The 144,179-nt window shown below is 39.7% G+C and overlaps 1 protein-coding gene across 2 annotated transcripts; it reads left to right on the top strand.

Annotated features, from left to right (window-relative positions):
* The first annotated feature begins 22,743 nt into the window (after positions 1 to 22,743).
* On the top strand, positions 22,744 to 136,668 carry RERG (RAS like estrogen regulated growth inhibitor). 2 transcript variants are annotated; one of them, XM_045781486.2, is made up of 5 exons: positions 22,744 to 22,880; positions 26,302 to 26,465; positions 123,692 to 123,748; positions 133,274 to 133,347; positions 134,927 to 136,668. In XM_045781486.2, exons 2-5 carry the CDS (start codon positions 26,405 to 26,407, stop codon positions 135,332 to 135,334), a joined length of 600 nt encoding a protein of 199 aa, XP_045637442.1. In that variant the 5' UTR covers positions 22,744 to 22,880; positions 26,302 to 26,404; the 3' UTR covers positions 135,335 to 136,668. The 2 variants fall into 2 exon arrangements, with proteins under 2 accessions (XP_045637442.1, XP_087711783.1); XM_087855657.1 differs by lacking the exon at positions 123,692 to 123,748.
* Positions 136,669 to 144,179: the final 7,511 nt, after the last annotated feature.

Here is a 144,179-nt window from a genome sequence, read left to right as displayed (position 1 = left end):
TATTCGACAGAGAGAGAGACAGCCAGTGAGAGAGGGGACACAAGCAGGGGGAGTGGGAGAGGAAGAAGCAGGCTCATAGCGGAGGAGCCTGATGTGGGGCTCGATCCCAGAACACCGGGATCACGCCCAGAGCCAAAGGCAGACGCTTAACCGCTGTGCCACCCAGGCGCCCCTCTAATGCTTCGTCTTATGCTTTGTTTGCATGTATATAAACCCCCGTGCTCTCCTATGTGTACTCTTCACTATTTTCTGATTCATAAGTTATAAAAACCGAACCAAATTGGCTTCAGTCGGAAATACATTCATTTACCTAAACTAACACAGGAGCCCTATTCTAAGAAGAAGAGTTAGAACCAATTTCAGAGACTCTAGGAACCTGGCAATGTGGTTATTGACTAGCCCCGTTTTCTTTTCCTCATCCTTCCTAAACAAGCCCCTGACCCTTTCGAGGTTCCCAGCTTCTGAGATGGGAGGAACTTAGACCCCACATCTCCCTGTGGAGGTGACAGAGGTTTTGGAGAACGGTTGGAATTGTAGGCTTGTCAGGGCTTTCATGTGGAACAAGAGGTGTGAGTGCCATAAAAAATGCATGTGGGGCTCCTGAGGTGGGACAATGGGCAGAAGACATGGCAGAACATTACGACGGACTGTCAATGTCCAGGGACTCCTGTCCACTGCAGGTCACAGACAATGAGCTAGAACAGTAGTTACCAAGCTAACAACAAGGTGGCTGTGGCTTTGAAAGGTCCTCACAGCGAGAGTACTCTGTCACCCTGGTCACTTCTTAGCCCAGATCCAGAGAGGTGAGGAGTTGAGAAAAGCGGAGCCCCTCCACGTGGATCCACTGAACAACAAGGGCAGTGCAGGCTGCTGGGATGGGGTGAACAGCGGAACTGGGCAGGGGTTAAAGCGTTCAGGTAAACAGGTCCGAGCCTTAGACACTGAATGAGACCAACTGATGACAAGTGAGTGGAAAGTTAGGGAATCACGGTGAGATGTTGTCCAGGAAGATGCTACCTAGAGGGAACCAGTAGGTCAGCAAGAATTGGAAAAACAAAAAGCCTGCTTTATGCTTATACCATAGGAGTTGAGACACTTTCATAAAATGGCTGCATAATTGAACACTGTGGCTGCTATGTTGATAGATTGAGAGAGGACAGCCATAGATTTGGGGAGACCAGATAGAGAGTTATCTTTGTGTGGTCCTGTGAAGGATGATTATGCTGTAGACAAGAATTAGAACAATAGTTATGGGTCAGTGAGGATGGATTTGTTATGCATTTGCTGATAGAATCAACAGGACTTGCAAAAATTTAGGTGACCTAGCAGAGGGAAGGAGGGATCCCTCCTGGTTTTCTGGGCTTGGGTGAGTGGATGGGTGATAAAGCCTTGTAAGGAGATGGAAAATGCTGGAGGGAGAATCAGATTCTGCTTGAGAGGGACTTCAATCAAGTTTTGGACCTGCTAAATTACAGATGCCTGGAAAGCATCTAAATACCGACGTCATGTGTTCAGCTAGGTATTTAATCCTAGAGCTCAGAGGCTTTCACCTCTGGATGAAATCTAAAACTGTAACCATCATCTGGAAGAATCTGAACCCAGTAAGTTGAAAGCGAAAAACAGCTCTGTTTACTTTCCCTAACCTGTCTTTTTAAACTCCTTTCTGCTGACTTGTTCTTCCCCCCCGCCCCCCTTGAATGAGAAAAGCTCATGTTTCTTCAGCTCGGTATCAGAAAACATGAAAGTCTAGTATAATTTCCAAACTATTAAAGTTCCAGATACTCATCTAATTTAAAATCTCTGCTCTTCCCCAGCTGTACTATATTTGCTCTCTGAGCCCCATGGGGGGGTGTGCCCTCAACTCTTTTAGTGCCTTATGATTGTTCTGGGACTCTGCAGGACTTGGAGGACAGGACAGAATAACTGGTATGAATAAAGTCTGGCATGGTCTCAAGTGGGGGAAATTTTGACTCCGGGGACAACCGCCAATGGATGGAGACACTTTTGGAAGGCGCAATTAAAGGGGGGGAAGGGAAACGATGCAACTATCATGGCATGGGTAGAGGCCTGGGCTGCGTAAAACATTCTACAATGTACACATCAGTCTCCTTCCTCCCTCCTTCCTTTCTTCCTTCCTTTCTCCTTTCCTCCCCTCCTCCTCTTCCCTCCCTTCCTTCTTTTCTTCCTTCCTTCCTTCCTTCCTTCCTTCCTTCCTTCCTTCCTTCCTTCCTGTCTATATGAGATGATGGATGTTAACTAAACTTATTAGGGAAAATAGATGAGAGGGGGTGTTTCCCCTTCTTTTACATCTGGGTGGAGAACATGGGGGAAATGCAGAGTATGTTGATAATTTCCTCTAAGGAAACCCGTGCTATGGACTCCTGCAACCTCCCAGTGGATCTGCTGCTTTCCCTTTACATTCTGAAGGCAGGCGGCAGGCTGATGCTGCTTGTGCTGATTTCCCAGTCCCTCAGCTTGGCCTCCCAATGTGAGGTCAGCCTCTTCTCTGGGACGTGGAGGTCCTTGCGTCGTATTGTGTCACTCTCAGCCTTTGGGCCTCTGCCCCAGACACAAGAAACTTCACAGTTATTTTTTTTTTTTAAGATTTTATTTATTTATTTGACAGAGAGAGAGACAGCCAGCGAGAGAGGGAACACAAGCAGGGGGAGTGGGAGAGGAAGAAGCAGGCTCATAGCAGAGGAGCCTGATATGGGGCTCGATCCCATAACGCCGGGATCACGCCCTGAGCCGAAGGCAGACGCTTAACTGCTGTGCCACCCAGGCGCCCCAGAGACTTCACAGTTATTAGAGAGTTCTGTGAATGTAGGCACCATCTGCCCGGAGATAGCATTTCAACTGTAGGACTGCCTGAGGAAATTTAGGAAGGAAGAGAAAAAAGAAAGAGGGGCCCACCTAATGGCTCCAAGGAGCTCCCCTCTTCAGAGGTAAGATAGAGAAGGAACTTGCAAAGGAGTCTAGGAGGGATGAAGACAGAGATGAAGGGGAAAATAGATACTGGTATGACGGCATTTTGAAGAGTCAAAGGCAAAGTGTTACCACATGGATCCTTCTCTCCCAGAGACGAAATTTGCTTTTGCTGTTGTTCTTTGACAGACATAAATCCATTAGCTAATGTTGGGATGTACTGTAATTTATAATAAGATTAAAAGCATTGGTGAACCAAAATATCATGAAATGACCTTTTAAGTAGAAGTAAATTGCTTTCAGTTTGTTTGATCAGTAACAAAGTCTAGTAAATGGAAAGCACCAGGGAGCACATTTCAATTTCAAAGGTTTGTGGGGCAAGGAAGAGAATGCTTTTAAATAAAAAAGCAAAAAAAAAAAAAAAAATGAAAACAAAAACAAAAAAAGCAATCAACCAACTAACCAACCAAAAAACTATGAGGAAAGCAGCTAGTGTTCATTTTCACACTCATATTTAAATGCTAGACTATAATTACTGGCTCTTTTATTTGGTTTAAAAAGTTGACATTTGAGCTGAGATATCCATTTTTAGACTGAAGAATAAACATTGTATACTGAATTTTTTTTTGTACTGTCCAAATACATTTAAAATCAATAGTCTTAAAAAATTTTGTCTGGCATCAGTGAATATATAACTGAATTAAAGAATGTATGTAATATGTACCATACTCCATGCAATATGAAAAATTTAAGAATGTATGGAAAGTCAAATTAATATGTTCTCCATTTGCATTCCAAGCAAGGCAGCATGTCCTAGTTGAGGAATGTGGTATAACTTATGCTAATATAGCCTGTGCTCTAAAAACTTTTTAGTTACAAGTTTTGTTTTGACTTTGTAGTTCAAATTATTTTAACTTCCAGTGGAGATAACACTTGTTTATATAATTTTAAAGGGAGATTTAGCTGTTAGGATTAAGGATGAATGTCTAATTTGTTTTGTTGCATTCTCTCCCTAAAAAGAGAGAAAGAGAGAGAGAGAGAGACCAAAAAGTAAGACAAACTATTTAACGTATCACTGGAGCAATTGTTGTCTGTGAAGCCATCTTGGACTGAAAGATAATTTTTAGCATTTTCTAAACTTTAGTAAACAACTTTAAACATTGGAATCTAGAAAATTCAACTCATGCATCAACTCTTTGTGTGAGCAGTGGTAATTAGGACTTTGCCAAGTAGGAAAGGGGCTTTCTGGCACAAAGATATGCTTTCTTGATCATATAAAGCAGTAATCATTGCCATTCAAGGTTATTTTTAAGTTGTTTGCACCTGCTTTCATGTTTGTGAAAATCAGTTCTGGCCCTGGGAAAGCTTGACCTAACTAGACAAGCTGGCATAAAAATCACTAATAATTTGCTCCAATAAACATGAATTGGAAAAAAAAAGTTATTCCTATTTCCTTTAAAATCCTTAATCGCACAAATTCACATTTGAAATTTCATTATCCTTTGTTCTCAAATCACTCATTTGCCAACCACACATCATGGCTTCCTTGTGCTGATTTCCTTCATGTGTGCTGCACTGGGACCAGTCATCCAGAAAGGCTGGCTAGACTTTCAGTCTCGGGAGAGTAGATCCAGGCACAAGTGGTAAATTTGAGGGGGGGTTGGGTGGTGCTTAGTCAACCTGGATGGCTCAGCAGGAAATGGGGAAGCAGAACCATGTCAAAGAGTTGTTTATTGGCAATGGGACCAGGGGCAGTGTTCCCTGAGGTTGCCAGGAGTCACTACAGTTTCAAGTCAAAGGGAGTCAGGAATGACACACTTGCAGGCTACTAATGGCTGCCAAGAATGTGGGCGGAAGGTCAGCACTGAGTTTTCTCCCATCTGGCCAAAGAGCAGCAATTCTCAAAAGGCCATGTTATCTTCTGATATTTTTTGCAATTTTACTTAAATTTATAATTTTTATAGGTAATTATTTGGGCATAAGGTATAAATGGGTACATAAGGAGAGATAAATAGCTCTCTAAGCCTTCAGTTCCCTTCCCTAGAGGAAACCACTGTACCTGTATCCTCCTTCTAGAGAGAGACAATGTATGTATGAGAAGTCATGCATGTGTATAAAGACAATTTTTTAAAATGCAAATTGTATCATATTCATTTATTGTTTCTTTTTCATGAAGCAACATGTCTTGGAGTTCACTGCTTGTGGGTACATAAAAAGGTTATTCCTTTTAACGGCTTTCTGTTGTCTTTTAATTCCGGTAGTTGGGCAGCCTGCTTAACTTTACTTCATCTAACTCATTTCACTTAAAGAATCTTTGCCTTCAATTTAACTGGAAAACATATGCAGTAAGCATCTACAGGAATATCTGGCATGGGGCCGGCTCTTCCACTTCTATTTGTGTGGCATTGAGGAAATGACTCAACTTTCTCTGCTACGTGAGGGCCCCCCATCTACCTAGCTGATATGGCAGGGGTGGCTGGCTGTCTATCTAACGTGCGCAGGGCTATTACTGGGAAGAGTCTGTGTAGGCAGGGCCCACATTTCCCAGCTCCCTTTACATCTGATGTTACCATGTAACTAAGTTTTTTGCTAATGGAAAATGAGAAGTAGTAATATGTGTCAATTAAAGGCCAAGGCAATTAAAACCATAACTATACACTAAATCATATAGTCAGGGTAAAGATTAAATTTGGTAAGGTAACATAAAGAAAGCATTAAGGCATAGTCGCATCTAAGTGGCATCTATTATCATTAATACTGTCACCCATACATGGCTTTCCATAGGAATAACCCATAGTTTTTTTCTGTATCAACTCTAGTAAAGACTCAGGACTTGGTCATGTGCTCCAAAGTCACATGCACTTCAGAGAAGCATGAGGAACAATGAAAATTTTAATTGGGGGAAATAAAAGAGTGAGTTTACTTACATACCTCAGAGCAAACAACTTAATAATTGCCATTATATTTTTTTCCTCCAAGAATGATTCTTTAGCTGCCAACCGATAGGTGTCTCTCTTTTTTGATGTTTTCTCCATACATTTCTAAATTATTTTCTATTGTCCCAACAGATCAGATTTTACCCAAAACTTAAATGACCTCATTTAAAGAACTACTCAGAGTAAATAGACCCATCCTCCTTTTTTTAAATTGAAATATAATTGACATATAACATCATATTAGTTTCAGGTGTACAACGTGATGATTTGATCTTTGTATATATTGCAAAATGATCACCAAGATGAGTTAACATTCATCACCATCACATTTCTTGTGATGAGAACTTTTAAGATCTACTCTCTTAGCAATTTCAAATATACAATGAATGTATTATTAAATATAGCCTCCATGCCATGTGTTACATCCCCAGGACTTATTTTATAACTGGAATTTTACATCTTTTGACCACACTCACCCATCTTGCTCGTAAGTCCCCCATTCGCCATAAAAGGCAACTTATCAACAATCTATTATTACCCAATTCATCTTTTGAGAGTCTTGGGTTTTCTCCAATCATCTTAGTAAAATATTTACTCAGCAAAAGTGAATATTTACCTAGGAGAGGATTTTTCCACTAGGAGAAACAAGATTTGCCTTACCCCCTCCCAATTTTATTGGAATTATAAAAGAATTTTTCATTTGATGCCTAGTTGCATTGAGGAGATGGACACTATTAAGAAATACTCTTCTCTCTTGGACTAGCGTAGGTAGTCCCAGAGAATTTTCTTAAGGAAGACTTGAGGTACCCCGGTGAAGGCAGTATCTGCCAGCCAGCTCAACTTCTGTTAGCTTCTAGAATCCTTCTGAGATTCACTAGGGCCTTTTTTCTGACTCTGTCCTGGCCACCCCTCACCCTCTTCTATTGACTATAACTTGCAGACCTGTACCTGCGTTGGCTAAATTTGGTCCTAATAATGTACTCCTCCTCCCTTTCCTGACCTGGGTAATTCCACTCTAGTATTCTTGCTCATGTTCACCTCTCTAGGCCTTGCATAGGAATTCAGCCTCAGAACCTACCCATTTCACTGCACCTTTGGAACACTTGATTTCAATCCCTGTCCCCCTGAACACCACCAGCCCTCTTTATGTGTAATTGATGAGTCTTGTTTTTTTCAGAGAAGTTAGCACCCAATCAATGCCCAACGTTTCTGGGTCTACCAGTATGTTGTAGCACACAACAGGTGAGTGGACAGATGTATACCGTGTCTGTGAATAATGAGGGTGCAAGTGTGAATAAAACTCCTCAAAAGTATTTCACAAAAATCAAAACCTATTTAATAACCTCAGAATCCAGCATCGTACTTTGGGGATATTAGGAACTCAGTAATGTTTGTTAATGTAAATAAATGATACAGATAACCCAGAAGTAAGAGATTAAATGGTTTTATATATATATATATATATATATATATATATATATATATATATATATGGCACTAAGTAGTGTCTAATAATTGCTAGCTAACTGTAAATTTAGACAAGATACTCTTTGGGTCTCACCTTGCTTATCTCTACAATGAAGCTAATGGTAGTATGAAAGAAATGAAAACGTCATGGAAGTGCTATCTGAATGTTAGAGATTATTGTTTTTACTCATATGGGCAATATCAAGTTGATAATCTAGTTGTTACAGGCTGAGGATATTAATCACCTGAAGCCTATTGCATTGTAATAAAAGTAATGTGTCTCAGTGACTTTCTAGGAGCTCATGTCCTGACTTGCTGCCCTGACTTGCTGGGCACGAGAGACAAACCACTTATTTTTTTCCTTTATCTTTAAAATGAGAATAATGCATATTTGCTTCCTGGTTAGGTTGCATGTATTAATTTAAAGGCTTCTAATTTACTGTGTATCAGTTCATCTGTCCTAAGATTTTTCTTGCTCATGGAGCAAGTGAGTATCCACGGTTTAAAGAAACAGGCAGTTATTTTAATATGATTGTTAGCAGTATTTCAGATTTTAAGCCTGTTGTTTAATATCAAAATGTAGAAGCAAACAACTCTTAAAAATTTTATGGTGTTTACCTAATGCAGGGATGAAAATTCAAATTTAAATAGTTACATATTCTGTTCTTGCTGTTAACAAATCCTTGCAATTAACTCACAAACTATTCTCTGGACAACAAGTAACAAAAATACATCGTCATAATACATTAAAAGCAAAATCTTGTAAAGCATCAAATGATGGTTTTTATCTATATAGGATGGACTTGAGGATTCTTCCATAAATTAATAAGTAGCTCTAAAGGGAAGGTCACTTCACTATCAAGTGAAGTCTCAGGATCAGTGATGGACAATATCTTCCAGGACACCCCCAAATCTGACTCTTATCTCCCCAAGGTTGCTAGAGAATTTCACATCAGTGAAAGGCTCCCTTCACCATAACAATGGAAGGGACGGTGGAAGACCTCCCCTCACCATAAGGGATGTACGCTTTGTGGAAAAGGAACACCCCAGTCTCCTAAGACTAAAAGTTATTCCATATGGAATGCTTCTAGGTAATAGAGAATGACGAAAGCCAAAATCTCAAAAGTGTTTCTTGAAAGCTGAAGATTCAGAAACAGTTATGTGATAGCTGGAGGCATCGAGCTGGGCTCTGGATAGTGACCAGGGCCACCAGAATCCCTGACTTTAACAGAGGGGAAAAAGAGGAGCATTCTAAATTCTGAGCTTATTTGTACGGTATACAACTCTATGCCATCTATAGATTCAATGATTATTTAACATGTGCAGGGATTTTCTTAAATAAGTCATTAATCCTATGTTAATAGTGTTTCCCCATAATAAAGTTACACTTAATGAAATATGCCATAGCAAAGGGACAATTCCGAAGTTCGTATCCACCTTTTATGTCATGGAGTGATCACAAAAAGGCTCTTATGTATGCAAAGCACCACCAAGATGTCTGGAGGAACATTTAGGAAGAAGGGAAATAGTTTTGCCCTCTGGGAGTTAAACTAGTGAAATCTGTACTCGTAAATTAATGGCTATGAGGAGAAACCAACAGATTTTCTATAACTGGATGATGGATGCATTTTGAAAAGTATTTTGACAGAGACAGATAGCCAGTGAGAGAGAACACAAGCAGGGGGAGTGGGAGGGGAAGAAGCAGGCTTCCAGCAGAGGAGCCTGATGTGGGGCTCGATCCCGGAACGCCGGGATCACGCCCTGAGCCGAAGGCAGGCGCTTAACGACTGCGCTACCCAGGCGCCCCTTGAAAAGTATTTTAACTCCAAACTGGGTGTGGAATTTGATTATAATTTAGTACCAAACTGCCTCATCAAATTAATTTCATCCTCTCCCGAAAAAGAGAACAAAAGAGTCAAGGAGAGGAAAAGAGAAGATAGGTCCTTTTTTCTGGGTGTATGGCGGATTTTAGATATGCGGAGAAATTCCTGCCATTTGCATATGCACCACTGGTGCTTATTTCACAATTTAATAATAAAATAATATTAAAAATAACTAAAAGTTAAAAAGAATGAATACAATTTGCAGGGGTCTACTCCAGATGACATATTCTTCTGTGCCAATTTTATATTATTTAGAGCCCCAGTGAATATTATCGTGCTTTCCAGATATGCAAGAAAGAGGGTGACCAAGAAAGCAGAAATACAGACTTTCCGGTCACAAGAAATTGATGTACATTGTTAAAATTTGATTAGCCACCTGATGTATACACTTTAATCTCTTATTAAATTTGAGGAACTCAAATCAGATGGGCTCAGTCAATTCTGAGGACTGATATTTGAAAGCTGGACCATGGTTTATTAATAAATCAAAAAGCCTCTTCCTAAGCAGATAACTAGAGTTCTTTTAATAACACCTCAACTTCATTGCCCCCCTTTTACCTTTATAAACACACGAGTGTTGATCAGTTTCTATTACTTGCACCAAATACCTGACACAAATTTCAAAGTCATATATAAATCACCAAAGTGAACTGACTCCCCCACTCCATTCTTTCCTAGAGAAACCTGGTTTGGGAAACAGTCCCAATTTCCCTAGGGCCCATTAAGACCTAAATGACAAGAAATGGCTTCCAGTTTATATTCAAAATATACGTGAATCTTAGATAAGGTAAGGCCACCTCTATCAAACCCTGCCTAATTTCTCCATCTCGCCAGCCTATTAACAGCTTTCCCTGGGTGGGAACCCTGATCTCGTCATTGAGATTTTACTTCTCACCCAGTTTCCAGTCTGTTAGAATTTCGCATGCGCTGTACCCTGACGCAGCTGCCCCATCTCATAAGTGAGACGTTGGTTTTGAATTCAGGGAGTTAGTCCAGACTTTCTCATTCTATATGATGTTTTTCCTCCGGAGCCTGGTATTTACTTTGGAAGCTGGTTGCCTCTTTGAGGTCACCCCAATCCATCGGTCAGCCTCAGTGACTTAAAAAGAATGAGGTCTCGTTCATTATGCCATTCTTCTCTCAAGGCCCCACTTGCTTCTATTTTAAATTCATGGAGGCAAAGAGACCTGTAGGGGGATGATTCTTTATGTTCCTTGAGGACAGTAGCTATGCCTCAGGCTCTTGATTCACAAAAACAAACTCACAACAGACAAAGAAACGAACTCCTCTCCTTATATTCTTTCCCTACAACAATGCCTTGCTTTCTGTCTACATAATCCAAAAGGATGTAATGCAGTTCATCCTAGAACAGAAGGAGTCTGCCCCACTGATGTCTCCACCTCTAGAAACAGAAAATTATTCACAACCTTAAATGTTAGCTCTGGTTTCTACTCTTCCAAAAAGTAACGGAATACTGTCACCATCTAGAACCTCATGTCGTAACTGGTCTAATGCAATTCTCACAAGGACCGTATAAAACAAGCATTCTGATCCTCACGTTCCAGGCATAACCACCTTCTGCCCAGGCACGCAGCTATTAGTAGGTGGCAAAGCCTACATTCCAGCCTCTTCCGCTCCTGATCTTTTCCATGCTTTTCCACGCTATTCCATGCTATTGCCCCCGATGAACACCTGGCAGGAATTAATTTCTCAAACTGCTTCTGTCGCCTAGACAGAACCTAAGAGAACGAGACACCAGGCAGGTGCACTTGGTAAGGGTATATATAGTGAGGGAAAGAGGACAGATGGAGCTGAGCGGCGTCCATTTTGCACTCGGAGAGCGCAGAGCGCAGGCTCAAGGCATCATGGCTGCTGAGAGAGCATGGAGGGCATGGGGGGCTGGGGCATCTGGGAGGTGGTGCGAAACAGGATGGAATTCCTAATTAAACAATTGTCAAGACAGATGTATTTTTTTAGTTAGTTCCTACCAGTTTTTGGTTCTGCTTTGTCTCCTGATCCCAGATTCTTGCTTCTATGTTTTGACTTGAATGAAACCTGCCCCTCTGTGTCTCTTTAACCTGACAACTCCCTAGGCTTTAACATCTGCCTATTTCCACCTTGGCTTGTCCTGCCAGGTCTTCGGAACTCCAACCCTTACCAAGGTCCTCTGGCTGGGGTGGCGCATCAGTTGATGTTAGGCAAATGTTTCTGAAGCTTTTTGCAGAATGTTGCAAGAATAGACTCATGCTCTAACAGAAGAAGGTCTTTTCAGATGTTCAGTCTCTCCTCTTGTACCAGCCAAGATCAGCACACTTGAAAGCCTCTAAATGTCTAATTTGTGCTCTCTTGCTGTGCAGTCATCAGACTATATGACTCGAAATACAACTATTTTTAAATAAAATAAATGAAATAGTTTGGATAAGTGGTCTGCTTACTCGATTTGCAGAATCTTTTTTTTAGGTTTGTTTGATTGATTTATTTATTTATTTATTTATTTATTTATTTATTTATTTATTTGACAGAGGGAGAGAGAGCACAGGCAGGAGGAGTGGGAAAGGGAGAAGCAGACTCCCCACGGAGCAGGGAGCCCAATGTGGGGCTCGATCCCAGGACCCTGGGATCATGAACTGAGTTGAAGGCAGACGCTTAACTGAGTGAGCCACCCAGGAGCCCCTCGATTTGCAGAATCTTAATAAAATGGCTAGGTAGGGTCTACCCAATCTAGAACTTACGAGGAGGTTAACTTTAAGACTTTAGGACAAAGACAAGAATATAAAATCTGAGAATGATTGTTTTATGTTGTGAACTCAGGAATAATTACATACATTTGTACATACTACACAATACTCGTCGGGCATTACAATTCGTGCCTGTTAGAGAACCAGTAAAAGCCTTGGTGGCAGCTGGGAGGACCAGATCCCTGCTCGGTGGTTCCAGACTTGTTTCATTACATAACCCAGATTCTACTGATGCTTTTCTGCCAATCTTAGGTTATTCTTGTTCCATTCAAAACTGTGACAATCGCTTCTTTGTATCAGAATAAAAGAATTCTCAGTTCTTGTATTAGTTAGAAGCCCGGTTTAATTACAGATCTTTAAGTTACTAAAATGTAAAGGAAATTGCTTTCTTCTAACGTTTTTGGTAAACACCTAGAAATAGATTTTGATTTGCGTGTTTGACATTCTGAGCTTGGGGTCTGTCAAAAAGTCAATTGTGAAATTTGGTGTTTGCTTTTCAATAAGCTCCAGCATCACTATCTCCCGATGGCACCATCTAGTTAAAGGGGGAAAAAAACAGTAAAGGCTAACTATGTGTGAAATTTAGAAGAAGATGCTGTCAGCGAGGCTGTCACATAAAGGTGACTTCATTAGAAGCAGGGCTTGGTAAAAGTGAGCCCTTTGTGCATGATGCCAGCCCCATGGTGGCACTGATATGCCCCAGCCCAGCTGGACAGACAGCAGCATGGCCTGTGTTGCCCTGTCTCAGCATTTGACACGACTGGTGGCACCTTCCGATTGATTTTAATGCTTTCCTGTTGTCACCCTTCATGAGCAAGCTGGCTAAAATAGTCACAACCCCTGGAGAAAGGGGTCTGAGGAATCTTGGCAGCATTCATGTAAGAGATATAACTCTACAGAATAAACCTATTTACTCATGTCTGTATTGATGATTTCACAGCAGATGAACCAATTTTCCTTGACAGGCTTTTCCAACCACGTCCAGAATTCATGGATGAACTTCTAGTTCATATTTTCTTTATTTTTTAAGGGAAAATAGATTTTTTTTTATTTTCTAGCAAATACAACACCTATATCTTCATTATAAGGTAAACTAAATAATGAATTGTTGAACACTACATCAAAAATTAACGATGTGCTATATGTTGGCTAATTGAATTTAAATTAAAAAAAAAAGATAAGCTAAATAAACTAAAACCTTACAGACAAGCCTAACACCACCTTTACCTACCTACATCCACCCTAGATGCCTGCTGGAAGTTAACCACTCTTGAAGCAGGGGAGTTAGGTTCTTGTCTCAGGGAGTTGAAGAATGAATCTCCTGGACAAAGGAGAGAGAGTAAATAGAATTTTATTAAGTGAGGATACAGAGAAAACTCTCAGGAGTAAGAGGGGTCCCAACAGGGACAGGGTTGCCACTGAGGGCCTTTAGGGTTGGTCTTTTATTGAAGGCTACCCAGGGAACTTGAATTCTTTTAACATCTCTACTGATATCACCATTGAGTAGGGACTAGTGAGACCACCTTCAATGGCTTACTTTCTTTTTAGGGTCCACTAATTCATTTTAGGGTCCACAAGTAGCTGTTATAACAAGACCCCACCTCTGACACCTAGGACAGGATGGTCTGGTTTGCTCCCTTATCTTTGGTTTCCTTACACCTCCACATTTGTGGGATTTTTGTGAGACTGATCCCGCGGTCCCCTACCTCTCTCTCCCTACCTAACCCCGCCTGTCCCTTACTCACTTTCATCTGTTTGCTTTATATCCTTCGTACATTTACTATAAAGTCATGTGTATATGTGTGTGTATCCACATAGAAATTACATTGGTTGGCTTTTCTAGGTAAATGATGTCACATTTTTATATTGCACCTTGTTTTTTTGTTGGAAATATCTCGACATCAGTATATATATAGATGTATTGCATTTTTAAAAGACAAAAGATAGTATTTCTTATTTTATTTTTTTAAAGACTTTATTTATTTATTCAACAGAGACAGAGACAGCCAGCGAGAGAGGGAACACAAGCAGGGGGAGTGGGAGAGGAAGAAGCAGGCTCATAGCGGAGGAGCCTGATGTGGGGCTCGATCCCATAATGCCGGGATCACGCCCTGAGCAGAAGGCAGACGCTTAACTGCTGTGCCACCCAGGCACCCCAATATTTCTTATTTTAAAATGTATTCTTTTGGGGGTTAAATACATAAATTATATTCCATACAATAGTACCTTACTACCATGACACAGTTGAAATCAATGAGGCACACACATGGGTGGTGACATGAAAAGATCTCTAAAATAGAGTGAGAAAAAGAAGAATTTATAGATTACAATCCAATATGTAAATTTCTTTTAAAAATGTATATTTTGGGGAATCCGTGTTTATGTCTGATACATTATAAAAGATGGAAGAATATATCTTAAACTGTTAAAGCGGTTAGTTTTATTTAAGTATTGCTTTAGGTTTTGGTGTTGGTGTTCATCCTTATTAATTTTTATGTGACATATTTTAATTAGACTTTTAGAGCTACTTAGCCAGGGACAAGCACCCAGATGAACTATTAAACCAGAAATTACTATGTATTTATTTTATGCTTAATTATTTGCAGATTATACGTCTACTTTCTTTTATTCCATTTATTTTGTTCCACAATAATAAGAATGAATTGAATTCCATCTTAGTGCTGGGAACTGTACGAAAAGCCATGGAGAAATGGTGGGAAAAAATTGTACTATTTCACCCTCCACAGTTTTCTCTGAGTTAGCTGCTTATCTGAATCAGTTGGTGACTGTTCTTAAACTTCAGAATTTTTAGTAGCTGGTGAAATATTCTTGGGCCTTCAACCCCTATCCACCCACTTTCCTATTTCTCTATTTTCTCATTCCAATCCACAACCATCTTATCAACTGGATTCATAAAATTACCATTTCATTTAAGAATAGTGTCTTGTATAGGAGGCAGAACAGCTAGGAAAATGCCCCTGGTGCATATGGGTTTTTTTTTTTAACATTATTTTTAATCACACATCCTATGTCTGATTATTCCATCCTAGTTGGTGAAGTTTTAAAAAATGTTCCAGTTCAGAATTGTTTTCATGTATCATCAAGGCAAAGTCAGAGAGGGAAAAACCACGTGGACTTTCCTCTGTAAATAAATTTAACTTTTCATATTAACTCTGTGGTAGGCTGATTTTTAATATTAATATGTCAGTTCAGGTCCCACAAATTGTCAGAACTTCATGAATATGTTTCTAATTTCCTGCCAGTTTATAAAGTAAAGATCATCTGATATCATCTGAGCAGTATTAACTTCCAGTAAAATCTTTTACTATTCCACCTGAATGTATCAAATTCTTTGAGTCCAGCTTATATAACTGTAGTGGTGATTACATTGCATTTGTTATGAAAAAATAGTCTCCCCTCTACCTATTCCCCCCTCACACACCTTTCTCTCTCTCTTTCTCTCACATTATTGTGCAGTCAGATATCAGTAAAGGCAAAAGCAATAAGAATTCAATAAGAATTCCAATTCTGCTAGACAATTTAATCTCCAGTGATCTGGAAAAATAGTTAACAGAGATGGACTCCTGAAAGCTAAATTTAGTTCAGGGGTTATGGTTCAAATATCTGCTGAATTAGAAACTTGCTTTTGTAGCCTCATATGGGCATTCACTGTCTGCTCTCTTTCCTAATACAACAGGATGTAGTTACAACACTCTGGTCCACCAGGACATGGAGGGGGATTCAGGGTGAGAATCCTATGCAAAAGAGATACAGAACATTAGCCATAGCTTATATTTCTCTAAACATGTTCATTCCAAATATTGTCGTCATGCTCAGATTAGCACCAACTGGAGAACCAAGAGTGGGAAAGAAGAATGGAGGGAATCCATCTTGGCCAAGGCAGGGAAATCTTACTCAGAGAGATGAGCCCAGCAGTATTAAAAAGTGGTAAAGCATAAAGCTTAAGAACATGAGCTTTGGGTTGACATTCATGTAAGTAATGGTATAAAATGAAGCTTAATTGCAAAGTTGCCCTTTCCCTCTGATTATTGTTCCCATGGCACACCTTTTCTTTTTTTTCTTTTTCTTTAAACTCTCAGTCCACCTATATCTTTAAAGTATGTGTGTGTGTGTTTTGTAAAAAACATATAATCGCATCATTTTAATTCAATCTAACAAATTTTGTCATTTAATTAGAGTATATAATACATTTACATTTAATATAATTACTGAGATCACTGGATTTAAGTCTACAACTAATTATTTGCTGTCAATTTGTACCATCTATGTTTTCCTTTATTCCTTATTTCCTGTCTTCTTTACTATCAGTAAAGTATTTTAATTTCATTTTATCCTCTCTATTACTATACTTTTGGAACCTTTTAGTGTTTTCCTAGGAATTGCAAAATGCATTCTTAAATTAGTAGTCTATCTTAAATTAGTAATTTTGCCATATCTCAAACTATAGAAGAACTTTATAGCACCCTAACTTCATTTATACTCTCCCATCTGTTTGTTATTGTCATATACTTTCCTTCTAGATATTATTTTATCCTTACAAGACATCTTAATGCTTGTAGCTTTTATTAGCCAATATCCATTTGTTTTTACCTACATATTTACCCTATCTGAAGTTGCTGATTACTACTTGATTTTTATACTTCCATCTGGAATCTTTATTTTCCCATTGTCTTGCTGGCAATGAACTCTTTCAAATTTTGTTTGTCTGAGAATGACTTATTTCAGTAAATATAGGATCCTAGTTTGGCACCTAAGGATGTCATTCCATCGTCTCATGTCTTTGTTAGTTTATGTCGAGGTTACTGCTCATTCTTGTTTTTTTCCTTTATTATTTTTTAAATATTTATTTGAGAGCTAGAAAGAAAAAGAGAGAAAAAGAGAGAGGGAAAGAAGGGAGAGGGGCAGATGGTGACGCAGACTCCTTGCTGAGCAGGGAGCCCAACGCAGGGCTGGATCCCAGGACCCTGAGATCATGACCTGAGCGCAAGGCAGAAGCTTAACTGACTGAGCCACCCAGGTGCTTCTGTTTTTTTCCTTTAAAATTGTGTCTTCTTTGTCTTCCTGGCTGTTCTTAATATTTTCTCTGTTACCTGGTTTTCAATAAGTTGCGGTGGTGTGGTTAGTTCTAGTTTTGTTTTTATTTTGATTAAGGTTCATGGAGCTCTTGAATTGGAGGATCAGATTTTTCATCAGATTTGCAAAATTTTCAGGCCTTATTTCTTCAGTGATTGCTTGTATCTCATTCTTTCCTCTCTTTCTAGAGCTCTAATTACATGTGTATTAGACCTTTTTACCATGTTCTACATTTCTCATGTTCTGCCATGGTCTTTCCACTTATTTTTCTCTGTGTGGTTAATTTTGAATGTTTTCTAATATCATATATTTGAATTCATTAATCCTGTCTTCTGATCTTTCCATCTACTGTTAAACCCATTGAATGAGTTCTTAATTTCAGGTATTATATTGTATAGTTCTAAAGATTTGGGGTTTTTTAAATCATTTTGATAGTTTCTATTTTTTTTTTTTTGTTGAAATACACAAATGGATGAAAATACTCTATGTTTTCATCTACTTTTGTCTATGATTCCCTCTATAAGCCTTAGCGCAGTAATCTTAGAAATTTTTAAGTTCCTGTCTACTTACTCTATGTTATCTAGTGTTGTTTTGCTATTGACTTTATCTTTTTATTATTGGTAATCTTGTCTTGCCTACCTAGTAATTGTTATTCTAGGTGTTATGGGCTGAATGTTTCTGTCCCTCCAAAATTGATGGGTTAAAATCCTAACCCTCAATGTGAATGTATTTGGAGATAGGGCCTTTACAGAAGTAATTAAGGTTAAATGAGGTCATAAGGGTGGGGCCCGAATCTGATAGGATTAGTGTCTTTATTAGAAGAGATACCAGAGAGCTCTCCTTATCTTTCTGCAGGGGCAAAGAAGAGGTCACTAGTGAGCACACGGTAAAATGACAGCTGCCTACAAGCCAAGAGGTAAAACCTCAGAATGAAATTGATTTTGCCAGAACCTTGATCTTGGATTTCCCAGCTTCCCGAACTGTGAGAAATAAATTTCTGTTGTTTAAGTTACTCGGTCTGTGGTAGTTTGTTATGGCAGTCCCAGCCGACTAATACAGAGTGCCTGACATTATAGATGATAGTTCTAGAGGCTCTGGATTATGTTCTTTCTTAACAGTGTTGCGTTTTGTTTTGGCAGGTGGCACATTTACTGGTGGGTTAGCTTGTCCCTGTCAAGGCTTCATTTTCATCTCTATTCAGGGGAGGGTCAGATTTTCCATTACTCTTAGATTATTGCCCTTATTCCTAAAGTGTGGTCCTATAATTTTTCTGAGTGCTCAGCTGAGAGTCCAAGATGTTCAGAAAGTACTCTAAACTCTGGCTAGCCTCAACTTCCATGTCTTCAGAGGATTCGGAGGTCTCTGAAATCCCCAGCTAGCTTTCAGACCCTAGGCAGCTGTTCTTTTACAAGGTCTCGGAGAGACTCCCCAGACAATGCGCAGCCCAGAAAATGGCCGAGGTCCCAGGGGCATTTCTGCGCAAATATCTGAAGTTCTTTCTCCGTGGCTATCCTCTGTGGCACTTTCACCTTCTGAATCCAGCTACATTAGTAACCCTGAACTCTGATCCCACTGTTGTCTGGACTCTAATTTCATGGACCAGGGTCCTTCAAATGCCCCCAAGGAGAAAATGTGGATGACTGTGGGGCTAAACCCAAGTGCATTCCCCCTGTCAGGGATTGGCACTCAGTCTTGATTGTTTTTCAATGCTCCTAACAGCTATTTTGTACATTTTGGTTAGCTTTTAGAATTCTTAGTCAGATGAAAGTCTAGTTGTGGCCACAATCAGACTCGTCCTTGCCTAACATCTAGCTAAATAAACAATAATAACAATAATAAAATACTCCCTTAAGTAAAAAAAAAAAAAATCAGCAGCAGCAGCAGAAGCAAAACAAAGAGAGGGTTATGATTTCTTGCCATTAAACTTCAAAATGAATCCTCTCAGGAAATAAAAGATCATGGTATAGACTACCCTCTCTCTGGAAACGGTAATGGTGAGTCATCAAATCCAGGGTATTATTTTTCACCAGGAATGAACACCTCTAAATTTGGAGTGAAATGAACGTAAGCAACTATCCTTTCCTTTTCTGACCAGAGGAGGGGAGAGAGTGAGCAGTTGTCATTGAAATGGCTTAGGAGAGCGAGTAGGGGCCTCTAAGAATGAAAAGAGCAAGCATTTCAAGCCTGAGGGATTCTTTTCTGTGGAATGATATCTGATTCTGACGGCCTGCACTAAATCTTGGTACTGGGTCTTTAATAAAATCTCAGAAAAAAAGCAGAGTGTGTAACCTTTAACAGAAACTGCACAGAAACTCAGATGACCTCTCCTCTTGGCTTTATGTTCTCATCTCAGGATGGTACACGAAGTGAAAAGCTAACCCCCAAACCACTGCTCCATAGAGAAAACAAACAGGTCTCAGAGAAGGTAGGTACAGAAGTAGAATTCATTTATTATGTATCACAGACAATATGATGTTTGATTTAAAAAATAAACAATATCATAACTACAAAAATATGTTACATAGAAAGAAAAAGAAGAAAAGATCATGTAAACCAAAATAGGGTAATTGCAAAATAAATTGAAAACAGGGAAAGGAAGAAATGGGTATTCTCCATTATATGATACAGCATCTGTAAGACCTTCTTGAAAACATGACTTAATGAAGAAATGAAGGGATTAATCAAAATAAAAGATAAGTAATAGAAAAACTATGGTAAAACAATTAAATAAATTTAACTAAGTTGAGACCACTCTGGGAATTAGAATTACAGAACAAAGGCAAATGTTATAAATCTTGACGATAAAAAAATACAGAAATAAAAATATAGAAAGAAGGAAGGGGAAGTGAGAGATATAATCAGACAGACAGCTAATTTCCTCCTTTATTTATTTATTTATTTATTTATAATTTCCTCCTTTTTAAATGATGATATTGACTAAAACAAAATTAAATATAAACCATATAAATATATAAATAACCATATAAATAAAAATAGAAATGAATATATGGTTAAACATAATGAATTCAGACCTCGTTTTGTGTAGTAATTTTAACCTCAGAGGAATCTCTAAGATAAAATAACTTGTGAGGTGAGGAGACATCTAAAGGTCAGCCATCTTTTAAGGTTGGCTTTAATTACTTTATCTTCTGCTTTATTAAGTGTAAACTAAAAATAACATTTATTTATTTGTTAAAATAGTACAGCAGCACTTAGCATAGCTGTAATGTCATCTCGATTCATCTCTGTTCTATTATGGTAACAGTGACGGTCCTCTCATGGAACCAATGGTTATTTCTGAATAGTGTGATTTTGGGGGTGATTTTCTATTTCTGTGTATTTTTTCTACTACTTAATTAATCGACAATGAGCATGATTATTATCTGCACACATACACACACAATTCCAGTTTTTACTGTGTTTTGGGGTTATACTGACAATTCATTTACTCATTAGATGTTAGATGTTTTAGCTGAAGCCTGAAGCCAGGCTAAGGGACTTAAGTATGAGAAGATCTCTTCCCAGGGGAATTTCTGCCCAGTAAGCGAATATGGAGGAGCTGGAAGTGCAAAGTGTCCTCTCTCTGTCTTTCTTACTGAGCCATGAAGCAGGCATGGTAATGGGGTATGGCTCCGTTTTGCTGCTTTTGAGACAAAGGAAACACTCGCATTGACTATAGGATACGTACTGAAGATACAACACAACGGGTTCAGGCTCTAGTTAGTTCTTCGTCTCTCTTGGTGTAGTACATTCCAGAACTGGCAACATGGATGCAAAACTTCCCTAGTTGACAGAGGAGTGCTGGCCTATGTTGACTAAGTGGGAAAATGGAAGGAAACAGTTTCCATAAATAAGATCCTGAGAATTGCTTCAAAAAGGTCTCGGCTCGGGGACTTTTCAATAACTCCAATTAGATAAGGGTGGCAAAGTGGGCATTTCAATTTAAGTCTGTAGAAACAGATTATATATCTACATAAATATATATGTGTGTGTGTGTGTGTGTGTGTGTGTGTGTGTGTATTCAGGAATAAAGAACTTGATGAGGGAAGACCTGAACAGAAATGCCACGAAATTCCATATAATTGGATTTCTTTAAAATTCTATACAATCTACCAAGACAATTCTTTTCACATCCCAGACTTCAAAGACTTCCTGTATGATGAGATCATGAAATCTCTTTCTCAGCCTTCTTTCCCAATCTTCAGACCATTATGCATTCAACTTTTTACTCACTATTCCATTGCAAATTCTGTGTGTAAGAGAACTCAAACATATCTGGTCACAACTTGTTCTTTTTCATTCACTCAACACCTTGTCTCTTGAATATTGTGCCAGGCACGATGATAGAGGCTGGAAATCCAGAGATACATACAATAGATCCCAACATTCGGGAAGTTCAGGTTTAACGGAGAAGACAGAAAGAAAAATGAGTATACACGCAAACACGATGACAGCTAACAGGCTACAAGACCCCAAATTGACTCATCTTATCCAGGTGCGGCTTGTGGGGAGGAAATAGGTTAGTGGTAAGGAAAGTCCTAGAGGATAAAACATTTGTGCTTTCTCAGAGAATTGGGAGGACACCTGAGCAACTTGGCAATTCCTCCCTTTGCCACGGATCCAGCTTCTTTATACAGTCTGGCCCGTGACTCTGAGGGCAGTGGCTTCCAGGTCAGCACTGGCCCTGGAAACTGCCTCCATGGTTACATCCCTCCCATCAAGGACGCTCTGCAGATTGTTCACTGAGTGCTAGGTCCCTGTCTGCTCTATAGTTCAGTGGTTTTCTGGAGGGCATCCCGTATCTTGGTAAGAACCTCCCGAATTTGAAGGAAAGAAATAAGAGCCTATGTGTTTCCTGCTCCTTTGATCCAAATTTTCATAGTCTTTGGGAATCATTCAACCTTTCTGAAACTCACCTCCTCATTTATGAAAGGCTAATAATTATAATACTAGTGCTTACCCCAAGGGAGGGTGTACATATCAAACGAGATGAGAGATGAAAGCAGGTCTAGCACAGCACCAACGTTAATCATCTTTGTTGGGTTTGGAGGATGATGGAGTATAACTTCTATTCAAACGCTACATAGGCTGATCATGCAAGGAGAAGACGAAGCTTTTGGAACTTTGTCAAATATATAGCTATAAATTTCAATTGAATTCAGTATTTATATCGCTCCTAGCATCTCTCAGCTTCCAATCCGGCCCGGATATCATTCCAACCATTTACTAGCCTTGGACAAGTTATTTATCTTCTCTTTCAATTTCCTGTTGGATAACATGGGGAGAATTAAATGTACCTCAAGGGGATGTTGTGAGCATCATTTGAAGTAAGGAATGGAAAACACCACGGAACGATGCGTTCACACGCAAAGTTTTAACCAAGGAGAGAGGTCCTTTTGTAAGAACCTAGAGGCCGAGAACTAAGCAGGGGAAAGGGAAGGCAGCCCGGGGCGCAGCACGCACAGAGCAGATGTGTCTCACTCTCCGGGCGGGGAGGCGGCGTCGCGGGAGGAACCGGCCCCTGGCCCCAGTAGGGGGCGCCAACGCGCTGCACTGCAGCATCCTGGCGGCGGAGCGGCGGCCCCGGCTGGGCTGAGCTCGCGTCCTGCCGCAGTCTCTCCGCCGCTGGTCCGGGCGAGCGCGAGCGCGGAGACCCCCGCCGGTCGGTCAGATCTTGCAGCTGCCGCGGCGGCTCCCACGTGCGATCGCGGCCCCGCTCCTCGGAAACGCAAGCCACAGGCTGGGCTGCGCAGCGTGGGAGGGCTTCGCGGTCCCGGGGGACCGATTCCGAACTTGCAGGGGACCGCGGCTCTCCCGGGCCTGGAGAGTGTGAACAGGTGAGTGTCACGCACGTGTCCAGGTGGCTCTTTGGGGACGACTTCCTGCAGACCCTTGAGAGCCCCCTGAACGCTTGGCCTCTGGGTCGGTTGTCCTGGTCATCGGGTCTTCCCTGGGCGGCTTCGGGGTTCGCTGAGAAAGAGATGGGAGCGCGGCGCCCAGAGCTTGACAGCGCCCTCCGAGAGCTGAGACTGAGGATGCCCTTTTGACTCAGGCTGCATTTCTCTCCAGGTTGAGAGCAAATGACCTGCAGTCCGGGATGGGCTTGTTGATCATTCTAGGATACCTGTTGCTTTTGGAGCAAAGCTATCACCAGGGCTCTTGCACAATTAACCTCGTCGCTGTGGGTGCTGCGTTGCAAGATTAGGGAGCATTCCTGGTGGGGAGAAGAGGAGAACTTGATTTCAGAGCTAGAGAAGAGGCTCTCATTCCCATGACCAGACTAGATGCTTTCCTTGCCTAAACAGCTGCGCTTTATTTTGATGATAAATACAGAAGTTAGAAAAACTGTTACCTTATAAACATGTTCCCCCCCCCCCCGCTCCCGGAAAGAGGAAGTGGAAAGAGGGGATTTTGATAAGTATGGTCTTGGAAATGATGAATGAAACCTTTCTTTCAATAAACGTAAAAAAAAAAAAAATCAGGTTATTGGTGACCTAAATGTCACAGGTCTAACAGATCGTAAGCTCCTGGAAGGTAGCCACTTTTGTTTGTCTGTGCTTAGCATAATTGTGGAATGATCAATGAATGTATTAGTAATAACATAGGATTTGGAGGCTAGCTTCTTTTTGTCTTCTTTCTAAGCTTTCTTTTAGTTCCTTTATGTTTGGGGGGAGAGACTATGCCTTAAATCTCTTAAATATCTAGGTATCACTGATTTTTAGCTTTAGGAGTGATAGAAACTCAGAAGTTTTTGTCCTAGTAAAGCACTGTCCACATAATAAGTAAATGGCAACTTCTAGACCCAGCCAGAATATTTCTGTACAATAACATTAAAACAAATGTTTTTAGGTCCATGTTATGGAAAGTCTTGGATTATAAATTACTTTAAACATCAGACATTGGCAAAAGGTCACTTATTACAACAATTTACACATTTATCATTGTTTTATGTCTTTGTCAAATGTAACTTTTCACATTTTTATGTGAAAAACAAACTGTTGAAAGATGCATGTCAGTTTGTGTCATCCTCTAAGTGATTTTTCTAAACATAAGGTTGACAATAAGCAGCTGTATCTTTATAAGTGAAAAAATTAACCCACACGATTTCTCTTTCTCGTGTGAAATTCCTATACCTCTGAGGCCATTTGGAAGTTAATGAAATATTTGACTTAACAAATGTTTTTTAAAAAAATCACATTTGATGGCCACTTTCATGAACTATAAATAAGATAGATAATTACTTAGGTTTTACGTGCACGGGAATGAACAATTTTGCATGAAATAACAAATTGTTGTTTATACAAGCTCCAGACCCTTGCATGGTCTAGGTTTCAAAGAAATGCTTGGCCATTCTTATTTAGAATTTATGTAGTTATATATCTCAATATATTATGCTTCTGTGATTCTCCTGTAATGAAGCCCGGAACTTTAAACATAGGGCCTTTCCTTAATGAACACACATAAAATGACAAATAAGGAAATTCTTTTATCTTGAGCCAAAAGCAGGGGCCTGGACAAATTGCAGATGTTAAAGCTTCTGGTTTTTGTACTATTAATGATTACAGAGAAATTTTTTTGTTATTGGAGGTGAGGTAAACAATAGTTAGTGTCAATGTTGACCTTTTTATCCTTCAGAGGAAGCTCTGGCCCTTTGGAAATCAGCAAGTGCAAAATTCGTTAGGTATGATGCGTGATGAGGAAAACAATTACATGTTCCTGTCTTTGTAGAGATCCTTTTTCAGAAGGATTTTTACTTTTTTCCTTCTCTTGAGAAGCTCCTTTGAAAAGTTGTAGATGACAAAATGCTGGCAGGAGCACTTTACACGTTTAGATAACAGATTTGTGTTGCAAAAATATCTCTGCAGACTGAAAAAGAAAAGGATGAAATGAATGAATCACTGAAGTGATTAAGTTTAACAAGGATGAGAGTGAAGTCTTATATTTAGGTTTAAAACACTGATTGCAGAAGTTCAGAACGAGGGAGTCTGCAGTTCCTGCGAGAGCCGTGAGTCTGGCTGTGAGTGGCGGAACAGCCACAGCGCAGCTGAGGAACAGGGAGAATCTCGGCGGACTTTGGCGGGTCAGTGTGTCAGGTCGTATCTCAGGTAGTGAATGCAGTGGACGCCATGTTTTTAGTGATTAAATGGCAAGTGCCAGCAAAGAGGGCTCCGTGTGGTAAAGAGAGAAGGCGAGAGTCAAAAACAAAACAAGACAAAACGAACAAACCCATACAGCTCATGAAGAACAAGGGAAGATGCCAGGTCTCATTTTCCTAGGAAGCAGTAGCCTAGGATGGGACCAAGGGCCCTAGTAGCTGCTAGGCTACTTGAAGGCTTCTGAGTGAACGTAAACGAAAAGTTGACGTAATGTCCACTCACCAGCACTGACCTCAGGTATCTGAAAGTGGCCAATCAGATGCAAGATGGTTGTCTGATCTTAAGGAAGGATTCTGGCCATGGCTGGAGGATTCCTTTGGTTGACCCCAAGGTTCTTTCCAACTTTACAGATTCATGGTACTAAGAACCTAGGTGTCGTTCTTAAAGCTCACGCCTGTATCAAATGTGCTTAGATCGTATGTAATGTTTCCTAAGTGTTAGGGCAGTGTGAAGTGTCAAGGTTGTCATAGAAAAGGAATCAGAAGTTGAGGCGTGGCATTTATCATTTGTGTACCAGGGACATTGTGCCCAGAAAAATATAAAATTATAAACTAGATATTATATATCAATTCCTGGAACATGAATACCTGTCATGTGACTCAATTATGTGATCTAGTGTGAACTGAGCTAAATTTAACCTTGAAGTGCAAATCCAATCATTATAGTAGGATGGATTAGGATGAATGTATATTATTCAGCCCTCAGGAAAATAAAGACTTCCAAATGTGACTCTCCCCATCATGTGTGTTGGGCATTGGGTATTTATAAACACGTGGTAAATACACATATTCCCATACTTCAACTGTTTGTTATCCATTAGTGACCCAAAAGCAATACCTTCATAAAAAAGGTCTTAGATAATGCTATTGGGTATGAAAATGCATATGTTTTAGAACCAAAGAGATCTAAGTTCAGGTCATGAATCTATCACTTATTAGTTGACTAGTTTGCAGTAAATTATTATAACCCTACACAGGATTGCGATGGAGACCAAAATGGAAGATGGTGATAAAGTGAATGGTGGCGGGCAGGGAGAAGGTGCTTAATAACACTAATTCCTTTCTCCAGTCACTTATGAATCCCCAAATCTCTTTTGTTCAAGGATTGCAAGTTTACAATGATATGGTGAATCCCAAGGCTGGAACCAAAAAGATTTTCTCAGCTCTTCAGTGTGCACGGCAGTGAATTATCTACCAACACCCAGCATGGCTAAAAGTGCAGAGGTCAAACTGGCAATCTTTGGGAGAGCAGGTGTGGGCAAGTCTGGTAAGTTTTTTGTTGTAGTTGTTGTTGTTTTGTGTGTGTGTGTGTGTGTGTGTGTGTGTGTGTCTTTGATACTGCCTCCTGGGATTAGACAGAAGGGTGGTTGGCATTTCTCATAGTCTCATGTGTTGCTCTTTTAGATGAAGTCTCTTTGCCTTTATCTAGAACTTTCCTTTTGCATAACCAGTTTTGTGTCCTTTTTGGCTTATTGATGATGAGGCAGCTCTGCTGATAATACACAAGGCAATGGCTATATCATAGGTCTTGATGTTCTGAGGAAGGGTATAAAACAACACTCCAAAGAAATCAGATTGTGGAAATGAAAAAAAAATTTTTTTTTCTCTTTTTCCTCTTTACAAGATCCCGAGGGGCCAATTTTATATCTCATTCATCTTGATATTGCAGCAGCCAGCCCAATGTCAAGCATGTGTTGGGTGCTTAATAAATGCCTGTTGAATGAATATATCTTTTCAAGAAACAGAATCGTATTATTACCCAACACTTCTAAAACTGGGGGGACTGGGGAAAATGTCGAATGCATGAGCTCAAGCAAGACAGCTATTGCCAGTGCCTCTGGACTGAATTTAAATGATCGCATTGTGGCTTACACTAGTAAATCAGAGGATTTTTTGTTTTTTTTTTGATTCCTCACCTAAGATAAGTCTTGCAGACCTTTAAGATTAAGGGGGAAATGGTGGGCATGAAAATGTATCTAATCCAATTTTGAAAAACGTATCTCACACTTTATAATCAAAGAATAATGCTGAAGAAGATGTTGCAAAAATCTAAGGGCAACATGGCTTTTCAGACCACGTTGTCTCAGTCTCTTCCTGGAGGAAAGAACCATAATTGACTTTGCACACAGAGCTCTTGGTTCACAGGAAAGGACTCAAACAGATATCCAGTAGGGGCCTGTTTGTAGAAGGAAACCCATTTGGGTCACCCACTATAATAGGTAATTCACATAATCTTAAATAAACACATATGAGTAGCTTTTAATTCTGTGACCAACCTCTCCTAACCGGCTCTCTGGTTTAAGTTCAGTAATTCTTTTCTATTCTAAGTCTTTCTCTCTCTCTCTCTCTTTTTCTTTTCATTTTCTAAGAGTGCTCTTTTCTGCCGTCTCCCGTCCTTCTTACTGCTCGCTCTTGCCTCTGGCAGAAACCAAGCAAAGAAAATAGATAGTTGGCAAGGCTTAAAAACTGCCAGCCTTCACAAGATTGAGGATAGTTGAACTCCTCCCCATCAATCTCCTCAGTGTTTCCCGATGGCGTGAGAACCTAATTTCCATGGCTGGTGGAAGATCTGGAGAATGAGGAAGCTTGTTGCAGGGAGTGGAGGATGAAGGGAAGGGAGTGTGTGGGAGGCTGTGCTGCCAGCAATAGCTTGTCTGAGTCCTTCGTGAGTGGAGGGTCTCGGCCTAGGGCTCCCTGTTTATTACTCATTCATTCAAACCTTACCACAGGCAGTCCAAGAAGGGACTGTTTAGAACTTTGATCGTTTACCAAAGTAAACTCCACATAGTTGGACAAGTTAAGCATAAAAATTAAAATTTGGATGAGAGAACTACCTAGTTGTATTGTAGCCATCCCTTTCCCATCTCCACCGTCTCAGAGCGAGCTCTGTACATCGTCGTTTCAAGATTCATCTATCAGCCTGAGCTCTGCCCGTTTGTCTTTCCTGAAGTTGTTTCAATGACTGCTTCAATTATTCCTCTCATTCTCTACCAGCTGTTTTCCCTTAAGCATTTCTTTGACCACTGCACCATCTTTTTCTTTTTTGCCAAGCTCATGGAATGTGGGCTCTGCCCTTACTGTCTTAACTGTTTTTTACCTCTCATTCGCTACTTAAAACATGGCAATCTTCCACTGTAATCCTGCACCCGAACCTGCTTTTGCTCAGGTCACCATTGATCAATAACCAACAAATGTAACGAACATTTCCTGGTTCTGATCTTCTCAGGACTCTTTGTAACATTCAACACAACCTCTTCTCTTTCCTAAACTTCCTTCCCTCCCAGGCTCGCATGACCTCATACTTCTTGCTTTCTTGCTACCTCTCCATGGCCCTCACCAGCTGAACTTCACGGGGGGCTCTTCATCGGCCCGCCTCTCAAGACCCAGGGCTCCCAGGTCCTCCCTACCCACCTCGTGTCTTCTCACTCCATACATCCTCTCTGGGGGCGATTCCTCACACCCAGAGCTGAAGATACACCTGCACACACCATCCAAATTCCGCTGACCTTGGTTTTATTTTATGTAAAATGCCGAAGTTGGACTTGTTCGTTAAGGTCCTTTCTAACCGTAAAGTCTTAGGATTCTTAATGCATGTTCTTTGGCCTGGTTTCTCAATCCACGTCATCTACATTGTACCACTTGTATTTATTTTCCTGTAGGTGAAAAGGACAACGATAGATTACACGCCTTAAACAATTGTCTGTTTGTCTGTCGTCGATACGCAGTGTTTTCCTATTTCGACATTAGTCTGTCTCCCTGAGACCTGGTCACCACACTTCATATTTAAAGGTAGTACCGGTGTGACTGTTGCATGGGAGACAATTCTGAGAACTTTTCTCATAGTTCAGTGAAAACAAGCACAGAGTACTTCGTATCCATCAACTCTGAAACCCGACTGTAGCCATGTTGAACTCGTGTTTATTTTTTTATTAATACGGGTATATGATATCTCTGGCTAGTTCTTGTACCACATGCTCACTTCTCCATCCTGTAGTCCCTGTCCATCTCATAAGTTTTCTTTTTTTAAATCTGTAAGAAGTTATACCTGCTAGAATGTCACTGCAGCTCCTCATTTTCTCAAATGCCTCCCCACAGAAGGTCATGATCTTCCCATGGGCTCAACAGTCTGTTTCTCTCCAGACACCCAGCAGGGGAAGCGTTCCTGGGGGAGGCAGCTTGAGATCTGGGAAAGGTAGAAGCGGCGTGTCTCTGACTGCACTGTTTCAGAGGCCTCTGGTCTTATCCGTACCATCTACTTTGCCCCACACTCACTAGCAGCTTAGAATTGGGAATGAGCAGGACCCTGCTGTCCACTTGCTAACAGAGAGCCATGTAGCCTGGAGTTGAGGGCGGGAGATCTGGGGTCTCACTGGTAGGCCTGACTTCCTATTGTATATTTTATTGGTGGCGTGAACATGCCAATTTCGGCAAGTTATTTAACTTCTCCAGTCCCTCAACTATGAAAAGGATACAGGGGTGCACGGGTGGCTCAGTCGGTTAAGCTTCCAACTCTTGATTTTGGCACAGGTCACGATCTCAGGATTGTGGGATCGAGCCCCCATCAGGCTCCACGCTCATCGCAGAGTCCGCTTTTCCCTCTCCCTCTGCTTCTCCTGATACTCGCGCGTGCGCGCCCTCTTTAAGATAAATAAACGAATAAAATCTTTCTTTAAAAAAAGGATATAATAGTGCCTATCTCAAAGAGGCATCGTTAGGATTGAATGAGCTATTAGAGGTAAATCTTTTAGAACAGCACCTGACACATAGTAAGGACTCCAGTATTAACCGATAGCTTTTACGGGTATGCTCATTTTACTTTGTAAGTTTTCTAGTGAAAGCATACACTCGATGATTTACATTAAAGTGAGTATTTGGGTTTTCATTAAAATCAGAAAGTTTATCAGATAAAAATTCTATATGCTACTCTGCATACCCTAAACACATACACGTGAGTGCGCGTGTGTGCGCGCACACACACACACACACACACACATGCACACACCTTTCTCTTTCTTTTGACAGAGAGAGAGACAGCCAGCAAGAGAGGGAACACAAGCAGGGGGAGTGGGAGAGGAAGAAGCAGGCTCCTAGCAGAGGAGCCTGATGTGGGGCTTGATCCCAGAACGCTAGGATCACACCCTGAGCTGAAGGCAGACGCTTAATGACTGAGCCACCCAGGCGCCCTCTCTGTCTTTCTTTTGAATCCAAAGTCTGGCTAATGTCAGTTGCAGTTTGACTACTGGTGATCATAACAATACTTCTTGCGGCTCATATCTTGGAAAAATGGCCAGAAATACGTTTGTGTCATCAATAAATCATCACCCTTAAATTTGAAAGTGCTTCTGGTATGTGGTAGACAGCTTCTTAAGCCCAGGTAATAGACAAGCCCTCTATGTTTAAAAGAGAATTTAACATTAACCAGAACTTTTTGGTTGACAGGTGGACCATAGAAGTGTTAGCACAGGCAGAATTTCATAATGTGTTGTTTATAAAGGAGCACTGAGAGAACATGTGATGTGTGTGTGTGTGTGCATGTATCTATGTCTCCGTGGTCACATGGTCTCTTGTGTTGGGAGGATTCTCTCCCTTTCTGCCTAATGTTACCCTGCAGTTCTGTCTTCAGGGGAGCCTGCTTGCTGGCTCGGCATGGTGAGCGCTGTGGGGGATACTGCAGACGGCAGAGTCTCAGTGTCCCAGCCCGTCCCCCCATCTTCTCTTGCCCCAGCAGGGTAAACATTTCCCTCACCAGCTGAGGGTAGAGCACTAAGAACATGGCAAGAGGGACATAGATTTCCTTACTTGTGGGCGTCAGCCTATAATTTGACAGGCTCCAGGGGATTGAAGCAGTACCACCTGCAATAAAACCTAGAATGCACACCCCATTTATTTAAATGCTTCCTGGCTTCGTATTATTCAAATTTGTAGTAAGTGTGGGAGGAGCTGAGAGAAAAACCACTGAAATTTTAAATTTAGTTTCGCAGTTGACATTCTCGTTTTAGAATTGAAATGTTGTGCGCCATAGCTAAATATATTTCTTGAAAGGGCTAGTCTCAAAGTTAATTGAGTAATGCTATCCTCTAATTCAGAAGCCAATTGGTGCACTCATCCGTGAAGGCTTAAGTTCATAAATTCAGATTGCTGGGCTGTAAACCAGGGGCTAAACACAAAGGAACTTGTGATATATTTTTCCTGGGCACAAAGAGAAGTGATTTATGTTTCCCTTCTTTTCCTTGTTTCTTTGTTCTGGTTTGCTTTTCTCCCTTTCTCACTCTCTCAATTATAAAAAAAAAGGTTTGAAAAGCTTTTTTCTTATTCTTTTTTAGTGGGACAGGGACAATTCTGATTTTAAATATGACTTTTCCAGTAAGTACCCAATACTGCTTTAATATATATGTGTGCTTTATGGCTGGGGTATGTTCATGAGATTTCACATACAGGAAAGGAAAGCAACAATATCAATAGCTCCTTGGGTAGGTCAGTCTCCTTATGCTATAAAACCAACCTTTGTATTTCATTGTATTTTAAAAATTCATTTATTTATTTGAGAGAGAGAGAGAGAGAGGGAGAGTACATGAGGAAAGGGGAAGAGGGAGAGGGAGAGAATCTCAAGCAGACTCCCCACTGCCTGTGGAGCCCGATGCAGAGCTCGGACCCACACCCTGTGATCATGACCTGAGCAGAAGCCAAGAGTCGCTCGTTCAACTGACTGAGCCACCCAGGCGCCCCCCCCCCAACCTTTGTATTTTAGAACTTTTTCCCTATATGTAGCTATATGCCAGTTTGATTCCTTCGTAGAAACTTAGTGGTGTAATATCATGCTTCTTGAACATTGTTTTCAAGGGACTTCTAAAAGAAGAAGAGAGAGATCTGGGCGATTTGGAGTATGCACAATCATTAGGATCATGTAATTATTTTGCATGCTCAATCAATTACATAAAATATATGCAAAATTTATTATTGCTCTATAATATATCTATGTTTGAATATAAAAATGATACCCCCAGCCAGATAGTGACTAAAATGGACTCACTGGGAAGAGATAGCGAGTTGATCTGTGACTTCAGTAACATGCAGGCTCCAGGTCCAGTTTGAAAACCACAAGTATAGGAAATGGTCTCAGCTGGGCGTGTCTTATGAATGTGAGCGAGCCCTGACAACCGTCCCGTACCACGCTTTTTACCTACTTACATTCTCAGTCCGCTCTTCAAGTTCTTGGTCATTCTTGTTTTAAAATTATATAACTTGAATGGTAAAGTTTCTTTAAACAGTTGTCTGGGTAAGAAGAGGGACAGATTGTGTTTCAGGCGGGTGTGGAACTTTCACAGCTCCTGGACACAAATGTGTATATGTGTGTTTTTATGTGTGTGTGTGGGGGGGGTATGTGCATTTCCTTGGTGGTTATTGAATTTGAAGGATTACCAGAAATGAGGTCCATTGGTATACTTGGTGTTTAGAGGAATGATTGTTTTTTAAAGGACTGGGCCAATGGGAGGAAGTTGGCATCAAGACAAGTTTGGATGGGGCTAGAAAACTAGCTGTTTTCCTGTCGTAAAATGTAATGATATGGTTACCTGTGGCTTTCAAGCATATATACCTTCTTTTACCTGCAAAGATAGCAAAGCAAAAAGAGACAAACAGCCTAGCTGAGTTGATTTTCATTTGTTTCTTCCCCTCCAAGAGGAACAAAAGGGTATTTTCAAATTGCAGATGTAGACCTATGGGTATATGGAGAAGGCATACATCGGTGCAAGCTGTAAGTCACGCTGACTTTTATTGTATGCCCAGAAAGAAAAGCAAAGATGGGGAATGGTGAGGGCTCAGAAAAAGGAAAGAAAAAGAAAAAATGAAAAGGAAAGGAAAATTAAAATCAAAGTCAGTTGTTAATTGGTGGGTAGTTAAACATTTTGTGGGTTGGCAATGACCAATTCTTTGACTTTTCTTAAGGAAAATATAGTTAGGGAGGAAACAATACTAGAAAACAAAACAAAACAAAATCAAGACCTGGTTTTCAAAGCCAAAAGGACATACCTCTGCCCTACTTCTTTCTATTGGAATATGTTCTTAAAATTGGAGTGCCCTTTATTTTTACCTTATGGCTAATTTATTCATCGAAATAGTTTCCTGGAGTTAATTGTCAGTCGTCACTTGGTTCCATTTTGATTTCAACTTGTTTTCTTGGCAACTGACAAGGACTAACTTTAAGGAAAGGGAGTGAAGAAAATTGTAAATCATCCATGTAATTCCCCTTTTTATTCCTGGTATTTCTCCAACTTATGGGTTTGGGGAAATCAGCCAAGTTTTCAAAGTGGTACTGTCCTTGGAGCCAAAATTCCAGAGCAAACGCATCTCTGTTGCTACAGCTGCCTTTGAAAATTGATGTGGTTTCAGAAAAACAGCCATAATTTCTTCCATCCCATTAAAAATGAACGCAGTTACGTTATAAAGGGAATGCAGTCTGAAAAGGTAATTTCAGCACAGAGTAAGCAAATAGGTAAAGTTCCTATACGTAACCTATGAGAGAGCGGTCGTTACATAGATCACCCAGCTTCTTGGGGCACGGCCAAGTCTAGAATCCTAGTTTACGACTCTTGCAAGTTTGCCACTATATGTTTTCATTTCGTACCCCCCCTTCTTTTCCACATTCTTTTGAACACCTTCTCTTAGGAAATGAGGTGGTCATTAGGATTTTAGGATATGAACCTTGTAAAACCTGAAGAGTTTTGTTTTTATAAGAAATTTCCAGTAATTAATAAATAACTAATGCAAAGCAAAGCCCCTGGGACTCCTGGGTGTGTTGCCTGTCAATTTAGCCCCCTGTGAGATTCTCAGCAACCTGTATATGTAAGAAAGTTCCCCTACAATGTAGTATTTCATTTCTTACAGCATTGGATCAAGTGTAAGAAAACTGATGAATCATCCTCTACTAAAAGATAAATTTCTCATTGCTTTGTGTTTTTTTTAAAGATTTATTTATTTATTTGAGAGGGAGCGAGAGAGCGAGCAAGCGTGCGCCCACAGGAGTGGGAGGGGAGAGGGAGGGAATCTCCAGCAGACTCCCCACTGAGCACAGAGCTGGACGTGGGACTTGATCTCAGGGCGCTGAGATCATGACCCCACAACCCTGAGATCATGACCTGAGCCGAAACCAAGAGTCGGACGCTTAACCGACTGTGCCATCCAGGCGCCCCAAATTTCTGATTGTTATTAAAAGAATGTTTTACACTATGTCCTATCAATAGGATCTAATTATTTATTTATTTTTTAAAAAGCACTCAACTGTACTAACTGAAAGGATTGCGGTTAAAACTTTAGTTTCATCCTGTTCATCTCTCTTTTTATTCATCTGTCAAATGACATATACCTTGGCTGGCTTGCTTGCTTCTTATGTATGTATGTATGTGTGTATGTGTGTATGTATGTAGCAATACAGGTAGGATAGGCTTTGAAGGTACTTTGAGCAATTACAAGTGTGCTATGAATTTGGTCTTTCTGCTATGATGCTCTCGTTTTCAAAGTCCATGTAGTTCTTCCTCTATGTTCCTTAACATTTGCGTTTGGACAAGCCGTATGGTGAGTTCAGTACCTCTCCGTTGCGGGAGGCCAAACAGGCTCAGTCCAGCAGTTGGCCATTAGTGTCCTCCACCGAGGACACAGATTATTCAGAGGTAGCAGGCTTCTGTGCCTTAGAAGTTGGCCCTTTCACATATGTGAAATGAATAAACAGTGAGTTGGGTTTTTTTTTAGGAGCACTATGTAAGCGGTCAAGACGGGAGGAGAGCTTAGGAAAATAATTCAGACTTCTGCCTTATTGGAGAAGGAAGCATGACATGTTGTAGAATTGTTTTGATCAAATCTTAGCATTAAACAATCAAGTGTAAGACATGAACATATTTTTGAAAAAAGGTTTCTCAAATGATATATAAATATATGTATCGATATATTTCCCTATGATCTTAAAATATATTTTTACTCATTCGTTCAGTTATCCACTCAACAGGTATCTGTTGAGCATCACCTTGTGTTCTAGAGTAGTTGCACAGGATTCTAGTACGTTCCAGAAAGGGAGAAGAGTAAATATTTCTACTCGTCATCATCCCCCCTGAGCCTCACACAGTATTTGATGCAGGCTGGGTCGTCAATAAAATGAGCACATTGAGTTAGACTCCGTGTGGTCTATGCGGGCTTTATAATTTTATTCAAAGGCATATATGATAATGGTCTCCTCATTATAACCAAAGTAGTTTCCTCACCGGCACTTGAATATCTCCAGAGATAGGAACTCAGTGTGACTGGATGTAGACCATTCTATCCTTGGACTGTTAGTCAGTGTTTTAGAGAAACAGAACCAATAGGACGAGGACACAGACATACACAATTTGTTTATTTGTTTGTTTGTTTACGCTGGCAAGACTGAAATCTGTAAAGCAAGCTGGCGGGCCGGAAACTCAGGCAGGGGTTAATGTTGCAACCGTGCGGCAGAATTTCTTTCACTCTAGAAACCTCAGTTGTTGCACTCAAGGCCTTCCGGTAATTGGATGAGGCCCACCCACATTATCAGAGCTAATCTCCTTTGCTTAAGGTCAACTGCCTGTAGATGTCAACCACAACTACAAAATACGTTCCTGGTTACTCCTACGGTAGTGTTTGATTAAATAACTGGGCCCGGCGTTCGCCCAGCCAAATTGGCACATAAAACTATCGCAACAGCTCTTCCTGTCTGTTCCTTTACCTTTGGAACCAAAGGTGGTTCATTAGCTTCTACTTGTTGACTTTAAGCTTACCCTCGGACTTACACGGGACATTTTAAACCCCTCTTCCTTACGACAGCCCTTTACGCATTTAAACAGCTAGCAAGCCTGGACCCATGCTGGGTTTTCTCTTCCACAGTCTAGTTACCCATAGTTCCTTCATTTGCCCCACGGAGAGTGTGGTTTCTTGTCACGGCACCATCCTGGCTGTCTTACTTGATCTGTGCACTCCGTGAAATGGGGGGCCTGGAAGAGAATGCAGACATTTCAGAAGTGGGACACCCAGACCAGATTAGAGCACCACTGTGAATCTGTGAACATACCCTGCTTTTGCTAAGACATCCTGAGGTCATTGTTGCTTTCAGGGTGACAGTGGATGCAATGTTGGCTCATGGAGAGACTGCGAATGAAGCTAGCTTTTTTCGTTGTGTTTTTGTTTGTTTTATTTTGTTTTTTAATGTATGTTGTTGCTATGTCATATCTTCCCAAACCTATAGTTTCTATATGTTTAATCCAGGCGTAGAAGTTTATTTTCATCCTCTTAAATACTGTTCTGGTAGATTTCATCTATTCTTCTGGGCTATCCGGAGACTTTTGGATCTAGTATGTGTATCATCTTTCTTTATTTTCTGTCATCTAGGAATATGTTGGTTTTGGAACATTATGGGCCCTGATGCTCTTATTCAATCATAGCATTTTCCACTTTGGTATTATTTAGCTCATTGAAATGATTAAGAATCCCAGTGAGTTTTTCGGGTAATTTACAGCCCGTAAAGAAAAACAAAGGTCTTTGGCTCCAAGTGTGGGGACATTACCAGCATATCCCATTACTTCCATGTTCATTAAGTCAATTCTATTTAGATTTGCCCTAGAAAGGGTGATCGGGGAGGATGCCTTACAGTTATAATCCCTTGTTTAATATTATCTTTAGCATTTTTTGTTTCTGTCTCACATTCTTATCTTAGGATCCAAGATGTATCGCTATATAAAGTGCAGAACCACGATCACCTTGGATTGGTCCCAGTACCTATTCTCTACAGAAAGTCGTTTTTCAGGGGCGCCTGGGTGACTGAGTCGGTTAAGCATCCAACTCTTGATTTCAGCTCAGGTCATGATCTCAGGGTCTTGACATTGAGGCCTACATGGGCTCCACACTTAGTGGGGCGTCTGCTTGAGATCCTCTTGCTCTCCCTCTCCCTTTGCCTAACTGGAACGTGAGTGTGTGCTCTCTCTCTTAAATAAATAAATAAATCTTAAAAAAAGAAAGTTGCTTTTCAGACACTCATCCGGGATTTGTATGTACACGTCTGTACTAAAATGGCTGGATTTATGTGATTTGGACCTGCCGCTGCAAATCCCAGCTGAGCTTGGGAAGAGATTTTCTTCATTGGGTGATCCCAGTAGCTGGCGCTCAGAATCACGTGGAGGACTTGTTCAAATACAGGTATCGGGACCCCATCCCCAGAGGCTCCGGCTCAGTAGGTCTGTAGCAGAGTCAGAGAATTTGTATTTCTCACAAGTTCCCAGATGCTGCTGCTGCTGCTAGTGTGGGGACCCCATTTGGGGAGCCATTGTGTTGAGTTTGCTGAGTACTTCATCTCCATTTGAAATAGGTGTTTTCAGCCTTGAGGCCGCATAGAGCTCTTCTCCAGCTGCCTGTCAGAAACAGCGAGTGCCAGCCACGCCATGAGTCCTGGTGATACGGTGGTAAATAAAACAGATGGGCTGTCTGCCCTCATGAGGCCAACATCCGAGGGGGAGTGGATTAAGTGAGCCAAAAATACTCTATGGGGCAAAGCAAATGTGAGGTTTTTCTGAGGTTCTTTACAATTAGAATTTTTCACTCCCATAGTACAGTAAGTTTTATTAAAAAAAAAAGCATATGCCTCATAACTCTGATATGCTGAGCTTTGGTTTTGAGATGAGATGTTGGGCAATAGTAGGGGTCGGTGGAGCTACACTGTAGTGTTAAGTGTCTGGGAATTAAGCATACAGCCTAAGACCATGGTACTGAACTTTCCACTGAGAGAAGCTAAGCAGACCACATAGGAATTGAACCCATAACCCTGAACTTTTCATTGACACCAAGCTCTACCCCCCGTCAAGTTAAGGCAAATGCAGAACCAAATTAGAGTAAGGTAGTTTTTCTTTTGGAACAGTGATTTGGAAAAATGATTTCTCAAATTGCTCTTTGACAGTGCCATTTATAAAACTTACGCAGTGGTGTGTAGAACTGTGGTATTGACAGAAGTTCATAAGTTTCCACTGTTTGGGGTGGAAAGATAACATCGTTTTCTCAGTGATGCATTTCCTGGTTTTTTAAAAGTTTTTCTAAAACTTCTCTTTTGTTTTATGCCATTAGGCAGTAATTTAAGAGGCGAAGCCAGAAATTAAAAAAAAAAAAAGATAAAAAATCGTGCCTATTTATTTGTCTGAAAACGATTTGACTTTTTTGTGCATTATGACCCCCATAAATTACAACTGAATCTAACGACCGAGCCAGCTTCCTAGTCATTTGGCAACACACGTTGAGTTAGAGGTTTTAAAGGAAGACTCAACCACGCATGGTAGTATGAGTAATGGTTATCTGTTCCAATGTCTAGGACATTTTTCCATTCAGATATTTTATATTTATTTAATTTCTCTACAGTGTTCCAAAAGAGGTGAAAACAGGAGCATAGCAACCATGCATTTGAATCCTTGAGTCTCAAAATTTAACCCGTGATTTCTTATGTCTCCCACTCATCAATTTACAAATGCTTATGAGATTCCGCCTATGTTCCCAACTCTTCCACTTTCTCCATCCTTCCATCAATAATGTCAATATTTGTGGGGGAAGTCCAGAGAACTACATCAATGCCTTTGTCTCTTGGGACCTCAGTGTTCTGTTGGATATGTATGACTTATAATTAGATATCAGCTAGTAATAGTTTGTGTCCCAGCAGGATGATTGACTTTTACAATTTTTTTTATCTTAAAATGTTTTTTAAAAAATTGTCAGAGTTGCAAAACAGTAGTGAGAGTTCTTGTGTACCCATCACCTAGCTCTTCCCAGTGATAACATTTTACATAACCACAATGCATTATCAAAACCAGGAAATCAGCATGGACACAGTGCCAGTTGCATGGCGTGGATACTGCTTAACTACAGATCTTAGAGTGATTGATTTTTGACTCAATGTAGCCTCAGAGCCCATTTGGAAAGACAAATGGGGAGGAATACAGAGGAGAGCCTTTGAGAGAGGATGGAGCTCTTCATGAGTTTTCAAAAGGTGAAATCTGATAATGTGTTTATTATCAGAAATTTATACATTGAGGTGTGTGCAATTTAGCAATTTAGATCATATGTAAGATGTCCTAGCAGTTTAGTTCAGGCCATAAATGCTAGAGGAATTGAGGAAAGGAAGAGAAATCAGTGGAAAATACTTGCAGAGACCTTGAGGGAGGCAGTGACACTAAAATCCTGTAAGTTTGGTGGGATTTTTATGGTGAGGAACAGAACGACTTCCCTCTCTGTTATTATCTTTCAAAATTATGATGTTTCCCTCATACCAAGTCACATATGTCATTAATGTTAGGAATTAGAAGGGGGAAAAGGACAACAAAGTGAAAAAAGAAAGAGATAGGAACTGAATAACAGAAAAGGAGAAGAGCTTTGGGAGTTTTGCTGATTCAGTCCCAGGAAAGGTCCTTTGAAAGGTTTCCAGACCTAGCTCAGCAGTCTTCATTCCCTTCGGTGTAGGAGCACAGGCTTGGAGCCCAAGAGATCATTTACTCACTGTGTGTGTGGTCAACTTACTTACCTTTGGGGAGGCCCAGTTGCCTCTTCTGTAAAATGCAAATGGTAACAGTCATCTTATATGGGGCCTGTTGTGCACCCAGACCAAATGAAATCTAGCAATAGTCAGCAATCATAATAACTAGCTAATGCTTATAGCATAGATTATAAGCCAACCACTCTTATAGGACACGACACACGTGAACCCAACTAATCATCACAGCTACTCTATAAATTTAGCCCTACTACTATCCCTCTTTTACAGACGAGGAGCTTGAGGTCCCAAAGAGTAAATAATTTGCACAGGGCCATACAGGTAGCAACTGGATTCTGGCAGAGTTAAGTTCAAACCCGAGCAGTTTGCCTTCACTCTCTGTCGTTTTATCCACCAAACTCTGAAATTTTCTAACCCAATGTCAAGCGCAGTACTAGAAATACCCACCAAGTGTTTTCTTCCCCTCCCGCCTTGTCTCTCTTCCTCATGACTTAGGAACACTTATTTGGATTAATGAGTATCTGTGAAAAGTACTTTACTTCACTTGATCCATTACTAGAGAAAAACAAGGAACTAGAACAGAGAAGACAGTGATTCCATTACTAAGAGATCTTATGGCCCTTATATTACATTTTTATTCAACTCCATCTTAAAAATAATATTTCTATTCCAAATCCTGTCTATGATTTCATGCTAGAGCCTCTTATTTGGCTTTTGAGGCCCAGAAGTATGTGAAGGAGGTGCTAAGGGAGGAAGATGGAAATTATAAAGAAGGACAGAAGAGCCTAACATTGAATATGTGAAAAATGTGAAGTGTGTTAAAAATCCTCAGTGGGAAGGGAGGATACATTAATAAATTGACCTGGAAGAGCCCCAAAAGCAAAACTCAGAAGCTTTTTAAAGACGTGAAAGTCCTAGCATGTCAACATTAAGGAAAATATATAGTCAAGTCAAATTTTTTAAATGATGTTATGTGTTAAAAATATTGGATTGCAGAGATTTCCTCCATTATTTATCACAATAGGAGAGTGTTGTTTTTCTTCACTGAAATACAAGATGTTCTTGTGAACCAAATAGCTGGAAGAATCAGGCTCCTACACAGGGCAAAATGCCAAAAGGCTTCAAACATTTTGTGAGGGCAGATTGGGTAGGATTGGATCCCATCAGATAACTCAAGATCCTTTATCTGCTATGAATAATTCATGATTAATTATTGCTGGAGACTTCTAGGTCAATAAATATTCTTAAAGTCTATGATGCTTCTTTATAAATGCAAGGGACCACTATCATTTATTGTTGCCAATTATTTTTGATCCCATAATTGACTATTCAAAATTACATTACGATGGTGCTATTTTGGATGAATAATTGGCATAAACAGCTGTGATGTTAAAGTGGAAACTTCACATATAGTTTTTTCAGGTCATTGTTTCAGATTCAGTAAAAAGAAGGTTTTGTTCAGTACAAATTAAGAAATTCTCAAACCAGCCATCATGAGAAAACATGAGCTTTGGTAAATGCATTTTATTTAAGGCATTATGAAACAAGACTTTTAAAAATTATCTCTTATTTATGCAATACTGCATTGCCATAGTTAGTAAGTAAACACTTCTATCTTATTTGACACCATATAGAATATTCATCAGAGTCTCCCCAACTCCTTGGTCTGGCTGCTCAGTCAAGTTTATTGTAAGTCCTATGCACCATGTATTGAGTGCCAGTACAATTCACACTGTTGATAAGTTCATTTCTAACACGTGGTTTGAATGACCCAAAATTTACCGTAATTTTATGACTGTGAAAGGGTTTTGTTTTATTAAGGAGCAAATGCAAACATAAAGAGAGCAATCCAAGAAATATTAAGCTTATTTTAATCTTGGTGTATTTTTCTATAAAGATGTATCAATAAAGATGGAAACAAAACTGAATTTTAAAGATACTGGGCTAGCCATTTGATTAAATTAGATAATTTTCAAATCTCCACTGTTACTTGATGCGTGTGCATGTGTGTGTGTTGACTAAGACTATTACTTCAAAACTCCAAACCTACACCCTCTACAAATGGTAGTGTTTCCTAGGTTTGAAACATCTGGAAAATTCTGAGATACTAATGGGCTTAAGATTTAGTCTCCATTTAGTCTCATGTGTAGCTTTTTCCTCTAGTCTAGAATATGGGAATATAAGAAAAAAATGTGACTACCTCTACTCTGGGATAGAGTTAGTCTCATGTGTAGCTTTTTCCTCTAGTCTAGAATATGGGAATATAAGAAAAAACTGTGACTACCTCTACTCTGGGATAGAGGGCTGCAGACAGAATGAAAAGGCCCAAGTGGAACACTGTAGACATATGAGGGCATACAGAAACAAAACAAAACAAAACAACCCACTCATGGTCTTTTCGAATGCCATCACCAAATGGAAACATTTGATAAAATGTGTTAACTATAGGAAGACTAACAATTGTGTTATTTTAAAACATTTGCGATGGAAAAAGACTGCCATGTGTTGCCACTCAGAGCCTCACCCAAAGCTGGTTTATATGAGGTAGTTAATGAGATTTGAGACTTTGGAGCTGGTGAGATTAATGTGAGCTTTGGGACCATGAATAGATACAATGGATTGAGAATATTGAGGACCGTAGGATGCAGTGAATATATTTGCATATGGACCTCCCCTTGGGAGCCGAGAGAGCAGAGACAGACAAAGCAATGACCCCCCCAAGATGTCCATATGCCCTGATCTCAAGAACCTGTCAGTATATTATCTTACATGGCAAAAGGGATTTTGCAGATATGCTTGAGGTTATGAACCTTGACATGAAGAACTTATTCTAGATTGATCAGGTGAGCCCAGCCCAATCCCATGATTCCTAAAAATTGAAGAACCTTCCCAGACTGAGGTCAGAGGCCAAGGCTGGAGGGAGATGTGACTAAGAAGGAATGGTCACAGAGATGTAATGGTGTTGCATTTGAGGACAGAGAAAGGGGACCATTGGCTAAAAAAATGTGGGTGAACTCTGGGAGCCAGAGAAGACAGGGAAATGGATTTTCTCCCACAGCCTCCAGAGAGGCCCTGATGACGGTGTCAGGCTTCTCACTACGAAAGTGTAACACGGCACATTCGTGTTGTTGAACAATAACTGTGTGGTCATTTGGATTCTTAAGCATGAAAATTGAGGCTTCTAGAAGCTACAAACAGTGAGAGACTGCTGAGAATCAATATGTTCAACCCAGAATAAGTTCTCGGAGTCTGTGTCTACATTTTCCCCTTTACCCTGAAGTTCAAAATTGCCTGTGAAAACTCAGGAGTGGAGTCCAAGTAAGACTTGGGGGAGACCAAACAGGTGGAGATGACGAAAATCCTGAAGAATCCTAGCTAGTCAATTTCCAAGTTCAGGGCATTACAACGAGTGATCATTTGAATGAGGCGTGGCCTGCGTGGACTGGAGTCCTGCTACCCTTTTGGTAAAGAAGGGGTGCCTTTGAGAGCGGTACATGTAGGAGAGGAGACTGCACCCATAGTAGTTCAAACCATATGAATATCTCAATGGACGCATCCTCACCAAGGAGAAGACAGTGAAAGGGAGAAAAGGGAGAGCAAAGAAAATAGAGCCAGAGGTTGTGGACTGAAGAGAACCAAAGCGTCGGATACGGGGGCCCAGGCCAAGTGATATCCTCATAGACAGAGCAGTTTACAATCTTTAGGCATCTCTTATCTACGGGCCCTAGATAAGCCAGGCTTTCTGACGGCAGACACCTAAAGGAAGCAAAGCTGGCGGCACGGGATAAAAACCAGTTTCCCTGATAAAGGTTGCTCAGCCTCTGAGTCAGGCTAAATGGTGCCCTGGGTAATGCAGGGCAGCGTGTCTTTTCTCTCTGCACCGCCCACCCCCCTGCGCTCACATGCTGAAGACAGTGTGCCCCGGTCCGTACAGTCAGGAATTTATAAGGTGCAGGGCTCACATTCCTAAGATGACTTAAGTGAGCTTCATGAGAACATTCTGTTGTCTCGCTTTGAGGGCCCATAAACGGTAAATAATAAAAATAGCTTACTTCATCGAACACCAGGCACTTGACAAAGTACTTTACTTATAACATCTCATTTAATGGCTCGCCATAGCACAGCGATTTAGGTCTGGTTATGATCTCTGTCTTACTGATGAGTAAACAGAGGCTCTGAGAGGTTTCACACCTTGCCCAAAAGCATAGATGTAGTGAATGGCAGAGCCAGGACTGGATTCCCGGGAGCGCTGACTGTACATGCTAACTCTCTGCAGTTCTAGCCCTGCTCAGACTGTTCTAGTTAAGCATAGTTCAATTTCAGCAATCCAATAGTATCAGCCAGAGAACGCAAATATCTCCCAATTGTTTTACATTTAACTCTTGGTGATTGATGAGATTCTCCTTGGCCTCCAAAAGAGGCTGCATTTTATGATACCTTGCTAATAACTATAATAACTTTACAGCTCAGTAGCCAGACTTCTTGGATTCAAATCCTGGCTGCACCACTTCCTGGCTGCCCCGGAACATAAGCTACAGAGAGCAGGCATTTTTGTGTGTTGCGATGAGGGCAGCAGCCCCAGCGCCCAGACTTGTGTTGGACACACCGTAGGTGTTCCATAAATAATTGCAGAATAAAAGACTGCCTCTGTTGTCTTTGTGAGTATTACGTGGAATAATCGACGAGCGTACGTGGAACGGTTCCTAGCAACTAATACATGCTCAATGTTAGCAATGGTTATTCTACACGAGATTGAAGCCCTTGATCTTATTTGATGATCAGAAACGTTGTCCCTTGTTCCTGGCCTTGCTTTCACTTCTCTTCTCATTCTCACCTGGGACTAAGCTGTTTCAGTGGCAGCAATTAAGAAGGATTACACAGCATTTATAAGATATAAAGTGTGCTATGAATGCTGAAGCATACCCTTTCCCCTCTAGTACAACGATGTACAAAGGCCCTTTCTTTGAATGAACTACTGACGGCAGTTGGGGAATCAACACTTCTGCAGGTCTTTAAAAAGGTTTTCTCAGCCCAGAGAGGGGGCATGGGTTGTGTTTTCCGTGTAAACGAAATAGTCACCAATCACCAAAAGCTTTCTCTCCACTCATGTGTTTCCTCGAGTTGACTTGGCATATTTTGGGGGCGAGGTCCACAGTCTTGTAAGGAGAGGAGACCTGGTTGACCTTTACACCAGGGTTTAAAACTCGAGCGCAGTCCTTCCTAGGAAGCCCCAGCTTGGGCTTGCATCTGTTTGAGAAAAACTTCCTCAGGGGAAAAGAACAATTAAGACAAGGTGTCAGTTTCTAGCACGTCTCTCCGCCAGCCTCTGTAGCAAGCTATCATGTTAATTACCTTCATCCAGGAAGCCAGGGTCCCCGCTTCAGGCAGAAACGCTGTGCCTGGGTAGAACAGAATGTTTTTCTTTTTTCTGTAAATCAACAAAAGCTCTGCATCTACACCATTTCCCTGGGATGGATGGTGTGCCCATCCCACGTATCTCTACGCCTGTGCTGCTTCTTACTCGACTTAGGATGCATCCTGTTCAACAAGTTGTTGACTGCAGAGGGCTCACTGATGTTAATTGTGGAGGAATAGCCAGTTTCCCAGATTTTAAATGTCTTAAAAGGAGGAGAGAAGTCATTGGCTCCTGTTCCTCAGGTAGTCAAAGATCCCACAGCTTGGAGAGTGTTGCTTTGGGTGAAGCGTGCAGGCAGCCCATTGAGCATCCTGCGTAGACAGCTATGTCCCTTCCACATGCTTGTCCCTCCAGCTCTATTCGAAGTATCTCAAGATACGGAAAACACCAAACCATCTGACTGAGTGGCTCTCCACCTTAGGTTGTTCATAAATCCAATTTAAGTATGATTTGGCGACAGGAACCCAGGGTGGTAAGCAAAGCGGCAAGTCTCTGGGGAGGAGGATGGCATGTTAATAGCATATTTATCATCTATGATGAAACTTCTAGGTACCTGCTTGCCTCAGTTTGGGTCCATACGGCAGCCAACACTGATTTCCTCCCACCTTCCTGAACTGATTTTCTTTTGACCTCAGTTCAATTTGAGACAAATAAATGCTGATGGATTTGGGTAATTAACTCAGCCAAAGGTTGAAAAAAAACAAACAAACAGCCAAACTTATTGTGCGTTAAGAAAGTAAGTAGTGATTTTCCATTAGTGGTTTCAGAACCAGGAGACACGATCATCCCCAGAGCGGAGTGAAGGCCACCTACTTAGCATGAAGAAAAAGAGTGGGCAGAAAAGACTGAGAGATTAATAATGACCTGTCTCTGATGATCCAGATTTCCTAATTAGGCACCCTTGGCGTCTGGGGCAGTGCCCCTTGTACGTAAGGTGGGAAGGAGAGGTGAGGTGGTCTCACAGAGTTTGTACCTCATTCCACCTCTCCCCCGTGAGGCTAATTCTCAGCCATACTGGCCCTTACCCAGAGGCAACGTCTTGAAGGCAGTGTGGGAATCTGCAGTTCTGCCACCATCTCTGGGTGGCCAATTAGAATCTTTCCATGTCAGCAGTTACTGGTTCATTAACCATGACTATAATGATATTCAGGAGGGCTTTGCCCAAGTCACTTGGCAAGCATTAATTTGATACACTGTGACTTTCTGGGGAGTACATTAAACCTTTGAATATTGGAAGACAATATATGAAGATGCTTAAGAAACAAAACGAAAGCACTCTCAATTTCTGATGCATGTCGAAGGGCTGAAGCCTTGACGTAAGTTACGCCACGCCATCCGACAACCTGGAAATGGTCTTGCTGAGATGGTGGGTGGATATTGAGAGGGCTGTGGAAATTGTACCTGGAGAACCAGTAAGATTTTCTTTATGGATTTCATCAAGTTCTCGATGGTCAGACCATCAACACGGTATCGTGCAGCAACCAGAGGGTGAGGTATGGACACAGCGAGAGGTCCTGCTGTGGTCAACCGAATTGCTTTTAACCAGTAAAGCCGAATAGAACTCCTTTCTTGGCAGCCGTAAACTGGACCTCATGTTAAGCGTTCCTGGAAGAGATGGGCTCCAGGCTTTTAAACAACACCAAGACTGTATATATAGTGCGTGAATCTGAGATAATGGAATGCTAGTAAAAGAGCGAAGCATTCCTGGTACAGATTTTACTGAACACCAACCTTTCTCAAGAGATTGGGCTTCTTCTTTTTTCCCCCTTAATTAAAAACATTCAGCCTAATAAAAGCTATTTTCAAAAGCATAGGTTCTGAGGGGAGAACCTGTATATTTTGAGACCTGGGGAGCAGCAGACCCTATATGAGAGAGTAGAGAAAGTGTGCTTCCAGAGATCAGTTTCCAGTGACTTCTAAATGATCCTTTAGGATCATACTTAAATGTCTTTTGCCTTCACTCGCTTAGCAGGCCTGGAATGTGCTGTTGAAGGAAGTGAGTGTTTGTTACTTAGAGTCCAGCCTGGATCCCATGAATGTGTGTCATGCAAGCATAGACGCTCTGCAGCTGGGCACTCTTTTTTACCCTACAGCGAATTATTTCGCAGAATCCCCCCAAAGTTCTCCAAACAGGGAAATAATCTTAAATCCTTGCGCAGAGTTTGTGAGTCATTGTTTTGATTGTTCCTGTAAAGGTACTTACCCCCCCTACCCCTCCACCCCCCCACCCCCGCGCTGGTAAAGTGAAATCTCAAATTCAAATCCTTTTGGGGGAGGGGTGGGAAAGTAGAGACTAAAAAGGAGCCAGGCGCTTTTCACTGATTCACTCCTTTTTATAGTATAATAATAACCTGAATCCTTTGCCTCCCATTGAAATTTAGGAACATGAGAATGCATGCAGGGAAAATAATAGCCAAGTGTTCTTAGGCAGCTTTCTCTCCTTTGCAGTGATATTTTTAATTTCTCTGATTTACAATATCTTTTCTATGCAAACCAGACTCACAGTTAAAATGCCAGATTATCAGAAATGTCTTCCAGCTCTAAATTCACACTTTCTCCTATATTGTATTGCCGTATGTCCGTTATTATGTCATGGGCCCTTACAGGTTTCTAAAATGGCCATAGTAAGGGGAAACAGAAGAGAGGATCCAGTGTGGGGAGTATGGAATGGGTAGAGAGTTCAGAGAGGCAGGTATAATTCTCGAATAAAAAGAACCAGGATTCTCTGGAGAAGTGGTTGGTTCCAGGGCTGGGGCAGGCAAATGAAAGATGAGCATGGGATAACTTGTGTTGTCAGACAGTAAAGAAGTACTGAAAAATAGGAGAGCATGGAGGCATGTCTACCAACCTGAAAGGGCTCCCAGTGGTGAGAGGTGGAACCATTGGAGCAAAATAAATATGAGCATAAATCCAATAATAGTATTGCTTATAATCCAAGGGGAAAACATGGATATCCTTGAGTCCATATTGATAGAAACAAATGACTAACGAAATAAAAGAGGAAGAAATGACAAGCCTTCCTTATAAAGCAATTCCAATGAATAAAGAATGAACAAAGGAAATAGAACACTTGAGCATCATGGTAGGAATTGCTGCAGGCAACCATGGATGGGTTTAGTGGGTAAAAGTTTAAACAGAAACAAGATATTTGCATAATCTGAATGTTTCACCCTTAAAATAAACATTTATTAATTATAAAGGGAATAGGGGCACCTGGGTGGCTTGGTTGGTTGAGCATCTGGCTCTTGATTTGAGCTCAGGTCATGACACAGGGGTCGTGGGATCGAGCCCCACAGTGGCACCTGCACTCAGCACAGAGTCCCTTGAGTTTCTCTCCCATTGCTCTTCCCCCTGCTCATGCTTGCTCTCTCTCTCTTTCTCTCAAATAAGTAAATACATATTTAAAAAGATTCTAAAGGGAATAATAGTAACTGTACAATGAAGAAACCTGGAAGATACCACCTTCATCAAGTCCTAAATTAGCTTCACTGGGAGGAAGGCATAATGCCATAGTGATCTGATGCCCTGAGAAGGGCACCTCATCTCAGGGCCATCCTTTCCAATAACTCCAATAACCTCATATCTGATCATGGATCAGCATCAGAGAAGCCCACATTGAAGGACATTCTACAAAAGAGCTGGCCAGTGCTGTTTAAAAAGTGTCAAGGTCAAGAAAAACAAGAAAAACAGAGGAATTGTCACAGATTGGAGAGACTAAGGAGACGTGACAATCCTATCTCCAGTAGGGGATCCTGAATGGTACCCTGGAAGGGGAAAATAATGGGACATTATTGAAAAGACTAACAAAACCCAAATAAAATCTGTGGTTTAGTTAATTGTATTGTACCAATGTTAATTTCTTAGTTTTGACCATTGTGCTATGGTTATGTAAGATATTAACATTACATGAATGTGGGTGAAAGGAATAGGGAACTCTCTGTACTATTTTTACAACTCTTCTAAGTCTAAAATTATTTCCACATAAAAAGTCCTTGCGTACGTGATGTTTAGTTATTTCTTTATACTTTTCAACGCTAGGAAATAAATGTAAGGGATTTGGGACAGTGGCAAGATAGCTGCTTATTATAAAACATGCCATTTGTTCATTCAGCAGCTACTCAGCCTCTAGGTCAAATCACTGTTCGTCCTAGGGATTTAGCGGCTAATAAACCAGGTACATCCTGATACAGCAGCAAGTGCCAGGGAAAGGGAAGTACGTGTTTCTGTGGGGACACACAGAAGCAGCACTTGACGTAGGTTTGGGGGACCCGAGATCACAGAGCTAAAGATGAATACCAATTAGCAAGTCTGGATTGTCTGGGGAGAGAGGAGGCAGGAGGGGCATAGGGATATGTTTCAGGCAGAGGAAATAGCAGAGCAAGAGTAGAGGCAAGAAAAAAGATGGACCTTTTGCAAAAAAAAAAAAACAAACCCAAACAGAGTTAACTTGAATGGATCATGGAGTTCAAGGGGAGCTAAAAAGGGTAAGCAGAAACTAGATTATATTAAGAAGTTTGTAACGAAAATGAGAGGGGCAGCCAATAAAGAGCTTTATTCGGGGACTGGTGTTACCGTATTTATATTTTAGAAAAATCACTCCGGCTTCCGTGTGAAGAATAGATTATAGAGGGATGGGGCAGAGACCGCGGTGCAGGAAGACCAATTAGGAAGCCATTCCAGCAGTCCCAGCAAGGGATGGCAATAACCTTGACCTGTGGTGAGCTTTGTAGAGAAAGTGGACAGATTTGAGAGATTTCAGGGAGGTATGATGAACAGAAGTTAACGCTTCTTTGTGTGATGGTGGCGAGGGAGAGGGAGCACCTCCCATTTAGAATGTTCAGTTCCCCGTCTAGAATCTGTCCGTCATTTCTTACTCTACACATAGATCCGCGCTACCATGTATGGCAGTGGCCTCCTGTGATTCAAGCATAATCGTCTGAAGATCTATGATGATGCTTGTGTGGGTGTGACACACACACCTGGAGAGCACCTCTAATGAGTCATGTCCCCTTTCCTGGAGTTTGGGCAGAAACTATAACTTGTTGCTAACCCACAGAAAATGGCAAGAGTGGGATGTCACTTCTATGATTAAATTACATTGCGCAGGACTCCATCTCAGTGGACTGAAGTGAGAGAACCCCTGTGCTGGTTCTGAAGGATGAAGACACCATGTTGTGAGGGGGCTGCATGGCAAAGAATGATGGGTAACCTCTAGGAGCTGACAGTGGCCCCTGGCTGACAGCCCCCCGCCCCCCAAAAAAGAGCGTCAGTCCTACAAGTGCCATGAATTGAATTCTACCAGCTACCTGAAGAGGCTTGGAAGTGGATCTTGCCCAAGTCAAGCCTCTGATGAAACCACAGTCCCAACTGACACTGCAGTCTGGCAAGACTCCTGACCCAAGAAACTATGAAATAATAAAAGGTGTTTTGAGCTTCTAAACTTATGGCAATGTGTTATGCAATCACAGAAATGGAATCTACTTGCTCCGGATGCCTTTGTCCTCTGTTTTGTATTTTCTATCTTTAGCTCTGTCCATTATTAGAATCTCAAACCAAGAGTCTTTCTTCTTGTTTTTACCTATCCTTATGTTTTCAGGTATTTATGCCAGATGTTCCAACTATCAAAAACTTTCTTTGGTTCTAATATTGTAAGTGGGTTAATTGACAAACTAAGCAACACCTTTCCACCTTTGGATCTCTCTAGAACGATGATGTGTACACACCCCATTACCAATGACATTAGTTTTCAGATGTTTGAGGATCCCAAAGTTTTTCTCTCTGTTTAAACCCTGAGGACCCACTGTAGACCCCAGCTGGTTTCCCATGTTCTCCTATGTCCCTTACTGCAGGCACTATGGACCGAAGGGGTGTTTGGTTTTTTTTTAAGATATCATCATCTACTTTAACTCTTATAGTTCTCATCCCTAATCTGGACTCTATATAGTGTACCCTCAACTCTTCCCTGTCTTACTATTGCTAAGAAAATTAACATTTTAAGTTAATACTAAGAAATGGATAGATTGTTATGAAAATAATATATTTGAGGATGCACACAGTCTAAGAAATTATAGAAATTTCTTAATATCGAGCTTCCTGGTTAGTATTCTTACTGAAATTGGTGATAACTAGATGGCTATGGCTTTCTGCCTCTCCCATGAAATTTTGACAATGGAATTCACCAAGCTCTCCACTTCTTAGCCCTCACTTTTGGTGCAGGCCATGCAAATTCTCTAAGTCTCCTTCTTCCTAATATTTTAGCTTTAGAACCTTTTATTCAACCAATGTTTATTTACCACCTGCTCTATGCTAGCCACTGCCCAAGCTTTGGAAATAGAGCAGTGAGCAAAACAGTTAAAAACAATGGAATTTACATTCTAAAGGGAGAAGAGATGTAATAAGAAAACAAATATTTACAATGCAAATTATGTCAAATGACGATAGCTGTGATGGAAAAAAATAAAGATGGGACTAGAAGCAGAGTATTGAGGGTTACAGTTTTAAAGAGTGATCAGAGAAGATTTCAATGAGAAGATGTCATTTAAGCAAAGATCTGAAGAAAGTGAGGGAGTGAGTCTTGTGGTTGATTATCTGAATAAAGAGCATGCCAGGCAAAGGGAACAGTAAGTGCAAAGATCCTTTGTAGGCAAGGACCCTGAGGAGGGAGGCCAATTTAGTTGGAGAGGAGAGGAGTAGAGTGGAGGAAGGGAAAGAGGTCGGAGAGATTCTTGAAGGTAGTGAAACCATACAGGTTTTTATAGGTCAGTGTAATAACGACTTTGACTCTTACTGCAAAGAAATGAAAAGCCACTGGAATATTTTAAACAGAGCAGTGATATGATATGGTTTACATTTTAACAGTACTACTCTAATTTCTGTGCTAATAATACAATAGGGTGTGTATTTAGGGCAGAGAGATATGAAACAAAGGTGGGACAGGGAAAGAGTTAGGTGGCTATTTCAATAATTCGGGTAGGACAGTGCAAATAGAGAACATTTCCATCAACACAAAATGCTCTATTTGACTTACCAGGAAGAGGGACAGTTGGGGAAACAGATGTCAAGAGACCAAGAGCTCTCTCTCTCTCTCTCTTTACCTTGAGCGGACATGGTGGTCTGGGGTGTTCTCTTAATTCTTGCCAGTGGTGAATGGAAAACTGTGGAAGGGATCATAGGTTCTCCTTCTCTAGAACATTTATTTCTCTCTAATAATTATTATTTTGGCTGGAAAAGGTCTTTTAAGGAAGAACAAATAAAATCTTACTATTGAGTTTACATTACATGCTAAATATAATTTTAATATGATATTGGTATAAACACACATTATGTGCACCTATTATGTGCTACATACAATTATCTCATTTTTATCTTCACACTAAGTATGTAAAATATATCTCCATTGCTTGGTAAAGCCAAAGTTTAGAGAAGATAAATTAGTGTAGGAATTAGTGTTGGAGTAAGAATGGATCCCAAAGAACATTCCCTTTTCATTGATATCCTTTATACTGTCTCATTTTGGGCATTTCTTCATGCATGATGATCAAAGAAGAATGTCAACAGATTAGAAATCTTTGTACATGTGTTTGTGTAACTTCCTTATTATAGCTGTAGAAACGTTGTGACCTTTTCTACCTGACAGTGCTGACCCGAGCTTGGATCTTTGAGCAGAGTGTGCTTTCCTGTCCTTTGATGAAAGACTGTTCTATTAGAGAATGACAGATAAACATCTCTTCACCAAGGAGACATTAAAGCTGGCCATGTGAGAAAGAGAAAATACTGGTTGGTGGAAGTACATGAACTTTGGATTGGGTGGAGGTAGGGGACAGAAGTTATGGTCTTGACTTTGCCACTGAGTAGCCTTGTGACCTTGGGCAAGCAAGTAATCCATCTCTCTGGATATCTATTCCTCATCCTTAAATTAAGACTACTGCTTGTTTAAGAACCCATTCTAGCCCTGGAACTTCATGATCCATCTTGGCCTCCTCTGTTCTTATTTACTCTGGTGGGAAGAAATTTTCTAGGTCCCTGTGTCTTCAGTATCTGTTTATTTCCCGATAATGCAAAGGAAAGCGAAATGTAATCCTATAAAAGAATAATAAAGGCTTACTTCATTGTAGTCCTAGGACAATTAAAAAGAAAAGGTCTCAGAGCATTTAGTTTTGCTATTAAAAATAGCCAAATGACCAAGAAGCAGCAGTATATATAGTTGGCTTTAATTCACATTTGTACCTGACATTGTCACACTTAAGAGCTAGCAGTGGTCTGGCTGGTCATTGACATATGAGCCAACCCTAGATCTAAGGAACTTTCTGGCTGCCAGTCAAATCAAATTTAAATGTTGTATTAATATATTAATAATTAGCATTTGGTTGTTCTGAATATTGTATTTACTCTCCATACACTGTAAGCCTTGTTCTTCAAACAGAATCGTGTCTTTTACTTGGGGTTCATTGCAGCCTTAATCCTACTTCTTGACCCGAATGCCTGTTCTGCCACCTCTCAAAAGCTCAATTTCTGTAACATCAATTCTTCCGCCCTTCCTGCCTTTTCAAGAATTATCTTGATCCTAACTCCCAGTTTAGCCTGGGGTAGTGGAGAAGTTTTATCCATGGTTAAGAGACTTGAAGAGTGAGAGATAAACAAGACAGTCTAATTATCTCTGTAGGAATCTTAATTGAAACCAAACTATCCCCTATGTTAATTTTTTTTTTTTTAATAGGAAGAAAAAGGAGAAAACAAACCAAGCACCCAGGTCCTCCTCCATTTTCTGCTTAATAGCGAAGTTAACAAGAGGCTTTTTCTGGGTATTATTCATTCACTGGGATCATTTCGGCTGTCCCCAGGGCCATCGACTCTTCCCAGCTGCTCCATTAATCTCCGGGAAATCCCCAGCGCTGCAACTGTCACTGTATAATTAAATGCTTTGTTATTTTCTGCATGGCCCTGGACTTTGGCAGCTTATTTTCATTAATAGCAGGGCCTGTTCTTTGTCACTTATCTCATATGGCTGTGAAGAAGTAGTCTCCAAGTGTTTCCTTTTTTTTTTTTTTAATTTCTTCTCCTTTTTAAAAAAAAAATTATTTTAGACAGAGAGTTCATGTGTGTGAGGGTGCAGAAGGAGGGGGAGAGGGAGAGGGAGAGGAAGAGAATCTCAAGCAGGCTCCATGCTCAGTGCAGAGCTCGAGGCTGGGGTGGGGTGGTTTGATCTCAGGACCCCGAGATCATGACCTGAGCCGAAACTAAGAGTCGGAGACTCAACTGACTGAGTCACCCAGGCGCCCCTCTCTTCCTTTTTTCTTAATTAAGCAGCTTCCTCCTCTTTCTTCTTCTCTTTTTCCTTCTCCTCTCCTTTTCTCCTCCTCTCTCCTCTTTCATCTCTCTGACTCAAAGCCAGATTCTCTCATGTATCAGTTAGATATCAACTATTTCTTTTATTTTCCTTCTAATCTCTTCTTACTGAGAAGATTTTAAATTTTAGAATTAAACGTGCATTGCTTTTATTTTTTATTTTTTTGAAGATTTCATTTATTCATTTGACAGAGAGAGAGAGAGAAAGAGAGCAGAAGCTGGGGAGCAGTAGAAGGAGAGGGAGGGCAGATTCCCAGTGAACAGAGAGCCTGACATGGGGCTTGATCCCAGGATCCCAGGATCATGACCTAAGATGAAGGCAGACGTTTAACCGACTGAGCCACCCAGATGCCCCAACATGTATTGCTTTGAAATGTTTTTCTCCACAAAGGTTAATCTTTGGCTTGAGCACTCGGTCCAGCAAATATTCAGATGATATGGATTGCTAAAAAAGCTGAACAGGACAAAAATAGAGAATTTCACTTTTTGGCATTATCATCACGGTACTAATTTCTTAATTGTGGTCACAAGGACCACACCTTGACAATACAGGAAGGTATTTAAAAATCATTATTGGATTTCTCCAGAGAGTCTAACCTCAAAATTTTCCCTTGATGCCCTATTAATGCTTAAAACAGGTGCCATTGCTTTCATATAGATTGAGAGGTTCTTGGCACTGGTTGAAATGTCTTCTCCTAGCAGAAAATAGTGGCATCCAAGGAGATCTAGCACAATCAGGGGTTCTAAGAGCAGATGGTCACAGATCCGAATTGCAAACTCCCTAAGGAGCTTCTTTACCCATGCTTTGCAGCTCCTGTCCATTCATTCTCAGCCTTTGGGTAGATATTAGAATTATGTGGGGGTGGGGGGCCTGGGTGGTGCAGTTGTTTGAGCATCTGACTCTTGGTTTCTGCTCAGGGTTGTGGGATTGAGCCTCGAGTCAGTCTCTGCGCTCAGCGCAGTCTGCTTAAGACTCTTACTCCCTCTTCCTCTGCACCCCCCACTCAAAAATAAATAAAAATAAATCTTTAAAAAAAATTATGTGGGGGAGCTTTTAAAAATCTTGATGCGTAGGTCACACCCAAGACCAACGTTGAGAAGGAATTATTATGGGGAGAGAGAATTAATTTAAGAATTCCAAATAAGAAATAGACGATGAAATATAGCAAAGAGTTCCCATTGGAGGCCATGATTACAGTTATAAATTTGGCACCTGCTTAGCGGTCTCACTTTCTTCTCAAAGGGGTCAGCATAGGGCACCTGGGTGGCTCAGTCGGTTAGGCATTAGGCATCTACATTCTGCTCTAGTCATGATCTCAGGGTCCTGGGATTGAGCCCCCCCCAGGGGGTCAGGTTCTCTGCTCAGTGGGGAGTCTGCTTGGCCCTCTCCCTCTGCCCCTCCCCCCACTGGTGCTCTCTCTTTCTTTTCTCTCAAGTAAATAAATATATATATTTTTTAAATAAAGGGGACAGTGTAGTGGAGCAGATGATGTTTAGCTTCTGGAGTCTGACCAGATAAGAGCTGACCACTGCTGCCTAAAACCTGGAACACTCTTGACCTCTCTAGACCTCAATTCTCTCATTCACACAAGAGAGTAATTGTTTCTTGTGCCTATGTGTGCCATGAAGTTGAAGTAAGAAAATACTTACAAGACGCGTAGACAATGTGCGGCTCTTGCCAAGAACCGAATCCGCCGTTCAGGTGTTGTGTAGCCTGATGACCCTTTTCCACACCTCACTTTTGTTTTCCTGCTTCCTCTACTCCCACAAACTCACCGTGTCTGGTGTAGGATCCACAATTCTCTTTCATACCTCCCTAGTTTTATACAGGATTTTCATTCTCACCACAAGAAGTTAGCCCCCTGTGTTCACTCAGCAAAGTAATATTTATCCTTCAAAGATCAGCTCGGTTTCTACCTGCAAAGCATTCTTCACCTTACCTGATCAGACTGTCCTCCTACACTCTGTACCCACCTTGACAAGGGGAAAGGGACGTTAAGGGTTTGAAGCCCCATCTGTCTTTCCATTCGATCCTCAGTTTTAAAGGGCAGGAATGAAATCTTTTACTTTGTATCCCAGTGTCTAGAACAATACGTGGAACAGAGTGGGTGTTTATAAATATTGTTTGAATGAATAAACAAATGAATTATTTTAATGTCTTTTTCACATACACACAAAAGGTTGGAGCTGCCTAGAACCCTGTCACGAGTCAGAAAGCAGAGGAGGAGAGTGAGAATTAGAACTGCAAAGAAGGAGATTACCTGGTAGGCAGAGCAAAGAAGCATGAAAGGTGAAAAGGGGGTCGTCCAATGCCGTTAAGCTCTCAAGGAAAAGTGTTTTGATTGTGTATTGAGGGTTCAAAATTTAATTCATTAAACTGAATGGAATTTCAGGCTTCTGAGGAGCTTCCCTACCCCTGTAGCTTCCCTTATTTGACTGACTCTCAACCTGTGGGTGCATATTGGAATTATCTGGGAGCTTTTAAGAAATCTTAGGCCACATCCTAGCCCTGGGCATTAGCATTTTGTAGTTTCCCTAGGGATTTCATTGGGGAGCCAAAGTTGAGAGCCATTGCCCAGCACATAAAAATTAGGTCAGTTCCTCGTTCGCAATGGCGGCTCAGAATCTGTTCTCTGATTGTATAACTGAGCTTTCACTCATGACCCAACTCCCTCATCGCAGTTGAGAATGAGAGTGAATTTCAGTGTTTTCTACATACAGAATTCGTCAGCCCTACAAGTCTTCAAAACAGACAGGAGCAACTAATTTGTAGCTTCAGGGAATGAGTCTTTGTTATTTCTATTTTTTGTTGTTATATGCTCATCTTTGCTGTCAAATTAATATATTACTTTCTTAGAGCCATAAGACAACTCTAAAACTATTGTGGCAGAAGCAGCAAAATAGAGTAATAGTGCCTCTGTTTCTGCCAGTTGACCATTCTGGTGTCCTCTCACCCTTACCCAGGCAAACGGGAAATTCTCCACATAGACAGTGGCTGTTCAGCATATAACAGCCGCTAGACAGTCCCCAGAACTGTCGCTCTGAGCTTAATTGCTGGTGTCAGTGTAGAATCGCACAGCATCGTATGGTAAAGGGGAGAATTTGGCAGGATCAAGATTTCTTTCACCCCTGGAAGCAAAGAAAGTGCTTATTGCACATTTGAAGGGGAAGGAAAAGAGGAGAGGAGGAGGAGGACTGTTTTAAACTCGGACTCGCCTTACCATCATGAAAGTCAAGAAACCCTGACTTCCCATCAAATTTCAGAGCCTCTGGCTTCCTGTTGAAACGTGTAATGCCAGTATGTTGCTGGTTGCTGTTGGAACACTTGCATGCCATAGAGAGAAACTGTTAAAAGCTCATCCTTCATCAGCATTCCTCGAGGGGGTGGAAAGGCTGTTCCTTATAGATTGGCACAAATGAATATCATTAAGCAGATTGCCTTCACTGTGCTCAGAGGTGCATTCCCATAGAAAACGCAGTTTCGCTCTTTAATCTGCATAGATGTTTAATGTAGTAGCTTGTACCTTGTGTGCTTAAAACCGATATATTGTAGGGGCGCCTCGGTGGCACAGTCCGTTGAGCCTCCAGCTGTTGGTTTCAAGTCAGGTCGTGATCTAGGGTCATGGGATCGAGCCCCGCGTCGGGCTCCATGCTGGGCACGGAGTCTGCTTGGGATTCTCCCTCTTGTGCTCTCTCTCTCTTCTCTATCTCTCTAAAAATAAATCTTTTTAAAAAACCCAGAAGTTGTAAAGATAGATGAATCTGTATTAGTTTTCTACTTCTGCATAACAAATTACCACAAATTTAGTGACTTAACACAGCACTCATTTATTATCTCAGTCTTCATGGTCCAGGAGGCCACACTGATTGTAGGTGCGTTCTCCACTAAGGGTCTCAATGATGGTGTCAGCCAGGGGCATTCTCATCTGGAGCTTTGACCATGGAAAAATCTGCTTCCAAACTCATTTAAGATTTTGACAGAATTCATTTTCTTGCTGGCTGTCAGCCAGTGACCTCCCTCGGCTCTGCAAGTGCCCACAGTTCCTTGCCACATGACCTCCTCACAACATGACAGCTTACTTCTTCAAAGCTAGCAAGTCAATCTCTCTCAATCCAGTCTAGGTAACATAACAGAATTATGGGAATGACATCCCATCATCTTTGCTGTATTCTCTCAGTTAGAAATGAGTCATGGTTTCCACACTCAAGAAGAGGTGTGAGGGCAGGGGTTTACACAAAATTGTGACTCATTGCTGTGACCCTCCTGGTTGTTCACCACCATATTCTAAGCAGGCGTTTTACTGAAGTTGTTACTGTATTAGAATCAACTGGTAAAGACGTCATAGTGTAGAGTAAAAGAAAGAACACTGGGACTATGTGCTCTGCCCTTGTGTAGCTCTGGGCTTCAGACTGGTTGCTTCAATTTTGAGACTCAGTTTTATTTCCAGTAAAATGGGAACAACTAATATCTCCTATATGAGTTGAAATATAAAGTTACACATGTGTTTGAAAGTTCCTGTAATTGTTCAGTAAATCTTGGCTTCCATTAAAAACAGTGATCATCAGAGATTATTTTAGTATGTCTGTGGCCTTTAAACCCAGGATCAGAATAAAATTTTAAAAAGGTGGGGGGGCGGTTGGGTGGCTCAGTCAGTTAAGAGTCTGCCTTCGGCTCAGGTCAAGATCCCAGAGCCCTGGGATCTAGCCCCATGTCAGGCTCCCTGCTGAGCAGAGAGTCTGCTTCTCCCTCTTCCCCCGCTGCTCCCCCTGCTGTGCTCTCTCTGTCTCTCTCTCTGTGTCAAATAAATAAATAAACAAACAAACAAATAAATAAATAAATAAATAATAAAATAAAATAAACCCAGGATCAGGTCACTGAGATTCAAGGTCTCTTCGTTTAACTTAACTTTTTGAATTTTTTTAAAAGATTTTATTTATTTATTTGAGAGAGAAAGAGAGAGTACGAGCCAGGGGAGGGGCAGAGAAGCAGACTCTCCACTGATCAGGGAGCCCGATGTGGGACTTGATCCCACGACTCTGGGATCATGATTTGAGCCAAAGGCAGACACTTCACTGGCTGAGCCACCCAGGTGCCCTTAACTTCTTGAATTTTAGCAACGAATCTGGAAACAGTACTTTATAACTTCTTTTCTCTAGCAGGTATGAACTGCTAGAGCAGTCAGGCTCCAACAGAATCCTCCAGGACCAGATTAGATAGAGGGAAAATAATCAGAAAAATAGGAGTATCCTAATAACCTTTGACTTTTTCCACTCCCTATGAAAAAGAGATAAAAGAGGCACATTTTTTCAACATGGAGAAATAATGAAGGTTCTAGAATATCAAGCTTTAGGTCACAGAATTTCATCCCCACCCATGCTGTTCCTTTTCAGGGAATGTGTTTGAGATTTGGGTTGTTAAGGGATAGCTTTAGGAATATAGACTATATCTCAGGAGCAAAAAAACTATTTTGTGTTCTGTATTCTAGTTGTTGAAGCATAGCAGAATTTAAGTTCAATGAATGTGTATTCTGGCAATTGTGGCAATCAATCTAAGAGCTAAATGTTTTGGGGGAATGAATATTATGTAAACATAACATCCTCAGGAAAAAAAAAATTGTGGGCATATGCTTGCCTGCGAGCTTGTCTGCGTAGGAATGAAGTAAATGGTGGGGAATCACGTAAAGGTTTTCTGTGCAGCGCTTAGTCTGTGTTTGACAAATTACTGGAGCTGCTTCTCTGTCACTTTCCGTCAGCATGTTATATAAGGTGAAGGGAAAATAAAATTACATGTAAAACAGAAGGTCCTTCCTTATGCCTACCCCCACTCTTTCTTGTGGTCCTTCATACCATGCCATCTAAGAGAGATTTTATAAGCACCTCAGTTCATATTCTGAAAGAACTCCCAAGGGTTGGCCCTTTCAAGAAGTAAGAATTACAGGAAAATCACGTAGTCGCCCCCATATGGACTTGGTGATATGCATTTTTCACAGTTTTTCTCAGACCGCTTTTATGACATGCCATCTGTCATTATGATTCGCTGTCATTGGATGCTATTAAATTCATCAGTTCAAACACACTCTGTTCCCACGTTTACAGCTTGTAATAATGATCTGGGTCTCTGTGAATTCCTGATAAATTGGGCCTGAATGATCACATAACTGGTATGGGGAAGAAGGTTTGCTGGACTAAAAAATTTCAAACATTCTGGTTTAATGTATCTTCACTAGAAAAAAAAAATTATAGTTTATATTCTTTTTTTTTCAAGATTTTATTTATTTATTTATTTATTTATTTATTTATTTATTTATCTATCTGAGAGAGGGAGAGAAAGCATGAGCGATGGGGAGGGGCAGAGGGACAAGCAGACTCCCCACTGAGCGTGGAGCTCAAAGCGGGGCTCAATCCCAGGATCCCAAGATCATGACCTGAGCCAAAGGCAGAAGCTCAATGGACTGAACCACCCAGGTGTCCTTATGTTTCTTTTTTTTTTAAAAGAATCAAGCCATAAGTTTAGGAAGAGCAAATGACATATATTTGAGAATAAATAAGACCTGTTTCCTGCAAAACTACTCCTACATACAAAGGAGCATTTTTCCCCTTTGCTTGGATTAGGCCCCTTTGGATTAACTACGTATCACTCCCACACTCAAGTGTTATTCGCATTATAAAATCCATAAAATATAGACATTTTTAAAAGATGAGATTAACATGAATAGAAACAGAAGTTTGAATGTGTGCTTCTGGCCTCCCTTTGGAGACTACTGGTATGGATGAGAAATGGACTAAAACGTGTTACGTGATTCAGCCATGTTTTCCTTTCTCCAATTTGTGCTCGCCGTCATGTTCGGACTCATGAGTGTCATTGGACTTGACATGTGTGTCTTGGTTGCAGGAGCTGGAGGGGGATAGCAGGATAAAGTGCGTTTCCATAAATTCACATCACACGTTTTACTTTTAGAAAAGTTACTTGGCTTCCTACAAAAACTTGATAGGAAAGCAGAGATATTAAGTGTGAGCTTACAGGCTCCTCGTTATACTCTTCAGAGAAGCTGAAGACATACAGAGTCCTGATAAAACTGGGCATTATTCCCAGCTGGGTTTGCAGTGGGCTCACCCGGAAATGTGTGAGTTTAGGATTAATCCGGATGAGCCTTTGCTCTCCACACTATTCAAGGGCTTGTGTAAGAGCTGTGCTTTTTATGGCTTTAGGATAAACGATAATAAAATGATTTTTCTAAAATAATACACAAAGGCCAGTTATTTGAAGAAAAGAAAACATCCTAATAGCTTTCTAATTTTTTGACATCCCAGAATGACAGATGAGAAAATAAATATGCTGTGCATAAAACTTTACATAACATCAAGGAAAATATTCTTTCTGAGTTAGAAATGGTACACCTGGGGCGCCTGGGTGGCACAGCGATTAAGCTTCTGCCTTCGGCTCAGGTCATGATCCCAGCATTCTGGGATTGAGCCCCGCATCGGGCTCCCTGCTCAGCGGGAAGCCTGCTTCTTCCTTTCCCACTCCCCTTGCTTGTGTTCCCTCTCTCTGTGTCAAATAAATAAATAAAATCTTTAAAAAAAAAAAAAAGGAAAGAAATGGTACACCTGAACTAGAAGTTTGGATCGAATATGATATTTTATGCCTTCATTGGTTTTCTTTCACTAAAATTGAGATAGATGCCTACATTTTTTGGCTGTCAGAAAGAAAAACTTGTATTTATTAGTATATGTTTCAGGAAGATGATGCAAATTTTTGAGTTGCAAAAACGGTGTAGAATGAGTTTACCATTGCACATTTAAATTTGTAAACAAAATTATTTTTATTTAGCATTTACTTTTTAAAATTCTCGGCGGAGTTGATGAGTCTACTTGATCACAGACTATTATGTTCTTTTGACAGTCTCATGGTTTATGTTAAAATTTAAATGATATCCTGACTGAAAAGACAGTTTCTAAACTATTAAAGATGATATGATGAGTTATTATTATCACATTATGTATTATTACATAATATTATATTATTATTATATTTGAGATTATTATCATTATATTCATTGAACTTCAGGTCTTCCTTCCCATATCTCCCATCACTTTTTCATAATGTTTGGGCAAGCATCTCCAATTAATACCTTCTTAATGAGATAATGTCTATAAAATATTTTGAGGTCATCAGGAAGTGAAAGATCATTATTATTAAGTCAGAATATAGAGATGAATAGTTTATATCACTCAATGTTAGTGTCATTCTGGAATCAACATGTATGAAAAAAACACATATTTTGCAATTTAACATTTGGCTCTTTTCTAGAACTTATGTATCTTTAATAGCTTTAGATGAAAAGAAATAAGGCATGTATTTTATGTGATCTTGTATCTTTGAGTCAATATTTGGTTATTTTTGACATCTGAAACTCTTCGTAGTCATTGTGGTCCCATTATGTTTAAGACCAGTGAGGAATTACTTGGTTTGGATGGATAGTTCTTTTCCAAGAAGCCAGGAAACCCTCTTCGAGTGTAGTCTGCCAGTTATTTTCTTCTTTTGAGATAAAATTGTCTCATCAACTGTAATTTAATTCTTCAGAGTATAAAAGAGAAAATGACTGCATTTCCAGATGATTCCTGCTAATCATCATACTGACATTCTTCCAGAATTTACTCTGAATAACAAAGCCATTGAGCCGCACCTTTGCAATGAGCTCATGGGGCATTTTCCACCTGGCTGTGTGTTACTCGCTTTTCCCCTTCTTCTCTCTGTTCTCCACTCTCTCCTCATTGATAGAAACTTAGAAGGCTGCCCTAGCAGACTGGAGTCATATCCTTTCTTCCCATGCGGGATGGAGAACAGGTTCCCCCAACCATAGTAATAGAATCTGACATTTATCGAGCTCTTCCCATGTTTCAGGAATTGTTCTGGACATTTTACATATATTAATTAATTTCTTTTTGTATTAATTTCTTAACAACCCTGTGAAATAGCTAACTTTATCTCTGCTTACAGATGGGGAATTTGGGGAGAAGAGGCTAAGTCAGTAGCACAGCTAGGATTTGAAACCTAGCAGGCCCGGCTGCCCAACACCCTACCCTGGGTCCTGACAAGAACCAATTGCTCACTCTTTAAGTCCGCAAAGCCCAGCTATTAGCTGTCTTGACGAATGGAGTATCTGTGAACACAAACCAGGAAACAAACCCCATCCAGCTTTTGAATTGGATATGGAATTTCATAAAAGTGTTCTAGCTTAATACTTCACATATTGTTTGGATTATTAAGATTTTTCAGGATGAAGAAGACGAGCTTGCTGGCTGTTGGGCCGCGCTCAGGGCCTCCACGGTTCCGGGAGGGGTGAGGGCTTTATTTAGACTGCTCTGGATGTGCGGGTCCTAAATGAAACCAGTCTCAGATGCAGAAGGTGAACCAAAACCAGATTTCTAAAGCTCTTCATGTCTGTGTTCGGTTTCTTCCCGGCTTCAGGATGTTTGCCAAGGAAACAAAAAATAAGTGGAAAAACTGAATGGTCTGGATGCAATTGAATTGTCATTATTAATCATTTGTGTATATTAGAAGACTTGAGACTGAGAACATTTAAAGTATCTTTGTAACTCATGGTCTGCCTAACGACGAGAAGCAACCCGGCTGTGTGGTCTTAGTCCCCAGTTTAGATAAAGAATACTAGAAAATTCTGCTTTCCACTCACAAAGTTGGGAGCCCCTCCTTCCACCCCTTACCACATCAGAAGGAGGAGCTACATCCCCATGGAGTCAGGAGGGAGGTCTGTCCTCTAAGTGAGGCCGACTGATCCGCCTCAGAGGTTTCTTTATCAGTAGTGCAAGGGATGGACGGTGGTTTCGAAGCATCTCGTCTCTAGCAGATAGGAGGGCTTCACATCGTTCCTGTTGACTCAGCCCGTGTGACTCCAGTCTCAAAGCTTGGGCCTCTAGTTAGAGGGTGCTATGGCTGATTTATGGCTAAGGGCATGGGATTTTATGTTGGAGCATTCTTGGCCACAGTTTTCAGAGCTGCTGCTCGCAGGAAGCGTGGTGTCGGGCTGTGCAGAGGTAGGACTCCTCCTTGTGCCAGGGCCACCGGTAGCTCAGGCCCTTCCACCCAGGGCCCCAGCTCTCCCACCACTTAGGCCAGAATAAGAAGGAGTGGTTTGAAGAAGTCTCCTGGGGGATGAACGGCCCTGGGGCAGGAGCCCCCAGACCCCACGGATGGGCCTTACGGGTTCATTTCACACTGGAAATAGGGCTACATCTTTATTTTTGATTTTATCATTCAAAACTTCAGGGATGCCTGGGTTACTCAGTCGGTTAAGCATCTGCCTTTGGCTCAGGTCATGACCTGCTTCTCCCTCAGCCTGCCACTCCCCCTGCTTGTGTTCTCGCTCTAACAAATAAATAAATAAAACCTTAAAAAAAAAAAAAACCCAAAATTTTATTAACCTCCCATGTCAGCCCTTTGCAGTTAAAATGTCAAGGTCTTTATTGCTTATATAATAATAACCCTCTCTGTTTGAAAGGACCGTATTACATTCTATTTCTTGACTTTCCAGCGGGAAAAAGTTAAATGCCTAGCTCAGGAATGCTGCTATGGTGTCTTTCGTTCATTTTCTTCCCCTGAAAACCTCCTGAGGTAGGATCTTCCGCGTGAATGTCATGTCTCTTCCTCCTTCTTCTCAAAACTACTAAACTCAGCCCACCTGCTCTTCATCAGAGCTGTGGCCTGGCCACGGACACGGATGATCTGTGTCCAAGCGTGTGAAGTGCTGTCCCACGTGCTTCATGCGAAGTCCGGACCCGATCGTTTGGAGCTCCCGCCGTGCCGTGGCTGAGCTGACGTACAGCGTGACTGTAACCGGAGCTGCCCACACTGTATCCCTCAGAGTCTCATTTGGCTTTCTCTTAATTGGTAATTTTCTCCACGAAAAGCAGTGAATCACTGTGTTGTGGCTTTCGGGAACGGCAACTGGAAGAAGAAACCCGTACACATTTTCTCACACGTCTCTTAATGCTTCGATATTTTTGGATGTTACATGGCAGCAAGCAAATGTTTCCTAACATTTTTTCTTTTTTTTTTTGGAGAAAGATGCAACCTAAATATAGATGATAATGCCTTCGGGGGAATAAGCCAGATACTTCAGGAAATGTTGGTGGAAATTCAGAAAAATCTGTATTTTTAATCGCGGCATGGGGCCGGAGGTTGCTTTCAAGCGGGAACAGAACTCTCATCCTGGACTTGAACAGTGATTGATGGCAGAGACCTTAATGCAGTTCTATAGTTCCATTCAGAGAGATAAAAGCCGTGCGGAGTCCTAGCGTTCAGCCTTTCTCCAAACTGCACTCGTTCTTGAGACCCTTTTATCTAAACTGCCTTTGAGATTGCAAGAGTTATGGCCGATCACGTAAGGAGAAAATCACTGCTGTCTTTAGAAGCAATTGTATTAATTAAAGGACAATAGAGGGGTTTGACTTGGTTCCAGGATAGCTAAGAAGTAGCTCCCCTCCCCCACACATTCCTACCACCCACTCTTCCCACCCCCCGACATACACACGTTCTCTCCTGCTCCCCTCCTTCCCTTCCCTTCTTTCTTTTACTTCTACATTTCTATATCCAGAATTTTCATTTAACTGGGGTGTGGGGAAACAATTGTGATTTAGGCAACATACCATCTAGAGAAAGTAACAAATTATAATTTCAACACAAACTCTTGGTAATTAATTTGGAAACTTTTACTGTAGGTACTACTTGTAACTGAGATAAGAGTTATAAGTAAGCTTTAACGTAGCTGTAACTCCAGAAAAGAAAAGTTATATCTTGATAGGGGAGAGCTCTTCAGGAAGTATGTTTTTTTTCACATGGCTAATGGATGGGCCTTTTATGGACTCTCCATGTAAATTGAGAGACTTGTCCTGGATGAATGTCTTTGAGGTTTGGAGGAGTCAAACTTTCCTTTCAGGGCTCCTGGGTGGCTCAGTTGGTTAAATGACTGCCTTAGGCTAAGGTCATGATCCCAGAGTCCCAGGATCAGGATGAGTCCTGTGTCATCAGGCTCCTTGCTCAGCAGGGAGTCTGCTTCTCCCTCTGACCCTCCTCCCTCGCGCGCTCTCTCTCACTCTCTCTCTTTCTCTCAAATAAAGAAAATCTTAAAAACAAACAACAAAACAAAAACAAACTTTCCTTTCAATCCAGTCATTTAATCTGTGTTTATGATGTGGTCTGGTTCTCACACCAGGTTTTATTATCTATCTTTTACAGATGAGGAAATTGGGGCTCAAATATGATAAATAAATTGCATAAGGCCGCACAGTTAGTTAGTAAGAGATGAATCTGGAACTCAAATGTAGGCCTCCATGAATCCAAAGCAAATTCTCTCCCCAGGTAAAATAGCGTTCTATAAAATTAATGAAAAAAAAAAGCCTGATGGATATTTGTCCGTGTGCCTTCCTTGATAGTGTATTGATTATTCCTGATTCTTAAATTTTGCAAAATTTAGATGAAGTCCATTCATCAGGGTCAATATCCCTGTATTCATATATTTGCTAGGGACTCTGAGAAATATATAATAGTAAATATCGCAGAAATCCCAATGATGTTATTCTAGGCGGGGTGGGAAGGCAGCATGCTTCAGTCAGAAGAATGATTGAAATGAGTAAGAAAAATATAATTAGTCATTTTTGGACAGCTTGGAGATACTTTTGAAGTTATTTCATTATAGAGTCGTGTGCTTCTTCATATGTCGCCAAAATGAGAGACTAGCAGAATATCCCTCCATTATAACACTTTTTTTTCCCCTTTCTTGCTCCACTTCATCAATAAAAATATGAAATCTGTTCCTTCAGTCATCCAGGGAAGGGTTCAACCTATTTGGGAGAAAAGCTAAGGAGAGATTTGGGGACTGTAACAGTTAAATGTCTGAGTGTATGCCTCCAACTCCATTGGGTCCATGTGCTCTGTGCTTCTGGCTAATGGCACAAGGAGTAAAGTGTAATTTCATGGTTATAAGCAACAAAAATAATGTAATAGATGATACATGTTGAAATGAACGAGATGGAATCCGAGAGATCACAATTTTAGTCTTTCGTTTTGTCTCTTGCTTCTTCACTCCTCGTGTCCTTCATGGGCTCCATCTTTCAAAAGATTTTTTTGTCTTTGCCTTTGACTCTTAGGTGTAATCTAGGCGTTTATAAGCTAGAAGGTTGGTAACAAATGTTCCTGTAAGCTGACAGCTTAGGTGTCTTCAATTCTAAAATATCCTGTGCCTTTTTTTTTATTTTGCTGCTTTTTATGTTCAAACATGAGTCCACTAAATTTATTAGAAAGAAATATACTTTGAGGTGTTCCATTAAGCAATGGTATGAATTTCAGGAGAAACTCATAAATAAGTATGCTAAATTATAGAGGGATAACTTTTCTGTATGAGTTTTAAAGTTTTTAAGAAATCAGAAATTATTAGCCAAAATATATTCCTAAACTTATTTGGAAATAAACAAAGGATTATGCATACCTGTGTATAATTTAGACATAGAAAAATTCAGGAAGGACATTTGCAGTAAAATCAATGGTTTTCATACATATGATAACATTTTAATAAGATGTCATAAAGGTTTAGTGGCCCAATAAATTTGTTTACCCTTTTTGTATTCCTGTTTTTTAAGTGTGTGTGGTTAGCTAGTGGTAATGAGTTCTTTCACTGAAAGATCAAACATTAGAAAGGTACTGTAAGGTAATGTATTCCCAGTAGAAGAAACCCTACATCATTCTAGGTTAAAAAAAAAAAAAAAAAAAATATATATATATATATATATATATATAAAGAATAACAAAATAAAATACCAAGTAAAAATTTGTGTGCTCTGGTATTTTAAATTCATGATTGTCCTTATAGTCATTAAAGATGGATGGAATTATTTTCTTTCCATTGTTTCTTAAAGACTTTTTAGGTGTCACGGCAGGCAATCGGAAAAATGTGTATCTGCAGACTAGCCTTCTAGCCATTCTCAAATTCCAATGTACCCATGTTCCTGAACTCCAATACAGAAAAACTAACCTGTCAGCATCTATTTCACAATTCTCATTACCCAGCCCTACTTTAGGCTGATATGAATCTGTGTAGATTCACATACTCAAGCAGACGTATACACTGATAAACAACAGTGATATAAACATAATATATATAACGGGAAATGGAACAGTCCTTCTATGTTCTGCTGAGGTTCGACTGTGAAGGAATATTGTGTTGTTGTTGTTTTCCCCTGGGTACTAATGGTAAGAAAGGCATAACCAAAATAGAAGGAATAGAAAGGAGGGTCACTTAGGAGATTGAATCTTTGATATAATATGAGGAACTATGTATATGAAGAAGGAGCTGAAAAGAAATAGAAAAATTTAGGTTTCTGTCACATGTCAAAAATTCATGAATTTTGAGCTAAATATGCAGCCACCTAAATAAAATTGATGAAAATGGAGGTGAAGAATCATTTGTAATGTATGAAAAGTTTTATTCAAATTTCCTTTCCCTTTAAGAATAAATAATGGTAGGAGACTTCTGGAATGGCACAGTGAGGACCTCTGTAAGTTTCCCCTTTCCGAAAGCAATGAGAATAGTGGCAGAATCATCAAAATCAACTTTTTAGACCATTGGCAATTAACCAGTCTTGTAACAATCTAAAAAGAGTTTATTCAGGGGCGCCTGGGTGGCACAGCGGTTAAGTGTCTGCCTTCGGCTCAGGGTGTGATCCCAGCGTTATGGGATCGAGCCCCACATCAGGCTGCTCTGCTATGAGCCTGCTTCTTCCTCTCCCACTCCTCCTGCTTGTGTTCCCTCTCTCGCTGGCTGTCTCTATCTCTGTCAAATAAATAAATTTTAAAAAAATCTTTAAAAAAATAAAAATAAAAAGAGTTTATTCAAGGGAAACTACTGTACCTTATTAAGAACTATAGGGTTTGTGGCATTTTAACTTGATTTACTACTATCACTCTTTCCCCTGCTCTGTAGTAGCCTTGAAAACCAGCAGCCTCACAACCATGATAGCTGTAAAAAATGGCAGCCTTGCAGTCACAGGAGGGGCAGGCAGATCAGATTTGTGGCTCCACAAAAAGTTCCATCTGCAGAACATTGTCACTCTTTGACTTATCTCACAGCCTCTGGAAAAGCCCATTCAAGGTGGTGGTGTTATCTGATCTCACTCAGAACACCTGCTGAAGGAAAAGCCTATCTTTAGGGCATGTGTCAAAAAATATCAGTGGTGATTATTTAACATCACAGATAAATAAGAGGCTGACCAGAAACTTAAAAGGAAGATTAGGGAAATGTGATGTCCACAGGGGATTTTGAAAGACTCTAGCATATTCCTGGGGACCTAGAAGGCTGTACTCATGCACAAAGCTGTATACATGCCCAGGAAAGACCTGAGAAGTTACCTATCTCTCACCTCTTGCTGACCTTGAATCTCTGTGGAAGCAGAAAATAAAGTCTAAGACAGAGCTCTACACCGACTGCCTGAGCATTGAAATCGTGCCCGAAAACACACACACAGCCTGACAGCAAAGGTTGGAAGGCTTAGTTTTTCAAGACGTTTAAAGAAATCTCTGACCAATCATTAGCTGATTAATAAGGTAACCAAACAGAGACTTCAGCAGTTAACACACTGCAGAGTATACAAACTTCATAGGATTGGTCTAGGAAAGTTAAAAAACACACAGCACCACAACAAGAAGAAGAAAATAATAATAACAACAATAAGAACTTGGTCCGGAGGGGATGGTCTAATTGCCAAAGTTTCCACATTATATTACTTAGAATGTCCAAGTTTTAAGAAAAAAATTATGAGACATAAAAGAATAATAAAGTATCATTCATACACAAGAAATGAAGCAGTTAATAGAAACTGGCCCTGAGGGATCCCAAATCTTGGACTTACTAGACAAAGACTTTAAATTAGTTTTTAAAATGTATTCCAGGGGCGCCTGGGTGGCTCAGCAGTTAAGCGCCTGCCTTCGGCTCAGGTCATGATCCCAGGGTCCTGGGACTAAGCCCCGCATCAGGCTCCCTGCTTGGCGGGAAGCCTGCTTCTCCCTCTCCCACTCCCCTTGCTTGTGTTCCTTCTCTCGCTGTCTCTATCTGTCAAATAAATAAATAAAATCTTTAAAAAAATAAAATAAAAATGTATTCCAAGAACTAAAAGAAAATATTCCAAAAGAATTAAAAGGAAGTATGACAATGGGAGTCACCAAATAGAGAATATCATTAAAGAGATATGGATTATAAGTAAAGAACCAAATAGAAATTCTGGTTTTGAAGTTGCAAGAACTAAAAATAAAATTCACTAAAAGGGCCCAACAGCAGATTTTAGCTGGCAAAAAAAATAATCGGCAAATATGAAAATAGGTCGATTGAGATTATCCAGTATGAAGAACAGAGAGGGAAAAAAAAGAAGAAAAAGAAACAGCTTCATAGACCTCTGGGAACCGTTAAGAACAGCAATGTAGGGGCGCCTGGGTGGCACAGCGGTTAAGCGTCTGCCTTTGGCTCAGGGCGTGATCCCGGCGTTACAGGATCGAGCCCCACATCAGGCTCCTCCGCTATGAGCCTGCTTCTTCCTCTCCCACTCCCCCTGCTTGTGGTCCTCTCTCGCTGGCTGTCTCTATCTCTGTCAAATAAATAAATAAAATCTTTAAAAAAAAAAAAAAAGAACAGCAATGTATCATGGGAATCCCAGAGCAGAGCAAAGACTCAGGAAGATTATTTAAAGAAATAATGACTAAAAATTCCCCAAATTTGATTTAAGAAAAAAAAACAACAACACATTAATCCACATATCCCCCAAAGCTCACAAACTCTAGCAAGATAAACACAAGATCCACACCTACACCTTGTCATGGTCAAACTTTCAAAAGACAAAGAGAGAATCTTGAAAGTTGCAAGAGAAAAAACAATCATCATAAATAATGAATCCTCAGTAAGAATGACAACCGACTTCTCCACAGACACCGTAGAGACCAGAAGGCAATAGTAAGACATGTCCAAAGTGCTTGAAAGGTTGTCAACTGAGAATTCAATAGCCAGCAAAACTATGCCTCAAAAATGGGGAAATTAAAACAGAAACTTCTCAAAAAACAAAAAAATGAAAGAATTTGTCTCTAACATATCTGTCTTACAAAACACAGTAAAGGAAATTCTGCAGGCAGAATTGAAAAGATGCAAGGGAGTACTTGAGTGAATTAAAGAACATCAGTAAAGGTAACTGCATAAGTAAATATGAAAGGCAGTATAAAAGTACTTTTTTTAAATAAAAGGCATCCAGATTAGAAAGGAAGAAGTAAGACAATCTGCCAATAGAGAGATGGCATGATCATGTATATAGAAAATCCTAAGGAGTTCACAAAAAAAACCATTAAAAATAATAAATTCATCAAGATTTCAGGATACAAAGTCAGTTTACAAAAATCTATTATACTTTTATATGCTAACAATTTTAAAATTAAATGAAGAAACCAATTCCATTTACAATAGCATAAAAAGAATAAAACGCTTAGGTATAAATTTCACAAAACAAGTGCCATACTTGTACACCGAAAACTGCAAAACATTGCTGATAGAAATTAAAGAACCCTGAAGTAAGTGAAAAGACAGACAACTCATGTCCATGTATTGGAAGAATTACTGTTGCTAAGATGGCAAGATGGCAGTACTCCACAAATTGTCCTACAGATTCGGTGCAATCTCCATTAAAATTTCATCTGGCATTTTTGCTGACATACATAAGTTGATTCTAAACTTATATGGAAATGCAGTGGATCCAGAATAGCCAAAGAATCTTGATAAAGAAGAGCAAAGTTGGAGACCTATAGTAGGAAGACAAATTTCAAAAACTTACTACAAAGCTAGAATAATCAAAACAGTATGCTACTGGCATAAGGATAGACATATAAATCAATAGAATAAAATTGACAGCCCAAAAATGAACCTATATTTATAACTAAATGATTTTTACAGAGGTACCAAGACAATTCAATGAAGAATGAATAGCTTTTCCAACAAATGGTTCTGGGACAACTGAATATCCACGTGTAAAATGATGAAGTGGGACTTGTACCTCACACCATACATAAAATCTAACTCATAATAGATTATAGATCTAAATATAAAAGCTAAAGCTATAAACTTAGAGGAAGAACTAGGAGTAGGTATTTGTGATTTTGGATTAAGCAATAGTATCTTAGATATGACATGAAAACGTGTGACAAAAGAAAAAATAAATTGAACCTCATCAAAATTTAAAAATTTTGTTCCTCAAAGGACATTATCCAGAAAGTGAAAGAACAACCCACAGAATGGGAGAAAGTACAGTCAAATCAAATATCTGATAAGGGACTTATATCCAGAATTTATAAACAAACTTTAATGTTAAATGATAAAAAATTTGAATAATCCAATTTAAAAAGGAGAGAAAAGGAAACCCTTATGCACTATTAGTAGCAATGTAAATTAGTTCAGCCACTATAGAAAACAGTATGGAGGCTCCTTGAAAAATTAAAAATAGAACTACAAGCAATTCTACTTTTCTAAAGAAAATGAAAACACTAATTCAAAAAAGATATATGCATTCCTGTGTTTACTGCAGCATTACTTAAGATAACGAAGATATGGAAGCAACCTAAGTGTCCATGGATTGAATGGATAGAGAAGATGTGATATATATATTCCATATGTATAATGGAATATTACTCAACCATAAAAAATAACGAAATCTTGCCACTTGCAATAACATGGATGGACCTGGAGGATATTATGCGAAGTGAAATAAGTCAGACAGAGGAAGACAAATACCATATGATTTCATTTATATGCGAAATCTAAAATGCAAAACAAATACAACAAAACAGAAACAGACTCATAGATAGAACACACTGATGGTTGCCAGAGGGGAGGACCGTGAAGGGATAAGTAAAATGGGTGAAAGGGGTTAAGAGTTAGAAACTTCCAGTTATGAAATAACTAAGCCACAGGGATATAATGTACAGCATAGGGAATATAGTCAATAATATTGAAATAACTTTGTGGGATGACAGATGGTAACTAGACCTAACAAGGTGATCAATTCATAACATAAAAATATCCAATCACTATTCTGTACACCTGAAAATAATATAATGTTGTATGTCAATTATAAATCAGTTTTTAAAGTGGACAAAAGATTTGAATAGATGTATTTCCATAGAAGATATATAATGAGCAATAAGCACATGAAGAGATACTCAACATCATTAGCCGTTAGGAAAACACAAATGAAAGCCACAATGAGATATTATTTTTCACCTGCTTGGGGTGGCTATAATCAAAAACACAAACAGTGTTGAATATTGGCAAGGATGCGGACAAATTAGGACTCTCAAACAAAGCTGGTAGGAATATAAACTGGTGTAGTCATTTTGGAAAAACGTTGGCAGCTCCTCAAAATGTGAAACATAGAGTCACTCTAGGGCCAAGCAATTCTCCTTGTAGATACAAACCCAATAGAAAGAAAAGATGTGTCCACATGAAATCTTGTACATGAATGTTTATAGCAGCATTATTTACAATAACCCGCAACTGAAAACAACCCAAATGTTCATAAACCAATGAATGGAGAAACAAAATGGCGTATTCATATAATGGAGTATTTTCAGTAACAAAAAGGAATGAGTAGTCATACATGCTGTAACATGGATAAACCTTGAAAACATCATGTTAATTGAAAAAAGCCAATCACAAGAGATCACGTATTCTATGATACCATATATGTAAAATTTCCAGGATAGGTGAATATATAGATATAGAAAGATTTATGAACGGTTGCCTGGGGCTGGGATGAAGAGTGACTATCAGTGGGTCTGGGCTTTCTTTTGGGTGATTAAAATATTCTGAAATTAGATTGTGTTGATGGTTGTACAACTCTGAACACACTAAAAACATCAAATTGTACCTGTTAAATTGGTGAATGTTATTTTATATCAGTTATATCTTTTTAATAAACCCATTTTTAAAAAGCTATTACATAGTTTAAAAAGAATTTTAAAAAAGTTATAGGTCTAATACATGTTAAAATACCTCACTTCATGAAAACTACATATCATAATTCTATTAATTGTTACATAATTTTTATAACTAGGATGTTTAACCAATAAACCTCATTATTTTCGGTAGGTTGTACTCTTTGAGTATGTTAATTTTTTCTTCTGTGGAAATACATCACTTACAAAATACTTTTTTGTATGAACTCAAAGAAACTGAATAATTTAATTTTATTGAAATTTCAAGACCTTTTCCAGCTAACCTAAAACACATTTCAAAATAATTCAATAATGATATAAAATAAAAAGGAAGAATAATTGCCTTGTAGGTATTCTGTTCTTTACTTTAACTTACCACTCCTGGTCGCATTCTTACTAAAGTGAGTTTGATTGTGTTTCTTCCCTACTCAGAAAACTTCAGTGGCTCTTCTTTTCCAGCCTTCTCTGCCAGCCACTCAGGCTCTCCCACAGTTTAACTGCAATCCACAGACTAACCTTATCTGCTGCTCTTACATAAACTTTGTAAATCATTCAAATTATTTGGTGTCTGAACTCACCTGGCATTCATTCAGTCATTTATTCCACTAATCTTTAAAACAGTTGTTTGATGTCTACTGTGTATCATATGTACTGTAAACTCAGGGTCTTGGCATGTGGGGAAAAATCAGAAGGCCACAAAGTAGAGTAGAAATTAGTGGGGTTAATCAACTCAAACATACGTGGCAAGGTCAGACACCAGCTCCAGGTACCAGCTCGGGTTATAGCCTCCTGACTATGTGGGTACACGCATCCCAAAGCAAGACAGTAGCAGCTTCGCACTGCAGAGCTTTATGTGTGCGGTCAGACAATAAAAGAGGAAGATAATTTCTACTCCCCCTGATTGTTAGGGAAGTGATTTAGATTTTTTAAAAGTGGTTATTTAGGGTCATTTTCTCTTTAAAGAGCTAAAGTAGTTAGGAGGCCAAGTGTATGGGAAAACGGTTGTCTTCGGTGAGAGCTGGGAATGTCATTTAGACCCAGAGTGCCTTCACACTGGAGAATTCCACGGGTTTCCTTATAATGTGGACACCCATTGTAGGTTCTACAAAGTACGTTCATTCAGAGCAAAGGTCTATGACCAGAAGTTAAACTAGAGTTTAACAGGATATCGTACTTGAGATGAGAAGCCACTGGCCCCTGCGTGTTTGTAAGAAGCACTTAATAGCAATGATCCTGAAGACTACAATAAAAAACTTATGAATGTTTCTTTTTTAAAGTACACCTCATTTTTTTAGAGTAGTTTTAAGTTCACAGCTCAGTTGAGTTGAACCCACAGAGTTCCCATACAAGTTCACCCTTATCAATATCCCACAGCAGAGTGGTACATTTGCTACCATGAATGAACCCACGGTAACAAATCGTTGTCATCCAAGTCCATTGTTTACATTAGGGCTCCCTCTGTTAATATTTGTTTTAGAATAATTTAGAGCACTGATTTTATTTAAATACAATTGTATCTGTATGTTAAAGTGGTCCTAAGTCTTTTTTTTTTTTAAAGATTTTATTTTATTTATTTAACAGAGAGAGACAGCCAGCGAGAGAGGGAACACAAGCAGGGGGAGTGGGAGAGGAAGAAGCAGGCCCCCAGGGGAGAAGCCTGATGTGGGGCTCAATCCCAGGACTCCAGGATCATGCCCTGAGCCGAAGGCAGACGCTTAACGACTGAGCCACCCAGGCGCCCCTAAAGTGGTCCTGAGTCTTATTAGAATTGTTGAATCCAGTTGTGAGTGCCAGTGTCATGTATGCATATCTCACCTACTTTAAATTTGGTGGGTTTTACAGTAATTAACAATACACTTTGCAAGCTGGGTCTTAATATCTGGTTTCCCCAGAATGTGTTCATTGTAGATCCCTGATACATACAACATGCACAAACACACACGTACACACACAGACACTTTTAAGTGGATGATGTGCTGATGTGTGCTCTCCTTGTTTCGCTGTTGTAGTGTCTCGCTTCTGTTTAAGTTCCCACCTCCTGCTTTCCATAAGAAGTGTTGGTGAATTATTAAAAGGGGAAGTTTAGTATATTCCAGGAATTGGTGTCACATGAATGCCTGGCTAGGAACACGTTAAAATAAGATTCCGTATACATTTGAGAGGGAGCCCTTTCTGTCTAAAAGGAATGTTACAGATGGCTTTATGGGTTCTCTCTTAGAGAACCCATCATGCGCTGGAACCATGTAAACCTCACCACATTAAACCTTACAGGTTTAAGTTTGGGTTTATGGCTCATTTCACTGGCAAGCCAGAAGAACTATTTTCTTGTTTTATTTTCCTGCCTTGGGGTACCTTTGTTGTAAATTAAATCAACCCCCCAAGTCATTAAAACAATATTATCACACTAAGAAAAAAGCTTTAGTGTATCAGCAGAACACACTCTTTAGTTGGCTGTCTGTCCATCCATCATCCATCCATGTATTACCTTTTCTCTTACCTGCATATTTATCTTTTTATTATTTAAATTTGGTTTGCCAAAAATAGACAAGGCAAGAAACAACAATTGTTGGAGAGGATGTGGAGAAAGGGGATCCCTCCTACATTGTTGGTGGGAATGCAAGTTGGTACAGCCACTTTGGAAAACAGTGTGGAGGTCCCTTAAAAAGTTAAAAATTGAGCTACCCTGTGATCCAGCCATTGCACTACTGGGTGTTTACCCCAAAGATACAGACGTAGTAAAGAGAAGGGCCATATGCACCCCAATGTTCATAGCAGCAATGTCCACAATAGCTAAATCGTGGAAGGAGTCGAGATGCCCTTCAACAGATGACTGGATTAAGAAGTTGTGGTTCATATATACAATGGAATATTACTCAGCTATCAGAAAAAACGAGTTCTCAACATTTGCTGCAACATGGATGGCACTGGAGGAGATAATGCTAAGTGAAATAAGTCAAGCAGAGAAAGACAACTATCATATGATTTCTCTCATCTATGGAACATAAGAACTAGGAAGATTGGTAGGGGAAGAAAGGGATAAAGAAAGGGGGGGTAATCAGAAGGGGGAATGAACCATGAGAGACTATGGACTCTGAGAAACAAACTGAAGGCCTCAGAGGGGATGGGGGTGGGGGAATGGGATAGGCCGGTGATGGGTAGTAAGGAGGGCACGTATTGCATGGTGCACTGGGTGTTATACACAACTAATGAATCATCGAGCCTTACATCGGAAACTGGGGATGTACTGTATGGTGACTAACATAATATAATAAAAAACCATTAAAAAAATAATAAATTTGGTTTGCCAGAAGAGAACCATCTTAGAGATGGAAAGACCTTGGACTTTTTTTTTTTTTTAAAGATTATTTATTTATTTATTTGACAGAGAGACAGCCAGCGAGAGAAGGAACACAGCAGGGGGAGTGGGAGAGGGAGAAGCAGGCTCCTAGCGGAGGAGCCTGATGTGGGGCTCGATCCCAGAACGCCGGGATCACGCCCTGAGCCGAAGGCAGACGCTTAACGACTGTGCCACCCAGGCGCCCCAAGACCTTGGACTTTTTGAAAGGGCTGGGTTCTGTCTTGGCACTTGAGAAAACTGATAATCTGCATCTTTGCTCCCTCATCTGTAAATTGGGGAAATAACTTTAACCATACAGGGCTTTAAAGGTTAAGAGAGATCATGTATTTATTAGCTATTCCACAGCAAAGAAATGTTAGCATTACGGTGGTGGTGAGTGACGTGGAACTATCACCTACCTGGTTGGTCTACAAGTAGGATCCAGCAGCACCGGGAGCCGGAACGCAGGTGGGGACAGCACCAGGGCGAACTCACAATCCATCACTGAGAATGCACTGTGTCTGTTACTTGACACCAAGAAGAAGGAAACCTTGCCAATTTTCCAAAGCACTCACACTCATGTTACCTAATTTTTTACTTGATCCTCAAAACAACCCTTTGAAGTAGTCTAGGCGCATATTGGCCGCATTTTACAATCAAAAGAGTGTGGGGAGTCAAGGGCTTCCTCCAGGTTCTAGAACCAGTGAGCCTTAAAGCTGCATGGAGGCTGAGTTTTCAGACTCAGAAGGGAGGGTCTCGCAGCGGGACTGCTCCGGAGCTAACAAGGCGAGCGGATGAGGGGGGGTGGAGGCTGGACTGTGCTCACACTTCACTTCTGGTTTGCCATACGTGACCGAAGCTGGTGAGGATGCATTCCCATCACTCGTATTGAACCTGAAAACAGCACATGAATCTGAGGAAGTGCAACCATGTGGGGAAGTAGGGCACCGTACACGTTTTGTTATGACCGAATGTGCTGTTAGAGTGGAGCCTCGGAGCTCTGAGTGTGACAACAAAAGAATAAAAGCTTAATGGGTGAATTAGGTGAGAAGCAATTATAAGCCAAACTCGCAGGTATAACGTAGGAAAAAACGGAGGTCTAACATTGACCTTACCTTCACTCAAGCCATAATTTCCAATTATTATTCAGCTTTCGAAGACGACTTGTAAATCCATGTTGCCGCTCTGAAAGCCTTTTGCCCTGATTTGGGCAGAGAACCAATTAAAACTTTTTTCACTTTTCTAGCCAGAGGGGGAAAAACAGATTAAACAAACAAACAAAAAAGATACCTGCTGATTTCGTGTCTTTATAAAAATATCAAAAAAGAGAAATCTACATGATAAAGAATATCTATTTAGATGTAATTTATCTAACAAGATTACCTGTTTATAAAATTCATACCCATTTTTAAAAGCACCTTATTCTATTCCAGCTTCCATCAGGACCAACTCACAAGGCTGCTTGTTTCTGAGGCACATTTAAAGGGTTATTTTAGACACCAGCCCAGGATGCTGGCTCCTCCAGACCAGTGATTCTCAATGTGTGGTCCTCAGACCATGAGCATCAGCATTACCTTGGGAATGCAAATTCTCAGGCTCCATCCCAGACCTACCACACTGGAAACTCTGCAGTTGGGGTCCAGGAATCTCTGCGTTACAAGACCTCCAAGTCCTTCTGATGATTTTAAATTTTGAAAATGTCTACTTCAGAAGAATCAGGCATTGACTTGGGGGTGGGGTTCTTCCAATGCAAAACCTAAATCCCTTCTGATTTCACTGTGGAACAAACAGGGAGGGCCGATCTAGAGGCTGGATTCCTCTCAGGGCAACCGAGCGGCTGGGGGGTGGGGGGGGGGGTGCATTCAATCCAGGCTGGGTCTAGTCTCAGAGAAATCCTGGTATGCTTGGTCCTCCTAGCAGGCCCAACTGGGAAAGCCAAGTCAGGCTAACCCACAGGAATCTTTACACACACTCTCCACTAGGTAAGAACATTTATCTTCTGCATCTGGCAGCGGGGATATGCAAGTTTGCTTATGCATTGTCTCCTTAGGAAGATTTGCCTTACTTGCAAGACAGTATACTTTCATGGTGTTTTGAATTTAGATAATAAGAAAGAGAGTGAGTACACGGGATAATGGAATCTTAGGGTCAGGAGGGTTCTTAAAAGTCATAGAATCCAGCTCTTTGTCAGGCAGTATTGTGATTATTCACAACATTCTAAATAATAATAATGATGGTGATGATGATAGCAAAGTCCTGGATCTTTTATAATTTCATACATGGAAACTTGATGTAATAACCTATATATTAGGGAATGTGAGTATCATAATCATCATCACCACCCTCATCACCATCATCATCCTCCTCATCGTCGTCGTCATCATCAGGAAACTGAAGCTCAGAGAGGCTGAGTGGCTTTTCCAGAGTCCCATAATTACATGGGAGAATTCAGAATGAAATTCACATTTTCCCATCCTCTTTGCATCATAGTTCCCTAGGATCAAGAAATTAGATTAAATGGGATGAATTGTACAGATATGATGTTTTATTTGTAAAAATTCTCCTTGCAAGCCCATGAGAGTGGATATTTCTTTTAAATATCTTTTAGCCTATAAGAAACCCTGGGATCACTAGCTATGCCCCCTTGTTCCTCTGCCCCTGGCAGCCACTTCCCTTCATCTCCCCTACTACACACCGTTGCCCAGGCAGACAGCCAGGCAATCTCTCAGGCTTTTGAGGGGTCAAAAACGATAGAAATATCTTTGGGATTCTTGCCCACATCAGAAATGATGGGTTCTCATGGAGCTAAGCCCTTCAGCCTGTGCGTACAGAAATGAATGTCCTGAATTCTCTCCAATAGTGGTAATGATTATACACCGCCGACATATCCTACCTATCCCAGTTCTCCTGGAACTTATGACCTGCACTTAGCATGATCAGGGGAGTTCATTATAGTCCCGGAGCAGACTGTGATCCAAGCATCTCCTTGCTTTTGTCCTCCTATCTCTCAAAGAACGAGAGGGATGGAGAGGCTAACGCTCTAAGATTAGCAAATTATGGCTTACTTCTGGGGGTCGGAGTGAGGGGGTTAGGTGATGCCTGAAAGCAGAGCTGACTTTCAGAGACTCTAACAGTGTACTATGCTGAAAGTGGCACCATTGTCGTTTCTATTTTTTTAAGCTCCTTGGATCTCCCTTGAACCAACTCCAGGGCACCACGGTCTCAATTTAAGAAAAACATGCGCTCCTGAAGGCCTTCCCAGCACATCTGGGTTGGGCTGTCATTTAAAGCCTCTCCAGTCCCTTCTTGTTGCAAATGGAGGCAACTGGGGCACGGTAACTCTCACCACCCTTCATGATAACAAAATCATTGGCCCAAGCATGGGGCAGTGCATGAAATGAGGGAGCCCAGGACCCCACATCGTCCATTCTACGAGATCCCTTAGGGAAGCCCAGAGTGTATGTTTTCTGGAAGTACAGTTTATTATGTTGTTTGAAAATGTTACTCTGAGCAACAGATGTTATTTTTGGAGCCTGAGCAACTTTATTTTAGTGAAAAAAAAATCCTTGGCAGAAGTTAAAAGATTGTTGGCTAGAAGAAGTGGCTGGTATATGGGGTTCCAATCCGGTCTCCTCAGTTGTACCGTAATGGTTTACACGCAGAGCCAGAAGTCAGTGACTTGCAGTGTCTAGTGGCTGCCGCCCTGCTATGACTAATGCCACCAGGACTCTGCAGGGGAGCAAGGAGACGTCCTTTCACCTTCAGCTCTGAAGTGCTGCAGGGAGAGGAAAAAATGGTCAAGAGGCTGATGGTGTCCTCAGAATCCGCTGGGCTTTCAGTACACTTCATTCTCCCTTTTCATTTAGCTCAGAGTCTGTTCTAGAGAAGCAATTGAAGCCTTGAAGAAAGAGCACGAGAGGATTATTTACAATTTGCTCTTACATTTACATTTTCTGAGCGGCACTCTGGCTTATGGAAGAGAGCTCTTCAATGGAAAACTTCACTCACACTCTTTGGGATTCTCTCCGGGGGTAAAAGGTCAAGTTTCTAAGGCAAATTTCATTTTATTTCTATCTTACTCTCACTTTGACTATCTTATGCTAATTAACATCTTGCATGGGTGGCAAACTACTGAAGGAAAGATAAAGAAGGAAAACTCAATTTTACTGCTTAACAGTCGTGTTGCCCCCAAGGCTGACCGCCTTCAGGTGAAGGCAGGTGCTGTTGACCCGATCAAGGAGGTCCAGTCTGGTGGGTGGGGACACCGAGTCTGGGGATGCTCACTGGTGGCAATGAAGGACATCCCATTGAGGGCTGCACTCCGGCGCCAGGTGATCATTCATTTTGGATCAGTATCCTGGTCCAAATTTGAGAGTTCAAGTTTGCTCGTGTCCCTTGGAAGAGGGAATTAATAAGAGCCACTTAGGCTGTCAGGGCCTCAGAAAAACATAGCAGGTTCAGAATAGACTCTTGTGGTGAGCTGGAGCCTAACTTTGTAATGGTCTGAACACTTTAAAGCTTGGCAAATAGACGGTGAGTTTGGAGCTTACTTCAGAAGCACCAGAGAGGAGGATGGACACATCCAGACCCCACAGTCACTGAGGTCCTAATGGCAAACTGGCTTCAGTCAGGATTGGCTCTGAGATCAGTCTAACAGCAACTGCTGGGGTCAGGATACATTAAATGTGCTGTGTTCTGATCAACTACCTGGGTAATTTTCGATCTTTTTCTGCTCTTTTCCAGCTCTTCTCTGTTTCAAATGGAATTACATTTTCTAGGCTCCATTGTGCTTTGCTTTACTAGTATATTTGGCCAATGCGAGGCGGTGGCAGAAGATTGAGGGGTAGGAAAGGGGAAAACTACAATATTTCTCCCTCCTTCTCTCTCTGCTTCTTTTTGTGTCTCCTGTGGTAGCTACCTTTCCTCTAGAGTTCTAATTACCTGAAAAAAAAAAAAAGCCCCTCCCTCCATGATCCTGTCTCCCACAGGCAGTCTCCACTGACTCCAGCTTCTTCTGGAAGGTTCCGGATGCTAGGCCACTTCCTCCCATTATCCTTTCAGCTGTAGTTGGTGTTATATCTTTCTGCTGTTGCCTCCCCATCCCCTAACTGTTCTTCCATCATTTTAATAACAATTTCCTTGTATTAAATGCCCTCTGTGTGAAAGACCTAGAGTGGTATTATATTTTCCTAGGTTATTATATTTCCTGGCTAGACCCTATGATACACTCCCACTGTGTGGATCTGAAATTGCATCAGAGACCATTTGACTATTAAATTACTTCTTTCCCCCATTCCAGATTCATGTCCTATTCCCTATTGAAAACAGTTCTTCTTTCTAGCCTGATCTTTCACATCCATGTTGAATTTTAGTTCTTTTGGGTCACCTGTCCTCTTAGTCTCAAATCAGTATATCCATTAAAAAAATTAACTGGCATTTTTTGAAATACAATCTAGGAAGAATGGCCCTATGAGTCACAAAATGAAATTATAAATGTTAGTCCTCACCCCATCTTCTTCCCTCTAGCCTGAGTCATCGACTTTTCCTATCATGCTATTCCTTTCTCGTGTTTGAATATCAGGCCACCTGGCAGGGCTAGTGTCTGTTCAGGTTTGGGTAGTGCTTCCGGCGTTGTTGGCTCACAGCAAGAGGAAAGTGTTCGTGATCTCCACCCACATCTGTCGTATTTCAACAGAAGACAGAAACGCCATGTCACCATGAAGCTGAGGGATCCTTATTAACACAGCCAAGGGTCCGGGAACACGTAATACTTATGTTGCTTCAGCAAAGTTTGTCCAAATTCTTAGCAAAAATTTAAGCTTACCTGAATATCTCTCTATACAGTTACTGATAATGGTAAGAATCTAAGTTGTTCACAATACAAATGTATATTAGAGGATTTTAAGGTCTGGCACTGCACTGTAAGGAGGCCTGTGCTAGTCATTGGCTATGTGGCCAGAAGCAAGACTTTTCCTTATGGGTCCATTTTCACATTTGCAAAGTAAGGGAGTTGGACTAGATAATCTCTAAGAGCCTAAAACTATAAAGTTATAACAATATGGTAAATTCATCTGTGTGTTTTTCTTATTCTTCATACTTTTATTTTCCCTCCTTGAGAACAAAAGAGATCTCATGAGCATGGAGAGCAAAACGTTTCTTTGGTTCTTCTCCCCACTCTGATACTCCCATCTGTATTACCCCCTAACACTCTGACGTGCGAAGCATGCCGAGAAGAAGTGCTGAGAAGCAGTGCTTTGCCAGATAGATAGCTCTAAGAGTGGGAGAAATGACTACTGGGGCTTTGGAGTCTGTGTTTTCAGTTTGTGTAGTTAACGTTCATATTCTCAAGCTCCCCCACCTTTCTTCACTGGAGGATTAATTGGGCATTTTGGAAGACTGGATCTCCTGATTTTTTTCCCCCTTATTCTGATCAGCCCACTCCGTGCTTTCTCCTGGTGGCTGTGCCCTGTCAGGGCTGTGTGTATGCCTGGGTCCACTTGGTGCCTAACTAGAGGAGGCAGTCATTTCCACAGTGAGATTTGAGTTCTTCTGCCCTCAAACATTTCTCTTCCTGTTGCCCTACCATTGTCCTGTGTAAGGACCTTGAAAGCTTCATAGGAGACTCATTTTGATGAAGGCAATATCTCACCTTTCAAGTCTTAGTTTAGACAACCCTTCTTCAGGAAAGTTTTTCATTTCTACCCCTAGGATGGATTAGAGTATGTTTCTACAATCTTCTCTACTTTCTTCACCAAGAGTAAAGAGACTGAAGCCAGACTGGCTTTAACTTCTGCTTCTCCCAGGTAGTTACCGTGTGGAAGTTTCTTAAGCTTCCTAAGACTTTATTTTTAAAAATTATGAAATGGGAATAACAATATATACATCCATGTTTGGGGGAAGGATTTTTTATGTAAACCCTTAGAATAGTGCCTATAATTAGTAAATGCTCAACAATATGGTTTCTTGTTATTATTAGATTGTTTTTGAGATTACTGATTAATTATGTCCATTTCTAAAATTTAAGGTAATCTCTAATGTTCTCTTCAGTCTTACATGAGCAGTGGAATATTACAATTTTCCTCACTTGTGTAAGGCCAAGATCCATGAAATCTTTCTTTTTTTGTACTCAAGAAGATAGACTTGGCTAGAATTCTTTGTTGTTTCTTTTGTCTTGAGTCTGATCTGTTTATTTTATCAATATATATAAGGAAATATCTGAAATCAATAACTAAAATAGAGAAAACTAAAAATCCTGAAAAGCTAAATATAAGTTAAAAAGGTATCTATATATATACACACACACACATACACACACATATAGAGTTAAACCAATCATTAATCATTTTTCTCCTTCCTGTAAAAGTAAAATGAATCATCTTTATGTAAGAACTAAAGATATTTTTGTACCAGCAGGGCAGCAAATTATGCAAAAGACTGAAAAACTGTCATGATTGTGCTGAACAGATGATGGGGCCTGTCAAAAGGGCACAGGAACCAGCCCAAGAGGGCTCTCACTAGCCAATACTGAGACAAAATCAATACTGACAGTAATGGATTACAACCCACTGAATAAAATAAGAATCTATGAGTCCGTGACAAAATAAACAAAAACTTACGACAGAATATCAACTAGCAAGTGCAGAAGGGATGGATTTAGAGAACTACCATTTGGGCAGCATTGTAGCACGAATCGATTCAGGCCCACCATCCCTGGTTGCTGAAACTGATGGGTGAAAGCATAATGAGGGTCATGATATTTACATAGTCTCAGAGTACCTTCCCCAAATTATTTATTAATTGCAAATGGAAAAATAGCAACTTTACAGGGAAGAAACCTGAAAATGGCCACCTTAATCAAGGGAATAAAGTTAGCATCACCAGTGATGAGACAAACCAACAGTCTGTGCCTTCTGATATGATTTACTGAGAAGGACACAACGTCACTTCTGCGGCGTTTCTGCCCCCATGTGCACAAGCTGAATCTAATCACGAGGAAATATTAGACAAACCCAATTAAGGGACATTTTAGTCTGTCCCTCTTCAAAAACTGTATATTCTTCAAGATGCCCTGTGCTCTTCAAAAATGTCAGAGGCTTAAAATATTTTTTTAAAAAAGAGGACTGAGGAAATATTACAGTTGAGAGAATAAAGATAGGGGCACCTGGATGGCACGATCAGTTGAGCATAGACTCTTGATGTCAGATCTTGATTGCAGGGTCCTGGGATCGAGCCCTGCGTTGGGCTTCCTGCTCAGCAGGGTGTCTGCTTGAGGATTGTCCCTCTCCCTCTGCCCTTCCCTCAGCTCCTGCTCACGTTCTCTTTCTCTCAAATAAATAAATGAATCTTAAAAGAAAAAGAAGACTGAGGAATTGTTACAGTTTAAAAGACAGTAAAGATATATGACAACTAAGTGGAATGTTTGCTCTTGGATCAGACTCTGGACCAAGAAAAAAAAAAGAATTATAAGAGCATCATTAGGACTGTTGGGGAAGTTTGAATACATACTATGGATTAGATAATATTGTATCAATGCTAAATTTTCTGATATTAATCATTGTACTGGCATATTATAAAATATCTTTATTAAGTATACATATTAAAATATTTGGAGATAAGAATGCATAGTACCTCCAGCTTACTCTCTAATGGCACAGAAAAATGGGAATGTATATAGATTCTCTCTATGTGTAGCTATATATAGAGAGATTTATATCCTTATCTATTTCTCTATCTATCATCTGTCCAGGTATCAAGAGAAGGGAGTGAATGATAAAATAAATGGGGCAAAGTGTAAACAATGAGTGGATCTCAGTAAAGAGTATGTGAGAGTTATTTATTCTATTTTCATAGAAATTTTCATAGGTTTGAAAATACATTCTCAAAAAATGGCAAAAAAAAATATGGAAAAGCAAAATTCCCCCATGAGCAGAGGCAATTATCTGCATCTCACTGGGATGAGAAAGGAAAGCCCAGCTTCCTGAAATAAGCAGCCAAAACTTTCATTTCCTAATCGTTAGCTATCTTTGTGTCTTTGTGCGTTTTGGAGTGAGAGTCCTGTTTTGCTTTGTTTTTAATTTTTGCATCTTTCATTATAAGGTGGGAACCAAAGGGGGTAAAAATGGGACACTCCTGGTAAGTTCAGCCCTACCATTTTAGGGACAGGATGTAGTTGATCAGTTTTAGTGCCATATCTTCATGAAACAGGAATATGGTTGTTTCCCAAGAAATTACATTCTCCAAGTCAGCCCCAACTGATGGGAATTTGTATGAAAAATTACTTGCTAGTTCTCAAGCTTCCTGCACGTCCCTCATGACATTTTGGCAAAGCAAAACTGGGGGTGGCTGGATTGTAAAATATTTCCCAAAATCACAAAATATTTTAGAGCTGATACCAGACCTACTCTCTTATCTGCTGACCACACATAATTTTAAGCTATTCTCGGATGCCCCGAGCATCTGCCTTACGCAATCTATCTAAGTGGCCTTTTCCATTTCTTCCTGCGTTTTTACATCGAGGAGACTTAGAGTCCAGCATGAAAACCAGAGCTCATCCACTGAAGGGGAGAATCTAAAGCAGGTCCAAGAAAAGAAGCTGAAAGAGAAGACAGGCTGAGATGTTTGACAGATCTGTGGCCGGTCCTCCTTTTCTCATTTCAAAACAGGCCAGGGATACTCTATGACTTTATCTCATTTAACCCCTTAATATTTCTGAGGTGGGCACTGTTTTGATTTCCATTTAGCAGCTCAGATAACTAAAATTTAGAGAAGTAAAATGACTCGCCAGATGTGAGTGGTGGGATTGAGGTCTGAAGGAACTTCGGCATGACTTCAGAATCTCATTGAGCTTTTACTATCCTGTTTTATGAACTTTCCGAATTAACACACTCTACTTTTTCTCCTGAAGATTCATACCACAATGATAACATCATCCACTCTTGCATAATTCGTTGCATATCTTGGTTTAGATAGAAAGTACCAACAACTATGATAGGCTTTCTGACCCCAACAATTTCATTCCCAAGCATTTCTCCAGTCTCCAGGCCAACGTCATTGGGGGCCCACAATGTTACCTGGTGGCATGCTGTGAGATTTTGAAATGACTTCTGAATCATCAGAGAGCTGGAGAGGAACACTTTTTCAAAGTGGGTAATCATAATACAATTGCTTAAAAAGTGATGTGGCCTTGTCATTATTTGTGGTAGACTTCTGTATCAGGCTCGGCACACCTGTACAGCAGTCTTTAACCCGAGGTCCAGACTCACCAAGCAGCAGAGCAGATAGATTTCAGAGGGTCTGTGCACTTGCGTGGGAGTACATTTCATCTTAATTTCCACTCACCTTCCATTGTGAATGTCGCTACAAACCACAGCATTGCTAGCAATACCTGTGACTTTGTCACCAATAGAAATCACAGATATTTTCAATCCTACCACTTGCTGATATTTCCAAATGTCATTTATCTTCATAATTAATTTGAGATTGGGGGGCACCTGGCTGGCTCAGTCAGTAAAGTGTGAGACTGTTGATCTCAGGGTTGGAAGTTGGAGCCCCATATTGGGTGTAGAGATTACTTAAAAATAAAATCTTAAAAAAAAAACAACCTTGAGATTATGATCATTTTTCGATAATTATGAAACTCGTGACTAGATCTTATTTAAAATGTTAACAAAGAAACATGTAATTGCTAGATCACAAATTTGTTTTAAAACTATTTTTATAATGGTGTGTCAGTATTTTTGAATATTTTAATAATGGTGTCTCAACCTGGTTGGTTTTATTTGTAATTATGTCTTTCATATTGTTATTATTCTGAGAATTGGATTATGGCTTATGCCAAAATGGTACGTGGCACAGAATGGTTAAGAATTCTGCTCTGGAACAGAAACCCCATCATCGCCTTAGTGGGGAGTAACAAGTGGCTGCTTTCAGAGCCCCCTGGGGCACTGCAGTGACCCCAGGAATGGAGAAAGGCTCTAAATGCTAGACAAGATCACTGTTAGGTATATTACGCACATGCAACCCAGGGCTTCCCAGGAGAAGAGAAGAAGCTGCCCTCTCCCCTCCCTCGCCCCAACCCTGTCCAGAACCAGAAGCCTGGGCACTTACTCCACAACCCCATTGCTTCTCTCCTTCCTCCTCCATTTTAAGGAAAGCATATCTTCCTGCAGCAGCTCCAGTGGACCCCAGCTCTGGGGGGTTGGGCCTGTGTTAGCAGGCCAAGGTGGGGGTGGGGGGGTGGATTGGAGCCAAGCCTTTTGTGATTCTCTCCACCCTCATTTGCCTGTGAAAACACATCCCAGAAGGACTATGCTGCAGGGTGGATGATGTTAGCTATATTATTTGCATTGCTGGAAACTGAAGTTGTCCTTTAATGTGTCATTTTCTCTAATTTCATTTTTTTTAATCCCTTATTTTCCAACAGGGAGAGCCTGGTCACACCTACACAGGTGGCACCAGGTGTGTGCATATTTTTCTGATAGTTACAATGCATCGTAGACCCTTACTGGAAAAGGAAAGATGAAAACACTTAGTGGTGTTAGATTACTTGAGATATTCTATTATTATGCCTGCTTTTTTTTTTTTCCTTCTCCTAGGTTTCCTTGTTTGGTCCACCGCCCCCCCCCCCCAACGTCTCTTAGCTGAGTTTCTTATCACAACTTATCATTTTAGACATATACTATTCAGTGTCTTTTCCAGTCTCTTTGCGGGACAAGGATCAAGAGAGTGTGAGTGACATCAGTGTCGATGCCTAAGCACGTGTAACTTACATTTCAGAAAATGAACATGTGTGATCCGATAAGCTCATTTAAATTAGCTTCTCTAAAACTTTTTCATCAACTATCAGGGTGGACCTATTCTTGAAGTTTCATGTATTTTAAAACTTGTCACGGTAAAAGTTCTGTTTGCATGATGGTTTTTAAGGCATCATCTTCCCTAACGAATACACAGAGGTAATACTAATAAGCATGATTGCCGAGCGTGACTGAGGCAAGTTTTCACCTACATCGATCTCCCCGTTGGGTAGGAGACCAACGAACTGCCCCGTAAATAGAAGCACGAGAAGGCTTGCTGTGTTCTTTGGCGGTCAGTGGGTATCATGGCGGCTTCTGGTTAATTGCAGTGTTTTTTAACATTCGGCTGAATCCTTATTAATCAGACTACTCCAGCTATTTGGCCAAATTTTCCTGGAAGAGAAAGAAATACAATCAAACCTTGATTCTCTCGCTTCCTTTATGAGAAGCAATAATCAAAATAGAATTCGTTTAGCTTCCCCATGCAGTATGCGAGTTTTTACAGAAGATTTGCCCTTCTGATTGTGTCGGTCTGGCACTTTTAAAGGAGCTGGCTTTATCTGGGTGGCAGCGTGCGATGATTTAGAACCAGATCAGGTGGCCGAATCGAAGGGCAGTCTGGACACAACTTCTGGGCTCTGTTGATTGCCAGGAAGGCGGGACGGCTCAGTGGCCAGCCAAGAGACGGGGATCAGGGATGCATACCTGTGTTTGTTTTCTGGGGCTGTCATGACAAAGTACCACAAACTGGGTGGTGCAAACCACAGAGGTATAGTATCTGGCCATCCTGGAGGCTGGAAGTCTAAAGTCAAGGTGTCAGCTCTTTCTGAGGCTTCGAGGCAGCATCTGTTCCAGGCCTTTCCCCTGCTTTTGGTCGTCTCAGGCATTTCTCGGCTTGTCGATGGTGTTCTCCAGTGTCTTCACATCCTCCTCCTCCTCCCTCTGTACATATCTATCCCTGCGTTCAGATTTCCTCTTTCTGTACGGATGCAGTCATGTTGGAGAAGGGCCCACCCTAATGACCTCATCTTAATTTGATCATCTGCGGAGACCCTGTCTCCAAATATGGTCACATTCAAAGGCACTGGCGGTTAGGACTTCAATATCAATATTAATTCAATATCATTTCAACCCATTACAGTATCTATCTTGAAAAAATTACCAGAGAAGATCACTATATATTAATAAAATGTGAATCATATAATTTGCCTACAGTTTATTTATTCCAGATGTCATATTTCGATGAATGCCAAAAGTAATGTACCATGAATGTTCTTTTTCTATAAATTATAAATGCTATTCAGTTATTCCATTTTCCAGGGAGTGTTATTCTTCATTATTTCCTCCTAGGCCCTGTTGGCATTTTCCTGAATTTCATTGCTTTCCCTTTATTTGCACACACTAGCCTCTCCCTTTTTTATATTGGGTAGCATGTTTGGGGCTCTGTTATTTGGGAAATTTAATTCACTTTCGTTTGTTTCAAATATTCCAAGTCTATACCACTGGTTTATATTTTTCACTATCCAGAAGAGTAACCTTCACAGTGGTTGGCTGTGTTCTCTGAAAGTAGCAGACGATTAAAATCAAATCTACAACTAAGCATCCATCATAACGTCCCCTATTCTTCCTTTTAAGAGAAACTGAAGAAGCCTTGGGTAACACTTGGGCTCTGTGGAATGGCTGGAAAAATACTGACCCAGAAAATAAATGTGTAACAATCTTTTCCATTACTAAATGGTGGTGTTAATTTTTTTTTTCTTAATCTCTGGACTAAGTGTAAATACGTGACTCACGCGAACTACCTCATTCTTAGGCCATAAATATGAAGAGGGATGACTTATAAGGAGGTCATGTTGATGTGTAGTGAGTAAATGCTTGTCTGCACATATTAATTTCACAAGAAAGTAGCGTTTTCCTAAGCGGCATGACATGAGAAACAGCAGGGAATTCAATATAAGTAAAAAGTGATGATATTTTGAAGAAAAGTTGTTATAACAAAAAAAAAATCCTTTTTTTTTCAAATAATAATGTAATTAGGCTTTATTTTTTAAAAAGATTTTATTTATTTATTTGACAGAGAGAGTAAGCACAAGCAGGGGGAGCAGCAGGCAGAGGGAGAAGCAGACTCCCTGCTGAGCAAGGGGCCCGACACAGGACTCGATCCTGGGACCCTGGAACCTGAGCCAAAGGCAGACACTTAACCAACTGAGCCACCCAGGCACGCTGTATTAGGCTTTAATACCTAAAAACATGTATACTAGATCTTGTTCCAATATAAAAAAAATTCTATTAAATTTCAAGTACTGTGTGAAAATTAATTTTTAAAAAATATCATTGTATCAAATTTCAGTTCCTAATACATGGGAAACCACATGGAGGTGTTCCAGCTGGATTGGTTCCCTCAGTTCAAGGGGTCATTGTCAAACTTCGCTTCTAGGGCACTGCTACATGACTTGAATTTTCAGTGGTACGAGTGGGACAGTGCCCTGTGTTCCCTGTTCTTAGCGCAAACCCCTATGACCTCCAGGACTGGACAGGACAAGGTGAGCATCTGAGTTTGCAAGAGGCGGCTTGCCTCAGAGTCTACTCCGTTAGGGAAACAAATACACAAAATGCAACCCACAATGGAAAACAGCTTCGGAAGACATGAAAAGCCCACCTGTTACAGTAAGGGGCTCAGAAATATCACCCAGTCTCTAAAGCAGGTGAATTGGTACATTTAAAACTTTTCCAGGAGCACCTGGGTGGCTCAGTTGGTTAAGCGGCTGACTCTTGATTTTTGGCTCGGATCATGATCTCGGGGTTCCTGGGATAATCCCCATGGCGTGTCTCAGGCTCCACCCTCAGGCGGGGGGGGGGGGGTCTGCTTGAGGATTCTCTCCCTCTGCCTTTCCCCCACTCGCCCTCTCAAATAAATTTTAAAAAAAGTTTTCCAAATCAATGTACAGACAGCCCGCAATATTAAATAAAGGCATTAGTTTTTCTTAGTGATGAAATTTCTACTTCTGTGACTTTGCTGATGCTGGTTTCGGTTTTCCTCTCTGCTCAGTCTAGTTGCACGTCCTTCTGTGCCTTCCTCTGATGGCTTTGTAAAATGACTGTGGCGGCTAGGCTCATCACTGAGAGATAGCACTGTAGCAGTGCAAAGCCGAATAGCGTAGATCTTCTCTATGTGATAGTTCGCGGGTTGTTTCATGGGCCCCCTAGTTTTCCGGATGTCCTTAATTTATTTCTGACCTGCAGGCAAAGAGGTGGTCTGGTAGCTAATTTGTACCATCATGGTGAAAAGCTTAGCATTTAGCACACGGGAGATACTCAACATTTCTTGTAAATTGCATTTTTACAATCAAATGGCTCCAGCAATGTAAGAGTCATAATAGTAAGGGTAACCCATTGTCCGCCGATCCCTTCATAAGGAGGAAAAACCTTACCTGCTTTATGCAGGAAAAGCAAGCAGAATAGAACTGGAATTCTGTTGACCTAATCACATTGGTTTTCTCTGCTTAGCCCTGGGGAGGGGAGTGGGCTGTTAAAGGTTTCCTGAGAAAGTTTTGTACATACATACCGGTAGTGCCCTCTAGTGGATGGTAACAATTCTCCTGCATTATTCAGTTCCCGGGCATTCCATTTGACCGGAAGGATTTGTACCTTTCCCCACTCTTTCGTACTTTGCCCGCCCCCCTCCCCCATCTTGCACCAGTAGGGTTTTCTTTCAAAGTGACTTGGGATGCCACAGTCTACCACAGATGTCACTGGTGTGTGGTTTGTGAGAAATACGGTGAATTCAACTGAAGTGAGTATCAATTTTTACCATCGCCCCTCAAAGTCATCCAGTTGCCAATATGGGTGCAATTTAACTGTTGCGTGCAAACCCTTGGCTTGGGTGTGTTTATGTAAACCGTTCAAAGCCGTGGACTGTGTGTGTCTGGCAAGCTGCTTCCAAGAAACAAAGGAGAAATAAGCATGTTTTCCATTTAAAAGACATGTGGTTCTTATTGCCTTACAGAAATTGGTTTTTGTTTTCACTTCATTTTATTTTTAAAGTGAGCTTTCCACTGTGAAAGAAAGTGTGTTCGTTATAGAGGGGAAAAAAACATCACCCCCAGTTCCCCCAAAGCCAACGCTGATTTTTGGATAAAGCCTACCAAGGTAGCCTGCTTCCCTGGAGTGTCTCCTAAGGGAGCAGGCTCTAATGCACTGAGCGCCAGCATGTCGTTCACTTTCCACGCAGCTGTTTTCTCATTTTGTAAAGTGCAATGATAATATTGCGTTTATGTACTTTCATTTTCTGCCTCAAATGAGGGATGGCAATTGCATAACAATAATAGCAGCCATTTAGCACAGATTTTCCCAGCCTCACCCCCGAGTTGCCATTTGCCTCCTGGAAAACAGCAATTTAGCTCACACTCAATTCTTCCCTATAACCTCCCACATCTTTGCCAGGATTTGTTCTTGTAACACTAATAACTGCCATTTATTAGGTCCTTATTACACAAGATAATACACTGGTTAAGTTTGTAGCCTGATTGCATTTTAATTCTGGCTTTTCCCCCTTAATAGCTCTGTGATCTCGAATGAGTAATTTAAAGCCTGGTGCTTTGTCAAATAAAGGCCCTGCCCCACGGGATCTTTAGGAGAAATTTAAGTCCCTGTAACAGACCTGGGTACATGAAAAGTACCCCATAAATGTTAGCTGTTATTATTAATGTTTTATAAGACATATTAGACATTATACTAAGTTCTTCCTATTTATCATGCCATCTGACCCTCATAACAATCCTATGAGTTAGATAGTCTTATCCTTGCTTCATGTTAGGAAAATGAAACTGCGAACCTCAGGGACTTGTCCAAGTCACATGGCAAGTTATCCCGGAGGGCCTAAATCCCGCCACGTCTCACTGTCCATAACGCCTGAGCTCCCCATATAATTTTGGACGTGGCGGGTTAACTATTAGTTAGCTTCTTTGATTTTTATTGATGTATAAGATTCATAAGGCAAAATGCATGCAAACAAGAAAAAGGCGCAGATCATGAGTTTAAAGCTGTGTGAATTTTCACAAGTGAAAAGCACCTGAGAAATCAGCAGCGCCACTTTCCCAGACCTTCAAAAGTCCCCTTGTGCCTGCAAGCAGTCACAACACATCCAGGGGTCACCAGTGAGCTCATTTCTAACGCATAGATGGGTTGCCTGTTTTTGAACCCTAGATACACGGAAGTAGACAGTCTGACCCTGTTTGTGTCTAACTTCTTTCACTTAGCTTTATGTGTGCAAGGTCTATCCAGTTGTTCATTCATTTTCATTCCTATATAGTGTTCTATTAAGTGTCGCATCACAACCTATCTGTTTTGCTCTGGGACATTTGGGAGATTTCTAACTTGGGACTGTTATGAATATTGTTGCAGTGATAACACTTGTACATGACTTTTGGTGGACATATGCACGCCTTTCCACTGGATGAATACCTAGGAGCTCAATTGCTGGGTCGTGGGATAAACATATTTTTAGCTTTAGTATGTTATTGCCATATAATTTTCCAAAATAGTTGTACCAATTTACACTCCGTAGAGTTAAGTCTTAGCCAATATAAGAGAATTAGAGGCCATTTTTTATTTTTAAAACACATTAAAACAAAAGACATAGTTTGATCTAAATCACTTTGGGATTTAAAAAATGAAATCTGGGGACGCCTGGTGGCTCAGTCAGTTAGGCGTCTGCCTTCAGCTCAGGTCATGATCCCAGGGTCCTGGGATCAAGTCCTGCATCAGGCTCTTGCTCAGCAGGGAGCCTGCTTCTCCCTCTGCCTGCCACTCCCCCTGCTTGTGCTTACTCTCTCTCTGACAAATAAATAAATAAAATCTTTAAAAAAAATGAAATCCGTTAATAATTATTAGCTCCTGAGAAGCACTTGAGTTTAAATTTACTTACACAATAGAAATGACTCATTTGTAATATAGTTAAATTCTATAATATGAATGAGATGTCAAGAAATCTAAATTTAAGAGGATAAAATTAAGAGTAAGCAAGGAGGTGTGATTTATGGCAAAGTAGTTCGTGAACAGAATAATCTGTTTGCTTGTGTTCTTGCAAGTTTTTTATAGAGTCTTCATTCTACAGTCATCCAGAAACTGTGTGACAGCAAGTTGTTCCGATCAAGGATCTTGTCCTTATCAATTAGGGAGATTATGAGTCTTAATAGTTTTCAAATCCTTAGCAGCAAATCCATTGCTCCAGAGAAATCTTATTCTGAAGAGCAGAGGAGCTGCTGTGAGAAACCTCGGATCTCCCCAGGCTCTGCCTTCTGCTCTCTGCTCCTAGCAGCCCCCAATAGCCTTCCCAGACCCAGAGAGCACGACAAGCGAATGAGAGCCTGTATCCTGGTTAATAAAATGTACTCATCTTCTGCCACCTCAGTAGTTGGCAGCAACTCCCAAGAAGAATATGTGAAGAAGGAAGGATTCTAAGAACATGCCATGATCGATTAGTAATGTCTGTCACAGGCACAAAAGAGGAGAGTGAGGGTCTGTAGGCCAGGGCTAGATATCATCTATCTATCTATCTATCTATCTATCTATCTATCTATCTATCTATCTCCTTTCTTTTTTTATTTTCTATTAATTCCAAATCCAGTATAAAAGTGATTGTCATGTTGTCACGTTGGCACAATCGAGCGCCTGGCTAATTGTTTAGTACACAGAGGCAAAACACTGACATAGGAATCATCTTGGTACATCCATCTCCTTGCATTTGTCCAATACATCTTTTGAGATAAATTACTAAAAGTGGAATTCCCACCACTGGAATTAAATCTCCATCCTCTTTTAGAGAATAGGACTCTGCCCCTCCAGTGTGTGGCACGGGTCACATTCTGCCACGTACTGCTGTTAACACTGAACATCTGTCTTCCCATCAGAATGGCAGAGCCCTGAGGTCTAAATTCTGTCCTGTGCTTCTGTGTTTCATCCCAACCCTGATGACAGTGACTGACAGTGCCTGACACCATGTTGCCTTTTTCCATAGTAGGTGTGGATACAAATTTTCTGCTTTAAATAAAAGGATATATAGATATATATGTATGTATATACATATGTATGTATGTATGTATGTATACACAGATATACATACATATACATATAATATACTGAGCCACCCAGGTATCCTACATTTTAATATTTTATTATATTTAATATTTTCATATTTTTTTAAAAAGCTAAGAATTAAATATCAGAATTCAGCTTATAAAGGGAAGCCTGAGATGAAGTAATAAAAAATAGGAGAAAATTCTCTTGATTTTAAGAGAGAGCCGACAAACACAGCCCTGTTTTTCTCAGTCGCTATTAGGGACAACATTAATAGTTAGAGGACTGCTAATGAATGTAATGGAACCCTTGCCCAAATGATTGATGTTAGGGTACGGACCAAAATTCAGCACTAAATGGACACATTAATATAGGAGCTGGAATATTAGAGTATTAAAAAATCTCTAAATGGGGTCCCCTGGGTGGTTCAGTCGTTAAGCATCTGCCATCGGCTCAGGGCATGATCCCAGAGTCCTGGGATCGAGCCCCACATCAGGCTCTTCTGCTGGGAGCCTGCTTCTTCCTCTCCCACTCCCCCTGCCTGTGTTCTCGCTGGCTGTCTCTCTTTCTGTCAGATAAATAAAAAATCTTAAAAAAAAAAAAGCTCTAAATGCCTATGGAACAAGTAGTTTTAATTAAAAAGTGACCCTCTCTAATTCACTTCATGTCCCCTCAAAGCCTTTGCCCTTGGCATCAACAGCTGATTTATCAAGTCATCTCACAGAAAGCTTATTCACTAATAATTAATACTCTTAGGGGTGCCTGGGTGGCTCAGTCGATTGAGTGACTGACTTCTTGATTTTGTCTCAGGTCATGATCTCATGGTTGTGGGATTGAGCCCTGTGTCGGGCTCTGTGCTCAGCATGGAGTCTGCCTGAGATTCTCTCTCTCCCTCTCCCTCTGCCCCTCCCCCCACTCACACTCGCTCACTCTCAAAATAAATAAAATCTTTAAAAAATAATTAATACACTTAGATTATTTCTTACAAAGTGTCTTGTGCTGACATGGATAGAGATATTTTTCCAGTGTCCTTAAGTTTGATTCTCACAGTACTGAGTCCACATTCTTCCAGAAACAGGAGAAAGCCGACTATTACTTGCATTCTTATTTCCTGTTTGTTGTTTGATTTTTTTTTTTTATCTCTACATTCTTTATTCACCCCTTCTGGCTTTATTCCAGTTAGTATTTCCAATGACCTTTTGGGAATCCCAACAGTCCCCACAATGGCCAGTCTGCTTAGCCTTCTGCGTGTCCTTTGCCTTTATTACCTACAACTCACTTATAATTTATTTTGAAGGCACCTATGGTCTTGCCTTCTGGAGAACTTCTCCATATGGCTTCCCCCCCACCTCCCTTTCAGTTCACATTATCTCAGAATGTATTGCAATCACTCCCTAAGCTGTAAGTCTGCTTTCAACGTTTGCAGTGTTTTCTTGGGTCTACGTAACCACACTGGCTGTGAGTGGAGATCCCATATCCAGACGCTCCTCCATGTCATTCTGAGGAAATGTGATATACTTTCCATATGTGCTTGACATTTCATGTGCACAGATTACTACTATCCACCAAGGTTCACAAATGTTCTATCTGATCCCTGAGATGGCATTTTTGATTCTATAGAAATGGTAGAAGGATTAGCCCCAGTTTTATAAACCTACATTTTCGCAAGTAGAAGAAAATTCATCGGCCTCTCTTTTCTCGTTCAGCACCTTAATGCATGAATTTCTCACAATCTTCTTTCTACAGCGTTCAGATTTTATCTTCAGTGAATGGTGATTCCACTTTTCCTCCATTTTTAATCCAGATTATTTCAGCCTGAATTAACTAAAGATCATTCCCCCAAATATCCATTGTATTTGGATTGTAAAGACACAGTTTTAGTTAAAGAATGTTACAAAACACTTTTTCGCTTAAAGCAAATTTTACAATAGAAATAACATTCACTTTCAGATCCAGATTTTAATCTTTTTGATTTATAAAATTAACTTAAGTTCACATAATTCTGTAAACTAAAGCCAGAGAGTCTTTCTGGTTACCAGTATAATTATAACTTTCATCCAATGTTTACCAGGGAATAGTGAATTCATTTTGTTAAAATGAGATCTGGCATGAACCTTATCCAGGCTTAACTGAAGCAAACATAGCTTTTTCTTTTTCTTTTTTTTTTTTTCAAGTTTCACTAAATTAGATTTACAAACTGGACACAATTGAAAGCTTTAGAATATCAAGGAAAAGGTAGATTTGAGAGAGATGTAGCTTTCTCTTTCATGAATATTTGACTAAAACCCAAATAAAAAGAAAGGAAAACTAAAGAGGGGTTGTCAGTGTAATATTTCTAAGTTGATTTGCTTAAAGCTAATCTGCATGCTTTTGTACTGCTTGCCAATCCAATGCAAAGGCCAAATCGCTAAAGGTAAACAGGATTTGGGAGGCTGCCTGCTCAGGGATTCAAGGATTAGCCTTTATTCTGCCCTTGACTTGCTGCTGTCAGTCCAAATGGGCCCCATCCTCTGTGCCTCAGAGAAATCGCCTCAATTTACACACATGCAGTTCTAGTGCAAATCAAGAGTAATATCGTCAGTCGGAGAAAGACAAATATACTGTATGATTTCATTCATATGTGGAATCAAGAAACAAAACAAATGAACAAACAAAGAAGCGGACTTCAATATAGTGAACAGACTGGTGGTTGCCAGACGGGAGGTGGATAGGGGATTGGGTGAAATAGGTGAAAGGGATTAAGTGTACACTTATCTTTTTTTTACTATTATTAAAGATTTTATTTATTTATTTTTGAGTAAGAGAGAGAGAGAGAAAGCATAAGCAGGGGGGAGGGGCAGAGGGTGAAGTCAACTCCCCACTGAGCAGGGAGCCCAATGCAGGACTCGATCCCAGGACCCCGGGATCATGACCTGAGCTGAAGGCAGGCACTTAACCGACTGAGTCACCCAGGCGCCCCCAAGGGTACACTTATCTCGATAAGCACCGAGTGATGTGTGGAATTGTTGAATCATTATATTGGAGACCTGAAACTAATAGAATACTGTATGTTAATTATGCTTCAATTAAAAAAAGGAATAAAAGAGTAATATTGTACCTTACCTGTTGGTATTGTAGATAAAACACTTGACTTTTCAAGTTGGTGGATCTAGATTTGCTTTCCGATAAAGCAACGGTAACTAGTATATATATTATGGTATATTGTATATTAAATATAAAAATATAATGTAAAATACACATAATATTTACAATGATACAAGGAGCCTGGTACATTGCAGCACCTGGTATGGGTTTCTCTACCCTTTATTTTGGAACATTTAAAGTTTATCGAACACTTTTACATATAGTATGGCATTTTATAATCACAACAGCCTTGTAAGGTATATTTACTTGTCCTCATTTTACAAATGAGGGCACCAGAGCCCAGAAAGCAAAATTACCTTGCTTGAAATTCTAGGGAAGGAACAGAGCTGGGATTCATATCCAGTTCTTAACCATCCCAAGTACTGTGTATTGTACTTCCCTATACCACAGTTTCTTCCAAAGAGCTTGTAAACATATGTTCTGTGTGATTGTGGGCTCATGTAGCTGGTATAAATTTCTCTAAAACAACCTAATTTCAATCCTAAATCTTATTCTGTGCTCTGAAATGAACCTAAAATCGCCAATTTTATGGGGGTTTCATCTGAAACTTCAGGCTTTCCTGAGTGGATTTATGGTCCACGGTAGGGTTTTTTTGCCCCCTCTTCCCTCCCGGGTGGGAGATTGGAGATACGCAGGCTCGTACGAAGCACTGGAAGCTCTTTACCACTTGGGCCTGCAGGTGTCTAGAGGCATGGGTATTCAGGTGCAGTCGGCCTCTGTGTCGCCACACCACTGGTGAACTTGATCACGTTTGCTGTTGAAGGTCCTTTCTCAGACTACTGGCTATGCTCAGGCCCACTGGCTCTTGATGGCACACCCGGGGTACTTTCTGAGCCATGGAGCAAATTTTGGAGGTGCTCTGGGTCCTACGGGGACAGTGGTTCTGAGATCCCGTTGGAAATCCATCTGCTTGGCCATCCCATGAAGTTCCCCTACTGTTCTTCCTTAGCCACGGGGCTCTGAGGGCCAGGAATGGCTGTGGAGGAGAGGTTCCCCTTGTTCTAAATCCGCTAAAGCTAACTAGAGAGATTCTTCTGCCCTCTTCTCCAACCCCACATCTCTGGCTCAGCCTAAGAGGGAGGGGATATAGGTCTATATCAAAATTTCAGGGGCGCCTGGGTGGCACAGCGGTTAATCGTCTGCCTTCGGCTCAGGGCGTGATCCCGGTGTTATGGGATCAAGCCCCACATCAGGCTCCTTTGCTATGAGCCTGCTTTTTCCTCTCCCGCCCCCCCTGCTTGTGTTCCCTCTCTCGCTGGCTGTCTCTATCTCTGTCGAATAAAAAAAAAAAAATTCATTTGCTTTTCTCTCTGTTTTTTTCTCTTCTTAGTATAGAAACAGAGTTCATCTCAGGCATCTGAGGCTGGGGTGTTTGGGAGTTGTGGGTAGACAGGGTTCTGGCTGCAATCTAATTGCTAATGCCGAAATCTTGGCTTCTGGATGCTCAAATCCAGGAGTAAATATCTGATTTTTCATTGTATGCATGCTCTGGCTTCACTTCCCTTGGGTGAGCAGAGGTCAAGGTCTAATTTAAAGAGGGAAAGGAGAATGGGAAAAAAAAATAACAAGAAATTTTCTGCTAAGAAAAAATCCACACACACACACACACGTAAGTAAATGCTTCACCACGTTATCTCCCACTCCCATCTTACAACTTTCTGTCATTTTGTTCTAGTCTTGTCGCTATAGCATTACACATTCAAACTATATTTGGTATGACGCTAAGTAGTAGCTGAATATATCATTCAATTTGTGTGATTCACAATGTTATCTTCAAACAAAACAATGACTGATAAATGTATAAAATGGGCACATTACTGTGAACGGTTACCTGACTCAGAGCCATTTGATAATAGCTTAACAGCCTAGATTTACTTCTCCATTTCCTCCCCTCTCTATTCTCTTGAGCCCACTCCAATCAAGCAGTCATTCATTCCACTCCATCACCAATGATTTCCCACAGCGAAATCCAGTTCTCCATCCTCCTCTTGCTTGTTTGCAGCATTTGATATGGTTGATCAACCCCTTTTACACAAAAACGTTCTTTGCATAGCCTCCAGGATTCTGAACTCTTCCATTCTCCTCCTACTTACCTTTCTAGTCACCCTCACAGGTTTTTACCTCATCAACCCAACTGCTAAAAGTTAGAGATGCCCCATAATTCAGGGAACTCCTATATCTATGCTGTCTTCAGGTGACTTCATCCAGTCTTGTGTCTTTAAATACAGTCGTTATACTGACATATTTATAGATTTGCATCTCTAGCCTGGATCTCCGCCCTCAGCTCCAGTCTTACATCCCTCTGGCTCCTCATGTCCCCCTTGCATGTCTAAAAGCTATCACACGCTTACCGTGTTTGAAATTGACTCCTGAGCTTTCCTCTACAATCTTCGCTACAGTCTTTCCTCATCTGAGCGAATGGCACTTCATCCCTGCAGTTTCTTAGACCATAAACCTTGGAGTCATCTTTCTCTCCTCTTTCCCACTCTCACGCTCCTTCACCAGTTCAAAAGCAAATCTGATTTTTCTCACCCTGTCCTCTGCTCTTCCCTGGTCCAAATGCCATGATTTCGTTTATCACCACCACCCCCTAATTGCTCTCCCTCTCCTTCCCTTGCCCTAGCCTTTGTAGTGATCAAATCACATCACTTCTTTCCTTGTAAAGGTCTGATGTTTCTCTGCCTCCAGTCAGCATCTGTGCACTCACCTCCATGGCTCTGCATGACCCCACCACCCTTTACCTAACTGTCCCCCTCCCCTTCCACTCTTCCCTTTGTTCTCTCTGCCCCAGTCATAATGACTGCCTCCTGTTGCTTAAACATGCCAAGTGCCTCTCCTCCTCAGGGCCTTTACACGTGCTCTTTCTTTTGTCTGAAACATTTTTTCCCCAGATATTTAGACGGCTCACTCCTTTACCCACTTTGGGTCTCTACCAGGGTGACATCTTACCAGTAAAGGCTTCCTTGATCACTCTCTTAAAAATCGTATACTGTTCCAGCCCTTCCACTCCCCTTTTCTCTGCTTTACTTTTCTCCATAGTACATATCACCATATAACGCACTATTTATTTACTTGTTTTTTAATTTAATATCTGCCTTCTCGTACTGGAATCGAAGGACCATAAAGCTGCAGGATGCTCTTTGTTTATGTCTCTAGATCCTAAAGGAACCTGGCTCATTGTAGTGGCTCCGGAAATATTAAATGAATTAATGAACAAACACACTCAGGCCGGTACTGTTACTCAGCAATGAGCTCAATGACATACACATAATAGTTATTAGTAAAATATATATGTCGCATGGATGAATGAAATGGATTAAACTTATGAGAATTTGCTTGAAATCTAAAACTCACAGAAAAAAACATATCCTTAATTTATCTTTTCTATAGTTTTTGTCTTTGTTCTGAAATTTTCTATGGAAGGAACCGTTAATTACTGCTGAATTATTCTTTAGTGGGCTTTATTTACAAGCCTGGTACATGTGCAGGGTAAGTGCCTTTGGTAATAGCTACCAACATGACCTACCCCTTTAATACACCGTCCCAACCATCAGCGCTCAGCAGAGCTTTAGAAAGCATGTATAAAGAAGATCTTTGAGCCAGATCCATTGGATTTGAAATTAGGGTTCTGTGCGGTCACTCTGTTCTGCATCCAAATGTATTCCCTGCTATGGTGCAAACTGCTTTTCTATCCCACCCTGAAAAATGGGTTTGGAACAACTAGAAGAGAGTTGGTTAAGTTGTGTGCTTTTGCCAATATAGGCATCGAATTTGTGCCAATTATTTCAAAATGAAACACAACATATGACAATATGGTTTTAGAAAGTGTGTAAAACATATGTCAGTGAATTTTTAAAATGGTTTAACTTATCTAATTGGAAGGCTTAGTATTACATTTTTCATTTCCTTTCTCCCACCCTTCTTCTCTTCTCCTGGGACCCAAAATACTATTATTATCTAGAGAAAATGTTAGAAAAATCAAAATGAGAAAAGACTAATTGATAAGTCACCACCCAATAATCCACAATTGAGACTCAAATCACACCATGTGAGCCTTGTCAACCATATATTTATTTTAGGATTATGTATGTAATAAATAAATGAACATGACAATGATTTGTTGAGCTTTTATATTAATTTATTTCAGAACAAAGGGAATGAAACAGATAAAGTATAAAGTGAAATCTTTTTAAAAAATACTCTAGTGAGTGACATGGAAACTTTGCTCTGTGACTTTAAATTTCTAGCTGTTAAAATTTGGTTTTGCCTGACAACTTACTCTTAAGAGAAATTGCTAGCGAGAGAATATGCTTGTGTCATTTTTGTTGAAATGAAAATAAGATTAGCAAAGTGAATCTGAAGTATAACTTTTCAATTTGAATAAATCAATGCCTGTGGGATCATTAAGGCTAAGATGTAACATATGTATGGTTATGAGTCTATGAAAAAATTTGAACACACCTTTATTTATTAATAGAGATTAATCAAGAGTTTGTGATTATATGTATAATAATATATATCAACTAAATATTCTTGTACAATATGTAAAGTTGGGTAAATATGAGTAACTTGAAAAAGTCAGAAATAAACTAAATAATACTAATGTTGAAATATTAAATACTTGTCAATTGAGTTCTGTTTCCAGGCCAATGGTGTTGATGTAGGTCAGTGAAATATGTCTTTACGTCACACACTTAAAAATATGTGAATAATACATTATTTTAAAATACTATAATAAAGATAATGCATGGCTGAGCTGGAAGAAGAGTGCAAGAATACTAAAGAGGCAGAAATAACAACAGGGTGAAGGAGCTCTGAGACCTATGTATTATGTAAAAAGCTGGACAACCTTCCAATTTCAGCCCTGAAATGTAAAGAGTTTCTAAATCATCACTCCTATCCTTAAAACAAGAAAAGAACTGAACAAACAAAATCAATTACTTCTCTTGGACCACCCAAAAAAGTGAAGCTGCTGGACAATCCGCCATATCCTAAAATCTGGAATGAGGCAAATATTGAAAATCAGAGCCAAGATTAGCTTACCTGGATAAAAACTGATGGAAATGTGAACTGTAGACAACATGCAGGAATAGATGAGAAATGTAAACAGAGATGGAAACTTTAGGAAAGAATCAGAAGAATATGCCAGAAATGGAAGACTATGTAAAAAAAATGAATCTTTGATAGATTCATCAGTAGACTGGACATAACTGAGGAAAGAATCAGTAAACTTTAACATATGTCAAAGGAAATTTCCCAAGCTCAAATGTGAAGAGAAAAACACAGACTATCTAAGAACTGTAGGATAATCCTAAAAGATATAAAATGTATATAGTTGGAATACCGTAAGGAAAAGAAAGAGAATGGAGCAGAAGAAATATTTGAGATAATGACTAAGAATATTCTAAAACTAGTAACAGACACCAAAACTATGGTTCCAAAAATCTCAGAGAGCACCAAGCAGGGTGAATACCAAAAAATGTATGCATAGGCATATCATACTCAATCTTGAGAAAACCAAAGACAAAGAGAATATCTTGAAAAAACTGCAATGGGGTGGGGTCATCTTACCTATAAAGGAGTAAGTATGAAAAATACACAGTTGACTTCTCATCAGAAACCAAGCAAGAAGAGAATGTAGTGAAATATTTAAAATGTTGAAACAAAAAAAACCCCCACTAACCTAGAATTTTATATTAGAAAGGATATAGAAGTAGAAATTATCCTTCACAAGTGAAGAAGTGAAGATTTTCTCAAACAAAAACTGACAGAATTCATTACTAGCAGAGCTGCCCTACCTAAGAAATGTTCAAAGGAGTTCTTCTTGAAGAAGAACGATACAGATCATAAAACATAAAAAAGGAAAAGCATTACAGAAATAATAAATGAAGGCAAAATAATAACTTTTATGTTTCTTATTCTTAATTGACCTAATAACTATTGTTCAAAGTAATAATGGTAACAATGTATTGGTAATTATAGCATACGGATAAGTGAAATGAGTGACGGTGATGTTATAAGAGATGAAAGAGAGGTATTGGGAATATCCTGATAGAAAGTAACTCGTATTACCCATGAGGCAGTATAGTATTATTTTAAAGTGGCTTGGTCGTAAATTTATATTGCAAACTATAAAACAACCACTAAAATTTTCTTAAAAAGAAGTAATTGATATGCTAACAGAGGACCAAAAATGGAATTATATTAAAATGTGCTCAGTGAAACCCAGAGAAGCCAGAGAAAGAGGAAAGAAGAAGAAAAGAAACAGTAATTGCAACAGATAGAAAATGATTAGAAACATGGTAGATATTAATTCAACTATCTAAATAGTCACTCTAAATACGAATGATCTCCATACACCAATTGTAAGAGATTGTCAGAGTGGATAAGAAAACAAAAACAACTAGGTGTTGTCTATAAAAAAATTATATACCACAACCAAGTGGAGTTTAGCCCAAATATGCAAGGCTAGTTCAACATTCAAAAATCAGTTAATGTATTCATCCTATCACATGAACGGGCAAGAGAAGAAAAATGACATGATCAAAGTAATGGATGTAAAAAAAGGCATTTGACAAAATTTAACACCCATTTATGATGAAAACTCTTAGCAAACTAGGAATGGAAAGGAACTTTCTCAATTTGATAAAGAACAGCTGAAAAACCTACAGCTAATGTTATCGTTAATAGTGAGAAACTAGAAATTTCTCCGCTAAGATCAGGAACAATGATAGGTTGACCTGTTTGCCCCTCATTTTCAACCTGTTGATATAGAAAACTGATCCTACAGTTTACACAGAGAGGCAGAAGACCTGGAAGAGCCAACACAATATTGAAGGAGAAGAACAAAGTTGGAAGACCAACAGTACCTGACTTCCCAAGATGTACTATAAGCCACAGTAATCAAGACTGTTTGGTATTGGCAAAAGAATAGACAGATGGATCTGTGGAACAGAACAGAGAGACCAGAAATAGACCCACATAAATAATGTCAAGTATCTTTGACAGAGGAGCAAAGGCAATACAATGAGGCAAGGATAGTCTTTTTGACAAATGGTGTTTAGAACAACCAGACATCCACATGCAAAAGAATGAATCTTGACACAGACCTTATACTCTTCACAAAAATTAAGTCAAAATGGATCATAGGTCTAAATACAAAATACAAAACTGTAAAACTCAGAAGAAATACAGATGCCAAGTGAGTATATAAAAAGATGTTGCCCATCATATGTCATTACAGAATTGAAAATGCAAAAGACAATGGGATACCATTACACGCCTATTAGAATAGACAAAATCAAAACACTGACAACACCAAATGCTGATAGGAGTGTGGAGCAACAGGAACTCTCATTCACTATTGGTGGGAATGCAAAATTGCACAGCTACTTTAGAAGATACTTTGATGGCTTCTTACAAAACTAAACATACTCTTAAAATACAATCCAGCAGTCACACTCCTTAGTGTTCCCCCAGGTGAGTTAAAAACTTACGTCCATACAAAAACTACACATGAATGTTTATAGCCACTTTACTCACAATTGCCAAAATTTGGAAGCAACCAACGTGTCCTTAAATAACTGAATGGGTAAATAAACTGCTACATCCAGACAATGGAGTAGTATTCAGTACGAAAAAGAAATGTTATATGAAGCCATGAAAAGACACGGTGATACTGTAAATGCATATTACTAAGTGAAAAATGTCACCTGAGAAGGCTACATATTATATGATTTCAACTATATAAAATTCTGGAAAAAGGCAAAACTATGGAAACAAGAAAAAGATTAGTGATTGCCAGGATTTATGAGGGAGGAAGGGATAAATAGAAGCTCTGAAAAATAATTTGTTTTTTAAAAATGGGCAAAGGATCTGAACACACACCTTACTAAAGAAGATATATGGATGGCAAAAAAATCAAATGAAAAGATTGTCAATATCATTTATCATTAGAGAATTGCAACAAACATAGAAAACAAATCAACAACAATGAGATAATAACGCACATCCATTTGAAAGACAAAAGTTTTCTATCCATCAAAACAAAATGGACAATATTAAATGCTTTCAAAAATAGGGAACAACAGAAATTCTCATTCATTATTAGTGGAAATGCAGAATGATACAGCCACTTTGGAAGACAGGTTTGCAGTTTCTTATAAAGTTAAATATAATCTTATCATAATCCAGAAATTGTGCTCCTACGTATTTACCCAACTATCTGATAACTTATGTCTACAAAAATGCCCTCATATGAATGTTTACAGCCAAAACATAATTGCCAGAAATTGGAAGCATCTAAGATGTTCTTCCATTGCTGACTGGATACACAAAATGTGGTAGAAGATGGGTTACTCAGCAATCAACAGTAATAAGTTCTTGAGCCAGGACACGACGTAGAAAAACCTTAAATGCATACTGCTAACTGAAAGAAGTCAGAATGAAAAGGCCACATACTGTATAATCCCAATTATGACTCGACACATTGACTAGTGGATAAGAGTGAAGGAAGAGCCATTCGGTTTCACTTTTTTCCCTCTCTGTAGTACTGGAATGGCTCCCCTCGTGGTCCTCTTGTCTCCAGCCTTACCTGCATCCCCCTTGTTCATCTTGGCACAGAAAAGGCAGTGCCCTTGATAAAACAATCAGATGATCAGGGCATCTTTGTGTTCATAGTAATTTCATGGCTTCCCATCATCGTAAGCTAATTTGAAATTTCTTAGTTGGCTTATCAACTTTTCAGAAAGTGGGTAATTTTCCAGCCCAGTCTCTCACAATTCCTTTCTAGTTCTCCATTCACACTGTGACTTTTTTTAAAATAATTTTTATTATGTTATGTTAGTCACCATACAGTACACCCTTAGTTTTTGATGTAGTGTTCCATGATTCATTATTTGTGTGTAACACACTGTGACTTTTTAAATTCCCAATTTTTTGTTTGTTTAATGAGTCTATAAAGATAGCAGTAGGATTGGTGTTGGGGTTGCAAATGGAGACACCCTATTGCTAGAGGTAACCCTTCCAGGGTAGAGTCATAGCCACAGCCTATTAAATCTATATGTGCCCATATAGGCAGGAAGCAAGCTGAGTCTGGGGCAGGAGGCATACAGGAGCTGAGTAACTGGTAAGCGCCTGGTTCTTTCTAAAAGAAGGGCATTATATGAGATATTCCTCTGCTTCTCTGGGACACTTATTGACTCTGAATCACTTATATGTCCCAACAAAGTCCAGTGGTTTCAGTTGCCAGTTTCTCACATGCTTGAACAAAATAAGCATAGAAAAAATTCAGACATTAACACCATATAAATTTCCTCTTTCAGAAAAAAAGTAAAAGTTAAAAAATACAAATTTTGTAGCCAAATTCCTTGAAAATTTAGAAAAATGCACAATACAATGTAGATAATTCTGTTTAAATATAATGCTTTGGTACAAGACATTATTTTTAATAAAAAACATAATAAATTCAAATTATTAAGTTAAAAACTCTGATTTGGAAAATTAGCAATTTCTTTTCTTCTTCTTCTTCTTCTTTTTTTTTTTTTTAAGAGAGAAAGTGTTATGAGCAGGGTGGGGGGGATGTGGGGAGGAGCAGAGGGCGAGAGAGAGACTCTTAAACAGGCTCCACACCAGTGCAGAGCCCAATGGGTCTTGATTCCCTGAACCTGAGATCATGACCTGAGCTGAGGTCAAGAGTCGGATGCTTAATCCAATGAGTCATTTAGTAATTTAATTCTTAAACATCACTTGTAATTAAAATGAATAATAATTTTCAGCTTTTATAAAACGGGTTTGAATTCTTGGGCACAGACAGAATCCATAGCTTTAGGTTTATTAACCTTTATACAAACAAAAAGACAAAGCTAAATCAGTTGATTACCATACCCCAAGTTTAATTCCTCTTGTTTCTACTTTCAGTTTAAATTCAGGAAGAATTTATTATTATTCAGTCATACAAGTTAATTTTTAAATTTAAAACAAAACCTTTTTGATTTTATATTCTTTTTAAGAATCCCCTAAACTCTGCTCCCTATCAGACATGTTAGGAATTACAAGTCATGGTTCCGCCATTTTTCCTGTTCTCATTTGTCATCCTAAACTCCAGCTATCATATCAAATTAACCCTCACCTTACCAGTTCTTAGGACTTGGAACGCACTGAAGCTAGACTTCCAGGCTAGGTTTTCAGAGACAAGTGTTTGCCTCATAATTCTTGGAGATTATACCATTTATCCGTAAGAAATTCCTTGTGAAGAGAACTGACATTTATTCTGTAACTTTCTCTCAGAGCAGTATTTTTGTCAGAACGCAGGACAGGTCAAAATTTTCAGGTTTAAACCTAATAATTTTAAAGCAATCTCTAGACACATATCTGGAACTAATTTACTTCTCATTTTAACTTGTATTATAAAGCACTCACTTTTATATTGCATTAATTTTAAATTTCCATTAAATTACTCCATTTCATATGGCTTAAGGGTTTTTTTATGTCAAATTATTTTGACCTTCACAGGGAGTAGAGCAAGGAGGGGGACGGGTGGTGGGAGTGGGAGATGGACTGGTTCAGAAACTACAGCTTTATGAATAAATTTTTGTCCCTTAGCTTGATCTGTTAACTTTTTTAATTTAGCTAGACATTTTGAGGAGTTGAGGTGGGGGAAAAGATGGGAAACAAAAAAGATCACCGTGAGATGAAGCTGAACATAGGGATTTGTGCTAAATCCTCTTTTCCTACTTTCAGCTACCTGCATGGGACACCTTAACCATGCCCATTGCATTTACTTGTCACTACAAAGTGTCACTGTGGCAAAGATCACTTCCTCCAGCTTCAGGAGTGTGATGTCAGCTGCCTATGTGATAGTGTCAGGCAGTGTCTGGGACATGATAGATATTTAGGGAATATATGTTGAATGTGTGATAGATGAGTAGATGAATGGAAGAATAGAGGATAGACGTATGGATGGATGGATGGATGGGTGGTTGGATGGATGGATGGAAATTCTCTATCTGGATGTTCTCATTAATGTCTCATGTTCAACATGTTCAAGCCTAACCTCACTTGCTCTTTCTTTCCCCCCTCACTTGCTCTTACATCATTTCCCCCTTATATTCTTCCTCAAAGAACAATGCCACCCCAGACTTTTATTCCATATGGACTGATTTCTCTGCCTCACTCTCTATAGCAAATCAACGAATGATTTCTATAGGTAACCAGTTCAGTATTGAGCCATCCCCCTACTGAGATTGCTGTGTGTTCATAGACTTCAGAGTAAACTCCAAGCTCTTCAAGGTAACATATGAGCACCTTCCTAGTCCGGTTTCTGAAGAACCTCACAATCTACCCTCCACATAGCTCCACCCTCACACTCCTCAGCCAGCCCTGAACCACACGTGTTTCCTAACTAAACCAGGCTCTTCCATGTCTATGCCTTGGAACATTCCTCTTTGCTTGGAATGCTCTTCCTAAATTCATGAGCTTCAACTTATCCAAGACCCAGCTCAAAATTTAGCTCTAACATGAAGTCTTTTCTAATATCTTGCTTAGGGAATCCCCTCAGTCTTGCTTTCTTTGGTGCCTAGCACAGTGCTCAGTAAATATTTTTAGATTAAATGCATGTATGTAGGACTCATAAGGGAGTAGGGAGAAGTGAAAGATTTAATGAAAGAGCCAAATGGATAAATATTTGAAAATTATTAAATTTAGATATTGGTATTTCTGAAATCTGAATTCCATGTACCTATCTATCTGCTCTGAGCCCCTCTCCTTAAGATCTGACATTTTAAATCATACAGTTTGCTAGAGTATGTTGACATATTCTTTCTGGTCCAGCTCCACAGTTCAGAAAGCACTTTTAGGGGCACCTGGGTGGCTCAGCCGTTAAACGTCTGCCTTCGGCTCAGGTTGGGATCCTGGGGTCCTGGGATCGAGCCCCACATCAGGCTCCCTGCTTGGCGGGAAGCCTGCTTCTCCCTCTCACACTCCCCTTGCTTGTGTTCCCTCTCTCACTGTCTCTCTTTGTCAAATAAATAAATAAAATCTCAAAAAGAAAGAAAGAAAGAAAAAAAAAGAGAAAGAAAGAGAGAGAAAGAAAGAAAAGAAAGGGCTTTTAGCCTCTTGCCACATGGGTCTGAGATTCCACACTGGCACATTCTTGGTCTCCGTTGTCACTGACAGTTGTTAAGCCAAAAGAGCTGTCCTGGCCCCCACATGACATGACCTTACTAGACCAAGGCTCAGCGCCGAGATCTCCATAGCTGACTTTGATTTTAGGCACAATGGCCCATGTTTCTTAGACGAGGCTAGAGTAATCAAGAAAAGAGAGGACTACTAAAAAGAACATGATCTTGAGGGTTGGTGGTTGAGGAAAGAAAGACCCAGGAATAAGGTATGACGGACAGAAGTATTGGACCCAGAAGGTGGAATAGGGAGATTTGATTTTTATTTTTTTATTTTTTGAGTCTTGATTTAACAGGAGGATGATAGAGGTCTGGTGACAAAGGGAAGAAGGTAAAACTGAACTTCCTCTTCTATTTTAGGTAAACCTTCTGGTTTGCTATCTCTAAGCAGGAACAGAAGCAGTTACAGGCTTGGTGCCTTATATGTACTACGTAGATTTTGTCTGTTACATTTTCTCTTCCAGAAAACACAAGTGTGTTTTGTTTTTTGTTTTCCTTTCTTTCTGAGGCACTAAAGTTGGTTGGACTCATCTCCACCTGGCTTTCCTTCTTTTTACCCAGACATCATAAGGGGACTTAAATTAGACAATATTCTACCCGTGGATCTTTTTATTTTTCCTGAAACATGCAAAGCCACAGACTCTCATCTCCTCAAGAATAGAAACTGTATCTTATTTTCTTTGCTGTTTCCTTCATTGCCTAAAACGGTTCCTGACGTTCTGGTTTTTTGTTGTTGAAAGAATGAACTTGCTAGCGTCTGAGGAAACCAGTAAGGAAACTTGCTTATCACGTTCGACTTGACGCCTATGTCATTACACACTGCTTTTCCTCCTTTGCTGCATCCTCAACGATCTGCTCAAGAGAAAGGCAAAAATTGTATTTATATAAGAGTTTCCTTTTTGAAATTCATATTCTCTTTCTGTGTTGCCATGGTTTCTGGTCATGGATATTCCCTCTGCTAAGGATGAAGAAAGCTAGTGATGAACAACAAAAAAAAATGTGTTTTTTCAAAGCATGCCTCTCCATAAGAAGTAGGATCATCTGGAAAAAAATAGAGTGGTGTGTATTGAATATTGGGGAAACAATCCCTTTCTAATATTCAAGGTTTAAAGTAAGCAAACCTGGGTTTAATCTCAGTTCTGTCACTTCACTGCTTTATGAACTACACAAGCTTATTTACTTTTCAGTTCAGGTTTCTTACATGTAAAATAGAAGCATTCATTCCTACCTTTAAGAGTGTTTTGAGAAATAAATAAGCTTGTAGTCAGGATTCAGTACAAACTCCCCTTCTGATATTTAGCGTTCCAGAGTTCCCATTCATGTTTTCAGTTAAAACATAACAAAAACCTCCCTAATGATATTTTTGAAGAATATATACACTTTTAATCCAACTAATAGCGTTAATAAGTGGAGTCACCACAAATTTATTTTATTCTTCAACAAATTATCTCTGCAAATATAGAGTACAATTCCCTCTAGTTTTGTAAGTATGCTTGTTTTCACTTCTGTGAAGCTTTTTACCACGGCAGGGTTGGAGGTAAACCTAAAGGCTGCTGTTAGTACGGGATCGGGGATGGTGGCTCTTCTCTGGCCGAGGAGAAGCAGCATGGTGGATCCTGCCCTTCTCAGTCCACCAGGCTGGCAATGGACATCTGAACGAGGCATTGAACCTGAGAAGTGGTGATACATATTCAATGCACGTTACTTTAAAAAACATGTTTTTTAAATAATCAAGACACTGTGGAGACCTGAGTACCCTAGTAATATGGGACCCAAATAATTTATCCCCGTTTTTCATTGTTTTCTCATTTATTTCTCAAATATTTACTGAGCACATGCCAGGCAGTGTGCCAGCCACTGGAGATACAGATGAACAAGGCTTAATCTACAACCTCAGAATGTGTAAGACACGCAGGAATGTAAATTAATATTTACAGGACAGTTGTGCATTTTCTACAAGAGAGAAGAAGCAAATGACAATTTCATGGCTGAAAGGGAGTGATTCATGGTTTAGGAAGGCCGGGGAAGATTTTAAAGGGAAGGTGGTGCTTCACTTCTTAACCACAGGTAGAAATGCTCTGTGGTGATAGTGACTCCGTCTATGAGTCTATTGCATTCGAAATACATCTTTCTTTCCCTCTTTCTTTGATTTAGCTCTATATCACCTACTCATATTGCTGACCAGTTTTTAGCTTATGTGGACTTGCAAGGGTGCAAAGTTTTTAAAAAAGAAATGAGCCTGAAAGTATTTATTTATGGAGCACCCAAAAGAAGTTAAGATCTCTGTATTATATTTAAAATAATAAGAGTAGGGGCGCCTGGGTGGTGCAGCGGTTAAGCGTCTGCCTTCGGCTCAGGGTGTGATCCCGGCGTTCTGGGATCGAGCCCCACATCAGGCTCCTCCGCTGGGAGGCTGCTTCTTCCTCTCCCACTCCCCCTGCTTGTGTTCCCTCTCTCGCTGGCCGTCTCTCTCTCTGTCAAATAAATAAAGAAAATCTTTAAAATAAATAAATAAATAAATAAATAAATAAATAAATAAATAAAATAATAAGAGTAAACTCTAAAAGACACCTTAAAGAAACAGTCAATGAATTAAAATGATGAAGCAAAATCATATCATGAGGTTGACTACATCGTCTCGCGTATGTTTTTATACACCATGGGTTACAGAATGAAAAGAACACTGTTCGTGTTCCACATGGAGAAAATAAAAGAAACTCATGAATGTTCAGAAGCTTATGTGACTTTCCAGATGGAAAGTCACTTTTTTCCTAGAGACATTTCAGGGTTTGTTTTGTACCAGGGTTTTAATTCTTTTCTTTTGTGTTGAAAGCAGCGTTTGTGACTACACAATATATTTTCTTCAAAATGCACCCTATATGTAAAGTACGTGCAATTTTCACCCCCCAATTTTTCCAATTAAGAGTTTAGTAGCCACAGAGGAGTATATCAGCAGCACTCGTCAGCTGTCTGATGACAGACTCCTCCTCTGTAGAAAGAGGGGATTCCACTAAATGAGTCAGGGTGAGGTGCTGAAAGGTGGGCATGTATTTCAGGAAGAACTGTAAATAATCTGAGCTTTAATTTCTTCACCGATGCACACAGATACGTACACACAGGTATATGTATACACATACACATATATTCTGTGCTATAGGGCAGTGAAGGGCTCAGACGCACAGATGGCCCTGGAACAGGCCGGGGTGAAGGACACCGACCTCCCATGCAGCTGAAAATCCATGTATAACTTTTGACTCCCCCTAAAATTAAGTAATAGCTCACGGTTGACTAGAAGCCTTACCGATACCATTAACAGTCAATTAACACATACTTGGTATGTTATGTTTTAGATATTGTATTCTTACAATAAAGTAAACTAGAGAAAAGAAAATATTATTAGAAAAATTGTGAGGGAAAGAAAATACATTTATGGTACTGTACTGTTTTTATTGAAAAAATGTGCATATATTGGGATGCCTGGGCGGCCCAGTCGGTTAAGCCTCTGTCTTCAGCTCAGGTCATGAGCTCCCTCTGCTTGCTCCTCCCCTTGCTGGTGCTCTTTCTCTCTGTGCCAAATAAATAAAATCTTAAAAAAAAATGTGCATATAAATGGACCCACACGGTTCAAACCTGTGTTGTTCAAGGATCAACTGTGTGTGTAAAGATAGCGCACAGCACCGGACCTAACGGTGCTCACTGAACAAAGGTGGATAGCAATACTAACAATACTGCAGTATTTTTGAATGCTTTCCCGCTCTGATTTTTATGATATTGCTTAAACTGATGTGTTTAGCGAACTGAGAAAACAGTTCCCAAGTGGTATGAAACTCTCTCATTCTTCTTTTTATTATTATTTTTCAAATACTTTATTTATTGCAACATTTTACCTATAGTTCATAAAATGCAAACTGAAAGCAATTTAGCGTTGATTTGGCCACCGGTGTAGGCTTGGGGTGACACACCCCTGCCTCCTATTCTCTGCTGGCCAAGCAATTACACTGAAAGCTCTGGAACAAAGCAGGAAGGGGGAGAAGAGGGGAAACGGGCTCCTCTATCTGCTGGCTGCAGCCTAAGTGGGAGAAGTTTCACATTTAGGGTACTGTGTACGTTCAGTATAATGTCTTCACGTCATTTTCAAGCTTTAAGAATTTTATTAAACGTTGAAAAATGTTGTAAAAAAATAGAGAAATGATTTGGATAACAAGCTGTGAATATATCACAACCCAGAGTGGACTGTGATTGTGTTCGTATTATCCACATTCACCTTCTTTTCCTATAATGAATATAGTTGTTTGTTTTTCACAGAATAATTGAAACTCTTTGCGACATAATTGTTCTGAACTTAGCAGACTCTAGTGGAAGGTCATTAAAGACTATCTCAAAGTTACCTGGTACAACTTAAAACTATGTATTTTTTATGAAGGTCCTGCGGGTTATAGAATGAAAACCATATACACCCCTTAATACATATTCATAATAACTTTCTGTTATGATAGGAACGTAGGACATAACAAGCACCATCTTTGAGCATATATTAAATCAAGGGCTTTCACTGGGTGTGTTAACCAGGATTATAAGCAGAATTCAAAAGGAATTCAGGTGAAGAACAGTGTTCTTTGGGGCGACTAGGTGGCTCAGTCGGTTAAGTGTCTGCCTTCAGCTCATGTCATGATCCTGGGGTCCTGGGATCCAGCCCCACGTCAGGCTCCCTGCTCAGCGGGGAGTCTGCTTCTCCCTCTCCCTCTGCCCTTCCCCCTGCTTGTGCTCTCTCTACCTCTCTCTCTCTCAAAAAAATAAATAAAATCTTAAAAAAAAAAAAAAGAACCGTGTTCTTTGAAGTACTCTTAATTGAAACAGAAATTCTTTTCCTGTCCTAAAAAAAATCTGAACTGGCCATTTTAAATATGGTTAGCTGGCTTTTTCCAGAACAATCAGTTGACCACGGTTCCATAAGCATGTTACAATTTTCCCATAATAAATGCTTATTGTTGCATGCTGCTGAGTTTGGGGATATATTTGTTTAACAGCAATAGCTAATTGATACAGAAAGAAGGGAAAGGTTTCACAAAGAAGGTTATATTTGAACTAGATTTTGAAGGATAATTAGGATTTCGAAGGATGATTTGGATAAGGACCTTCAAGGCAGCAGGAACAACATGATTAGATGCATTAAGAGATGAACATGTATGATATTAAGTAGTACAGGCAATCTGGAGGGCCAATGTGAGCATCAGGAGTGCTACTGCAAGTGATTGAAACTCAGGTTGCAAAGGTATATGAGGATCAGGGAAGTAAGGGCATCAACTCTGAGCCACAGGGTGGTGTTGCTATCTGTACATTACAGATGAGAAAGCCGAAGTTGGAAGAGGACAGGTCATTGGAAACTGCTTTAAGTGCTAGAGCATTCAATACACATCAGTGAAGACAGGAAAGTTCCCTTCAGACAAAAGGACTAGATTTTTACGTTAAGGGTGCTTCTTTAAGAGATCTATAGAGAAGAATAACAATCACAAATATTTAGGAGGTCATACATGCTTAAGGATCTGCAAAACAATTGTATTATAAACATTGTTAATCAAGTTATTTCATAAATCATATAAGTGGGAAAAAAAAGGCATCACAAGCATTGTTTTAAGACTATGAGCCTAAAAAGTAACATTTGAAAGTTCCATTGGAATCTCTCCTGAGTATAATTTTAAAAATTTTTAAGACTGTCATGTGTGTAGTTTTCATTTACCTTGAAAATTTCATTCAAAAAGTTGATTTGCTGTAGAGATCATATCCAATCAATTTTCATTTTAAAATATTATTCTAATCATTACAGTTGGTACTTTTGATGTTTTCCTCATCTTGATAATGATATCAGGAATTATTTAGAATAACTAGCCTAGACTTGTTAATTTTTTAAAATTGCATAACTATTTTAATGTAGAAATGCTGCCTTTTAGCATTTGCTTTTATAAATGAAATATTATCTCATTGAATTATTGCATTGATGTCACTTTAAATAATATTTCCTTGGATTAAACTCTACTTGGCGAATTTTCCATTTTGTTAGAGACCAACTTTCATAGATAATCATGAAATTCAGTTCCAGTAAGACAAAAAATAAACCACATATAATGAAGAATTATTCAAGGAGGTAATACATTGAACAAAATGTTCTTCTCTAAATTAACTTTTAGATATGTTTGGTTTATTTAGTGGAAAGGTAGGTTTTCAAGGCAATGGGAAGAAAATAGTTATTTCAGAATGCAGAAACTTGCCTGCAACCAATCATATATGTCAGACCTCAAAACTTAGGGAAAACAAGATCTTACATCAGACTGCTAGGAAAGAAAAGGTTATCATTACCGCCATTTTACCTCAAAAGAAAACCTTTGCTCAGGATAGTTGGGATGGAGAGGACAAGGTATTCAAAAGAAAATTAAATCAATTTTGCATTAACCAATTAAATAAACTACAGAAGTATAATTTGCAGAAGGATTATGAAATACCCATTAGAAGGCATTTCAGATGATATATTTCTATAACCTTTCAAAGAAAAGTTATGGAAACAACATAGTTCCCTATTGTGAATTCTCTTCCATTGTCTGTGCTGCTGCTTCTCTCAACGCCTGGTTATTATTTACCTGCCAAGAAGAGTGGGCTGTGACATGGACTGATGTATCTTTTCATCTATTCAACGAGTATTTTGCAGTCTACTGTGTGCCAGACACTGTTCCAAATACTAGAAAACAGTGATAAATTAAACAAATGTAATACCCTCACAAACATACATTCTAAAGAAAGAATCAAGTAAAATAATAATAATAAAAAAATAGCATTTCAGTTGTTTTTATTATTACTATTATTATTATTATTATTGGTGGTGATATTTTCAGTAGTAGAAGTAGTAGTAGATTTATGGACCGCATGGCTAGGGGAGTGGCAGGAAATGACCTCATCTCCTACAGCAGTCGTCATTGCTCATTCTGATTTAGCCACACTGGCCTGCTCTTGTTCCCTGACCATATCAAGCACACATTCCTGCTTTAGCACTGGCTGTTCCCTCTCCCTCAAACACTGTTCCCCTCTAGGGATCTTCTTTCATCTGTTTCTTACACCACCTTTTCCATGAGGATTAGCCTTGTCACCCTATCTTAAATAATAACTCTCACACCTTCATCCCCCAATGCCAAATCCCCTTACCTTGTTCTACTTCTTTTATCCCATAGCACTTATTGCCTCTAATGTATTCTATATCTTATTTATTATTTTTATTTTTTATCTGTCTCCTCCTAGGAGAATATAAGCTCTGTAAGGTCGGAGACCTTTGAATTGTTTACTAGATTATTCCAAACCCCTACCACAGAACCTGATGCCGGATAGGCACTCAGTAAATATTTATTCAATGAGAGGAGGTCAGGGAGAATTTAAGGAAAAGTTGTGGCATGAGACGGTTTAAGTTTTAACAGAGACATTGGCTACTGCGTGAAGAGCAGTTTGAGGGAGTTCCGGGGGTGCAGCTGAAGGAGGGACCCCACTGAGGAAGCAATTGTATTATTGTTGACCCGTGAAATCATGCAATGTGAGTGGTAATAGCGGAGGAGATGAGACATATCCCCTGTGAAAGTCATATTTCCTAATAAAATTATAATCAAATTTGTGGGTAAATAATACTGAGGTTTTATGGTTCCATCAGTAAATGGTGAATATCATGTAAGCTCCTCAGACACAATGTAAATAATAGAACCTTTAACAGATATCACTTCCACAGACACAAAGTAATTTTCATTCTTTAGACTAATAATTTTAAATTAAAATATTTTTGAAAACTTAAAAATATAGACAGTGTGTTTTCTTTTCCATGAATAATCTGTGTGTGAGAGAGAGAAAATTATGTCTTTCAAGAATACACATAAAAATACACATGTCAATTTTTCAATGTGGTTTTGATGGTTTTTACTGCGTTTGAAATAGACTGAATTTAGGGCGCCTGGGCGGCTCAGTCGGTTAAGCATCTGACTCTTGAGTTCAGCTCAGGTCATGATCTCAGGGTCCTGGGACTGAGCCCTGCATCAGCTCCCCACTCAGTGGGGAGACTGCTTGTCTCCCTCTCCCTCTGCTCACGCTGTCTCAAATAAGTAAGTAACTCTTTTTAAAAAATAGACTGAATTTTTTTAAAAAACATATGATCCTATCGTTAAAATAACCATCCTATTATAATGTGCATCTCTTAATAAATATTAGAAATGTTTAGATTGATTTCATTGATAAAGCCTAGCAACATGGCCCCATTGGAAGGTGGCTCTTTGAACCTGAGCCAATAGCGCAGCAGTGAGCAGGAACAACTTCTCAACAACAAACATGACATCTCAGAGGTCACCAGAATCCTGTTTATATTCATAGAACAGCGTCCTTAGAATCCAATCCCAGAACTACTTTACTCTAATCTGAGAAAAAATTCTAACAAGCTTGTTAATATGGCTCATTGGTCTTTGGAATAATAAAAGTAACAAAGGAGACATACAGATGGGTTGGTTATTGGAGGTGGTCTCAGGTCTCAGTGTCCTTGGCAAAAAAAGAAAGCCAGAGTGCCCGGGTGGCTCAGTCGGTAAGTGTGTGCCTTTGGCTCAGGTCATAGTACTGGGGTCCTGGGATCCAGCCCCAGGTCTGATTCCCTACTCAGAGCGGAACCTGCTTCTTCCTCTCCCTCTCCCTCTGCCCCTTCCCCCTGTTTGTTCACGGTCTCTCTCTCTCTCAAATAAATAAAATTTTTTAAAAATCATAAAAAGAACCAAAACAAAACAGAAAGTCATGGTATTTGAGGAAGGGAAAAAGGTATGTGTATGTGTGTATGAGTATGTAATTCAAAAGCTAAGCTATTTAAAGCCCTAGCAACCTAGAGTTTTACCTCAACCATTCTATGGCTTCTCAAAATATTATTGCCTAACTGCACAGGTCGCTTAATCCAGGATGTTAACGAAGATCAGAACATTTTAAGATGATTCAGTTCTGGGGGGCGCCTGGGTAGCACAGTCGTTAAGCGTCTGCCTTCGGCACAGGGCGTGATCCCGGCGTTCTGGGATCGAGTCCCACATCAGGCTCCTCCGCTGGGAGCCTGCTTCTTCCTCTCCCACTCCCCCTGCTTGTGTTCCCTCTCCCACTCCCCCTGCTTGTGTTCCCTCTCCCACTCCCCCTGCTTGTGTTCCCTCTCTCGCTGGCTGGCTCTCTCTCTGTCAAATAAATAAATAAATAAAAATCTTTTAAAAAAATAAAAAAATAAAATAAAATGATTCCGTTCTGTTCAATATACTCGGTTTTGAAAGGCAATAGAGTGTTAAGTACACTTTAGAAAGATTTCTTTGAGAAATAATTGAAGCTTAAATGGTCTTAGAATTGGGGAAGTTCCAACTTCAGTTATGTGAAAGTTTATTAATTTTACTACCTCATTGCTTAAGGATGCCTGACAAATGTATTTTTCAGGGTGAAACTTTAAGAGTTAAAACTACATACTCTAACAAAAGGTGAACTCTGAATACTGTCACCGATTATGTTTACTAACATGCTAATTTAAAAACAGAAAAATGTCTGCTGCTTACTGCTTCTGACACGCAAAAAAAAAAAAAATGCATTCTCAAGAGAGTGAACAGTGACAGACTCTGAAAATTGCAGATAAAACCACAAGTACGCGCACTGTGGGAAGTACTATTGGGTCAGTGGCCTTGCTACTTTAGGCACTGCAAATATTTTGGCTTCGATTCAGACTCACACTCTGTAATTAGAAAGAACATTGCTACTTCAGCTTCCAGCCAAGCCACATATGTCTGTGGTCTGTTTTATGAAGGTCTCCTTGCAAGTTGCGCTGTGATCTCTCACATAAGACACTATGGTAGGGGCGACAAGGAGGCCCACTCTTTGCCACTGTTGTTCAACATAGTACTAGAAGTCCTAGCATCAGCAATCAGACAACAAAAAGAAAAGGCATTCAAACTGGCAAAGAAGAAGTCAAACTCTCTCTCTTTGCAGATGACATGATACTCTCTGTGGAAAACCCAAAAGACTCCACCCCCAAATTACTAGAACTCATACAGCAATTCAGCAATGTGGCAGGATACAAAGTCAATGGGCAGAAATCAGTGGCTTTTCTATACACTAACAATGTAACTGTAGAAAGAGAAATCAGGGAATCGATTCCATTTACAGTAGCATCAAAAACCATAAGACACCCAGGAAGAAACCTAACTAAAGGGGCGATGTACTTCTCTTGATCCTACAGTGGCAACGAGGACAGAAGGATAGCAACTTCCAACTAACTAGTTCTATTTCTTCAAGGAGTATCTTTAGGACATACAGAGCGTTTTGGAAAAAATAAAAATACTCTAATAATAGAGATTTTAAAACTATAAAATATGATAGACATTGATTCTCTAGTGAGAGTTGGTGGGATCCCCGGAAGACCGCCAAAGGTCTTCAGAGGGCTCATTAGCCTGCTGAAATTATCTGCCAAAATGTGTGTATATACAGTTTAACAGGGAAAGGATTCTAAGGCTTCATTTCATTTTCAAAGTGTCTGTGACAGCCCTTTCCAAAAAAATATTTTTAAGGAGGTTAAAAGCCGCTGTTTTCAATACACCTATAGGAAAATGTTGAGCACGTGTTCCACCGGTCTTTAAGGACAATGGAGCCCATTGTCCCTAGCTGGATGGCCCGGCCTTAAATTAAGTTGAGAACAATGGATAAATCAAAGGCTTTGGAAACAGACTGCTTGGGCTCAAGTCCTGACTTGGCCACTGTTGAGATTTCAGAGCCTCAGTTTCCTTATTTGAAAAATGGAAACAATCATAATATCTGCCTCATAGGGATGAAATAAGGGTTGAGAAGATCGTGCAAGTAAAGTGTTCCACATGGTTCCAGACCCTACCTCTGACTGTACTATTTCATCAGTGTCACTTTCCATGAGCTTTAATGAGTCACTAATAAAATTCCTAATTTTTAATATCTGGGGTTTTTTAAAATATTTTATTTATTTAGAGAGAGAGTATGTGTGCACACACACGGGGCAGGGAGGGCAGAGAGAGAGAATCTCAAGCAGACTCCCCACTGAACGTGGAGCCCCATCGGGGCTCAATCTCACCGCCATGAGATCATGACCTGAGTGCAAATCAAGAGTCAGACGCTTAACCAACTGAGCCACCCAGGCGCCCCTTAAATATGTTTTTCAGATAATACACATTACCAGCTAGTGATCTTTTCATTACAGTTAAAACTCACCATGTTTTCAACTCACTGTTGTTAATCATAATCAATATTCAGACTTTAGACACCTGTATTGTGATACTTTATATCAAAATTCATTGTTTTGCTAAAAATGTTATATGTGAGCATTTTCAGTGTGATGTCTTGTCTTTGTTTGCTTGTGTGTTTTAACCCTGTAACTAAAGGAACAAATCTAACCTGTTGACTAATGTACCATTCACACATTATGGGAGCTTTTAGGTCACCATGAAACTGAAAAAGCACTTGAACAAACATACATAAATGTATTGGGTTTATATGCCAAGAAATGTAAAGCACTGTAGTTGTCTGGGCTATTTCTCTTTCTGTACAAGGATGAGAACTATAAGGAAACTAACAAATGTGTTTGAAATGTTGCTCTTTTTTTCCACAGCTCTTGTAGTGAGATTCCTGACCAAACGGTTCATCTGGGAATATGATCCCACTCTTGGTAGGTCAAATTTTGTTTCCTCCTCCTTTCCAGTCAGAGTTTATGACCCAAAAGAGACAATGACATTTTCTGTGACAACATGTTGAAGCACCTACCGGCTGTTTGAGAAGTGCCTTATCGAATCATGCAGAGAGGTCCTTATAGGAGAAGGACATGTGTCTCAGGCCGTCTGTGTTTAGAACCGTGCAGGATTTTCATGCATAGAGGAAGGTACCAGGTCACACTGGAGCCAAGAAGGAAGTGGGTACAACACGTGCCCTCCCACCAGGAAATGTAGCATCGTTCTAGTGGGAGAAGGAGCGCACAGTGGCCAAGGCTAACCTGGTGTGGAAGAGACTGGCATGCTGAGGGGAGTATGAACAAGAAAATAAACATTCCCAATACTGATTTTGGGAAAACATAAACATAAACTATATTTCTCTCCAATGAATTTGATTAAAGTCCATTTAAAAAGAGAAAAAAGAATCAACAAAAATGGGTGTCTGGATCGTGAAAGTAGCATAATATTGATGTATGAAGCAAACATTACACTTTGTAAATAGTCCAAAACAGAGTACTTATTAGATACCTATTTAGTTATCATCCTCAAAACAATGCTGACCAGCCATGGGTTCTAATTTAAGCTTCAGATATTATTCAGAATTAATCCTTTGAGTTTTTGTTCCTTGTGCTTCAGGGACCCCAGCTGGTTTTGTAAAGGGCAACAACTTTGAATCCAGAGGAGGAGGGGGAAATTTACATCCATTGTTTCATTACCAGGCTGAGTCCAGGCTGAGCGGGCCTTACTCGGAATAGTGAAATGGACAAAGATTATTTTTAAAAATTTCATTTTGTTTTGTTTTGGTTATGACTCCAAGCTCACATACGTTCAGGTTAAAAAGGCGATTTCTTTCCCTTTGTGCCTCTTTTCATTGTTTTTATTCATTCAGTCAACAAATATTATTAAATGCCTTCTATGTATCAGATTATTCCAGGTGCTGAGGATAAATCAACAGGCAGAAAGAGAAAGCCTCTGGCTGTTTTGAGCTAGCGGTCTAGTAAAGACGGAAGAGTCAATAAACGAATAGATGTCAAATAGTGAGAAGTACTATGAAGGAAGCCTGAACAGAGATGTGAATACAGAGTGATCTTATATAGTTTATTTAATTTTTAACTTTTTAATCTATCTGGGACTTATTTTTGTGAGAAGTACAGATTGAAGATCCAACAGTGTTTCCAAATAGTTGACAAATTGTCCTGCTATCATTTACTAAATAGTCCCCACTTTTCCCCACTACTTCCAAAGCTGTTTTTTTTTTTTTTAATACATTGGATCATTTACACTAGGAGGCAGCTCCAGATTTGCCTTTTATACCCACCACCAGTACCACATTCTTTTGATAATTGTGCTCTTTGGAACATTTGACACACAGTAGAGAAAGTCCTCTTTCTTTAACTTTCTACACAATTATCTTGGCTAGTATATCTGGTTTATTCTTCTAGGCCAATTTTTAAAGCTCTATCATAACATAACATGATTTTGATTGGCATTGCATTAAAACTATAAATTACTTTGAGAAGAGTCACATCTTTATGGTATTCAGTTTTTTAAAATCTAATAGCATATCTGTACATTTATGGATCTTTACTTCTCTGTTTTTGCTTTTATTTTTTTAAGATTTTATTTATTTATTTGACAGAGAGAAAGAGAGAGAGCACAAGCAGGGGGAGGAGCAGAGGGAGAGGGAGAAGCAGACTCCCACGGAGCAGAGGGCCTGATGTGGGACTTGATCCCAGGACCCTGAGATCATGACCTGAGCCAAAGGCAGCCGCTTAACCAAATGAGCCACCGAGGCACCCCGTTTTTGCTTTTAAATAGCTTTTCAACAACAAAATTTTTAACATGTTTTTAACATAGACGCAATCTAATCTTAAGATGATCTATTTGGATCAAAAATGCACTTGGTTTTAAAAAATCATTTACTATCTATTGTTTGTTCCATGTAAGTAAATACTCTCCTCTTATATTTTTATTGAGGCACCCCGTTTTTGCTTTTAAATAGCTTTTCAACAACAAAATTTTTAACATGTTTTTAACATAGACGCAATCTAATCTTAAGATGATCTATTTGGATCAAAAATGCACTTGGTTTTAAAAAATCATTTACTATCTATTGTTTGTTCCATGTAAGTAAATACTCTCCTCTTATATTTTTATTCCTTATCTAAGCTTTACAGAGTTCCTGAGAATCCTAATGGTTTGTGGGAGTTCAGTAGAAAAATCCTGATTTTACTTAAGCAATCCCAGTATATCTCAACAAAAGATGAAGCTTATAAAAAATGCTCTCATAATTTTTTTACCTCTCTGAATGTGTTCCAGTAACCAAAGTTGCTGTTTTTAATCAGTTTTAGGTGAACCATTGTCCCTTTTGTTTTATTCCTTCCGAAAAACAACTGCTGTTAATAGAAATCTGCCTGCATCAGGTATTTATAATAGAGGCTTCCGTCACTAAGAACAATGAAACTTTATTGAGTGACCTTGTATTGTACCGCTCAGAAAAGATTACCGCTGCTAAGCAACAAGAGCGTTGGTCAGACGTCAGGAGCATCAGGGGTATGACTCACTTCCAGGTGAGGGTTTCATTAACTCACCCTGGAAACGAGCGCGCGTGCGTGCGTGCGTGCGCGTGCGTGTGTATGCTAGAAGTCACCGATATTCTAGGCTACAGGGGTTCCCCATCTATTTGATTCAAGATGAATCAAGCATTTCCTGGGCTTGACTTCATACTATCATAGAGTTTCAAAAGTGCCACCAAAAGGGAAAGCTACCATTAAAAAGCTAAGCGGCATATATGCAAAAGCCAGCCTTGAATTCTGAATTCAGACCCTTCCTCAAAAAACACGGGGCATACTATAACCCTGTATGTTAATTATACTTCAAGATAAGAGAGGAAGGGGAAAGATTTTTTTAATAGTGCAGTGTCTGCCACCTGTGACAGAACTATTGCTCCCTGAGAAGCTGAAGACTGAATACCATTTGACATATTAAAATTGGAGTATCTCCTGCTCTGAGGTAAATCTATGAAGAAAATGTTTGCTACGATGATAGCAAATGATTCCCAGACTTCATTTCAGTGGGTTTTGCTCTTTGGTTTTTTTAAGCAGAGGGATTAATTTAGAAACTGCCATTAGGGATGCAAGCAAGGGCGAGAGAGAGGGTGAGAGATAACTAAACCCATAGTCTATTTGCACTTGCATTTCATAGAAGAAGCAACTATTTTTAACATCCAAGTGGCTTGAGGGATATAAGCTTAAGAAAAAAAGTTCAGTTCTTTACATTGGGCAATTTTAGTTTTCCTTACATTTTTCTCATTTCACTGTGGACCAGTGAAATGTTTGTCAGAGACCAGAGCTGGTCTGTGAGTAGCATTGGAAAACCAGCACTGAAGCCCGTGAGGTTTGGGACTTGCACCATCTAACCAGGAAGCCCCCCTGATGATGGTGAGTATAACGTTCTCATTACAGAACAACAGGGTCTGTGTTTTTTTTTTTTTTTTAAGATTTTATTTCTTTATTTGACAGAGAGAGACAGCCAGCAAGAGAGGGAACACAAGCAGGGGGAGTGGGAGAGGAAGAAGCAGGCTCCCAGCGGAGCAGGGCTCGATCCCAGGACTCTGGGATTACGCCCTGAGCCTAAGGCAGACGCTCAACGACTGAGCCACCCAGGCGCCCCAACAAGGTCCATGTTCTGATTAGATCCCCAAGAACTGAACACCTACTTCTGAGGGTCCTATTACCCTCAGAGAGTGTTGATCATGGGAGAGAATATGGACAAAGGCTTAGATGGTGTATAGTTGTGTGTGTGTGTGTATGTGTGTATGTATGTGTGAGACAGGTGTTTGGAAAAGAGACTGCGTGTCAGCACTTACCACTACTACTATTGGAGACACCCTACTCTGTGTTTGAGTGGATGATGGAGTCTCTATCTCATGAATAAAGGCTAAGACAGGAAAGAAGGGGTAGGAATTCAGAGACAGACCCGCCGGCACTTGGATTTTGTGATTGGCTCTTCCTTCCTGCGTTACAGTACCCTCTGCTTGGAAAAAAAGGCTTATGCAAGAGAGAGACACACCCAGAACAAATTCTCTGCACTGGACACTAAAGCAGAGCTGCTTAGCCAACTCATGGAACTATTTAATACCGGCACAGCAAGGAACTTTGAGATCGTCATTTGACAAATAAGGAAGCAAGTGCAGTGAAGTAAATTTATTCAAGATTATGTGGCTAGTTTGTGGTTAGACCAGTAATAGAACTCAAGTCAGTACAATTTCCACTGTAGCATAAATCAGCATTACTAACTGCTGTTGTTACTGTAACAGCTAAATGTCCATGTTAATATGTTGAAATTTGCAAAAAAGCTAAATCAGTAAAGGGATTCACCATCTACGATATCCATTTGAGCATCAACTTCTCTTACAGTACACAAAATGTACTTCTGTTTATAAAAATGTTGCTGAATGCAGGTTTTAAATCATGAATTGCTCATATACAGTGAAATTCATTATGTAAAAATGTATCTTGAAACTTATATTGGCCTTATAGTATATGTTATTTGGATTCATTTAAATATATGCCTTAAACAATCACCTCCCTTCCCTTTAAAAAGAAAAAAAGACTCAGAATTTTCATTTTAGGTTAGTATGAACAAAATAAATAGTGTGTCCACTCTCCACACACATACACGTTTTCTCCTATGTTTTGGAATGAATAGTAGAGTTTAATTCCAAAAAGTGCTTAGTACCCTTTTTTTGAATCAGCTTCATTAAATTTAGCACATGGAGGCCCAACATTTCGCTGTGTGGGCTACACTGCACTGTTTACGGGAAGATATGGGTTTCTAATGAGAGAGAAGAGGCTTAAAGAGAAAAGGCTCAAAATGGCACGAAACGGGCACTCGGCTTCGATGAAATCACTGCTGCTCCCCGCTGCTATGTCTGTGGCAGACATTCCCTCATTTCCTGCATTCCATCTTTTTTTGTTTCAGTTAACGAACAGCCAAAGAATCACACAACTTCGTACAATTTTCATTATATTTTATTTCCCCCCTACTGTGGCCTTCTGTGGTTGAAATACATACCCTATTTATCATGGACGCAACAGAGAAAAATGTCCCTGTCTGTCAGACAACTTTTGGTGTAAAGAGATGGAAGAGAGCCCAGTATTCTGTTTTCCAGGCCCCAGGGCTGATGCCAGCCCCTTTAAAAAGGAAGGTAGTGCAAAGGCCACCATAGAACAGTAGTGGAAAAAACAGAAAGGGCATAGAGCCTAGCCTGCGTGCTGCTGTCTGGCTTCTCCTCCTCAAGCTGGAGCACTGAAGATGCAAAAGGAAATAATTGAGAGAACATTTAGAGATAAGAAGTTGCTACACATTGTACTCTAGAGCATTAAATTATACACAATAATAATCTCCCATTTAGTATAAAGAGTAGGGGCATGGAATGTTCTAGAACATGAAGAGTAGGGGCATGGAATGTTCTAGAATTGAGAATCATTGTACATACCACATACGGATTACCTATTCTAACAATAACAATACTGCAAAATATGCTTATTAAAATATATTGAACATAACTTCATTTTTAAATTTTACTGTTCAGAGAAGACTTCAGCCATGTGCCATGCCTGTGGCAATGATCATGACTTCTAGGTTATGCTACTTAGTTAAGCCTCCTTTCTGCAGTTTGTATTTTAGGTAGGAGATTATATTTGTAGCAAAGTAACAAAAAACGGTGGTCAAAAAAGATCTGTAAATTGTTGATGAGATGAAGAAATGAAAGTCAGAATAATGAAAAAAAAAAAAAAAAACCAAAAGGACTGGCTTAGCGGCTACCCCAATGACAGAAAAACTTGCAGGTTTATTTGGTTGGGTGGTTGGTTGGCTGGTTGGTTAGTGATTTGGGTAGTTCAGGGTAAAGAATTTAGTGAATCATATTATTCTATCCACAGCACCAGGTCATGTGCTTGTGAAGACTTTATATCATTTATATTATATTTATATTATTTTATATTATTATATTTTAGATTTATATTATCATATTTATATATATTTATATTATATATTCATATTATATTTCTATTATTATCTATATCATTTCTATTATTTCACTTTATTTTTCCTGCATCTCCCATTGTGACACCATTGCCCTCCTCTTTCCCATAGGTATGTAATCTAATATGTTTAATTCTTAGGATAGTGGTATAAGCCTAATTCCAAAGGCAGTCTTCCTGAGTTCCAATGTCAACTCTACCACTTACCCCATGTGACCTTCAGCAAGTTATCAAATGTTGTCATGCCTCCGTATCTTTGTGTAACATAGAGATAATAGTAATACCTACTTCAGAGATATTTGTGAAGATTGTGTGGCTAGTTTCTCCTTTAAATCTCCTTTAAAACCAATTAGTTTCATTAATTAAATGAATTACTATGAGTAAAGCATTTAGAACAATTTTTGTTCAAACAGTAAGCGGTATGTACTAGGTATTACATATTTTTTTGAAAAAGGTATTTTTTCTGTGTGCCCATATACTTTAAATTTATATAAGTTTCATTATGCTATAGATCTTTCTGTAAAGATGATCGTGTGATTTTTTTCTTTAGAATTTTTTTCCTTTAGTGCTTTACCGTGTTAAACTGCATTGATAGAAACAATATCCAAATTATGGAAAGAGCCCAAGTATCCATAGACTGGTGAATGGATAAAGAAGAGGTGGTGTATATATACAATGGAATATTACTCAGCCGTAAACAAGACTGAAATATTGCCATTTGCAATGATGTGGATGGAACTAGAGAGTATTATGCTAAGCAAAATAAGTCAGTCAGAGAAAGACAAATACCATATGATTTCACTCATATGTGGAATTTAAGAAACAACACAAATGATCATAGGGGGAAACAAAAGAGAGGACAACCAAGAAACAGATTCTTAACTATAGAGAACAAACTGATGGTTACCAGAGAGGAGGTGGGTGGGAAGATGGGGGAAATAGGTCATGGGGATTAAGGAGGGCACTTGTGACGAGCACCAGGTGCATGACTAACTGGAATTTAAATTAAAACTTTTAAAAATGCTTTGATAGATTTTAAAAATGCTTTGATAGATTTTAAAAACTCTCTGCATTTCTGAAAGTAACTGATTGTGATGTACTTTCTTGTTACACTAATTGGATTCAACTAGGTAACATTTTATTTAGGATTTATGAATCTATGTTCAAGAATGAAGTGAGCCTACAGTTTTCTTTTTTCTCTTATCACTCTTGTAATACTTCTTATCAGGGTCAGCATAATGCCCCACAAGAGGAATCGGATGACTATCCTTTTTCTATTTTCTAGAACAACCTGTTTAATGTTTATAGAAATCTCCTTTAAAACCAATCAGATGTAGTTGCTTTTTATGATCAGAAGAGATCTACAATTAACATCTAAGTTACTTACCAGTTATTGACCAAGTTAAGTGTTCTAGTTCTCACTGCACCCATCCATGCATTTTTTTCATACGAGAATTTATCAGGGTTTGAATTTTTTTGGTATACAGTTCATAATATTATTTTATTTTCATTTCATCAGAATATGTAGTTATTTCTTCTTGTATTCTAAATTGTGCTTGATTGCTCCTTCTCTTTTAATTTATGAGTCAGTATTGCCAGATTTTTATCTCTACTCCCACCTCTTTTTTTTAAAATCCTTTTAAGCACCATGCTTTGGTTCTGTTAACCTTGTGTAATTCTTTCTTCTGTGGTTTTCTTTTTTACTTCTTTCCTCATTTCTTTTTGGATTTATTCTATGTTCCTCTTCTGATTTGTTGTTGAATACTTAGGTCACTTCTCCTCTTTCTTTCTTATGATGTCATCTTTGGAAATAAGATAACTACATTACCTCACTCAAATCTGCCTCTTGTCTCTTCACACCCTTCCAACCCCGATATATTGGTATCATCTAGAATTGTAATTTTCAGTTGCTTTCGATGTGGTTTGATTGCTTTGTTTTACTCCATTGGGATCTCTAGGTTTGCTGGTGAGAAGTCTAATGTCAATCTGAGTCACGCCCTTCTGTAGGTGATATGCTGTTTTTCGTAGATCCTTTAAATTTTTTCTTTATCATTGATATCCCTAAATTTTGCTGTGATTGTTTTATATATGGGACATTTTTCTTTGTGTGTCCTTTTAGTCCTTTTTTTTTTTTAAACAATGGTGCATCTTTTTTTTTTAAGCTTTTATTTATTTATTTAGAGAGAGAGCATGCACAAGCAAGGGGAGGAGCAGCAGAGGGAGAAGCAGGCTCCCCTCTGAGCAAGGAGCCCAATGTGAGGCTCGATCCCAGGACCCTGGGATCAAGACCTGGGCTGAAGGCAGCCGCTTAGCCGACCGAGCCACCCAGGTGCCCAAGTGCTTTTGATGTGAACTGTTTCAAGTCCTTTCATCCCAGGAAAGTCTCAGTTGTTTCAGCCTCAAGTATTTTCAGCCCCTGTGTATTTTATTCTCTTTGAGGCCCATTTTATGAGAGATAATCACGTCTATTTCTATTATCCATCTCTCTTATATTTTACTTTTCACAGTTTTCTTATCATGTACTGATGCCTTCTGGAAGAGTTCCTCAACATGACCTTCATCAGCTCAGTCAATCATTTATTGAGCTCGATATTTCAGCTGTTCTAGTTTTCATACAGAGCAGTACCAGTTGGTATTTATTTTAACCTCTGGTTTCCATCTCATGTGGTGAAAGGCACACTCAGGCCACCCGAAGTTCTTGCATCTGCTGACTTCTCACCCCAGCAGAGCTTGGGGACCACTCTGATGTTAACCTACCAGCCTACAGCTGGTACTGCACAGTTGTCACTTGTCTACCTGGAAGAGGGAACACGAGCAGGAGGACTCTGCTCTCTTGCACCTCCCTCCATGCGGCCCAGCCCTCCTCTGCTTTCCTCAAAACCCCCAAACATGGGACCCTACGGCCTTCTCCCACCACGAGGGTTTCTCATAGCTTTACATGGTCATTTTTCACGTGGGTGGCTATCCACCTCCTCTAATGTCTAATACATGGCCAGGGCTGAGGTCTTGAAGGGAAGGAATGGTGCCTGCTTATACGTCACGTTGTCAGGAACAGTCATGCGCAGTGATTTCCTGAAACCGGATTTTAGGAGTCTCGAGGTAGCATGCATTTTGTGGAAATCACCTTCTCAGTCTAGGATGTCAAGGCCTTATTTTAGACACCAGGAAGCTGGCCTCAGAGGAGAATAAAATGAGCGAAGAGACATCGAGATTCTCCCATGCTATACCCTGAAAATCTGTGGCTCCCACATGAGAACCTGTACTTCCAAGAGCTCAGAGAGGACAGGGCACGTCCATGTCCGTCCTCTCCTGCCTAGGATACACATTGCCTTATGCAACACAAATCGAAAACTTCTATGACTGCTTCGTAATTTAAGGATCAAATTAAATCATGCACTAATTGACTTTCTTACCTTCTTTTTTTGCTCATTCCCTCAGAATCAACCTACCGACACCAAGCAACCATTGATGATGAAGTTGTCACCATGGAGATACTAGATACCGCTGGTCAGGTGAATAAAGGGTTCAGCTATAGTGTTTTCTGAATCTAATAAAAACGAGATGTGTACACGCATACTGTGAGCAAAATTAAGACACTGTCCTCAAATTAACTAATGATGCCTAAAGAGTGTTTTCTTTAATTATCTAGTTATTTATATACTAACATATTTAAAAGAGCTTCTGTATGCATCCTTATATACATTTCCCAGTACTTCGGTGGGGTGGAGGAGGGGAGGATTGATAAGACTGTAACACTGACAATGACATCATCTAGAATAGAATTATCCACATATATTTTGGAGAGATGGCAAGATATTAAGAGGTTCATGGTTAAGTATTTTGAAATGCTCTGATAGATTTAAACAGGTATTTTTACTGGGGAAGTTCTCAGAGCCTTATATGCATATGTATAAGATGAATCTTTAAGAGTTTCAGTATATATTATATTCTAAACTTATATAACCTCAGAATTGTTTTTCAGAATGTTTTATTATAGGAATCTCTCCTGTAATATCTTTCTAGACCTCAACACATCCTATTGAAAATTTGAGCCACATAGTTGTACAATAAACAATCCATTACAAAGGAAGCTAATATAAATTTGCCCTGATGTGAGCCAGTTCTGAGATTACAGACAGATTTGTAGACAGGCTTAGTTCTGAAGAATAAATTGACCACTAGGAATGAAAGTTAGGGAGCTGAAGGGTTTCATGGTGCTCTATCAGCAACCTGTGATCTGAAGAAGACTTGAATTTAAGTATTTAATCCAAGAAATGTTCTTGCAACTAGACACTTTTATTTTTCATCATCACCTCCTTCTTATATATGCTTTCTCTGGCACCCAGCCCTGATTCTAGAGAGAGGTGGCAGGGACTTACATGCTTGCAAAGGTTATTTGAGCCCATGAGAGCAATGCATTTTCAAATCTCACATGCTACTTTCCTAGGAGGAAGTGATCACCCCCTTTGAAAATCACATCAATTGAGTTTCTGTCATTATTGGGACTTTATAATATTTTGGAGGTGTTAAAATAGGAAAAAAAAAAGCCAAAAGCCCCTGGCTTTGAGTTTGTCTCTCTCTATAATTTTTCAATTTTTCTGTTCTTGGTACCCAATTGTCTAGAATCTGAAGGCAAAGGAGATTAAAGCAAAAAACAAAATCAAAACCATTCACTAAACTGTGCCTCTAAATCCGATCTCTAAAGGGTGGTGTAAGTTCTACTTGTCTGTTACGTATTTGCCGATTCTTTAATTGTGATGAAAAGCCTAGGAGGCAGTGTGCCCAACTAAGATAATTTCTTTATACTTCTTGTAATTACGGATTTAATGATACAGCAAGAGGAAAATTAGACGCAGAACATTAGGGGTCTCTGCAGTTAGAACATTTTTAGTTCCCTGACATACCCTGCTATAAGTAATGCTCCTGTTCCAAACTGATTGAAAAGGGAAGCTTGTATAGGCAGACTATCAAGGAATTTTAATGACACCGAATATAAAGAACAGTAATGAAGGACTCACTATTGGCATGAGCAACATCTATACATTGTGATGACTTCCAATTCCCCAACTGCCATTGTTTCCTTGTCAACAGGAAGATACCATTCAGAGGGAGGGACACATGCGATGGGGGGAAGGCTTTGTGCTGGTCTATGACATTACTGACCGAGGAAGTTTTGAGGAAGTGCTGCCACTTAAGAACATCCTGGATGAGATCAAAAAGCCCAAGAATGTGACTCTCATCTTGGTTGGAAACAAAGCTGACTTGGACCACTCCAGACAGGTTAGTACGGAAGAAGGGGAGAAGCTGGCCACCGAATTGGCTTGTGCTTTTTATGAGTGTTCTGCCTGCACTGGAGAAGGGAACATCACTGAGATATTCTATGAGCTGTGTCGAGAGGTGCGTCGCAGGAAGATGGTCCAGGGCAAGACGAGGCGACGCAGCTCCACCACGCATGTCAAGCAAGCCATTAACAAGATGCTTACCAAAATCAGTAGTTAGGTGGCCCTGTTCTTGCGAAGGACCTACTGAGGTGGGTCAGGTAATTGGAAACACGTTCTCGCCCTTTTTCCCCCTTTTTCTCCCCAAAGTAAAAGAAAATACTCCATTCCTTGTTCTGACTCTGGGAAATGCCTGGGCTTCCTATTGTTTCCAGGTCTCCCATATGTTGAGAAGTTATAGAGTGTTTGATGCAATTTTAGTGCTGACAATTTCTCCCTTTCCTGCTTGAATAAGATACACTCTATTGCAGTTTGAACCTGTAATCACCAGAGATTCTGAAATGGCTGAGTTCATATTAAGCTATTTTTAGGCATCCTCACCTTGCTTCAATAGGTTGAAGGCTTTCTAAGGCATTTTGAAATTCCATTCCTTGTCAAAGACTTCAAATGATTGTCTTAAAAATGGAAGGTAATAGAAAATACAGTAAAAACCCAGGGAGAGCTGCTGAGACATTGGAACAGGGGTAGAGCCCAAGTTCCTCTTTGAAATGAAGATTTTCTTAATTGTCTCAAATCCTCTAGTTTTTCTTTAACCCTTCTTTTGTTCTTAAATTCGAACATGTTGTCACAAAGTTTTCCACTGTAGTAGAGTTCCATTGCAATTTGAGTGGGTTCTCTCAATGAGCTCTTGATCATTCACTGTACTCTGATTCACCTTCTGTGGCTTCAGTAAGATTTCATTATAAGAGAGGCAGAAGGATCCTTCAATTCAGATCCTGCTGGACCATTTCTTACCAAGCCCAGGGTGGTGTAAAGACGTTAGGAGTCTTTTCATCAAACCCGGACTTCATTGAATACTAATAGAGGCTTTAGAATTAGAGTTGTCTGATTCATTTCTCTCTCTGCTTATCATCTTAGCAGAAAGACAACAGTCCAAAAAACAGGAAAATTAAGAATGAAGTTGCACTACTCTTCCATTGGGGAGCCAAGGCTCTAATGCCAGGCACGGCAAAAAAATTAGCCTCTGATTCATTAATTGGCTACATGACTTCTTCTACTACTTTGGATAAATTAATTCACTTAGAATTCAGAAAAGAATGAGTGATTGACGTTCACTATCCCTGAATAAATGTGTATAAAACAGATTCCTGTATTGTGAAAGTACAGTCTGTAACTGATAAAACTTTATGATTTTTTTCCCTATTATGCCCCCCATATATCAAGATTTGGGCACTTTATTTTAGAAGAAAATATATATCTTTTACATATGTGTGTATTTATAAATGCATAGATATATGTATAAAATTTGTAAGAGCCGGAAGCTTTAATTCACCAATGCATTTGGACAACTTGGTGTAACTATTTTATGTGATACAATAAAAAGCGTAATTTTCACATTCTGTCACATTCGAGCAGTCTTTCTTGTGATAGCGTGAAAAGTTTGTAATTTTAGGAGAGGCTTGAGTAGACAATCAAATTGCAGAATTGACAAAGCAGTGAATGTGGTATAAAAAATAAGCCCCTGTTCCTAATTTTAGCTATTTTTGTAGAATGCTTAAGTGCTGTCTTAGGCACTGTATGTATTATCTCATTGGATCCTCAAATACCCCACCTAAGAGATATTGCTAGGATCACAATTGCAGGGATGAAGATATTGAACTACAAGGAAAAATGACTGCACAGCAACTTAGTGGGTAGAGCCAGGATTTGAACCCAGAGAGGCAGTGAGGCCGTATTATTTGGATAATAGTATATTAGCAGACTGACATGTAGCTCTTGTTCTGGAGCTGTGGGGATGAAGACAGGAAGGAGAAAATTTAGGGAAGATTTCTTTCATTTATGCTTTCATTCATTCATTAGGAAATATTTATATATAAAGTTGGACATATAACTTCCACAATTTAGTCCATTCGATAATGTCTTAGCTGAACATTGAAGAATACATACAAATAACCAGGAAAGAAAGATGGTGAAAATATTCTAGCCAAAAGGAATAGCATGGAACCCAAATATGGAGACATGAAAGGTGATCGTGAGTGTAGTAATTAAAAGCAGTTGAGAGCGCCATTGATACCATTCTTCAGGATAAAACAAAACCAAAAACAAACAAACAAAAAAAACCAAAACAAAAACAAAAAAACAGAAGATAGAGCAGAGAGAAGAAATTTAAAAAAAGAAAAAAATAAGGCGCTTGGAAGTAAAAAAAAAATGTCAAAAATTAGGTAACTACGTATTAAAGGACCAAGTAAATTACCTGGCTGTAAGTCATTTTCCGTAATGTCCATCTAGACAGGGTATGGAAGGGGAAAACAGAGTAAAATTATTTTCTAAATGTTGCCGCCTTCCAGAATCACAGCCTCTTCCACTGTCTCATCCCTATACTTGCAGACGAGCCTCAGCCAGTCTTTATAAAGGGCAAGCCCCTAAGGAAGCATAGTGAAAAACCTGGGTGCCATTTTGGGTCAAACACTAAGGAAGTGAAATTCACAGTCAACAACACCGGCAACTTCCCTAGACATATATATACAAATCCAGACCTGTTAAAAATTCAAAGAACCACTGGCATACGTGCCAACAGATAATTACAGAAGAACATGAGATTGCACAAATATAAATTAGTTATTCCTCTCATGCCCCAGGCTTCTCCACAAATGAAGGTTATAAATAAGTTGGGTTTTTTAATAGAATATTTTAATGATGGAAACCTGTGTGTTCTTGAATAATAATGGGTTGTTATCATCACACTACCATTACCAACATTTGCTGTTTGTAGTTGTTTTTCTTTTCTTCTAAGATTCAAAAAACTTCATTTCTAAATACTGGGTTTGTATTCATATGTCTCATAGCACTGAGGGAAGGAACCCATAATTCAGGATCTTCCCTTCAAATAACATGTGTAATACTTACATGTACATAGATAAACACAACACTTGGGGTTCAAAGTACAGTCCCAAATAAGATTTCTTCCTAAACCAACCTATGTCCACTTTGAGGATTATAAGAAAGTGGCCAGATTTAATCAGAGTAGTGTTGAATTCAGTTGTTCTGAGCTAAGAACTTATTGGAGGGTTCTGAGGGGGGAAAAAATGACATAAATTCTTTTTTTCTCCATAGATTTGAAATGCTATGTTTAGCATACATATATGTCTAATTTTGAACTGTCCATTCTGTTTCATTGGTCCATTTGTCTATTCATGCTCTAGAGCCATGATATTTAAAAACTGAGTCTGTTAATATGTTAAAATAGCTCCTATTAGGTGATCAAAATTAAGAATAAATTTTTAGGTTTGGGTATTACTATGCCTTGATACTATACAACTGTTTGTTCTAAAATGGAATTTGAAGGAAAATTTGCTGTTTATACTTGGAAACCAGTACCCATTTCTGTTCAGCTTTATTGAGATGTAATTGACATATAACATTGTGTAAGTTTAAGGTATACAACACGATGATGGGATACATGTATATATTGTGAAATGATTACTGCAACAAGGTTCATTAACATATTCATCACCTCACATAATTACCTTTTTTGTGTGTGATGAGAGTATTCAAAACTCTCTCAACAACTTTCAAGTATATAATACAGCATTGTTAACAATAGTCACCATGCTGAATATTAGATCCCCAGAACTTACTCATCTTATAACTGGAAGCTTGGAGATTTTCACCAACATTTCCCCATCTCCTCCCCTCCCCCGCCCCACCCCTGACAACCATTATTCTATAATCTGTTTCTATGACTTTCTTTTTAGTTTCCACTTATAAATGAGATCATATAACATATGCCTTTCTCTATATGATTTGTTTCATTTAGCCTAATGCCCTCAAAGTCTACCCATGTTATCACAAAGGACAGGATTTCTTCCTTTTTTCTGGCTAAATATATTCAAATGCGTGTATGTATGTATCTATCTCAGTTTTTAAAAAAATCTATTTATCCATTGGTGAACACTTGTTTCCACATCTTGGGTATTGTAATAATGTTGCGATGAACATGGGGGTCCAGCTATCTCCTTGAGATAGTGATTTCATTTCCTTCTGATATATACCCAGAAATGGGATTGCTGGATTATATGGTAGCTCTATTTGAAATTTATTGAGGAAATTCCCTACTGTTTCCCATATTGGTTGTACCAACTTACATTCCCACCAACAGTGCACTAGGGTTTCTTTCTTCGCATCCTCACCAATACTTGTTGTCTCTTGTCTTTTGGACGATACTGTTCCAACAGGTATGAAGTAATATCTCATTGTGGCTTTTATTTGCATTTCCCTGATGATTAGTGATGTTGAGCATCTTTTCATGTGCTTGTTGCCCATCTGTATGTTTTTTGGAAATTTTTTTATTCAGGCCCTTTACCCATTTTTTATTTGGGTTATTATTTTTTATTATTATTTTTGCTATTGAGTTCTATGAGTTCCTTATATATTTTGGATGTTAACCCTTCATCTAATATATGGCTTGCAAGTACTTTTTTCTCATTCTGTATGTTGCTTCTTATTTCAGCTGTTTCTTTTGCTGTATAGAAGCTTTTTAGTTTCATATAGTCCCACTTGCTTATTTTTGCTTTTGTTGCTCGTGCTTTTGGTGTCGTATCCAAAAATCCATTGCCAAGATCAATGTCAAAGAGTTTTCTCTATGTTTTCCTCTAGAAGTTTAATCGTTTCAGGTCTTACATTAAAGTTTTTAATCCATTTCAAGTCATTTTTATAAGTGGTGTAAAATAAGGGTTCAATTTCATTCTTTTATGTGTGAATATCTAGTTTCTCCAACATTATTTATTAAAAAGATTTCTGCATTTAGGGGCCTTTTATGATCTCTAGGGGCCCAGATTGGAATTTATCCTGCCTGGTTCCTCACCAGCTCCCTGTGGTACAGATAGGAGGGAGCTGATGCCTAGTATAGGGCCCTTCCCAGACCTCCAGGGGTGCAGGTGGGAGTGTCTCCTGCAGGGTCCCTGTAGCAACAAAACTGTCCATGGACTGCCTGGGATAAGCTGGAGCCCTTTCAGAGTCTGCAGTCTGACCAGATTTGGTGGGCTTTACCTCCAGGGGCTCCCAGACCACAGTTGAGAGGGGCTGGAGCCTGTTCACAGGCCACTTAAAGGTCCACAGCTGGCACTGAGGTCTATATGTCTATTACCCAAGACACAGGTGGGTGTGACTCCTCCTGGGTCCCTTAGCCTACGGTGTTGGTGATAGACCTTAAAACCAAATGGGGCTCTCGCTGAGTTATCACAGGTATGGAACCTGTTTCTGCACCTGTAGCTAAGACCACAGTTGGCAAATCAGCCACCTGGTTGTGAGCTTGTCTCCTCAAAATGGCTCTCCTCAGTCTTAGACTGAACTCTGGTTTCAGAATCTCCTACCTGTGTTTCAAAGTTCTCACGAAGCACTTTTGTCCATGGATAAGTGCCAGATTATTGCTGTTGGGGGGAGGATACCTGTGAGGGAGGTCTTATTCAGCCATCTTGCAGATGCCACTCCTAAACAAGTCAAGACTACTAATTGTTTGGACGCTGAGATTCATTTTCATGAATGTGAATGAAGCAAGATTTACTCTGCCTCAGTAGGGGTAGATTTTTATTTTCATTGTTAGAAGTGTAACATTCAACTTGCCGTGATGGAGTAACAGATACCAAATTTACCCTCACATATTCAACAAGTCGAAACAGTCAGACAAAATATATAAAACAATGGTTTTCAGACTTTGAACAACAAGCATTACAGTGATCCCAGAGAGGAGGGGAAAAAATGAAGTAAACTGAAATCATGCCAACTTACTGCCAAATGGCAAGTTGCAGGAAGTAGTGCAAACCTAAACAGTGCCTGGCAGTCTCACTGAGTTGAGGAGACAAAAATCAGTTTGAGGAGGCCAAGTTGGAAGAATCTGTGGCATAGAATTTCTGGAGGGAAAGGAGCTTTACAGAGCGAAACCCCTAGAGATCTTTAAAAGGGTTCCCTTTAGTCTCAGGCAGAGTATGGATCTTTGCATGCTGGGAAAAATTTACTCGAGGCTGGAGAAAAAAACCCAAAAAACAAGAGGCCAAAACTCGGGGAGTATACATAGGGCTAGGAATAGTTTGTATTTCCACTGGCCAAATCTTTGTAATATTTAGGGCATCAGGTAATACACAAGACCTCAAAAAGGTATTGTCTTTTTTTTTTTAAAGATTTTATTTATTTATTCAACAGAGATAGAGACAGCCAGCAAGAGAGGGAACACAAGCAGGGGGAGTGGGAGAGGAAGAAGCAGGCTCATAGCAGAGAAGCCTGATGTGGGGCTCGATCCCGGAACGCCGGGATCACGCCCTGAGCCGAAGGCAGATGCTTAACGACTGAGCCACCCAGGCGCCCCTCAAAAAGGTATTGTCTTAATTAGGAGTCTTAACTAGTCCTGGACTAAGCTGTTAAGTATCTGCCCCAACAAAGCTTAAAAGCAAGTCCGAAATTTTTCAAACTAACTTGATTTTGTGCTAGAAACATATAAAATCCTGCACCCAAATGATAAGTTACAATGTTGGCATCGAGTTGAAAAGTACCATGAATGCTAAGAAGCAGGAAAATATGACCCATAAATAGGAACAAAACGAGAAGCGACAGATGATTTCATTAACAAATAAGAAACTTAAGATAGCTATTATAAATATGCTTTATATGCTCAAGAAGATAGAGAAAGACATGAGCATAGTAAGGACAGAAATGAAAGATATAAACAAAGCCCAAGTGTAACTTTTTAAAAAAAGATTTATTTATGTATGTATTTGAGAGAGAGAGCGTGAGCAGAGGGAGAGACAGAGGGGGAGGGAGAGGGAGAGAATCTCTAGTAGACTCCGTGCTCGATGCAGGGCTCGATCCCATGACCCTGAGATCACAAGCTAAACGAAACCAAGAGCTGGATGCTTAACTGACTGAGCCACCCAAGCACCCCCCAAATATAACTTTTAGAGTGGAAAATAAAATATCTAAAATAATAAAACACTAAGTTGGATTCACATTAGATTAGACCCTAAAGAAATGACCAGTGAACTTGACATGGCACTAGAAACATCCCAAAATGAAGCAAAGAGAGGCAAAAAGGCTAAAAAGTCAATAATGAAGAAAAGAACAATGATCTGTGAGACAAAATCAAACAATCTAACATCCATTTAATTGGATTCCTGGAAACAAAGGAGAGGGACGAAGGGACCTCAGGAATAAAAAGTGAAGGAAGCAACACCAAAGAACATTGAAATCAAATTCCTGAAAAACAACGATAAAAGAAAAATTTAAAAGCAGCCAAGAGTTGGGTACGGAGATGGAAACACATGTGTACAATGGTTTAGACATAAGAATGACAAAATATAATTATATTATTTGAAGGTAGGCAATGATGAGTTGAATGAGTGCATTGTAAATGTTGGAACAACTTGCTAAACTTCAGACCAATAGTCCTTGTGAACATAGCAACAAAACTCCTTACCAAGATTTTAGCAAATCAAGACCACATATATATACACAAGCACCATGATCAAAAGGGGTTAATACTAGCAATTGCGAAGCTGGTTTAACATTCAAAAATCAATTAATGTAATTCAATTTTAACAAATGAAGATACAATCTTATAATAATCTCAACGGATTCACAAAAGTATTTGTGTAAAATCCAATACCAATTCATGGCATAAAAAAACAAAAGCCAAAGTTATTTCCTAGCAAACGAGGACTAGAGGAGAACTTCTTCACTCTGAAATTTGAAGCTGACATCATACTTAATGTTGAAAGACTGAAAGCTTTTCCCCAAGAGAGGGAACAAGGCAAGTATGCATGCTCTCATTGCATATATTCAACATTATACTATAGTATATATATATATTTATTTATATAGTATATAGCATTATACTATACTATAGTGCAATAAGGTAAGGGAATGGAGAAGTAAATAGTTTTCACTTGCAGATGACATGATCATTTGTATAGAAAATCCGAAGGAATCTACAAATAAATGCAGAAATATGCCATGTCCATGGGTTGGAAGACTCACTATTGTTAAGATGTTAGTTATCTCTAATTCGATTTACAGATTCAACAAAATGCCAATCACAATTTTATTTTTTTGAAGATTTTATTTATTTATTTGAGAAAGAGTGAGCGAGAGACAGAGTATGAGCAGGAGAAGGGGCAGAGGGAGAGGGAGAAGCAGACTTCCTACTGAGCAAGGAGCCCAATGCCAGGGCTAGATCCCAGGTCCCTGGGATCATGACCCAAGCTGAAGGCAGATGCTTAACCGACTGAGCCACCCAGGTACTCCGCCGATCACAATTTTTTTTTAAAAGATTTTATTTATTTATGTGACAGAGAGACATCCAGCGAGAGAGGGAACACAGCAGGGGAGCGGGAGAGGAAGAAGCAGGCTCCCAGCGGAGGAGCCTGATGTGGGACTCGATCCCATAATGCCGGGATCACGCCCTGAGCCGAAGGCAGACGCCTAACGACTGCGCCACCAGGGCGCCCCCACAAATCACAATTTTAGCAGGCTATTTTTAAGGTAGACAAGCTGATTCTAAAACTGATATCGAACCAATATCTAAGGACCTAGAATAGTCAAAATAATTTTTGAAAAGAAGAAAAATGTTAAAAAACTTATACTACCTGATTTTAAATGCTTATTATAAAGCTATACTCATCAAGATAACATGTTATTAGTGTAAGAACAGACATATTGATCTATAGAACAGAACAAATCGAGCAGAAGTAGAACCACCCCATAAGACTGATTGATTCTTGACAAAGGTACAAAGATAATTCAATTGAAAAAGAATATTGTTTTCAACAAATGATGCTAGAACAATGGCATATCTGTCTGCAAAAATACATAAACATCAACCCATACTTTGTATTATATACAAAATTTAAATTCTAAAT

The sequence above is a fragment of the Ursus americanus genome, chromosome 25 (genome assembly GCF_024610735.1).
Source record: "Ursus americanus isolate L20-20 chromosome 25, mUrsAme1.1.p, whole genome shotgun sequence".
NCBI lineage: Eukaryota > Metazoa > Chordata > Mammalia > Carnivora > Ursidae > Ursus > Ursus americanus.
This window is presented reverse-complemented; position numbering and strand designations above follow the sequence as displayed.

Bases quoted from the DNA above. Each gene is read 5' to 3' on its own strand.
- RERG (XM_045781486.2), top strand. From the start codon at position 26,405: ATGGCTAAAAGTGCAGAGGTCAAACTGGCAATCTTTGGGAGAGCAGGT. The intron at 26,466-123,691 runs GTAAGTTTTTTG...TTTTTTCCACAG, and splicing joins AGCAGGTGTGGGCAAGTCTG to CTCTTGTAGTGAGATTCCTG. The intron at 123,749-133,273 runs GTAGGTCAAATT...TCATTCCCTCAG, and splicing joins GGAATATGATCCCACTCTTG to AATCAACCTACCGACACCAA.